Below are 123,867 nucleotides of genomic sequence, written 5' to 3'. Positions count from 1 at the left end.
AACCAGAATGAAGCACAGAGAAATGTTCTTCTTTCTACCAGATAGTAAATAGAGATGCTGTCCTATCAGAGGTAAAGGGGGCATCTCTTACTGTTTGGGGTAATTGATAGTGCACACAGGGCTTGAGAGTTTCCCGTGCAGGCCTGTCCCAACTCTAACTTTAGCTGAAGTTGCTTTAATTAATTCCACAATATTCAGAGCAGCATAATTCATAATTCCTCAAAAGGAAGCAACCGAATGTCCAACAGATGAACGCATGCAAAAATGTGGTATATCCACACAATGGAAAATTATTCAACCATAAAGAGGAATGAAGTTTTGACACATGCTACAACATGGGTTGTTGTCCATTTTGCTTGATAATATTATGCTATGAAAGAAGCCAGTCATACAAGCCCATATATTATATTACCCACCTACATGAAATATCCAGAGTCCAGAGTAGGCAAATCATGGGCAAGAACAGTGGTCACCACAGGCTGGGAAGGGAATGTGGAGTGACTGCTCAAGGGTAGTGGGTTTCTTTTTTCTTTGCTATTTGTTTATTTATTTATTCGGCTGTACCAGGTCTTAACTGAGGCAGTGTGGAGTCTTTCGTTGTGGCCTGCGGGATTCTCAGTTGCAGACTCCTGGGTGTAGCATTGTGGATCTAGTTCCCTGACCAGGGACTGAACCTGAGCCCTCTTCACTGGGAGCATGGAGTCTTAGCCACAGGACCACCAGGGAAGACCCTGGGTTTCTCTTCAGGGCCATGAAAGTGTTCTGAAATTGACTGTGGTGATGGTTGCATCTATCTGTGAGTATACTTAAAACTACTGAACTGTTCACTCTAAATGCAGGAATTATGTGGTGTATGAACTATATCTCAATAAAGCTGTTATTAATATACATACATGTATTTTCCCAGCTCCCTCTTTGCAGCCCCTCCCAACATGCACAGGGTCTGATTATAACGTGGAGCCTCAGCTCCTGACTGCTAGTTCCCAACAGTCCGAGGACCAGCAGACGTGCCAGGACACACTGGCCCCAGGAAGTGTGCTGTCAGGCCTTCCTGGGCCTGGCTGCTGCCCTCAGCCTGCCCCTGGACCACTGCCTACCCCAGGCCAGGGCCCCATCCACTGGGGGTTGCCAGGGTGGCCTGGGCAACCAGCTTCACTGTGTCCCTCAAGGGTGTGTGTGAGTATGTGTGCCAGTGAATGGACGTGGGGCTGGACAGGAAGACCATGGCTGGCCCATGATCTCCATCCTGAGGGGATAGAGAGTTATGATGAGGTTGGCATCACCTGGCTGCGTTCTGGGGGACCGGGACATGAGGTCTCCATGGCGCTGGCCTGCAGAGACGGATGTGCTGGGCCTCCTTTGCCCAGGGATGTGACGCTGGACCCATGAGCAGGAAGTGCCCACAGCAGGCCAGCTCCCGCTGACACTGTCTATCCAGCAAGTACCCCACAGGCCTGGTTCCCTCCTTTCCTGCCCCCAGGGCCTGGAACCACCCTTCGAGCCCCTCTTTTCTGAGCCCAGGGCTGTTACTCACATTCCAGGTGCATCTTGGTGCTGTCAGAATCATTTCCTGGATCTGAGTATTTCCCCCAAACTGCACCAAACTCCTCCTGAGGCTGAGTGGGGCCACCTCCACCTCCCCAGTGTGCAGAGACCCAATGTGGAGATGGACCCTGGGGTCAAGCATGCAGCCTCCGGCTCAGAACCAGTTGGGGTGGCAGGAATAAGGCTGGAGGGGTGGGAATGGGGTGAGGCGGCGTGGGGAAGGCACACTCTGCCAGTAGCTGGGGCCATGGAGCTCTGGCTACAGGGCAAGAAGAGTTCCCAACAACCTTATAAACGGTAACATCCCCTTAGGTTCTATGTTCGTCTCTGGCTTAGAGAAGAGAAACTGAGGCATGCAAAGGCTGGGAACCCACTCACCCAGTGCCTTCCTTCCCTCTGGAGCCTGGAGCCTCTCCCCCTGAATCCCTGTACTCTGCAGAGACCTCTGCACCTGCAGCTTTCACGTGGAGCCTGACGTCTGGGATTCACCTCCACCAAGCCCCCTGACCTAACCACGATGCTTCACCGTGGATGCAGCCCTCTCAGCCCTTCCACCGCAAGACTTGGAGAGTGTCTGGAGGTGGAGGGGCAGGGCATCGACAAGGCCCACACACTTTGCGGCTCAGGTGACCAGGTGGCAGGTGTGAAAATGAATAAAGGGAGAGCGCCTTTAAAATGAATCAAGGGCTTCCCTGGTGGTCCAGTGGTTAAGAATCTAAGAATATGCCTGCCGATGCAGGAGAAAGAGTTTCAATTCCTGGTCCAGGAAGAGTCCATGTGCAGAAGGGCAGCCAGGCCCCCGCGTCACAGCTACTGAGCCGCGCTCTAGAGCCTGTGCTCTGCAACAGGAGTGGCCACTGCAGTGAGAAGCCCGAACACCACAAATGGAGAGTAGCCACTGCTTGCTGCAACTAAAGAAAAGCCCGAGCGGCAACAAAGACCCAGCACAGCCAAAAGTAAATAAATAAATAAAAATAAAATAAATGAAGTCAGACCCCCAGATAGCTAAAGCAATCCTGAGAAAGAAAGACAGAAATTGGACTCCTTGACTCAGACTATACTACAAAACTTCACTCATCAAAACAGTGTGTTTCTGGTGCAAAAGCTGAAACATTAGGTCAATGGAACAGGATAGATAACCCAGAAATAAACCCACACACTTAGGGTAAATTAATCTATGACAAAGGAGGCAAGAATATACGATAGAGAAAAGAGAGCCTCTTCAGTAAGTGATGCTGGGAAAACAGGACAGCTACATGTAAAACCATGCACAAAAATAAATTAGAACACTCTCTAACACCATACACAAAAATAAACTCAAAATGGATCAAAGACCTAAATGTAAGGTTGGACACTATAAAACTCTTGGAGGAAATCATAGGTAGAATATTTTTCACATAAATCACATCATGATCTTTTTTGGTCCACCTTCTGGAGTAATGAAAATAAAAACAAAAATAAACAAATGAGACCTAATTAAACTTAAAACTTCTGCACATAAAAGGAAACCATAAACAAAGCAAAAAGACAACCCACAGAATGGGAGAATATTTTCAAAAGAAGCAACCAACAAGGGATTAATCTTCATAATATATAAACAGCTCATGCAGCTCTATGTCAGAAAAAAACAACCCGATCGAAAACTGGGCAGATGCTCTAAATAGACATTTCTCCAAAGAAGACAGATAGATGGTCAAAAAGTACATGAAAAGATGCTCAACATCACTATCAGAGAAATGCAAATCAAAATTACAGTGAGGTATCACCTTACACCAGTCAGAAGGGCCATTATCATAATGTCTACAAACAAGTGTTGGCGAGGATGTGGGTGGGAATTCCCACTGTTGGTGGGAATGTAAACTGGTAGAACCACTATGGAGAACAGTATGAAGGTTCCTTAAAAAAATAAAAATAGAACTACCATATGACCCAGCAAAGCCACTGCCGGAGAGAAAACCATACTTTGAATCAATACGTGCGCCCCAGTGTTCACTGCAGCGCTATTTACAACAGCCGGGACATGGAAGCACCTAAAACCCATCAAAGAGGAACAGAAAAGAAGATGTGACACATATATACAATGGGATATTACTCAGCCATGAAAAGAATGAAGTACTGTGTTTGCAGAGACACGCATGGACCTAGAGGTGATCATACTAAGTGAAGTCAGACGGAGAAAGACAAACACCATATGACATCGCTTGTATGTGGAATCTAAACAAGTGGTACAAATGAAGTTGTTCACAAAACAGAGACAGAGTCACAGATGTAGAAAATAAACTTAGGGTTCCCAGGGGAGAACGGGGGTGGGGAATTGGGAGACATATACATGCTGACATATACACGCTGGTTGTTGCTGTTGTTCAGTCGCTGAGTCGTCTCCGACTCTCTGTGACCCCATGGACTGCAGCACGCCAGGCTTCCCTGTCCATCACCAAGTCCTGGAGCTTGCTCAAACTCATGTCCATTGAGTTTGAGCACTTGGTGATGCCATCCAACCATCTCATCCTCTGTCGTCCCCTTCTCCTCCTGCCTTCAATCTTTCCCAGCATCAGGTCTTTTCCAATGAGTCAGCTCTTTGCATTGGGTGGCCAAAAGATTGCGGCTTCAGCTTCAGCCTCAGTCCTTCCAATGAATATTCAGGGTTGATTTCCTTTAGGATTGACTGCTTTGATCTCCTTGCTGTCAAGGGATTCTTAAGAATTTTCTCCAGCACCACAATTTTAAAGCATCGATTCTTCAGCACTCAGCCTTCTTTATGGTCCAGCTTTCACATCTGTACATGACTACTGGAAAAACCATAGCTTTGACTTTAACTGCTAACTCTGTATGTCTCTAACTAAGTTTGCTTTTCTTCCCCCTAACTCTGTGGAGCTACACTTTGCACTGATTTTCCTTTCTGCTAAATACATCCTGTATCTGGTGTTCACCCTTATAATACTCTTCTCCTTGTAGTTACGTATCAGAAAGCAGGCCACCAAGCCCCTAAACTGCCAGGCTCAATTGCTGGGTTACTGACTACTGATACCAGTCTGTGACTGTCTTTGAAACAATGCAAGAGGAAGATATCAAGATCCTAACACCTTTGTTCCTCATCACTGACTTCTGACTACAAGCCCTCATCTTCTATAAGCCCCTAGACACCTCAGGAACCAGAGATCAAATTGCCAACATCCGCTGGATCATCGAAAAAGCAAGAGAGTTCCAGAAAAACTTCTGCTTTATTGACTACGCCAAAGCCTTTGACTGTGTGGATCACAATAAACTGTGGAAAATTCTGAAGGAGATGGGAATACCAGACCACTTTACCTGCCTCCTGAGAAATCTGTATGCAGGTCAAGACGCAGCAGTTAGAACCAGATATGGAACAACAGACTGGTTCCAAATTGGGAAGGGAGTATGTCAAGGCTGTTTATTGTCACCCTGCTTGCTTAACTTATATGCAGAGTACATCATGCAAAATTCCAGGCTGGATGAAGCACAAGCTGGAATCAAGATTGCCAGGAGAAATATCAATACCTCAGATATGCAAATGATACCAGCCTTATGGCAGAAAGCGAAGAAGAAATAAAGAGCCTCTTAAAGTGAAAGAGGAGAGTGAAAAAGTTGGCTTAAAACTTAACATTCAGAAAACTAAGATCATGGCATAGATGGGGAAACAATGGAAACAGTGACAGACTTTATTTTGGGGGGCTCCATAATCACTGCAGATGGTGACTGCAGCCATGAAATTAAAAGATGCTTGCTCCTTGGGAGAAAAGCTATGACCAACCTAGACAGTATATTAAAAAGCAGAGACATTACTTTGCCAACAAAGGCCTGTCTAGTCAAAACTATGGTTTTTCCAGTGGTCATGGATGGATGTGAGAGTTGGATTATAAAGAAAACTGAGCACCAAAGAATAGATGCTTTTGAACTGTGGAGTTGGAGAAGACTCTTGAGAGTCCCTTGGACTGCAAGGAGATCAAACCAGTCAATCCTAAAGGAAATCAGTCCTGAATATTCATTGGAAGGACTGATGGTGAAGCTGAAGCTCCAATCCTTTGGCCACCTGATGCGAAGAACTGACTCATTTGCAAAGACGCTGATGCTGGGAAAGATTGAAGGCAGGAGCAGAAGGGGGCGACAGAGGATGAGATGGTTGGATGGCATCACCAACTCGATGGACTTGAGTTTGAGCAAGCTCCAGGAGATGGTGAAGGACAGGAAAGCCTGGCATGCTGCAGTCCATGGGGTATCAAAGAGTCGGACACGACTGAGTGACTGAACTGAACTGGTTGAGCTCAGGCAGGATGGGAAACTATCAGGCAATCCTCCTTGAAGATCCCATTGTCATCTTCCCAGTGAGCAATTCTTTATATCCTGCTGCCCTGATTCCCTCACTCCCCGAGGAGATCCTCTACAACCCTCAGAGGTTATGGAGACTATTTACCTGGGTCGACTGCATCTGTCAGATAAACCTCTGAGCAATGCTGATTGGGACCTGTTTGGGCAGGAAGGTCAGAGATATGCAGGGTATGCAGGAGCAATGAAGAGAAGTGAAAGGCAAAGGAGAAAAAGAAAGATATATCCATCTGAACGCAGAGTTGCAAAGAATATCAAGGAGAGATAAGAAAGCCTCCCCCAGTGATAAATGCAAAGAAATAGAGGAAAACAATAGAATGGGAAAGACTAGATCTCTTCAAGAAGATTAGAAATACCTAGGGAACATTTCATGCAAAGATGGCCACAATAAAGAACAAAAATGGTTTGGACCTAACAGAAGCAGAAGATACTAAGAAGAGGTGGCAAGAACACACAGAGCTGTGCAAAAAAGATCTTCAAGACCCAGATAACCATGATGGTATGATCACTCCCCTACAGCCAGACATCCTGGAATGCGAAGTCAAGTGGGCCTTAGGAAGCATCACTGCAAACAAATCTAGTGGAGGTGATGAAATTCCAGTTGAGCTATTTCAAATCCTCAAATATGATGCTGTGAAAGTGCTTCACTCAATATGCCAGCAAATTTGGAAGACTCAGCAGTGGCCACAGGACTGGAAATGGTCAGTTTTCATTCCAATCCCAAAGAAGGGCAATGCCAAAGAATGTTCAGACTACCTCACAATTACACTCATTTCACATGCTAGCAAGGTCATGCTCAAAATACTTCACATTAGGCTGCTACAGTATGTGAACCAAGAACTTCCAGATGTACAAGCTGGATTTAAAAAGGCAGAGGAACCAGAGATCAAATTGCCAACATCCACTGGATCATCAAAAAAGCAAGAGAGTTCCAGAAAAACATTTAGTTCTGCTTCATTCAGTTCAGTTCAGTTCAGTCATATCTGACTCTTTGCAACCCCATGGACTGCAGCATGGCAGGCTTCCCTGTCCATCACCAACTCCTGGAGCTTGCTCAAACTCATGTCCATTGAGTCGGCGATGCCATCCAACCATCTCATCCTCTGTCGCCCCCTTCTGTTCCTGCCTTCAATCTTTCCCAGCATCAGGGTCTTTTCTAATGAGTCAATTCTCCGCATCAGGTGGCCAAAGGATTGGAGCTTCAGCTTCAGCATCAGTCCCCTCAATGAATATTCACGATTGATTTCCTTTAGGATTGACTGGTTTGATCTTGCAGTCCAAGGGACTCTCAAGAGTCTTCTCCAACACCACAGTTCAAAGTATCATTTCTTCAGTGCTCAGCCTTCTTTATGGTCCAACTCTCACATCCATCCATGACCACTGGAAAAACCATAGCTTTGACTAGACAGGCATTTGTCAGCAAAGTGATGATGTCTCTGCTTTGTAATATGCTTTCTAGGTTGGTCATAGCTTTTCTTCCAAAGAGCAAGCGTCTTTTAATTTCATGGCTACAGTCACCATCTGCAGTGAATTTGGAGCCCCCCAAATAAAGTCTCTCACTGTTTCCATTGTTTCCCCATCTATTTGCCTTGAAGTGATGGGGCTGGATGCCATGATCTTAGTTTTCTGAATGCTGAGTTTTAAGCCAACTTTTTATTTTTCTCTTTCACTTTCATCAAGAGGCTCTTTATTTCTTCTTTGCTTTCTGTCATAAGGGTGGTATCATTTGCATATCTGAGGTTATTGATATTTCTCCTGGCAATCTGGATTCCAGCTTGTGCTTATCCAGCCTGGCATTTTTGCATGATGTACTCTGCATATAAGTTAAATAAGCAGGGTGACAACATATAGCTTTGACTTACTCGTTTCCCAATTTGGAACCAACCTGTTGTTCCATGTCCAGTTCTAACTGTTGCTTCTTGACCTGCATACAGATTTCTCAGGAGGCAGGTCGGGTGGTTTAGTATTTCTATCTCTTGAAGGATTTTTCACAGTTCGTTGTGATCTACATAGTCAAAGGCTTCGGCGTAATCAATAAAGCAGAAGTAGACATTTTTCTGGAACTCTCTTGCTTTTTCGATGATCCAACGGATGTTGGCAGTTTGATCTCTGGGTCATCTACCTTCTCTAAGTCCAGCTTGAACATCTGGAAGTTCTCAGTTCACAAACTGCTTCACTGACTGTGCTAAAGCCTTTGGCTGTGTGGATCACAACAAGCTGTGAAGATGAAGAGTTGTGTAGCACTCCACCCCTGCCTGCACAGCTGCCACTGGGAGTTTTCTCAGGGTTGAGGAGGGACTTGAAACAGCAGGTCTGTAAACGCAACCGAGAAGGGGTCCTGCTCCCTAGGAAAGAAAACAGGAACTAGTGGAAATGTGAAAGTCCCAGAGGCGTTGGTGGGGAGCAGCAGGGAGACAGAAGTGTCCCTCGGGTGAGGACGTCAGCGGCCTGGGTCTGCAGTCCCCTGCCATCCTGGTGTGGGAGGCAAGCGCCTGCTCCCCGCAGACCAGAGGAGGGGGCCTTGGGAGTTGGGTGTGTGTGTGTGTGTGGGTGGGACTAGGCTGGGGAGGACTCAGGAGGCTCCAGCCTCAGCCAGTCCGACTGTGTGCCTCTGGGGAGGGTCCCCAGCAAGATCCCAGAGGATCTTTGTCCAGGTCCAGGGTCCAGGCCATTGCGGCTGGGAGACCAGGTTGCCCAGGCGGGAATGAGCCTGGGGCTCTCTTGGCCGACTTGTCACTTGGACCTCTTCCGTGGGGTGGCGCCCTAGAGACAGCGGAAACGGGGGATCTGCCTCCTGCCGCACTTTGGCCCTGGGAGGGAAGACAGCAGGTGGACAGCGTTTTCTGGAGTGGGAGGAGGCAGGGTCCAGGGTTCACAGAGAAGAGCAGGAGGCCCATGTGGACCTCAACTGAGGTTCTCCACCCAAGACAGGGCAGAGTCAGCCCTGCCAACATCCAGGGTGTGGCTTCTCCACAGGACATACTCAAAACCAAGGCCCAGAGTGGGGCTGACTCTGAACAAAGTTCATAATCATAGACTTTCACACAACAAAGTGCATTTAGTAATATAAAGCTTATGAAAGCGACGTGTGTCGGAGGAAGCAAATTACCTGACGAGAAGCACAGTTCCACCATCCACGTGCTTGCTTGTGCAACCGCTCAGTCGTGTCTGACTCTTGGTGACCCCATGGACTGTGGCCCACCAGGCTCCTCTGTCCATGGGATTTTCCAGGTAAGGATACCGGGGTGGGTAGCCCTTTCCTCCTTTAGGGGACCTCCCCAACTCAGGGACTGAGCCTGCGTGTCCTGTGTCTCTTGCATGAGCAGGTGGATTCTTTACGACTGTGCCACCTGGGAAGCCCCTCTACCATCCACAGGAAAATAGAAATATCAAATATTAAACCCACTCTGCTGGTATCTTCCTGCATTTTTACTTGGTCGAGATAAAAATGTATACATGTTTACAGTTATGTCTTTTTCACTTAACAGTATAAGAGAAGCGTTTTCTTATGTTGTCCTAAACTCTGGTTTGAAAGCACCATTTTTAACGGCTGCTTAAGCAGCATGTGGATACACCATGTTTGCTCAGGTACTGCTCTACTTTTTAATGTGTTTATTACTTATCCTTCTATCTGGCTGTACTGGGTCTTAGTTGGGGCACGCAGGATCTTTCATCTTCGTGGTGGCATAAAGGATTTTTAGTTTTGACATTTGGGTCAGGGGTCTAGTTCCCTGACCAGGGATGGAACTCGGGGCCCTTGCAATGAGAGTGTGGAGTTTTACCACTCGACCACCAGGGAAGCCCTTTCCCTATTATTGATCATCTAAAGGGGTTCTCATGCTGCCCTGGTGGCTCAGCTGGTAAAGAATCCGCCTGCAATGCAGGAGACCTGGGTTTGATCCCTGGGTTGGGAAGATCCCCTGGAGAAGGGAAAGGCAACCCACTCCAGTATTCTGGCCTGGAGAATTCCATGGACTGTATAGTCCATGGGGTTGCAAAGAGTCGGACATGACTAAGCGACTTTCACTTTTGAGTGGTTTATACTTTTTGCTCAAAGGACATATTAATGCATATTTTCAATATTTTGGATTTTTGTTAGGATAGTTTAGGAGACGCTGCCTTTCCCACAGGGGCCTCAGGTGAGCAGCAAGGCTGCTGGATCCAAGAAGAGGCAGCGTCTCTGGAGTGTTGAAACTGGGAATGCCAAAGGAAACCATGAGAGGGAGGGCAGCTTGCTGACGCTCGCAGTGACGTCTGAGTGGGGGACTAGTGCGCGCTGACTGTCCTGAGCAGGTTGAGTTAGGGTTAGGGTCCTTCCACCTTCCTCCTAGGGTTTGCCCGGTGCCTCAGCGGTAAAGAATCCGTCTGCCAGTGCAGGAGATGGCGGTTCCATCCCTCGGTCGGGAAAATCCCCTGCAGAAGAAAAATCCCCTTGCAGTATTCTTGCCTGGGAAAGCCCACAGACAGAGGAGCCTGGTGGGCTACAGTTCAAGGTCACAAAGAGTTGGACACGACTTAGTGACTAAACAACAACGACCTTCCTCTAGGAAAAGTGACCACGCTTCCCAGGCTTCCGTGCAGTGAGGTGTGGTGAGGTGACTAGCCAGGTGACTAACCACAGGCGGCCGGGATGCCCCTCCTTCGTCTTTTGCTCTCCTGGCCGTCTGCAGTGTTGTGATGTCTGGGGCTTGAGCAGCCATTTGGAACCATGCGGTGGATCCATGTGCTTTCGGTGACCAACGAGTTACTAACCGGTCCTGGTAGCACTGCCCCAGATGTCACTTGTGGGAGAGAGAGGCATACAGGCTGGTTTAAGCCGCTACTTCGCGGGGTCTTCTGTCACACGAATAACACATTTGTCCAGTCTCCTCCTCCAGAGTCTCACAGTTCTGTGCTGCCAGTTCCTTCTCTCACCTTTGCCACCTCAGGGTTCAGTCCCTGCTGCCCTCACAGTCTGCCATGGGGTCCCCCAAACAGACACGTGGGCGGGGCCGGGTTATCCCGGTGGAGCCCAGAGGAGCCTCACCCGCGGTCTGCTGCGTGGGTTGCCTGGGCTGCACAATGCTGTACTCCGACCTCCTGACCCCCGCCACACCGAAGTGGTCCCTGCTGTCCTCCAGCTGCCCCCGTGCTGCCCAGCATGTTCGCCTCTTCTCTCTCCTGACCCCCTGCCTTGCAGCCGTCAGAGCATGGACACCCTCCCTCCCTGTTGGGGGCAGTCCACCGTCCCCCAGGACAGTCTCCCTCAGGTGGCCCAGAGCTGCCTCCCGCTGCTGCCCTGACCACGGGTGGGGTACGGCCCCTCTCAGTCCTTCATTTCTGACCCCCCACCTCCTCCGGCTAGCAAGTGGCTCCAGGACCCCCGGGCTCCCCATCCTGGCCCTGGGGTGCACACAGCAGGGATTCTGGGTGGAGCAGACTGTTTTCTTTCTGGGGTCTGTCTCATCTTCCATCGTCCCGGCCCCACTTTCTCCCCCAAGGGACTCGACACTAGACTTGGAGGGTGGGAGGCTTGGTGCCCCAGAGGGGCCTGGGGACGGTGCGTCCAGGCGTCGTCAGGAAGAGTGAAGGGAGCAGGGAGCAGGGTTATGGGAGCCGCTCCCCTCCCCCTAAAGGATGCCGATCTAAAGCTTACGGCAGGGGAACGCCCCTCTGCAGGTGAGCTGAGAGCCTCCGGTGAGCCCGGAGGCCCCGAAGGTGTCCCGGGCCCCGGGGCTTGGGGGAGGGGTGTGCCTTCTGGCCGGCGGGCACGGGCCGCTCCCGAGGGCGGCACAGGGACCCGAGGACGAGGAGGGCGGGGAGAAGGGAGGGGTGAGTCCCACGCGGAAGTCAGGTAGGACCGCTGGGCGGCCTCCAAGCCACACTCGGGTTCCCAGCGGCGCTGGGGCTGCCTCGCCTCGGGACCCTCCGACCCTGAGCCCAGCGCGACCACCGGCATGCGGGTGAGTCCGCGCGAGGCCACGCCCGCCGGGACAGGCCCCGGCCTCCCGCCCCTCCCGCCTCCGTCCCCGTCCCCTGCAGAGCGGGAGGGGGCCGGCAGGGGGTCGTGTCCCCCCGCTCCCCCGGGGCTGGGGCAGGACGGAAGAAAGGGCTTGCCTCCTGCGCCGGGAGCCCCGGGGAGAGCGGGGTCAGGTGGGGGGCGTGGCCACCCCCGGGCGCTGAGCCTGGAGCCGGACCCCAGACCTCGCGGCTCCGTCCGGCGGGCAGGGGGCTGGAGAGACCCAGGGTGGCCGGCAGGGCCCTCCGCTCCTGGGGGTTCTGCCTGGGCGGGGGTGGGAGTCGCTGAAGGCTGCTGGATTCGGAATCTGGGGGCAGAGCAGGAGAGCGTCCGGGAGGACTTCCTCTCTTTCCTCCGCCAGGGACGAGGTCTCGAGGCCCGGGCAGCCGTGGGTGGCCGGGAGGAGACCCGAGCTGAGGTGGAGAGCGAAACCCGCCTCCCCGTCGCCCTCCTCCGGGCGCTCCCAGGTGTGGGCCAGGCAGGCGGCCTCGCACTCCGCCTCGGCCATTCCAGGGCTGTGGAGCCTTGGCAGCTGAGGCTGGTTCCCAGGCCAGCCCTGTGCTGGGGGGAAGGGAGCCTGGGGCTGGGGGAGGAGGGGGCCTGGGGATGGGGTTGGGGGGTGTGGAGGGAGCTAAGGCAAGAAAATCAGCCTTTGGGTAAAGACAGACACAGACAGCAGAGAGCTCCGCCCCAGCCGGATCTGAGCATCCCCTTCCCCTGCCCAGATCCCTTCCATTTCCCACCCCCCACTCCTGGCCCCAGCTGCAGTCCAAGCTCCGCCGCTGCCTGTGCAGCCCTCCGGTCTCAGTTCAGTTCAGTCCTGTCCGACTCTGTGACCCCATGGACTGCAGCATGCCAGGCCTGCCTGTCCACCACCAACTCTCAGAGCTTGCTCAGACTCATGTCCTTTGAGTCGGTGATGCCATCCAACCATCTCAACGTCTGTCATCCCCTTCTCCCACCTTCAGTCTTTCCCAACATCAAGGTCTTTTCCAGTGAGTCAGTTCTTCACATCAGGTGGCCAAAGGATTGGAGTTTCAGCTTCAGCATCAGTCCTTCCAATGAATATTCAGGACTGATTTCCTTTAGGATTGACTGGTTGGATCTCCTTGCAGTCCAAGGGACTCTCAGGAGCCTTCTCCAACACCACAGTTCAGAAGCCCTCTGGTCTAGCTTCTGCTAACTGCTGGTCTCACCTCCTGGCGGCTGCCCTCAAGCCCGTTATGCTTCTGCAGAGCTGAAGTGCTGAGCACCAAGGCTTTATGCTGTCAAGTCCCAGAGTCTCTGTAGCAGGTTCTTGGACACCAGCTGTGTGCTGCCCCTCAGGCCCTGTCCACACTACCAGGGCAAGCTCTGGGCTGCCTCCCCTGCCAAGCAGGTACCTGCCTCTCCAGGCCCGTGTCCACTCACGCTGGGCACTGCCCGTGAGGGCTGCACTCACAGCAGGCCGCATCTGGGGTGGATGACCAGACAGACATGTGATCTGACAAACGAGATGGATGGACAGTGGGAGGCATGGTGGGAAGGAGGGGCCCAAGGCGGGAGGAAGGCAGATGACAGGACTTTGAAGACAAGGGAGCCGGGACTTCCCTGGCGGCCCGGTGGTTGGGACTTGGTGCTTCTGCTGCAGGGTGCATAGGTTTGATCCCTGGTCAGGGAGGTGAGATCCTACATGTTTCATGGTGTGGCCCCCGAACGATGAGGAAACAGAGCCAGGTGGGGGATCGCACGTGTGGGCAGGCCTCTCCATGTCTGAGCTTGGTGCTGGGGTGGGCGGTCCCTTTGCTGAGTGATGAAACCACTGCTTGCTGGTAGGGCCTAGCCAGGGGGCCGTGGGGTGCTGGCTGGGCTGTGGTGTGACCCTAAGCCTGAGGCGGGCCATGAATGGTGCGGGGAGGCCCCTGCCTGCTGCGTGTGGCTAGGGTGACGTCGTGTGCTCCAGGTAGGCTGCCCGGCCAGAAGGGTCGGGAGCTGCGGGGCAGGCACACCCGCACAGCAGTCCCCGTGCCCTGCCGGGACCTGCAAGCTGCCTGGGGATGGACAGACAGAGTGTGGATCCCCAGGCCTGGCCCCCACGCCTGGGCTGGTCTCCCGGGGAGCTGCAGCCTCTAAAGAACTCAAGCAGGCAGTGGGTGGATCGACTGGGGCTCTGGCCTGGACTCAGTCCTGGGCCTGGCCTACTGGGTGCGTGGCCTGCAGGGAGTGGGGGCTGGAAGCCCCAAGGGAGGACAACGGAGAGCCGGGTGCCTGGAACCTCCCCCGTCCATGTGCGCAGACTTGCTGGGGACCTGCACGTGGTGGGGCTGGGACCCCCCAAGGCCAAGCGGGCCCGGGGAGCCTCTGACCCTGCCTGGGGTCTGGGAGCCTGATGGGCACACATGGCTTCCTGGAGGTGGGGCCTGGTGGACGGGGACAGCAGAACCCCCAGATAGCTCGCCTCAGGTGCACCAAGCAGTCAGGTTGGCTGGAGGTGGGGGTGACTTTAGGGGAGCCTGGTTCTAATCCGTGAAGGCCTCTCTCCCTGGAGGACAGGTGGGCAATGGACAGCCTGATCCTGGAGCCTGGGGCCCAGGCAGCTGGCCTGGGGATGGGGCCACTGGGCACACAGCGTGTGGGCACCAGACGTCCGGACGTCGAGTGTGGGGTGGCTTGACAGGACGGGGCAGGGGACTTAGGCCTGGCTGCTGCTGCTCCTGCACCTGCCGGCCCTTTCCCTGGGGGAACCAGGTCATGACCGGGGTGGGGCTGTGTCCCAGTGATGGGGGACAGTGCCCGTGGGACCCCTTTGGTCCAGGTCACACAGCAGCCTCCAGGGAAGGCTGACTCCCCTTTTCCAAGAGGCTCTGGGTAACGCCCCAAAGTCATGTGATGTCTCTGGGGAAAGAGAGCTGCCCCAGCCTCATTTCTGGGGCCACTTGAGGGTTAGCCTCCAGCTGCTGCCTTTGGGAGTCCCTCGGGGATGGTCCTCCCCAGGCTCCCTCCTCCCATCTGGATCCCTGTGCTGTCCCTCCCCACCCGGGGACCCCGTCTCCCCACCCAGGTACCCTGTCTTCCCGCCCTGGGGACCCCATATCCTCACTCAGGTACCCCATCTCGCCACCCGGGGACCCCATCTCCCTACCCCAGGTACCCCATCTTCCCGCCCCAGGGACCCCGTCTCCCCAGCTGGGACCCCATCTTCCCGCTGCTGGTCCTGCCCACTCTTCAGCCTCAGGCTCACGTGAGGTAGCCTCTCTTTTCAGCCTCTGTGGGCCTGCCGGCGAGGGACCCTCAGAGGGTCGTCCTGCAGGGGGTCCAGGCCCAGCAAGCGTAGGCCTCCTCCTGGGTCCGAGTTCGAGTACGTGAGGACCCATTTCACTCACGAATTTGTCCCACATGACGCTTCGCTCCTACAGTGGGCAAGTCACAGGACTGGCTGCTGGTGACAGAAATGTACCAGCGTCCCTCGTCCCCATCTACGTGAGACCTGACTCCCTTCGCTGAGACAGGCGCCTCAGCCCAGAGCGCACGCGCACAGACCGGCCTGAGGAGGTGGCTTTCTCCTCTGGCCCTGACCCCACTGCGGATCCGAGGGCTCGGATGCTGCGGGGTTGGAGCTGGGGCAGAAGGGGGCAGGCCTGCGGACGGGGTGAGCGCCCCCCAGGAAAGCGGGACAGAGGGCGGGGCAGGGGCTGCACCGCGGCACAAAGACCCTGGCGTCCCGTGCCCCGGAGCTGGCCGTTTTGTGGCTGAGACAGAGGGGAGAGAGGGGGCAGACCCAGGCCTGGTTCTGGACCCAGTAGTTCCGGGTGTGTCTGGGGTGGGGAGTTGGGGTCGAGTCCTGGATTTAGTGAAACAAAATAAAAAACAGGTCCCCAGTAAGCTGAATTTCACACACACAACAGTATTTTTTTTTTTTTAGTATAGGTTATGTCCCATGCAATAATTGGGACATACTTATACTAAATGGTATTTATTGTTTATCTGAAATTCAAATGTGATGGGTGGCCTCCGTTTTCTCTGGCAGCCCTCAAGGGCAGACTGGCTGGAGCAGTCCAGTGAGGCTTTCTGGAGGAGGCACGAATGCGCAGGGAGGAGAAGGGGAGCGGTGGGGGCAGCGCAGGGCAAGGGCTGGCCAGGACGCTGAGCAGCTGCGATGCCTGGGGGTGGGGGTAGGGGGTTGCAGGCTTGTGAGCCCGGCGGGGCTGCCCAGAGGCAGTAGTGGGTGGTGGGCTGGCGGCGGGCCCACGGTGGGATGGGGAGCCACCAGGCCCTTCAAGGAAGTCAGGGGGCTCAAGCTGACACAGCTCTCAGTTCCCCCAGGCCCTCATCCCGAGCTTCCTGTCCCTCCCGGGGTCCCCCATGCTCCCTGGGGAGCTGCCGATGGGACACGGCTGGCGGCCTCTCACTGGGCACACGGCCTGGCCAGCCCTTTGCCGGGGCTGCAGGATGCTGCCCGCGTTGCGTCAAGCCCCCCAAGGCTGGGAGAGGTGGGTTCTTGCCTGAGGGCACAAAGCCTCAGCACCTGCTGGGCGCTTGGCTCCGGAGGTGGTGTCTTTCCCCCGCCTCAGCCCCCGGGGGTTCCCCCTGATGACCCACCTGCCTGTCTGCCCTGGTCCCCCATCTCCTTTGTCCCCCACTCCCTTCAGCCCAGTGGCTCTTCCAGAGAAGGGGCCCTGGGTCACTTTGTCTCAAGCCCTCCTAGCCTGCTGTCTGCTCTTTGGGAATCAGTGAGGCCTTAAGACACCCCTCCCACCTGGATGCCAGTCCCAGCATTTTCCACTCCCCCACTCCTGTGTGTGCTTAGCCGCTTGGACCCTGTGCGGCCCCATGGACTGTAGCCCACCAGGCTCCTCTGCCCATGGATTTCCCAGGCAAGAGTACTGGAGCGGGTTGTCACTTCCTCCTCCCGGGGATCTTCCCAACCCAGGGGTGGAGCCCACGTCTCCTGCATTGGCAGGCAGGTTCTTTACCACTGTGCCACTTGGGAAGCCCCCGACTGCTACTTGCGCAGTTTTTGCAAATCTGTAAGTTTTCCTAAAGTGTCACAAAGACAGTGCAGGGCCTGCCGTGCCTGTTGCCTGGGGCGCTGGTGCAGGTGACGAGCCTGACTCGGCCTGGACTCACGTCACCGGCTTTTCAAGTGTATCATGCAGGCCCCCCACGGCATCATCGCCACGTCCCCACGGCCCCTCCCGTCTGTGATGGCCTCTCCGTCCCCCTTGTCCTTGGCTGCCTGACTCCGGGGTCTGCTCGCTGGGGCTCTCCTCCTGCTGGGATGGGGCCGTGGGCTTTGGGGACCACGGGCTGCTGCGTGCCATCGCCTGGGCCGTCATCTCCCGGGTTGGGGGCCTCTGCCAGGGTCTCCTCTGTAAAGTGGCTGGTTTTCTGTTTCATACTTCCCTTGTTAGTCGCTGAGTCCAGGCCAGCCTCAACAGGGAGGATTTCACCTCCCGGAGGGAGGAACATAGAAGGACGTGTGTTCGTTAGTGAAAGTGAAAGTGTTAGTCACTTGGTGTCTGACTCTTTGCCACCCCATGGACTGTAGCCCACCAGGCTTCTCTGTCCATGGGATTTCCCAGATGAGAATACTGGAGTGGGTTTCCATTTCCTTTTCCAGCGGGTCTTCCTAACCCAGGAATCAAACCCACGCCCCTGTGTCTCCTGCCTTGGCAGGTAGATTCTTTACCACTAGTGCCACCTGGGAAGAAAACTGATGAGACTTTGGATTATTTCCACAATTTTGGTATGAAATATGCTAGTGTGAGCGCCTTTGTGTGACTCCAAAGGGGGCCAGGGGGCAGGTCCGCGAGGTTTCTCAAATTCAGGCACCAAGGCGTGCACAACAGCAGCACATGGGGTCCTGCTGAGTCACCCTGGCTTTTTTTTTTTTTTACACATAGCTTATTTTCAATATTGTATGATTTTCAGGTGATTTACAGTATTATGTTACATTCAATATTTTTATAGATCACCAGGGTGTTTTTTTTGGTCGCAGTGTGCTTGCAGGGTCTCAGTTCCCTGACCAGGGACTGAAACCGGGCCCCAGCAGTGAAGGCGCCGAGTCCTAACCACCAGGCTGCCGCCAACTCCCACACCTGGATGGTTCACACTGTCTGACTGTAAAATGTTTGCTGCCAAATGGGTGGACGGTGATGCCTCCTTGGTCACCTAGCCTGCATTTTCCAAACGGTTTCACGTTCGAGTTCCATGTTTTCACCTTCTGGGTGCTCCTCTTCTGTGAAGTGTCCATTTGCATCTTTGGCCCATTTTCACTGGACTGCCTGCCTTTTCTTATGAATTCAGGGTGCTCTTTGTATGTTTCCAAACAAACCTTTGCCGGCCATTTGTGCTGCAGCCTCAGCGTGCACGTGGCCCCACCAGAAACCATCCCTTTGGTGCCAGAGCACCCAGCCTGGGAGGCGCTCTATTGTGGCAAAGAGTGCCAGCCTCTGTTCCGCATGTGCTTCACCCCCAGGGAGAAGAGAGTCTCAGGATCCTGGTGCCGACGGAAGGTGAGAGCCTTCCGCTGATGGACATCAATACTTGTGAGGTGAGCTTCCGTGAGCCCCTCCTGGGCCTGGTCCCGCTCCCCCACGCCCTGCACCCGGCCTGCTCTGGTCGCCAGCCCTGGGCCCCGTGCCTCTTTCCTCTAGGCCGAGGCCCCTGAGCTATGGGACTATGTCTTTGTGGTCGATCGTCGCACCCAGAGAAACCCCGGGCAGGTCCAGAGGCAGCGGCAGTTCTTGGAAGAGCTTGAGAACCAGGGCTTTCGCTACAAGGTGGGAGGGCCGAGGGCCCTGCCTGGGTGCAGCAGTCACAGGCGGCTGGGTGGGTCCCAGGAAGGAGTCTGGGGAGGTTGCCTGTGGCCTCATGCCAGAGTCGGAGGGGACAGACTATTGGCCTTGGATGAAGGGGGAGGGTCCCAAGGTGGAGCAGAGGGTCCCATGCTGCCCCCAACTCTCAGGCAATGGAGGACCAGGAGAAGGAGTTCTTCGGGATCCGAGCTGACAATAGGATGTTTGACCGGTACTGGAGACTTACGGAGACCGAGGACACTGTCCCCAGAGGGGAGCTGTCCAGGCCAACTTCCATCCGAGCCACCAACAGGTGGGAGGCTGGCCCACGCGGGGCCAGGTGGACCCCTGCCCACCTACATGGGGGTCCAGACAGGCAGCAAGGCTCCCAGGTGTGGTCCTGGGGCAGAGGCCACAGGGGGCAACCATCTGTGCCTTACTTACCATGCCTGTAATACTGGAAAATGTGCTTGAAGGTTACATCTGTGACTGTGTCCCCAGATGCAGACCAGAAGCCAGCCTTAAAGGGCGGGTGGCATTTGGAGAGGCTGGCAGGACTCTCCTGGTTGTCCCTCCTGGGTTCTGAGGTCGTCTCCCTGGATTCACTCTCCACTTCTTTTCTCCAGACTGAATGCCCTTCTCTGGACATCTGTCCCTGCCTCCCAGGCACCCCACACCTCCTCTCTCTCTCTAGGAACCTGCTTCTCCCCACTCTGATCCTTAGCCCACCAAGCCAGTCCACCTGCCCTCCCCACACCCTGCCTCCAGCACCTTCCTGGTCCTAGCCCCAGCCCTCTGAACTCAGCTGGGGCCAGTCAGGGAGGTCAACAAAGAACACTCTGGGAGTCTGGATATGAGGCAATGGAGGGGGCTTCCTGGGAGCTCAGAACTGGCTGGTTTGGGAGGACACATGCGTAGAGGCACCTTGTCGGGGCCTGGAAGGAGCAGGCTGTGGGGAGGGCCCTGGGACACTTGGGAGGCTGTGTCTCATAGGAGGTGTTCCAGAGGAGCAGGATCAGATGTCTGGATGTGCCACCTCCTGGCTGTGTGGCCTCGGCCAAGTTAACCCTCTCTGAGTTTCAGTCTCCCATAGGCAAAATGGCTCACAGGGTGTAAAGAGGATTTATTTGTGCACATAAAGGGTGTGCTCTGAACATGTTGGGGCTCCAGGTGGGAGGTGTGATTGGAGGTGGGGAATCCTGGAGGAAGCTGGATGGCCGATTGTAGGGCTGAGCATGGGGCCCTGGGACGAGAGAGACCACCCTGAAGGCGGCCCACCTTGCAACCATGGTACAGCTGAACCCTGGGAGGATTCGAGGAGCTGTGCTCCCAGATGAGTCCTGGATTCTGAGCTCTGGTCAGGCAGTCCTGGCTAGTGGTCTGGGGGTTCTGCCAGGTTGAAGAGGGGCCTGGAACCTGGCCAGACAGAGGACCCTCCTGAACCAGCTCTTGTGTTCTAGAATCCGAATTGTCGACTTTGTCCTGAACAGCAAGATGGCAGCAGGTGGTAAGGACTGGATGGGCAGGTGGCCTGTGCCGCAGCCCTCCAGGAGGGGCGTCGCATGGGGAGAACGGGACAGGGTCCTCCCTCATCCCCGCCCCTTCTGACCCGAGAACCCCTCTGACCACCAGACACGCTCCAGGATTTGGTGAAGGATGGGGTCTTTGAGGCCGGGTTCCCCCTGCACAAGGTGAGGGGTGGGCTGGCTGGGAGAGGCCCTGAGGGCAGGACTTGAGGCAGGAAGCTCTCACTGTGTCTCACCTGTGCCCAGGGGGAAGAACACCTAAAGAAGAAATGGGCCCGGTGGAGAAGCATGTTCCAAAGGCAGCCAATTAGTGATATCAGGTACTACTGCCCTCGCGGACACACCTGTGCCCCCCGCAGGCAGGCTGCCCCTCTGTAGATACATCCATGCCTCCAGCAAACAGCTGTCTGGCGAACCATTCAGACATACATTTAGATGTCCTCGGTACACTCCTTGCCCCCAGCATGGCAAGCTTCACCCAGGCGTTGGCCGTCACCCCTGGTGGGAGTGGCCCTGACGGGACGCTGTGCCCGTAGGGACTACTTTGGAGAGAAAGTGGCTCTGTACTTCGCCTGGCTCGGCTGGTACACTTACATGCTGGTGCCCGCCGCAGTGATAGGCCTCATCGTCTTCCTGAGCGGGTTTTCCCAGTTCGAAGCCAGCCAGATAAGGTGGGCGGGGCCAGGGAAGGGGCGGGACTGAAGCTGTTGGTGGGCGGAGTCAGGGAAGGGGCGGGCCTGAAACAGGGTGGGTGGGGTCATGGAAGGGGCGTATCTGAAGCTGAGGGTGGGCGGAGCCAGGGAAGGGGCGGGACTGAAGCTGATGGTGGGGCAGAGTCAGGGAAGGGGCGGGCCTGAAACAGGGTGGGTGGGTTAATGGAAGGGGCGTATCTGAAGCTGAGGGTGGGGTGGGGCCAGAGAAGGGGCGGGACTGAAGCTGAGGGTAGGGCAGGGTCAGGGAAGGGGCGGGACTGAAGCTGATGGTAGGGCGGAGTCAGGGAAGGGGCGGGACTGAAGCTGAGGGTAGGCGGAGTCAGGAAAGGGGCGGGCTTGAAGCTTAGGGTGGGTGGGGCCAGGGAAGGGGCGGGACTGAAGCTGAGGGTGGGCGGAGTCAGAGAAGGGGCGGTCCAGGGAGGGGCCCCTCCAGGGTCCACAGGAAAGCCCGGCAGCCAACTCGGTCCCTGCGCCCTCAGCAAGGAGATCTGCAAGGCCCACGACATCTATATGTGCCCTCGCGGCGACCACAACCGCAGGTTCCAGCGGCTCTCAGACACCTGCGCCTATGCCAAGGTTTACGCGGGATGGAGGCGGGCCCAGCGGGTCCTCCCGGGGAAGGGGAGGCCTGGGCCGGGGGCTGGGGCGAAGGCCACCCCAGCCCAACGTGCCCCTCCCTCTAGCTCACCCACCTCTTTGACAACGAGGGCACCGTGCTGTTCGCCATCTTCATGGCGCTGTGGGGTGAGTCGCGCGGACCTGGGGCCCCCTGAGCAACACACGTAGACACGTCCCTGAGGCCTCTGCTTTCTGGCGCAGCCACCGTGTTCCTGGAGCTGTGGAAGCGGGAGCGAGCCCGAGTGGTCCTGCAGTGGGAGCTGTACGGGTGGGACGAGGACCAGGTGAGGCTGACCGGCGGCTGGCTCGGGCCCTGAGAGGCTGCTGAGTCCAAGGGGTTCCGTGTCCAAGGGCTTCCCGTCGAAGGTTCCCATGTCCAAGGGTTTCCTGTGTCCGAGGGGGTGTCTGTATCCAAGGGCTTCCTGCTTCAAAGTTTCCTGTGTCCGAAGGGGTTCCGTGTCCGAGAGGTTCCACGTCCCAGGGGTTCCGTGTCTGAGTGGGTTCAGTGTCCAAGGGGTTCTTGTGTCTGAGGGGGTCCTCTGTCTGAGGGAGGGTCCCAGGCCCCAGGGGGTTCTGCATCTGAGGCAGTTCCGGCATCTGAGGCCAGTTGGGTGCCTTCCACAGGAGGAAATGGCTCTGGGGCTCATAAGCTGCCCAGACTACCAGCCGCAGCTGCACCAGCACTCCTACCTGCGGAGCACCGTCATCCTTCTCCTGTCTCTCTTGATGGTACTCCTGGGCTCCCGTGGCTGGGCTGGAGAGCAGCTGGGGCAGTTCCCTGAGCCCCGCCGATCCTGCCTCCACCCCAGATCTGCCTCATGATCGGCATGGCCCACGTCCTGGTGGTCTACCGAGTCCTAGCTGCCGCCCTCTTCAACTCGGCCTTGCCCTTCCTGGGGGAGCAGGTGACCACGGCTGTGGTGGTGAGCGGGGCCCTGGTCCACTATGTGATCATCCTCATCATGACCAAGGTAGGGGTCGGGGCAGGGGAGGGTGTGGGGCAGGCTGCGGCTCCGCCCAGGTCCAAGGTGAGCCCTGTCTCCCCTCCTGCAGATCAACAAATATGTGGCCCTGAAGCTTTGTGACTTTGGTGAGAGAATGGCTTCTCTGGGAGAGGATTCAGGGTGGGGGTCTTGGAACCCTGGGGTGGGGAAATGGGGCCCATGAGAGGCCAGAGCATCCTGCCTGGGAGACAGGTGAGGGTCCCAGGTGACCCCAAGTTTTTAGGATATGGACAGGCTGGGCGTGGGCTGTCATTGGGGGGAGAGACGGGGGAAGGATGGCCCCACATCTCATTCCAGAGAAACCCAGGACCTTTTCAGAGCGAGAGAGCAAGTTCACTATCAAGTTCTTCACTCTGCAGTTTTTTGCTCACTTCTCCTCCCTTATCTACATTGCCTTCATCCTGGGCAGGTAAGGGCCACCGGCTCTCACACCCTCCCTCTAACTTCTTTCTCCCACCTTGGAAAGGGAAACACATGTTCTTTTTAATTTTTAAAATGAATCAAGCTCAGAACACATGGAAACCTAATACAGAAAAGTGTGGAAGAAGTGCACAGTCTACCCCCAACTGTCCAGTTCACGTCCCCAGAGATGACACTGTTTGTTGCATCTCCCCAGATATTTTTACACATCTGAGCACACACAAACACGCCTGTCTTAAAATTCTTCTGTGTTTGTTTCGGCTGTGCTGTGCCCTTGTTGCTGTGCACATGTGTGATCTGAGGCTGCTCTCTAGTTGCGGCGTGAGGGCTTCTCCTTGCTGTGGCTCCTGTCGCCAAGCGTGGGCTCCAGGCACACGGGCTTCAGTGGTTGCGGTACACCAGCTTCGTTGCCCTGTGGTGGCGCGTGGAATCTGCCTGGACCAGGGACTGAAACTGTGTCCCCTGCGTTGGCAGGCAGATTCTCAACCACTGTGCCACCAGGGGAGTCCCAGATACACCTGTTGACGTAAGTGGTTAGTCATGTAAATTATCCTCTCTGCCTTACCCTGAAAGCACACAATGGGTATCTTCCATGTCCGCAAGGGTGGTGAGGCTTTGTTTTTAAAACCATACATGAGCATTCCTTTGAGAGATGTTCTTGAATTTATGTAACCACATCAGTTGGTGGACATTTGGGTTAATCCCAGTTTTGAGCTTTGTAAGTAAAGTGGCGGTGGGCATCTCATATACCAGGCTCAGGCACACACTTGCCCTCACCTTCCAAATTAGTGAAGTTAACATTTTGATTCAATCAACAGACATTTTCTTGTCTTTTCGGAAGAAAATAATTGCTCCATGTGGTCTCTGTGTTTGCTCAACTTTTGTAAGTTGCATTGTTGTTGTTCAGGCGCTGTCATGTGCGATTCTTTGTGATCCCCGTGGACTGCAGTGTGCCAGTCTTCCTGTCCTTCACCACCTCCTGGGGTTTGCTCAGACTCATTAACTCCGAACTCTCTAGTGGAACTTTGAAAACAGAAAACCCCTCCCAGTTCATTCAAAGACATCGTGAGGTCCTTGGAGAGGCCTTCCGTCTGTCCCCGTCTCCGGGCGCTGCTTGGCCTTCCCATCCTGGTGAGCCCATCCCCCTCTGCCAGGGAGGACCCCAAGTTTTCCAGTGGCTTCCTGAGAAAGGGTGCGCAGGAGATCATCTGTGCTGAGCTCCTCTGTATTGAGGACCTGACCGAGCGACTGCTAGAGACAGGACGCTAAGTTGGGTGTGGTTTTCCTCAGACTCGAGGGATAGCTTTGTTGGCTTCCAGTGTTCCGTCCCACGGACCTGACGGCAGCGCGACTCCGACCCTCTGCGTCTTCTCACTATCCTCCACCTCCGGAAACTTCTTAGCAGTGTGACTCGGTGGCTCCTTCTCACTGCACGTTGCTTCAGTACTTCACGCCTCTCTTCCACACCAGCATCTCTGTCTCTACTGGACGGTCTCCACCACCACGCAGATGTGCCCGCGTCTCCCTTTCAAACACCCTTCTCCCTGTCGTGCCGGGTTCCTGGCGTCCCCAGCCCGTGCTTCTCCCGCCCCACACCAGGGCCACCTCTGGCCACTGACTGCTGCCCTTCTCCTGGCCTCTAAAGAGCACTTGACCCAGAACCCTGGTCCCTCAGACCCCGCTCTTGCCTTGCTCCCTCTGCTTCTGCCCTGCCCTGTCTCAACTCCTGTGCTGGCCAGGTATGCAGAATCCATGCTGATCAAGTGGAAAGAAATTACCCGGTGCTCGCTGGGCCTGGAGCCTCAGGTCCTTCCGTTTTAGTGATTTTCTGATGTGTCTGATAGCCCCCTCCTTTGGTTCCCTCTCTTCCCGTCTGGTAAATTCTTTTTGTTTGGAAATCAGATCTTCTGAATTGATCATCCAATTTTCTTCGCTTTTTCCTTCCATCCTTGTCCCAGTTTCTCAGAAGTTTTCTTTGAATGCATCACTTCTGCTTATGTTCTTAATTTCAGAGCACTCCTTTCGATGTTTCAGGGTCTTTACAGCTGCCTCTTCGTGTTACCTGGACACCAGGGTTTCTCTTGTCTGAGAATGTGGCCTCTTTTCCTGCTACTCTGCGTTGCTTCTGTTCCTTGCAAGTGTTTTACGCTCTTTGTTGATTGGTCTCTGATTCTGGTGTTAGAGACTGTCCTTAGATGTCTTTTATTCACGAACACATGTCTTTAATTGAGAAAGGTATGTGCCAGTGTGCTCTGGACCACGTGTCCCCTGGTGGGGCCTTTTGCTCTGTCTGTTCCCGAAGGGGAATCCCTGGTGTCCTGCCTGGAGGAAGGAGGATGCCTTTGGTATGCTGGGAGCCCAGCTGGGGGAGGGACAGCGTGGGGTCTCGGTGTCCATTGGCTCAATCCTGAGATCTGAGTCTTTGGTTGTTCAACCTCCTGGAAGTATCTCTGTCTTTTTGCTTGTGTGGGGGGATTAGAGGTCAGATAGGAGGCCCAGGGGTTCAGCCAGGCCTGCATCCCATCCAGCGGGTGCCCCCGGCCCACCAGAGGGGCCCAAGTCCTGGGTGCTCCGGGCGAGGTGGGGCTGCCGGCTGCTCGGACGTCAGCCCCGCAGTTTCGATCCAGCAGGATGTGTCGAGTGGGCTGCAGGCCTCTCCAGGTCCCTCCCAGCTCTGAGGTGATGCCTGGCCGTGGGTGTCGGCAGCCATTTCCATTGAAAGCTGGGAGTGCACGTTTATGTGGAGATGAGCATTGCTAAAGCAACCTCCAGAAACCCTGAGGTGACTCACAGAGACACGCGCTCTGCGTGTGTGCATACCCCCTGCTGATCTGATGAACAGAGGCTTCTCATCTTTCAAGATGCCTTATTAAAACCTATTAGTGAGAATCCACCTTCTTCCGAGATATTTATTGGTCATTAAATTTCCGTTTCTATAAACTGTTCATATCATCTGAGCATTTTCGTAATCTCAAGATCAAATGGATTCTCTTTTGACGTTATCAGTTTCTTAAAATCATGTCATATTTTACTTTGCTTCTTATTTGACCATTTCTTTGTCGTAGAGCTCTTTATTTTTCCTATTGTTTCCAGCTGCCTTTTCCCCCTTGCGTGTCTATGGCAAACTGTTTGTTGCACGGAGTCCCTTTGTCCATGGGACCCTCCTTGGGAGCCCTGCCTTATCCCACACTGGCCTGGTTGCTCTCTGCGCCTCCTGTACATCTGTCTTCTTGGGACTTGGGTTAGGACCATCATTTCCTGATTCCCAAGCCTCCTTCTTTCTTGATTTTTGCTTTCATTTATTCTGAGAAGGTATATTGGAGAGGTAAATTTTCTGAATTCTTTTATGTCTCAAGGTGTCATGGTCTACCTTGGCACATGTTTGATATGGCTGGGTAGAGAAGTCTAACTTCAAAACAGTTTTCCCTTCTAGAACTTCAAAGACATTGCTCCTTTGTCTTTGAACATGCAAAATGAATGATGAGAAGTGTGCAGAAAATCTGATTTTTGTTTTTTCCTAGTTGACCTAGATTTTTTCCCCTCTGGTAGAGGGATCTTCTGTTTAAAGTTAAGGTCTTCTCTTTAAGCAGGGGGACACTCAGGGTGAGTCTTTTCTTCCTGCACTGTGCTGGGCAGTTGTTGGCACCTTCCGATGAAAAAACCATGTCCTGCTTAAGCTCAGTAAATTTTCTTCTTTTTAATCTCAGGTTTTTTTAAAAAACCTCCCCTTGCTTCCTCTTTATGCGAGTCCTGGTCCTCGCGGGCTGTCCCCTGTGCCTCTGCCTTTCTCTCTCATGTCGTCCGTCTCTCTGTCTCACACTCCTCACGCGTCTGCCTTTTTCTCTCATGTCGTCCGTCTCTCTGTCTCACACTCCTCACGCGTCTGCCTTTCTCTCTCATGTCGTCCGTCTCTCTGTCTCACACTCCTCACACGTCTGCCTTTTTCTCTCATGTCGTCCGTCTCTCTGTCTCACACTCCTCACGCGTCTGCCTTTCTCTCTCATGTCGTCCGTCTCTCTGTCTCACACTCCTCACACGTCTGCCTTTTTCTCTCATGTCGTCCGTCTCTCTGTCTCACACTCCTCACACGTCTGCCTTTTTCTCTCATGTCGTCCGTCTCTCTGTCTCACTATCCTCATCTGGGAAGGTCGTTTCACTTTGTCTTTTTTGCCTTCTGTTGTTTTCTTCTAAGAATTTAAGACAAAGTCTTAATTTTTAAGAGATTTTTGGTCTTTTGTTACCCTTAGAGTGTCCTTTTCTTGTTTCCATAGACACAGTACTTTCTTGAAGATGTCAATGTTCTTTTTTCCCCTTAAGTTTTTTCTTTTAAGTATTTGGCTGCACCACGTCTTCGTTGCGGCCTGTGGGATCTAGTACCCTGACCAGGGATTGAGCCTGGGTCCCTGGGACTGGGGGCTCGGAGTCCTAGCCGCTGGGCCACCAGAGAAATCCCATTTCCTTTCCTCATCTCATTTCCTAAAGGGTCCATCTTCCTGTTCCTTTACCGCAGTCTTTCTCTGTTATACAGCTGCTTTTCCTCACGACTGAAGATTTGCAGCCCTCCACTGACTTTGGATAACGAAGGACTCAGTTTATTTTCCCTGGCAGGATGGAATATGTCTTTATAATAATAACTCATGTCACGGACGCTCACACATTCTATCCTAAGTCATGTTCGTCAACTCTAATCCGCACAACAGCCCTATGGGGTAAGGACTCTAAACCCCATTTCACAGATGGGTTGACGGAGAAGTTAAGAAGCTCTCAGGGTCACATCGTCAGCAGGCGGAGGAGCAGACGAGGCCCGACTCGGTTCCTCCTGTGTGCTGTCCTTGCACACTGTGCTTCCGGGTGAGGAGGCGAAAGCCTAGGCGATCTCTCGTGTTCCTATGAAGGCAGTTTCCAATATTTTTAAACACTCAGATCTTTGATCCACAGGAACTGGTTCTGCTGCAAGGGGCACGGGAGGGAAGCTTGTTTTGTTTCCAAGTGACAGCCAGCTGTCCCCAAACCATCTGCTGACTGTTCCATCACCACCACCACCTTCTGCACACGCCAAGTCCCATCACTTGCCTGAATGTTTTGCTCTTTCTGTGAATTCTGATCATTTTAGTCTAGTATCTTACTGTGTAATTATTACTCTGTTATGCTTTACTATCAGATAGGACTAGCATTAATTTTCTTTTTCTCTTCTTTTTCACTTTTCCTTTTTTGTAGTTATTTACATGTTTATTCTTCTAGGTGAACTTTAATTTTTGTCAAACTCCATCAAAATTCTGTGGAGTTTACCTTAGGATTGCAGGGAAATTATACATTCTTTTAGGGAGAACCGACATACATACTGTATTAATTTTCTTTTACCACAATTTAGTGGCTTTAAACAATACACATTATGGACAGTTCTAGAGGCCGAGTCCAAAAAGGGTCTTGCTGGACTAAAGTCACAGTGTCAGCAGGGCTGCGTTCTGTCTGGAGACCCTCGGGGAGAATCCACACTGCTGTTTTTTTCAGCTTCTAGACGCTGCCTGATTCCATGGCTCCTGGTCCCTTCCTCCTGTGTCTGCAAAGCCAGTGGTGTCAGGCTGAGCCCCTTTCATTTTGTCATGTCTCCAACTCTCCTCTTTCCTCATTTAAGGACTCTGGTGATTAAAATGGGCACACCTAGATCACCCAGGATTCTCTGTCCATTTTAAGGTCAGCTGATTGGCAACCTTAATGCTGCCATGTCATATAACATAAGCCAGGAATCATGATGTGGACGTCCTTGGGGGCCTGTCGTTCTATCTGTCTCAAGCAGGCAATCCTCATTTTTTGTATCAAAGACAAGGCTTCTCTATTCAAGTCTTGTTTTGATGTTCTTTAGCTGTCATGTGAACTCTGCTCTCAGTTCAGTCGTTCAGTCGTGTCCAACTCTTAGTGATCCCATGGACTGCAGCACGCCAGGCTTCCCCGTCCATCACCAGCCTCCAGAGCTAGTTCAAACTCATGCCCATCAAGTTGGTGATGCCATCCAAGCATCTCATCCTCTGTCGTCCCCTTCTCCTCCTGCCTTCAGTCTTTCCCAGCATCGTTTTCTTTTCTAATGAGTCAGCTCTTCGCATCAGGTGGCCAAAGTATTAGAGTCTCAGCTTCAGCATCAGTCCTTCCAATGAATATTCAGGAGTGATTTCCTTTAGCATTGACTGGTTGGATCTCCTTGTAGTCCGAGGGACTCTCAAGAGTCTTCTCCAGTAACACAGTTCAAAAGCATCAATTCTTCAGCACTCAGCTTTCTTTATAGTCCAACTCTCACATCCATACATGATAGTTGGAAAAACCATAGCCTTGACTAGACGGACCTTTGTCAGCAAAGTAATGTCTCTGCTTTTCAATATGCTGTCTAGGTTGGTCATAGATTTTCTTCCAAGGAGCAAGCATCTTTTAATTTCATGGCTGCAGTCACCCTCTGCAGTGATTTTGGAGCCCCCCAAAATAAAGTCTGTCACTGTTTCCATTGTTTCCCCATCTATTTCCCATGAAGTGATGGGACTAGATGCCATGATCTTCGTTTTCTGAATGTTGAGTTTTAAGCCAACTTTTTCACTCTCCTCTTTCACTTTCATCAGGAGGCTCTTTAGTTCTTCTTCGCTTTCTGTGTCATCTGTATATCTGAGGTTATGAATATTTCTCCTGGCAATCTTGACTCCAGCTTGTGCTTCATCCAGCCCAACATTTTGCGTGATGTACTCTGCATAGAAGTTAAATAAGCAGGGTGACAATATATAGCCTTGACATTTTTCTTTCCCAGTTTGGAACCAGTATGTTGTTCCATGTCCAGTTCTAACTGTTGCTTCTTGACTGGCATACAGATTTCTCAGGAGACAGGTCAGGTGGTCTGGTATTCCCATCTCTTGAATTTTCCACAGTTCGTTGTGATCCACACAGTCAAAGTCTTTGGCGTAGTCAATAAAGTAGAAGTAGATGTTTTTCTGAGTAGAATTAGATGTTTTTCTGGAATTCTCTTGCTTTTTTGATGATCCAACAGATGTTTGCAATTTGTTCTCTGGTTCCTCTGCCTTTTCTAAAACCAGCTTGAACATCTAGAAGTTCATGGTTCACATGTTGTTGAAGCCTGGCTTGGAGACTTTTGAGCGTGACTTTGCAAGCGTGTGAGGTGAGTGCAGTTGTGCGGTGGTGTGAACACGCTTTGGCATCGCCTTTCTTTGATTGGAATGAAAACTGACCTTTTCGAGTCCTGTGGCCACTGCTGAGTTTTCCCAATGTGTTGGCATACTGAGTGCAGCAGTTTCACAGCATCATCTTTTAGGACTGGAAATAGCTCAACTGGAATTCCATCACCTCCAGTAGCTTTGTTTGTAGTGGTGCTTCCTAAGGCCCTCTTGACTTTACAGTCCAGGATGTCTGGCTCTAGGTGAGTGATCACACCACCTATCACGACGTTATCTGGATCACGAAGGTCTTTTTTGTACAGTTCTTCTGTGTATTCTTGCCACCTCTTCTTAATATCTTCTGCTTCTGTTGGGTCCATACCATTTCTGTCCTTTATTTTGCCCATCTTTGCATGAAATGTTCCCTTGGTGTCTCTAATTTTCTTGAAGAGGTCTAGTCGTTCCCCTTCTATTGTTTTCCTCTATTTCTTTGCATTGATCACTGGGGGAGGCTTTCTTATCTCTCCTTGCTATTCTTTGGAACTCTGCATTCAGATGGGTATGTCTTTCCTTTTTCCCTTTGCCTTTCGCTTCTCCTTTCTCAGCTATTTTTAAGGCCTCTTCAGACAACCATTTTGCCTTTTTGCATTTCTTTTTCTTGGGGATGGTCTTGATCACTGCCTCCTGTACAATGTCACGAACCTCCATCCACAGTTCTTCAGGCACTTTGTCTATCAGAGCTAATCCCTTGAATCTGTTTGTCACTTCCACTGTATAATCGTAAGGGGTTTGATTTAGGTCATACCTGAATGGATTAGGTGGCTCAGACGGTAAAGCGTCTGTCTACAATGTGGGAGACCCAGGTTCGATCCCTGGGTCGGGAAGACCCCCTGGAGAAGGAAATGGCAATCCACTCCAGTACTATTGCCTGGAAAATCCCATGGACAGAGGAGCCTGGTAGGCTACAGTCCAGGGGGTTGCAGAGTTGGACACGACTGAGCGAATGTTATTCTTACCCTTGAATGGTCTAGTGGTTTGTGTGTGCGAGCATGTGCCCACAGGCGTGTCTGGGCACAAGGCTCACATCCGGCCGCTGCTCACCTGTGGGGCAGGTCTGCTTCCTTCCCCTCCAGGGCCCATTGCGCCCCGATTCCCACTCTTGTCCTGCCACCTCCCTCAGCCTGGCTGTCCTTCACAGGATCAACGGTCACCCCGGGAAGACGGTGCGCCTGGCGGGGCTGTGGAAGCTGGAGGAGGTCAGCCTGTCCCGGGTGCCCTGCTGCCCTCTTCCCGAACTGCCCTCTCTCCTGGCCTCTCCCAGTGCCCCGTGCGCATGCGCACCTCCCACCCTTGTCCCTGCAGTGCCACCTCAGCGGCTGCATGATGGACCTGTTCGTGCAGATGGCCATCATCATGGGTCTGAAGCAAACGCTCAGCAACTGCGTGGAGTATCTGAAGCCGTGAGGACCCCCTCCCCTCCGGGCGCCGCCCACCGCAGGGAGTCCGGACCCCAGGACGCCCCGCCCCCCGCCCCGCCCCCTGCTCCTCCCGGTTCTCCACCCGCTTCTCCTGCCCCTAGGTGGCTGGCGCACAAGTGTCGCTCCTTGCGGGCCCCGTCTCAGGACCCCGAGCTGGGCCACTGGCAGCGCAACTATCGGCTGAACCCAGTCTACACCTTCAGCCTGTTCAACGAGTTCATGGAGATGAGTACGCGGGGTGGGGCTGGCGGCCGAGGGGCTGGCGGAGGGGCTGGCGAGGACGCGCAGGGTGACCGCTCCCGCCCGCAGTGATCCAGTACGGCTTCACCACCATCTTCGTGGCTGCCTTCCCGCTGGCCCCGCTGCTCGCGCTCTTCAGCAACCTCGTGGAGATCCGCCTGGACGCCATCAAAATGGTCCGGCTGCAGCGGCGCCTGGTGCCACGCAAGGCCAAGGACATCGGTCAGGGGCCGGCCAGGGGCGGGGCGGCCAGTGCGCCAGTCTCCCTGGAACCCCAGCCCTAAGCCTTGCGGGGCAAGAGGGGCCCTCACCCCGCGGTGGCCCCCAGCCCTTCCCAGGGTCTGCCTGGGTTGGGGGTTGAGCCCAGGCCCCAAGAAGACGAGGGGCTGGCATGCCCCCACTGCCCCCCACCCCCAGTCGGGTTGAAGGGCCAAAGCCACTGGGAAGCAGATACAAAAAGGCTGGACTCTGAGAGCAGGAAGCTGGGGGAGAGATGTCCAGCAGCTGGGGGCAGGGACTCGGTCACCTCGGCTGGCCTTGCCAGGGCAGATGGGGTCAGGGATGAAGCAAGGAGATGGAGTATTGGACAAGGCAGCAGGAGAGAGGAAGGCCTCCATCCCAGGACCAGTAAGGGGGTCTGCCCCTGCCCTGGGTGGGGGAACCTAGGAGGCAGAGCAGGCCTGGGGGCAGCTGAAAGGTTCAGGCATAACATGGGGGATGGAGACCTGGGCCCCTCCCTGTCCATGTCAAGAAGCAGGGTGCAGGAGAGTGGCGTTTGCCCTCTGCTGGCCTTGGCCAAGACTGTCCTCATCAGGGGCCTGGCAGTCGCCACAAGCATAAGTGTGACAAAGCCCTTGGCCATCCGGGCTCCCAGCCTTGGGGAATCAATGGGGCCAGGGGAGGAGGCTTGTAGGCAGACTGGGCCTCTCTCCCTTCTGTGGCCCAGGGACCTGGCTGCAGGTGCTGGAGATCATCGGTGTGCTGGCGGTCATTGCCAATGGGATGGTCATCGCCTTCACATCCGAGTTCATCCCCCGTGTGGTGTACAAGTACCGCTATGGCCCCTGCCGGAGAGGGGCCCAGTCTGAAGTCGAGTAAGGGGACGCTGCCACACAGCCCCTGGGGGAGTCTCAAACTGTCCAGAGGCCCCTGCAAAACTGGCCCCACCCCAGGGGAGCCCAGGGCAGGGCTTGATGCTCCCAGTTTCTCCTGGGGTGGTTGCTCCCGCCCTGTGCCGACCTAGAGACCCTGGGTACAGCCTGGGAATGCAGACTGGACCCTAGGAGGGCATTAATGTCCCAGAGCTAGCCATTTCCTGAGCAAGCGCTACGGGAACGACTCCCCTTCCGAAGTCAGACGCTTTGTAGGGTCTGCACACTGTCCTCATCCAGCTCTTCCAGCCCTGTGGGGGGCTGGGTCTCCAGGGGTCTCTCCCAGGAAGGCTCCCCCAGCCCCTGCGAGTCCCTTCAGCCTCCCCGAGGGCCCGTCTCCCATGTACAGAGGTGAAGGAGAGGGTCTGCACTGTGGCCCACCCTGACGGCCCCCACCACGTCAGGCCAGATTCGAGCCGGCACCCCGGAAGCCTGAGGGGCCACACCAAGCTCCTGTCCTCTGCCCACAGCTGCTTCACCGGCTATGTCAACCACAGCCTATCTGTGTTCTACACCAAAGACTTCCAGGATCCTGCCAAAATCGAGGGCTGGGAGAATGTGACCGAGTGCAGGTTTGGACCCCCACCCCCTGTGAGCACCCTTTGAACTCCTGACCCCTGACCTCATCTGCTCCCTACCCCAGGTACCGGGACTATTTCTCTGCTCAGGACTCCAACTTCTCAGAGCAGCAGTGGTTCCTCCTGGCGATCCGCCTGGCCTTCCTCATCCTCTTCGAGGTGAGTCAGCACGGCAGGGACCCTGGAGTGGGGCAGCTCTCTGACCCTTGGCGCCCCTGTGCAGCCCTCCTGACCTCCCCTCTCTGCCGTCCCCAGCACGTGGCTTTATGCATCAAGCTCATTGCGGCCTGGTTTGTACCCGACGTCCCGCAGTCTGTGAAGAACGAAGTCCTGAAGAAGAAGTACCAGAGACTGGAAGAAAAAAGGTGGAGAGGCGGGGCTGGCTGGGAGCAGGGAGGGGCTGGGGTGGGCCCACTCAACCCCTTTCCTGCCTCCAGCTGCAGCCCCAAGAGCACAGACGTGTAGGGGACCTGGAGCAGGTGGTGCCTGGAGGCCCACGACTCAGGAGCTGCCACCACGGCCTCCCACCCCAGCCTGGCTGGCTGTGTGTGGGGAGCTTTAAGAAGACCTGAGTGTGTGGGGGGGCCCTGGGAGCCCCTGTGTGTTTGGGGTGTCTGCGAACTGCACCCTTGTCCGTGCTCTGTGAGGCCTGTTCCATGTGTTAGGTCTCAGGCTTGGTACTGCCTGACTTGAACTCTCAGTGACTCCTGCCGGCCCTAGAAGGGGAGGGCGGGCAGGGCAGAGGCTCCTGCACAGCCACAGTGCCGGGGGGCTGGCCCCTTTCCTGGGCTGCCCTCTGACTTCTGGGCCCCAGATCTTGCCCCACCCCCTGGCTCCCTTCAACCAGCAGAATTTTCTAGAATAAAATAAAAATTTTCTGTAGATTTCCGGGTCTCTCTGATGGATTATGTCTGCCCTCAGGGCTAGCAAGGTTATACTCAAAATCCTTTCACATGCTAGCAAGGTTATGCTAAAGATCCTTCAAGCTAGACTTCAGCAGTACGTGAACTGAGAACTGCCAGATGTACAAGCTGGGTTTTAAAGAAACAGCGGAACCAGAGATCAAATTGCCATTTGCTGGGTCATTAAGAAAGCAAGGGCCTTCCAGAAAAACATCTACTTCTGCTTCACTGACTACGCTAAAACCTTTGACTGTGTGGATCACAACAAACTGGAAAATTATTAATGAGATGGAAGTACCAGACCACTGTACCTGCCTCCTGAGAAATCTGTATGTAGATCAAAAAGCAACAGTTAGAACCAGACATACAAGTGACTGGTTCAAAATTGGGAAAGGATTCTATCTAGGCTGTATACCATCACCCCGTTTATTTAACTTATATGCAGAGTACATCATGCAGAATGCCGAGCTGGAATCAAGATTGCCGGGAGAAAAATTAGCAACCTAAGAGATGCAGATGATACCACTTAAATGGCAGAAAGCAAAGAGGAACTAAAGAGCCTCTTCCTGAAGGTGAAAGAGGAGAGTGAAAAAGCTGACTTGAAACTCAACATTCAAAGAACTGAGTGGCATCCAGTCCCATCACTTCATGGCAAATAAAAGAGGAAAAAGTGGAAACCGTGGCAGATTTTATTTTCTGGAGGTCCAAAATCACTGCGGATGGTGACTGCAGCCATGGAATTAAAAGATGCTTGTTCTGTGGAAGGAAAGCTATGGTAAACCTAGAACAGAGTATTAAAAAGCAGAGACATTACTTTGCCCACAAAGGTCCACACAGTCAAAGCAATGGTTTTTCCAGTAGTCATGTATGCATATGAATTGGACCATACAGAAGACTGAGCACTGAGGAAGTGATGCTTTCAAATTGTGGTTCTGGAGAAGGCTCTTGAGAGTCTCTTGGATTGCAAGGAGGTCACACCAGTCAATCCTAAAGGAAATCAACCCTAAATATTTGTTGGAAGGACTGTTGCTGAAGCTGAAAATCCAATACTTTGGCCACTTGATGCGAAGAGCTGACTCATTGAAAAAGACTGATGCTGGGAAAGATTGAAGGCAGGAGGAGAAGGCAGCAGATGATGACATGGTTAGATAGCGTCACTGACTCAATGGACAGGTATTTGAACAAATTCTGGGAGATAGTGAAGGACGGGGGAGCCTGACTTGTGCTGCAGTCCATGACGTAGAAAAGGGTGGGACCTGACTTATCGACTGAACGATAACAGGGTTAGCTGGGAAACTGAGGTCCAGATGGGGAAAGGCCTGGAATGCAGTAGCCTCCTGCTCTCCTCTGGTTTTCCGTGGGCTTCCACAGAAAAGTGAGGATTTGCCTGCACCTATCAGGGGCAAGAGTCAAGGCAGGAGTTAAGGCAGGCTTCCTGGAGGAAGAGGAAGAGCTTGGGCAGGGGGCCAGAACTGCCGCAGGTGCCCCTGGGGGCGGCGGAATTTCCGAGGAGTCTCTGGGGCACCAAGGCAGTCCGGGTTGGTTGGGCCGGTTTGGCCTCTGCCCCTAGGCCCGGCGGCCGCGACTCCACGGGCCTGAGCGCGGGACATTCTTGAACACCAACTAGCCTGCGGGCGCAAAATAGGGTCCGCCCTCGCCCCGGCCGCTGGGCGGGGCCGCACCTGCCGCCGTCGCTGGGCCTGTCGCCGCGGCGCACCTGGCCCAGGTGAGCCGCTCCGCCCTCGCGGCCGCGCGAGCCTCGAGTCTGGGCCGCAGGTGAGTGGAGATCGCTGCTCCTGTCGGCGGAAGTGCGTGGCGGTTTTCGGGTCCCAGGAGCCAGGACCGAGCCTGGAGCCTAGGGGGGGCCGAGGCTCCTCTTGGCCCGCGGAGCCCCTGGCCTGTGACCGGTGCGGTTCCGCAGGAAGCGACTCGGAGCCGGGCCGGCTGCGCGCGTCGCCGGAGCTTACCTGAGGCCTGGCCCTCGGGGTTGCGGGGGCGAGGGCAGCTCTTCCCGCTCCGCCCGCGGCCCTTGGCCAGAAGAGGGAAAAGGAGCGCCGCGGCGAGCGGAGCCCAGGCCCGAGGCCTCCCAGGGCGCCGCCGCGCACCTGTCTCCGGGCGGAGCCACCTCCGGCGCCCGGCCCCGCGAGCCCGCCCCCCGCGCCCTCCAACCGCGCGTGCCCCGCCTCGCCCGGCTCACCGCAGCCAGAGGGCCGGGTATGGAGGCCGGCCCACCCTCCGGAAGGCGGGGAGTGCGATGTGGGGGGCGCGGGGCGCAGCAGGGGCCTCTCGGCTGGCGGGGCCGCCGCGCTTTGCGCGGGTTCTTTCCTTCGGGAGAGACGTCAGGGAAGGAAGCACGCTCCAGGCGCAGAGGGCCGCCTGTCCCAGATGAGGGGGTCGCTCAGACCCTCTGGGCGCCCAGCAGCCGGCCAGACGGCAGAGCGTGGGGACAGGGGGCGGGCGCGGGCCGGGCCTCCGGGCCGACGTGGAGCCCGGGGAAGGCGGAGCACCCGCGCGAGGCCGGGCTCTCTAGGAACCGCGGGGCGCCGGCCGAGCGCGGTGGGCGGTGCAGGGGGCGGGCTCCGGCTCCGCGGGCTGTTCTCTGGAGCGCCTGAGGCGCGTGGGTTTCTTTTCGCTCTGGGGAGGGGGCCTGGGGGACGCGGCGGGGAGGCCGGCCGTGAGCGGAAGCGGCAGGGCGCCCAGTCGAGGGTGTGAGGTGGTGACACCGGCCGGCTTGTGGGGCGGCAGGCAACCTGGCAGGAGCTCTGGGAGGCAGCAAGGCTGTTGGGGACACCAGGGACTACCTAGTTCTTTGCCTCCTCCTGGGTGCTTCTGGGCAGGTCGCTGACCGCCGGAGCCCATTAACCTGTCCATCAGGTGCTTATGTTGCTCACTCAGCCTCAGGGCCCACCGGGGAGCTGCGGCTCAGTGGGGAGGCGCGCAGGCAGGGTCTATGGGACCTGAGCCCAAGATGCACCATTATCCAAAGGCCCTGAGGGCCACGGGGTTGGGGTGTTTGAGCAAGGCGCCTTGGAAAGGGTCAGATTAAGGATGTAGGATGAGAATGCTCCAAGGGAAGGCCCTGCCCCAGCGGTGAGGGCAGGGACAGGGGCCACAAACGACCCTGCCTGATTTCCATGAGCAGCGCCATCAGCCAGGAGTGCTGGGCTGAGAGTGCCAGGTCAGTCTAGGATGAGGGTGCAGAGGAATCTGTGGTGACCTCAGGCTGCCCCCGACCTGGGCTCAGATCTGGGAGCCTCGCTGAGGCCTCCTGACTGCTTTCCTATGTAGAAAAGGGGGCTAAGGTCCACGTGATAACCCAAGCCCCTTGTAACTGCTCACCGTTTGGGGGCTACACCTCGGAGGTGGCCAGGGTGGGGCCCGGAGAGCCCTGCTCAAAGTTCTATCATTGGCGAGAGTTTCCACGGGAGCCGCACCACCCCCAGCAGGTCAGTGATGCTCGCTGGGGCCAGGGGAGCTACACGGAGCCCGCCCCCTCCAGGTCCTGGGACCACAGGGCTGTCTGGGAAGCAGGCCATGCTGCCCGGCTCCTCGTTGGTGTGCAGGACAGGCCTGAGTGGGGGTCTGCTGGACAGGACCCCCACATATCACCGTGAGCCCCGGCCTTCTAGACCTAGCTTGAGAAGGGAAGGCCCGGGCCGCAGTGGACTGGGGCGGGCCCTGGAGGAAGGAGCCGCTTGACTCAGAGTTACAGGAAGACTGGGGCAGGCGGGGCTGGCGGGGAGAACCACCAACTGCCCGCCAGCCCGCCGGGGAGGGGTGCCTGGGTGGGGTTTAGGTTTAGCAGAGGATGTGACTGCAAAGCCAGGAAGCTACGGGGAAACTTCTGATTCAAACACACAAACAAGAGCCGGGTCCTCGCCATGCTCGGTGATGCATCCGGGGCTGCGGTGCTGCTTTAGGCTGGGCCGGGGGCCCAGCTGAGCAAAGCGATCGCACCCAAGCTCAAGCCAATGACCTCAGTGACGGGCATCCCCTCCTCAGGAGGAAAGAGCTGCAGCCAGGTGACTTCATGCCTTCCCTGCTTAGCGTGAGCCTGCGTCCCTGTCCTCAGCTGCCTTTCCCGGCCTGAGGCCTGTCCTCAAAATCAGGCCTGTGTGAGGGGAGGCCTGCAGAGCATGCAGCTTGTGAGTGCACGTGTGTGCGTGGGGCACGTGTGACTGTGAGAGGGCGAGGGGTGATGGAGGCCGAGGGTGGGCGTGAGGAGCAGTGTGTGTGGTGTGGGGTGTACACGGATGCTCTTGGCGGTGTGCCCTGGGCAACTTGGAAGTGTGTGCTGTGTGCCAGGTGTGGGCCGCCACAGTGTCAGGCATGTGGGGCGTGTGCGCATGTGCCCGGGGACCAAGCGTGCGGGCATGAGTGGTGCGCAGGGGCTGGGGGTGCAGCACAGAGGCTGTGTGGAGGAGAGGGAGTGTCGCGGCGGGGCCACTGGGCACGGTGTGCAGGGGGCACCTGCCACCTGCCTTAACTTCCAGGAGGCTCCGAGCGTGACTTTCCAGGGGTCAGAGGTGTGTCAGCATGTGGAGGCCAAGGGGCCATGACTGGAGTTGCCCTGGACCTTCTGCTCTGGGCTGGGGGTGCGAGCTGCCCAGGCCCTCACAGCCCTCGTGGCTGGTTCTTCTGCTTCAGGGACCTCCCAGGCTGCCCTCCACTCCACACGGCTCCTGGCAGAACCCTCTGCCCCCGCCCGCTGGGAGGGAGCCTGTGCTTCCCCCGTTTGTGAGGAAGTCCCAGCCCAGCCAAGGCAGGGGCTCCAGCCGACCCTGGGTCCACGCTGGGTCCCCCCCGTGCAGAAGGAGTCGGGGGAGCTCGTCCCCGCAAAGCCTCACGGGCCCTGTGGGCAGGGAGGGGGCCTGAAGGAGGCCAGTGCGTCCACTCACAGGGAGGAGGGAGAGGACTGGATGCCTAGTGAGAACCTGCCTGGCGCCAGGGAGCAGGTGCCCGAGGCCCGGGAGCCAGGAGGCTGTCCTTGAAGGCTCTGAAGCTTGGGCTTCACTGTCCCGCCCCGCAGCCCAGGTCACTGTGGAGCTTTCTGTGTCGAGAGGTGTGTATGCGTAGCTGCTGCTGTCTGGCGGGCGGTGGTCCCGCCCTGCGTGGGAGAGAAAGGCCGCCTGTGGGTTGGTGGGGGTTGCCTTGGAGAACCGACGGACAATGCGGACGAAAGTCTGTGGTCTGAAGATGAGAAATGCACAGGACCTGGAAGGAAGGCCGCCCGAGAGCAGCCTGAGCCCCGCGTCCCCTCTGTGTCGGCACCTTGGCCTCGAGTGCTTTACTCTTGCTGCATCCAGGCTGGGAGTGAGGCCCAGTCAGGCTGCCGGGCACTCACGACCCCCGGCCCCTCGGAGCCTCAGTACGGGCTGAGTCCGGCTGTACACAGCCCCCGTCTGTACGTGGCGGCCTTGTCCCCGAGGACCTGGGAACCAGGCCAGCTCCTGGGCCCAGGAAGGGCGTCAGGGGCGCTGCCCACCCTGGGCCGTCGGGTGTCCCTGGGGCAAACGAAGTTCAGTCCAGGCCATGCCCGGTGCTCTGCGGCTTCCGCAAGACAGCTGGGGCAGAGGCAGTGCTTCCGAGGCCAGAGTTACACGTTAACTCATCCTGTTCTTGTTTAACTTGCTCCTGGGGATGGCGGCAGCCTCTGACCCGTCCTGGCGCCCTGACTGACCAGCCACAAGGACAGAGAGTGAATCTTGCTCAGCCCTTGGGGGATCAGTCTGCTCGGCCAAGGAGCCCCGTGGCGCTGTGGGTAGCACCAGTGTCCAGCCTGCCTCGAGGAGGCCCCGGCCAGACCATGGCAGGTAGACGGTCAGAGAGGGGTGGGCACGGGCTCCACTCCACTTCCTGCCCCAGGCTGGCTCCACACTGCAGTGTGGTTAAGATGGGCCCTCCCCATCTCCTGCTCATGGGGGGTCAGTAAAGCCCAGGGATACTGGGAGTGGGCACCGGTGGGGGCCACTGGGGATCGGGTGGGTAGATGTGGGCTACTGGGAGACCTCACTGCCAAGACGATGGCTTTCTTCTCTGACTGCCGGCTTGGGCTCATCACCCCAATTTAAAGACAGGTCTCAGGGAGGTGAGAATGCTTGCCCATGGCCAGAAATAGAGGGTCCTGGAACTCTAACTTTCTACCAGGTTGAAGGTGCTGGCATGTCCAACCCAAGTCTCCCAAATCACCACTGTCCAGCTGAGGGGCCAGGGCCGAGACGTCACAGAGTGGGCCACAGGTGCACACAGAGCATGTGTGCTGGCTCCTGTCCTGGGCACACAGGCAGCTAGGTGGGTCCTGCTGGGCTGGGCTGGGGGTGGACCTCAGCCATGACTCTGGCCACTGCCCTCCACACTGACATCCTCTCTGAGGACAGGGCAGCCACGTCCAGGGCAGGCAGAACACGTAAGAACTAGCCGCTGCTGGGAGAAGACGTGCCAAGGGCCGGGCCCTGTCCCCCTGGGACTTGTGGATGGACACGGTGTGGTTACCGAGCAGCACGTGCCACTGGCCTCCGTGGTATTTTCCTGGCCCACCGACCATCTGTGCACAGTGGGAGGCTGGCATCACAGGCACGGGTAACCCACTGGGTCCTCTTTCTGCAGGAGCCTGCGACAAGGCCCCTGACTTCCTGTCCCCGTCTGGAAACCAGGTCCTGGGGCTTGCCCTGGGCAGCGTGGTCACACTGAACTGCACAGCCTTGGTGGTCTCGGGGCCCCACTGCCCCCTGCCCTCAGTACAGTGGCTGAAAGGTGGGCTGCTGCTGAGCGATGGAAGCCTCTATGACCTCCATGAGGACTCCTGGTAAGAGATGAGGTGTCCAGGGTCAGGCGACATGCTGGATGTACCCACAGCCAGTGGCCTCTCTGACCTACACTCTGGTCTATAATCACTTGAACATGGGCTGGGGAGTGACTGGCCAGACACAACATGGGCAGAGTGCCACTCTGGATGCAGACTAAGTCAGTGACTACAGGGACAGATGGCCCCTCTAGACACTCACCTTGTAGACCACCCAGGGTCATGGGTGCCAGCAGAGTGCTAAGGCCTGAATTTACTCATTGACTGCTGGGCCAAGCCTGGGATCTGAGTACCTCCAGGACCCGGACCCAGGATCAGGGTGATGTCCCAAAAGAGATCCATACCCTCTTCATGTTCTGGCCATTTCTCTTAGCTTACGGTCTAGGGACTGCCAGGAAGCCCAAATCTGCAGCCTCTTTGGGCGAGTCCCAGACAACTGGGGCTCGGGGGCATCCAGTGATGCTCTCGGGCCCCAGGTGAGGGGGTGGGGCCTGGTCTCCCCAGGGTCAAGACCAACTGGTCAGAGGTACTTGTGTCCAGTGTCCTGGGGATCAACCTGACCAGAGCTGAGGACTTTGGGACCTTCACCTGCTCCATCCGGAACATCAGCTCCTCTTCCTTCACTCTTTGGAGAGCTGGTGAGGGGGTGCACTGGGGTATAAGGTAGGAGGGAGCCCTGGGGAGACTTGCGGCTCGGAGGGTGCTGGGGTGGCTCAGACAGTGGCTCTGTCCCCAGGGCTGGCGGGACATGCGGCCGCGGTGCTGGCCTCGCTCTTGGCCCTGCTGGCCCTGCTCCTGGTGGCGCTGCTGTACGTGAAGTGTCGGCTCAACGTGCTGCTCTGGTACCAAGACAAGTATGGGGAGGTGGAGATGAACGGTGCGTGGGGCCCGGACGTGGGGGAAGGGGGCCTCACTAGGCTCAGCTCTGCAGGTGGGGGTGAGGAGGCATCCGTCCCTAGAGGACTCTGGAAGAGGCGTGTCTCTGTGCAGCCCAGGAGGGCACTGGATGGGCAGAAGGGGGTCACGGTACCCTGGTTCCAGGCCTCTACCCGGAATCCTGTGCTGAGGACGAATCCAGGCGGTGCTTGAGCCGGGATCTGCTGAGTCTCGTCTGGGGGGCTTGCCTGGCTTCCCTGGCACAGGGGGGGAGGTTTAGGGGACCCTGAAGGTGGCTGGTCCAGGCCGGGAAAGCGGCCGCACTGACCCGCCGCCGTCCGCAGACGGGAAGCTCTACGACGCCTACATCTCCTACAGCGACAGCCCTGAGGACCGGAAGTTCGTGAACTTCATCCTGAAGCCGCAGTTGGAGCGGCATCGTGGCTACAAGCTCTTTCTGGACGACCGCGACCTCCTGCCGCGCGCGGGTACCGGCGCCCCACTCCTTTCCGCTTGGGCCCCGCCCCCGCTGCTCACAGACCCCGCCTCCCAAGGCCCCGCCCCTCAGGACCTCCTCGGCCCAGGCCCCGCCCCTCCAAGGGCCCCGCCCCCTCGAGCCCTCCGCCCCTTTCCGCTGGGCCCCACCCCTGTCCCGGTGCTCGCCCCGCCCCCGCTGGGTCACAGATCCCGCCTTTCAGGCCCCGCCCCTCAAGTCTCCCTCGGCCCCAGGCCCCTCCCCACCGCCCCTCGGGCTCCGGCCCCTCCTAGGGCCCCGCCCCTCCAGGGCCCAGTCTGTGCTGCCCCCGCTGATGCCCGGGTCCTGCAGAGCCGTCGGCAGACCTCCTGGTGAACCTGAGCCGCTGCCGGCGACTTGTGGTGGTGTTGTCGGATGCCTTCCTGGGCCGGGCCTGGTGCAGTCACAGCTTCCGGTGGGTCCCGTGCTGGGCTGGGTGGGCCTCAGCCGTGCCCGCTCTGACAGTGCCGCCCTCGCAGGGAGGGCCTGTGCCGGCTGCTGGAGCTCACGCGCAGACCCATCTTCATCACCTTCGAGGGCCAGCGGCGCGACCCCGCTCACCCTGCGCTGCGCTTGCTGCGCCAGCACCGCCACCTGGTGACCCTGCTGCTCTGGAAGCCCGGCTCTGTGGTGCGGAGGGGTGCGGGGCGGGGGGTGCTGTGGATGGGACCCCGTGAGTGGAGGCTCCGTGGTCAGCTGCCCAGAGGAGTGGGCTTTTGGGGGCCGAGGAGGCCAGGGTCTTTATGTGTTGGCACCACCTCCCCCCCCAAACCCCATTCTTGTGTTCACACACGTTAACTGCCCCCCTTGCCTCCAGACGCCTTCCTCCGATTTTTGGAAAGAGCTACGGTTGGCGCTGCCGAGGAAGGTGCAGTACAGATCGATGGAGGGAGACCCCCAGACCCGGCTGCAGGACGACAAGGACCCCATGCTGATTGTGCGAGGCCGGCTCCCAGAGGGTCGGACCCTGGACCCCGAGCTGGACCCCGACCCTGAGGGGGACCTGGGTAGGCTCACCAGCCCCACCCCTGACCCCGAGAAGCTCACCCTGAGTTGGAGGGAGGCTGCAGAAGGTGAAGGAGCCCCTGAAGGGGCCCAGGTGGTGGGGACCGTGCCCTGCAGCCATGGATGGCTTTAACTTCAGCACCTCCCACTGCCTCTTTCCATAGAGGTGGTTGGGCCCAGGGCCTGCCTGGGAACCACAAGTGCCATCATGCAAGCAGGGGCAGCAGGGAGTGACCTGGCAGAAGGCAGGCAGTGTGCAGCCCAGCCTGAGGCCTGGCGGTGCCCCTCCCCAGGTGTACGAGGGCCTGTCTTTGGGGAGCCACCAGCTCTACCACATGCAGGTGCGGTCTCGCTCGGAGAGGGCCAAGGCAGTGAAGTGGATGTGTCAGACCTTGGCTCCCGAAACTACAGTGCCCGCACGGACTTCTACTGCCTGGTATCGGAGGACGACGTGTAGCCCTGCCCCCTGGAGCACTGGGGTTACCGGGGTGCCGGGGGCAGGGCTGGGTGTTTTTAGTCCCACACAGCAGGACCTGTCTACTTGCAGTCCTGGGACCTCAGGGAAAGAGAGTGGACCCAGCCCCAGCTGTCCGCCTCGTGCTAAAAATAAAGACCTTTTGAATCCCGCCCGAGTCTCAGCCTCTGCCCTGGGGCAGGAAGCGGGTGTGCAGTGTCCTGGGCGGAAGGCCCCTCACTTCCATCCTGGGCCCTCCAGGGCCCTGGTTGGTGTTCAGTTGCTCAGTTATGTCTGAATCTGCGACCCCATGGACTGCAGCACGCCAGCCTCGCCTGTCCTTCACTGTCTCCCGGAGCTTGCTCAAATTCATGTCCATCGTGGTGATACCGTCCAACCATCTCATTCTCTGTCACCCCTCTGCCCTCAATCTTTCCCAGCATCAGGGTCTTTTCTAAGGAGTTGGCTCTTTGCATCAGATGGCCAGAGCACTGGAGCTTCAGCACCCAGGGCCCTGGACCCTGCCCTTGTCTCGCCTCGTGGCCACCTGGCCGGCACTCCTGGCCGCCCCTTCCAACGCTGCCCCTCCGCCCCGTGCCAGCTCAGGCACCTCTCTCAGCACCCTCCTCAGGCCTCCCTGACCCGGGACATGACTGTTTCCAGTCCCACCGTGAGCCGGACGGCCCCTGGGGGCAGGCCCCTTACAGGCTGCAGGTGCTGAGTTTTGCGGAAAAGTCTGTTGTAAAATATCTGTGGGAGCGTCACAACCAAGTAGCCTGACTTGGTGGGATGCGGAGGAGTCCCAGAGCTCCTGGACCCCAAGCCTCAGACAGTATGAGTGAAGCTGTCAGGCACCCCCAGAGCAGGGCAAGGTAGAGAGACATTGGGGTGCAGGTGCCACGTGAGCACAACCCAGCAGGGTGGCACTAAAGTCAGCAGTGGGCACACTGCCCCAGAAGAGGTCATTCCTCTGCACACGTGTCTCATTCAGCTCGAGGCTGCCTCTGCTGTCCACCTCCGCCCTCTGCCGGCTCTCCTGCTGTTGGGACGCTCCCTCCCCCGGTCCTGTGTCCCCTGACCAGAGAAATCTGTGCATGGGCCCGGGGGGAGTGTCCTCAGGGGCAAGCACGGCTGTGCTTGGGGACACTATTGCATCCTTGGACCTGGCCCCAGACCTGACCAGCCAAGGAAGCACGAGGGGCTGTGTTCACGGCCACCTTTATTCCCACTGCTGGCTGTCCCAAGGCACCGCTGGGCCACAGCCAGCACCACCTCTTCCAGTGTGACCTGGCCACCACCCCACGCATCAGAGCAGCCTCAAGCCCTGCCCCCCCCATGCCCCGCAGAAGCCAATTCCCCAGCTGCAAGCCCTCGTTCCCCTCCCCCGTGGCCCAGGCCTTCACGTTGCATGTGGACAGGGCTCCAGCGAGAGGCCCCTGGGCCATCCTCAACCTTCTCCTCCAGGCCGGCTGGCGAGCAGCCCTGAGCTGAGCCCTTCCCTAGGAGGCTGGGTCACATCGCACTCTCCTTCTTCAGGAAGGCTTCGCCTACGGCCCCAGGAAGTCCTCCTTCCGGTAGCCCTTCTGCAGTGGAGAGGGGACCCACAGTCAGGGCTGTGCTGCCCCGCGTCCAGTGTGCTGGCAGCAGGCCCTGGTCATCCAGGCCTCCTGTGCAACGTGGCTTCCTTGTCCCTCCCTCCTATCCCGCCTCCATGCCCCACACTTGCAGCCCCGCCTGCCCTGGGCCACGGGAACATACCGCCCGGAAGTCTCGGTGGAGCTTGTTGTACTGCCACAGGTTGGCCAAGAGGCTAGAGGCCGCCCGGGAGGACTTCTCACTGTCAGGGCTGGGGGGTGGGGGGCAGGGGTCAGCGGGGTGACAGGCATGGCCAGAAGGCAGGGGCAGCCGGGGGGCAGGGTGGGCACAGGGTTTGGGTCCTGACCTGTCCCGCTTCTTCTTGATGAAGACCAGCTTGCGGAGCCCGTCGAAGTAGAGCAGGTCCCGGGCGGCCACGGGACTGGCTACCACGAGGTTGTTGAGGACAGCTATGATGTTTATCAGCACGTCGGCTGGAGGAGACTTCTCACCCACGCTGCCGGGCAGCTTCTCGATCAGGTGACTCACCAGCTTGGTGGCTGCCAGGAGGTCGGGGAGGTGGGTCTCCACCGCCCTTCCCCCCGCCGCCCCCTTGGCACCTGCCGTCCCCTGCTCCCCCAGGGAGCTGGCGCGCCTGCCTGTCCACTGACCCCGGCCTCCCAGAAGCTGGCCCCAGGGCGGCAGTAAAGGCAGAGTCCAGGTGAGCGCCTGGTCCACAGGGGAGGCGGAACCCAGGCTGTGGGACGGCCAGACTCACACATCTCATCCTTGTTCCTGGCGTTTCGGGACAGGTTTCGGATGAGGCCTGTCAGTGAGCGCAGCTGGTGGTGGTCAGCGGTCCGAACTCGGTCCAGCAGCGGGTTCAGTATGCGCTCCTGCTCCAGAGCCAGCCGGCTCAGCACCCCCGCCCACTGCCGGCAGGAGGAGGGCGGTGAGTGAGGTGCTTGGCGCCCCGAGCTGCCCGCGGGTCAGGCCCTGCCAGCCCAGACCTCCTGGCGCCTCCCTCAAGTCTGGCACAGAACCCACGTCCTCAGGAGCCGAGGCCTGTGCCGTCTGCGGCGCTGACCGCACACTCCTGCTGCCGCTCAGCGGCCCCTGCCTTCCCGTCCTGTCCAGCCTGGCCCCACCGCCTTACCCTGCGGTCCCCTGCGGTAATGTTCTGCAGCGCCCCGGCTGCTGCCTCGGTCGTGTGCCGGTTGAGCTCACAGCGCTGCAGCAGCCGGTTGTACAGCCCCACGATCTGGGGGCTCCACAGCCACTCGAGGCCCTTGGGGTCCTTAGACACCTCGGCAAAGGTGAGCGCGTCGGCCGTGAGGGGCAGCTGGGCAGGAGGGCACAGAGGGTCAGCTGAGGTCGCCTGGGACCCCTGCTTCTGCCCGCCCGCCCCAGTCTGGGCCCACCTCTCGGAGCCGCCGGCTCTGTGGAGTGAAGCAGCCCACCGCCTCGCCTGGGGGTGCCCCCATGTCCTGGCGGCCCCGGCCCTCCAGCCGCTGAAGGGCCGAGGGCGGCATCTCGTCGTACAGGCGGTAGGACAGGTTCCTCAGCACGCACACGGCGTTCTCCACGCTCTGTGGACAGAGCGGGCCGCGGTCAGGGCGGGCTGGCACCCCCGGGGCCCCCGGGCCCAGGCCGACCCTCACCTTATCCTCACACTTGCCCACGTCCAGGGCGTGGTTGATGTAGGTGACCAGGGCGTCCACCAGCCCGTGACACTCACGCATTTTCTGGCGAGTGGCCTGGGAGGCGGAGCTGAGGTTCCTGCGGGTGGAGACAGGTGAGAGGCCGGCACAGGGACCCCAGGCAGAGCCACCCCACAGCGAGCTGAACCCGAGGCTGAGCTCCTGGGCCCCGATTCCCTCCCCGCCACGCGCTGGGCCTGCCCCCAGCAGCTCCTGCTCCTGGCCCCTGTTGGACACTGTCGCTCCCACGCTTTTGCACGCCTGCCCCCATCCACTCCTCAAACCGTCTGGGGTGGGGGCAGGTTAGAAATGTCAGATCAAGTCCCTGATTTAAAGAAACCTGCGCCTGCAGTCTGTTGACATCTGGCTGGGGGGAGGACACCTGGTGACCCACTCCACTCGTGGGTCAGCACCTCTGCCTTGCTGGATCCGTCCACTTCCCCCAGAGCCCCCGCCCCCCACAACCCAGTGGCTCCGCCTTGTCCCTCGGACCTCAGGGCCCCACGGCCGCCCGGCGCACCTGAGGAAGCCAGTGGCATTGTAGAATATCTCGGCTTCAGAGGCGTTCTGCTGGATGAGGGGTGGCCCGCCCGCCCCCGACAGGGGGCTCAGCACCAGATCTGTGAGCTGCTCCAGCGTGTCCCGGGCCAGGCGGTCCTTCAGGTGGTCGCTGGAGGACAGGTTCCACAGGATCCCTGTGGTGGGTGGGCCACAGTCGTGGTCAGGCACCACCTCTGGGGACCTCCGAGGCCTCCAGCCCCTCTGTCTTCCTCAGGTGGTAGGGAGGAGGCTCCTGACCTGTCCCTGCGGGGTACTGCCAGCCTCACCCACCAGCCTTCCTGGGGACAGCCTGGGTGTGACCCAGAGGGTCACGGGGCTGCGGTAGGGCAGAGAGGATGACCCTTGGGGACATGAGCCCTGGGGTGGAGGCTGGCTCTAAAGAGACGTGCCAAGGCACGGCCGTGGGGGCCGAGGGAAGAGGCGGCAGGAGGTGCGGGAGGGGGTGGGGGGCGGGTAGCGGGCGGGGACCAGGCCACCTGTGACGTTCTTGCGGAGCTCGTCGTCCTGCTCCCGCAGCGCCCGCAGCAGCTCGAAGATGCCGTTCTCCTCCACCAGGGCCAGCTTGTTGTCCGCGTTGTCGTAGACGAGGTTGCGCATGGCGCCTGTGGCGTGGCGCTGCACTTCCTGGTTGGCGTGGTTGAAGAGCTTCACCAGCCTGGGCACAGCCTGCAGGCTGCGGGCCTGCGGGCACAGGCATGCGGGTGTTAACAAGCGTGCACGCGATGGATGGGTGTGTGCAGAGGTGTGCAGCTGTAGGCAGGCGTGTACAGTGACAGGCGTGTGTGTCTATATTCAGGTGTGTGCAGAGGTGTGCGGTGTCAGCGTGTGTGTTTGGACACGTGTAAGTCCAGCCCTCCCACCCTTCCTTGCTGGGGATGCTCTGGGTAGGCCCAGGTCTGCCCAGTCAGTTTGGGGGTCAGCGAGGGCGGTTAGGGACCAGAGCACTGAGTGAGGCGGGTCCGTGGGCGTGGTCGGCAGGGACGGTCACCTGCTTCTTGGCAGCTGCGTCGCTGTAACACTTGTGCTGAATGTAGGCAGCTCCCAGCACCTGCAGGTTGGGATCTGAGGCCATGAGGTACTTGACTGCTGAGGGCAGGTCGATGTCATCGAATCTGCAGAGACAAGAGCCGGGTTAGGCTGATCTGAGGATGGACTGGGGTTCTGGCAGAGGCTACCCCCGCAAACCCAGCCCAGCTCACCCGCTGCTGAGCCTCTGCAGAGTGCGGTGGCCGCCGTAGCTGTCCAGCCCGCGCATGTCCGGCAGGTGGCCCGAGTCACCGAGGCTGAGGCTGCGCACAGACGGTGCGCGGGTCACGGGCTCCAGGATGCCCCCGGGCCCGCCCGCAGCCACTCCACGGCTGCGGTGGCTGCTTTGGAACCGCTGCAGGGTCCGCATGGCAGGGGCACGGATGGTCCGGCTGGGTGGTCCCTCGGTAGCCTCCGGCCAGTCCAGGCCCCCAGCCCGGCTAGAGCTGGAGCTGGCCCGGCGCTCGTAGGCAAAGGCCCTGTAGGAGGACGTGGCTGCCGGCTCCAGCTGCTCGGACACCACGCTGTATCGGTCGTCCGGGCCCCCGGCCCCCAGCCTCAGTGAGCGCAGGGACAAGGTGTCGTAATCTGCCCGGCTGCCTGCCCCACCACGCTCGTGGAAGGACACAGGCCGGGCGGGCACCGGTGCAGTGGGCGGGGCACCCCGGTACCCTGCAGCCCCAAAGGCACCACCCCCGTTGTGGACGGAGCTTAGCCTCCGACTGGAGCTCAGGTCCACGGCCGAGCGGGAAGACCAGGAGGCGGGGCTGTAGGTGGGCTTGGCGATGGGCTGGAAGGTCTGTGGGGCAGGGAGGGGAGGGGACGGCAGTGAGGGGCCATGGGGGCTCAGCGGGCCCCTCTTCCCGACCATGGAGCCCAGCCCCCCTCGGAATCTCCACCTCAGGGGTCTGGGCTAGAGGGGCGTCACTCACCGAGGTTTCCCCGCCCAGGCCCTGGGAGCGAGAGCTGAAGCCGGCCTGCAAGGTGTGGTACTGAGCCCTGGATGCACCTGTAGACGGGGCAGGGGCAGCACAGCCCGCTGGGGTGACGGCAGGCGCTGACCTCCTGCCTCCCCTCCACCCTGAGGCTGGCAGGGCAGCCCCCCGCCCCCCAGGGGGGACAGACGCGCTCACCCTGCTGACCTCCTGGCAGCCTGGGGAGTGGGCCTGGCCCCCTCGCCCAGGAAGCCGCACGGACCCCTATGGGCCTGGCCTGTGCTGTTGGCCACACGACAGTGACACTGCAGTGCTTAGGGACACGCTGTGTCCTGGGGTTGGGCCCCTGACCCACCTGGCAGGGCCATCCCCACGCCCGGCACACACAAGCCCAGGGCACAGGAGCCAGCCAGACTGCATGGTGAGTGGACAGGGCGGGTGGGCGGAGGGCGGAGGGAAGGGGGCAGCCTGGACGGCCAGAACATGGCGGGTGGGTGAACAGACTGGCACATGAGTGAGTATCTAGGCCAGGAGAATGGAGAGACGCTGAAGGAACAACTAAATGGACATGCGGATGGACAGGCAGGCGGCAAGAGCTGAGAACACCCTGAGAGGAGCGGAGCAAAGGTCACACCAGGCAGCACCACGGGAGCCCGGCTGGGGTGGCTTCACCTGCTGGGCAGGGCCTTCGGATGGGGAGGGGGTTCCTGAGTCCCACCCGCCCAAAGCCAAGGTAGAAAGACTGGGCGGAAGGGACTCAGGGCAGGGGTGAAGGGGAGGGGGCCCCCTCCCAGCCTCTGGCTCAGCTAGGTCTGGGGGGGACTCCCCGAACTGGCAGACCCGCCCTGGTTAATGAGGCTTCTGGGCAGGGGCTATTAACCCTTTGATGCCAGGGAGGCTCAGCCTGGGGGGACACACCCCCGGCCTGGGGACCTTACCCCCACCCCAAAATTATAATCCTCTTCCCCCTAATTGCCAGGGTAGCTGGGGTGGTAATTAACCCCTCCCTGCTCCCTCCTCTACCCCATGACCCTTGGGCATCCAGCTGGGCCACCAGCAAGGCTGAGAGGCCCAGGCCGGGGAGGACGCAGGAACCGGCGGCCCCTACACTGATTGACCCGCATCTCCCAACCGGCACTGGAGGCCGGTACTGGGAAGGGCCCTCGAGCATCTGCCACCGGGGCTTGACCCTGACATCCCACAGGCTCTCCTTCCCGCCTGACCTTGGTGCCTGCTGCTGTGGCCTGGCAAGGAGGGGATGACATTTCCAGAAGCGCCCTGAGCTCGCTGCAACACTCATGCATATGCATGCCCGGTGGAGCTGAGTCTCTGCATGCAGGGGGCTGCCTGGCCCCGAGGGCGTTCCCCGTGGGCTCTTCTCAGCGGGAGTATCCGGGTCGCTCTGGCAGGCCCTCCACCCCCCGCCCCACAATCCCGCAGGGAGACCCTGGCCCCGACAGGCAGTGGCTTTCCCCCAGGAGCTCCAGACCCCGCCCCTCACCGTTCTGTCTGCTCATTCCCAAGGGGCCAGGGGTGGACGCTAGAGTCTGGGTGTCTGTGTCTCTGTGTGTCTGTGTCTCTCGGGGACTGACGTGTGTGTCCGTGTGTCTCTGAGACTGTGTGTGAGCCCGTGGGATGTGGGACATGTGCGTGTCCTGGCTTTGCCAACCGAGATGGGCCCAGCCAGCCGGCCGGCCATGTGCCGCTTCTCCCATGTCTGGCTGGGGCAGGGGGCTCAGGGCACAGGGGACAGGTGGGGCCCACCCTGGCTCACGCTGAGGACCCCAGGGTCCCTGCTGGGAGGTAGAGGCCACACCCATGGCGTCTCCCACGCCTGGCGGGGTGGGGCAGTGACTCAAGGCGGCCTGGGTGAGTCAGGGAGCTGAACCCGGAGTCGCCCCACGGCGGCCTCCAGCCTTGGCACCACCACGCCCCTGGGGCCACCCCCACCTGCCACCCTCCGGTGCCCACCTGGCCCGCATCCGCCTACCTCTGGCCGCCTCGGCTGCCCCGTCGGGCTCAGCGGGCCCATTGTGCCGTGGCTGCTGGCCCAGCTGCAGCAGGCGCGCGCGGACCTGCTCCTGGACGCGGGCCGCCCTCAGCCGCTCTGCCTCCGGCCCCTCGGCGCCCCGGCGGTCCAGCTGCAGATCCGAGGGCAGCGCCAGGGAGCACACGCCCGCCTCGGGCTGCAGGGCGGAGAGCAGGAAGTTACCGTCCTGCATGGCGGCGGGCACGGGGCGGTCGGCCTGGCCTGGGCCCCGTCGCCACCTCCAGCCCGAGCTGTCTCGCCGTCTCTTCCCGCGCGGCCCTGTCCCTGAAGTCCCCTCCCCTCTGGCCTCGCCCAGGGCTGGCTCAGAGGCCGACACCGCCCAGCCCTGAGCTCAGCGAGGGGCGGGGACACCTGGGCCAGGTGGGAGGGCGGGGCTGCTCAAGGTGGAATTCGGGCGGAAGAGCAGGCCCTGCGCGTCACCCTGCCTTCCGCCCATCCCGGACGGGCAGCAGGGGTCTGTGCCTTTGTCCCCTGCCTGTAAAGGCCACAGCTGCTCCTTTGGGCCTACTGTCCCGAGCGCTGGGAAAGGTCCCAGGGCGGCCACCTCGGGGAGTCAGGGCCAGGGCCCTCCCTGCCCGGGGAACCGGGTGCTCTGGGAAACTCCGAGGACCAGGCAGCCAACCTGAGGCCTGTGGGAGGCCTAGCAGGGTTTGGGCGCCAAGGGACTGAGTTGAGGATTGAAGGCTTGGGGTGGAGCTTCTGGGTGAAGAGGGCTCGACGGGGTCAGTCCTTGGTGCCCAAGAGACCCCAGAAGCAGGAGGCTAGATGGGCCCACCGCAAGCTCATGACCCTCCAGATATCCATCCCGTAGACCCTGGAAGTCACCCCTAACCCTCTCCTCTGCAGAGGCCTCCAAAGGGCTGGCTGGGCCCTCTCTGGTCCCCTCCCAGGCTTCTGCCCCCCAGGCTGTGGGGGTGGGAGGCAGTTCCCAACACGTGAGTCAGGGTTCAGCTCAGTGGGGGCAGGCGGGGCTGCCCCGGGGGGTTGACTCAGAGGGGCCCTCCTGCCCGGGCTGGGGACGCAGGGAGGAACTGGCAGTCCAGGCCAGCAGGGACCCGGAGGGCTGGAGCTGCATGGACAGGGGCGGCCCAGGAGTCAGAGCAGGAGTGAGAGCCCGGCAGAGCGGGGCTTGCCCCAAAGTCTCCCTGGAGCGTCCCCACCAGCCAGACCGCCCGCTCCAAGGCCTCCTGGGGAGGCTTGCATGGGACCCGGGACAGGCCCCTGGCGGGCTGAGTGGGGCGAGGGCTGAGCCCAGGAGGGCTGGGGGGCAGGGGCCCAGCGGCTTCGTGTTCTTCCTGGGCTCCCCTCGCAGAGTCACTGTGGGCCCACCCTCACCGGCCTTCCTTCCTGTGGGACACCCTTACCCTGGGCCCTGGGTCCCTGAAGGCAGGGGACATGGTCCCAGGTGGGAATGGTGGCTGGGGGCAGTGGCCTGGGGGTGAGGTGGGGTCGGGTCAGGAGGCAGCCCTAGGGGTGAGGTCAGTGCTGGGGAGGAGACTGGGGAGGGAGGCAGAAGTCAGTGTCAGGGGTGAGAGGGGTCGAGGAGGGTCCCTGGGAAGGTCCAGGTGATGCCTGGGGTGGAGCCGCTGGGCAGAGGGGATGCACAGGGTGGGTGACCTACCCTGCTGGCGGTCCGGAGACTGCTGGCCTCGGGGCTCACCCCAGAGACGGCTGCTGCGAGCTGAGGAGTCCTGGGCTGCATCCCGGGCCCAGCACTGCTGCTGGGGCCTCGCTGTGGGCCAGGACTGCGGGGGCACCAGGAGGGCGGGGTGGGAATGCTTGCACGCCCAGCCAGCTCATCAGACCGGTTGCTTCCCTGGGAGTCGTGTTTTGTGTGGAAAAATCCCGGGAGACAAGTTTGTGCGGCACTGAGTGCGCTTGGAGGAGGTCGCCTGGCACGGGCCTGGGGCCCGCCCTGCACTCATCCACCTGGGGCCCAGCCCACCCGGCTGCACACCTGGGGAAGCCAGCCTCCGGGGTGGACTGCAGGTGGGGGTCAGGCAGACACCCCCATGGCCCAGTCTTCCAAGCCTGCAGGGTTCCCAGGGCCAGTTCCCTAGAGCTCGCCCCTCCTCTTGGCAGGGAGGGCTGCAGGTGGTCCCAGGCTGTGCCAAGCCTCCTGGGGACCTGTGCGCCCCTCCCACCACCCACCTTGGGTCTCTGCCCTTTGGGACTCCCTGTCCAAGGAAAGCCTGGGGACCCAAGGGAGCTTCCTCTAACCACTGCAGGGCCCGAGGGACCTGCTGTGGCTTAAACCTGTCCCCCCTCAAGCTCAGAGCCCTGACCCACCCCTGGGACCAGCCTTCTGTTCCTGAGAGTCCCCCTCTCTCTGGAGCGAGTGCATGGGGGAGACAGCATAAGGACGATTGGTGCCGGCTTGATGGGTCTTCCTGGAGGAGGGCATCCCTAGCGGGCGGGGTGGGGGTGGGGGGAGATTAGAAAACCTGGGAATATGCGTTGGAGATCCCAGGACCTGAAGGCCTGGAAGGGTGAGGGATGCTCTTACTTGGGAGGTGGGTGGTGGGGGAGCCTGGACTCTGCCCTGGGGGCTGTGAGGGAAGGGTGTGAGGGCCCAAGGGGCAGGCTAGCATTTACAGTATGGACTGCCTGGGCTGAGAGGTCGGGTTGGGGCGTCTACCGGTGGAGGGGACCCCGAGGTTGGGGATGAGTAGGGGCGGGCTGGAATGAGGACCCTTTGCTGGCTTTGCTGCGCTCACTGCAAAGGGGGAAAGGGCTGCCGGGTGTGTGCAGGCAGAGCTGGAGTAGGTACAGAGGGCCCGGCACCCCACTCGGTCGAGAGCCTGGAGGAGGGCGGAAATGGGGAGAAAAGGTGACGACGCAGACAGCAAAATCGTATTAACAAGACTCGGGAGCGCGCTGGAGCGCAGAGAAGTTTAGATCGCACGGGCGGCACAGCCTGCCGGCGCAGGGCCGGGGCGGGTGACGCGCTCACCGGCGCGGGCGCAGCGCAGGGCGGAGGGCGGTGGGCGGGCGAGGGGAGACACCGGGCTTGCTGCTCGCCCTCCGGCCCGCGCGTCCCGGCGCTTCCTGTCCGGGAACTCGCGCCCAGGCTCGAGAACCTTCCAGCGTCCGACGGCTGGGTTCCCGCCAAGTCCAGCTCCGGGCCCGCCTCCGCCACGACGCCTACCGGCGCAGCGCTCGTCCCTCCGGGGCGGGCACGGCCCGCGCCCCCTGGCGGGAAGGTCGCTGCGGGGGCCGCCCCCCCACCCCCCTCGCCCAACGCCTCTTCTCAGCCTCCCATCCGCCGGGCTGGTTCTGAGCTCTTCCCAGGTGTGTGACGGAGACGGACAGAGCGGTGCACACGCAGTGATGCCGGTCAGGACGGCGGGGCAGCCGAGCTCCTCTGGGACAGAGAGGGGAGCCTTGCAGGGCCCCAAAGAGGACCCAGAAGGGAACTGGGGGCCGGAGCTCATGGGTGGGAGACGAGTGCGGGGCATCCTTTGGGTGCTCCAGCGGGGGAGGAGGGGCGTGAGCTGACTGAAGGGAGGCTGGGGAGGCGGTGGCTGGTGCCCGGGTGGCCTGGACCCGGAGGAGGCCCCCGGGGGGCAGGGAGGGTGGAAGGAGGTCTGTGAACCCCGATGCTTCTTCTGGCAGGAGGCCCGCGCTGGGTCCCACGGAGACGCCGGGCACCGCCCACAGGTGCGGGTTTCCGAGAGTGGTCGGTGCTTTGCTCACAGCTTGTTCTCTGTCCTCTCAGGAGCCCCAGCAGGCCGAGCTGGGAGCACTCCATTTTACAGCCCGGGAAACAGGCTCCGCAGGCTAAATAGGTTCCCAGGACTTACAGAGCTAGTCAGGGTGTGTGGAAAGGTCGCCCTGAGCAACAGCAGGCTGGGCTGGGCTTGGGCACCGCTGGGTGGGGTCTCAGTAGAACCCATGTAGTCCCCTAGCTAGGGCTGGGCCACCTTCTCCACGGGGTTGAGCCAGGGTTTGTTTGCCTTCTCCTGGTGTTCAGCTTCAGCCTTGTCCTGAAAGGGGTTCCTGCCCCCTGGGCCACCCGGGCAGCTCTTCGCTCTCACCATCTGGACCCGGTGCCGGGGCCCAACAGGCCGGGTGTCGCCTTTCTGCTTGAACAACATCAGGGCTGGGTTGCCCGTCAGCCTCCAACTCCCTTTCCTGCAGGTCCTGCGCCCTGGGGGTCAGTCGGAGCTGGTCCAGCCCAGGGGAGGACGCTGTGTGCCTGCCTGGCACCCGCAGGGGCCTGCACCTCCAAGGCCTATGACTTCCTGTGCACACGTATGGCCAATTTTTCGTTTTAAACTTTCGACAGTGGCCTGTGTTTCTTTCCTTCAGGAACGTTTTCTTCCTCTGTGTCACTGAGGTGTCTTTTCTCCTTGTTTCCTGTCTGTTCCGTCTGTGCTCCAGGATCCCTTGTCTCCTCACGGTCTCCATCAGCTGTCCTTCCCCATCCCCTTTTGTGTGCGTCTCTCAAACTTGTCTTCTGTGTTCCTGACTGGGTTTTAACAATAGCTGTTCCTATTCTTTGAAACTCCTAAAGTGGCTTTCATCGCTGTAACGATTTTATTTTTCTCATCTGTTGTTTTTCCCATGTACTGTCAGATAGTTTGAATTTTCTTTGTTTCTGTCACTGATTTTTTAAAGGAGACTTTATTTTTTAGAGCAAGTTTTAGGTTCACAGCAGAACTGAGAGGAAGGTAGAGAGCACCCCCATCTGCCCCTCCCCACCAGGCACAGCTCCCCAGCTGTTGCATCGGCAGGCACGTTTCTTGCAGTCGATGACCCTGCACTGAGAAGCCGTCGTCACCCGGAACTCCTGGCTCACATCAGGCTTCATCCTGGTGCTTTACATGCTGGGGGTTTAGACAAGTTGACAGTGATGTGCGCCCGTCATCACAGTCCCGTGCAGAGTACGGCCGCCGCCCTGAGCACCCTCCGCTCCGCCGGTTCATCTCTCCCTGCCCCTCCCCCAGCCTCTGGCAGCCACTGATCTTTGTGTTTTCTTTGCAGTTTTGCCTTTTCCAGAATGTCACAGGTTGGAATGTCACAGTATGTGGCCTTTTCTCGTTTGCTTCTTTCACTTAGTTATACGCGCTGAAGTTTCCTTCGTGTCTCGTTGTGGCCTGACAGCTCACTTTTTACATGACTATATTCCATTGTCCAATGTACCACAGTTTCTTCATCCGTTCAGCTATTGAAGTTCATCTTGGTTGTTTCCAGGTTTGGGCAATCATGAATGAAGCTGCTATAAGCATCCTGTGCAGGCTTTTGTGTGGACGTGTTTTCAGCCCCTTTGGGTACCCCCCAGGGGCATGACTGCGGAGCGCGTGGTGAGAGTGCAGTTTGTAAGGAGCCGCCAGCTGTCTCCACGCGGCTGCGCTGTGTGCAGCCCACCCGTGCTGGATGTGAGCTCCTCCCGCGCCGGTGTCCTCGCTGCACTTGGTTCTGGATTTTGGCCATTCCAGTAGGTGCAGTGATACTCATTGTTTTACAGTGTGCATTTCTCTAAGCGGCGGTGCCTCTTTTCATGTGCTCAGATGCCATTTGCATACCTTCTCTGCTGAGGGCTCTGTTAAGATTGTCTGCTCATGTTTCAGTTGGGTCACTCATTTTCTTGTTGGGTTTTAAGAGTTCTTTCTGTATTTTTGAATAACAGTCCTTTGTCAGATATGGCCTTTGCAAATATCTTTTTCCTAGTCTGTGACTTATCTTCTTATTCTTTTGGTGCTGTCTTTTGCAGAACAGTTTTTCATTCTAATGAAGTTCTGTGTGTCAGCTGAAAGTGAAAAGTGAAAGTCACTCAGTCGTGTCTGACTCTTTGCGGGCCCATGGACTGTAGCCTGCCAGGCTCCTCTGTCCATGGCATTCTCCAGGCCAGAATACTGGAGTAGGTTCCCTTCTCCAGGGGAATCTTCTCAACCCAGGGATCAAACCCAGGTCTCCGGCACTGCAGGCGGATTCTTTCCCGTCTGAGCCATCAGGGAAGTCCTTCTTTGTTTTATTTTTGGCTGGCCTGGGTCTTCACCGCACAGGCTTTTCTCTGGTTGCAGGGTGCGGGCTTCTTACCGCGCTGCCTTCTCTCATTGTGGAGCGCGGTCTCTAGGAAGTGCCAGCTTCAGCGGTTGCAGCTCCCAGGCTCCAGAGAGCAGACTGAACGACCGTGGCACGCGGGCTTGGTCGCTGTGTGGCACGTGGGATCTTCCCAGATCAGGGATCAAACTCCAGGTGGATTCTTTGCCACTGAGCCACCAGGGAAGTCCTCAATTGTTTCTTTTATGGGTCAGCCTTCGTGTTGTATCTACAACATCACCACACCCAAGGTCATCTAGGTTTCCTCCTGCACTGTCTTCTAGAAGTTTCATGGTTTTGTGTTTGGCATTTAGGTCTGTGAGTCACCTGGTGTTAATTTTTCTTGTCCAGTTGTCCCAGCACCGTTTGTTGAAAAGAGCACTTTGCTCCACTGTACTGCCTGTGCTTCTTTGTCAAAGATCAGTTGACTGCATTTACATGCGTGTTAGGTCGCTTCAGTCTTGTCCAGTTCCTTACGACAAGAACACTGGAGTGGGTGACCATGCCCTCCTCTGGGGGAATCTTCCTACCCAGGGATCAGACCCGCATCTCTCGTGTCTCCTGCATTGGCACGCACGTTCTTTACCACCAGTGCCACCTGGGAAGCCCTGCTGCTTCTATGTGGGTCTGTTTCCGAGTTCTCTCTTCTGTCCCACTGATCTGTCTGCTCTTTTGCCAGTCCTACACTGTCTCGATTGCTGCAGCTGTATAGGAGGGCCTGAAGTTGGAGCTCTCAGTGCTTCAAGTTTATTCTTCTCCTTGAGTATTATGTTGCTTATTCTGTGTCTTTTACCTCTCCAGGAAAGAATCAGCTAGTTGATTGGTGGGATATTGTTTTTTAAATAATTGGAGGAGAAACTGTGCTTATCTGACTCAGCTAACAGAGCAGTTTGCTGGATCTTTCATTGCAGCGCCTGGACCCTAGTTATGCCGCACGGGCTCAGTAGCTGCGGTGCCTGGGCTGGCTTAGTTGCCCCACCACACGTGAGATCTTAGTTCCCTGACCAGGGACTGAACCCACATCCCCTGCATTAAGAGCTGGGCTTGTAACCACTGGACCAGCAGGGAAGTCCTGGTTGGTGGGGCTTTGATTAGAATTGTATCAAATCTAGAGAGATCACATTGGGAAAAACACAGTGTGACCGTACTGAGTCTTCCGGTCCGTGAACATGCACTGTCTCTCCGTTGATTCAGGCCTTTTGATTTCTTTCGTCACAGTCTTGCAGTTTTCTTCATATAGATCTTATATATGTTTTGTTAGATTTTTACCTGGGTATTTATTTATTTTTGGGGTGCTAATGTAAATGCTGTTTATTGTGTTTTAAATTTCAAGTTTCAAATAGTTCATTGCTAGTATATAGGAAAGCAACTGACTTTTGTATATTAACCTTGTATCCTGCAACCTTGCTATAATTGATTATTAGTTCCAGGAGTGTCTTTCTTTTTCTTCTAGGCTAATTCTTTTGGATTTTATACATACATGAGTATGTCATCTGCAAACTGAAACAGCTGTATTTCTTCTTCCTCAGCCTGTAAGCCTTCTATTTCCTCTCCTTGTCTCACTGCGTGGGCTAGGTCTTCCAGTATAACACTGACAAGAACAGATGAGGAGGATGGAACATCGATTTCTAAAAATTTGCTTAAATGTCAACACTGACATACACCCTCCCCTCCCCATTCGTGTCCTTGGCAGACTCGCCACCACCTCAGGGCTTTGCTGGGATGTCACTGTCTCAGACTTTTCCTGACCACTATTTACAATGGCAGCCTCACTCAGACTCACTGTTCTTTTTCCTGGCTTTATTTTTCTCTGCAGCAGCTGCCACCAGCTAGTACACTAGACATCTCTTGGCTGTGGCCATCGTCTGCTCCCCCTCACCCTTCGCTGGAATGTAAAGTCTGCAGGGCAGGGCTTCGTGTCTGTCTCATTCACCAGTGTCAGTACCTGGCACATAGCGAGTACTCAGTAGTTGTTGGAATGGGCTAGTAAATCATGATATGTATGTGTTCTAGATTAGATGAGTGTCTGACATTTTTTTTTTCTGCTTCCAGAGGTAATTATTTTTCCGATGTACATGCTTCCCCTGGCTGTTACATCCCCTCTCCCCCTTTTGGCAAAGTGATTGAGGAGGCCTTACAAATAGTTGAGAAGAGAAGTGAAAGTCAGAGGAGAAAAGCAAAGACACACCCATCAGAACGCAGAGTTCTAAAGAATAGCAAGGAGAGGTGAGAAAGCCTTCCTCAGTGAACAATGGAAAGAAATAAAGGAAAACAATCGAAGGGGAAAGACTAGAGATCCATTCAAGAAAATTAGAGATACCAAGGGAACATTTCATATAAAGGTGGGCACACACACAAAAAAGATGGGCACAATAAAGGACAGAAACACTCTAACAGAAGCAGAAGATATTAAAAAGAGGTGGCAAGAATCCACAGAAGAACTATACAAAAAAGATCTTCAGTACCCAAATAATCATGATGGTGTGACCACTCACCTAGAGCCAGACATCCTGGAGTGTGAAGTCAAGTGGGCCTTAGGAAGCATCACTATGAACAAAGCTAGTGGAGATGGTGGAATTCCAGCAGAACTATTTCAAATCCTAAAAGATGATGCTGTTGCACTCAATATGCCAGCAGATTTGGAAACTCAGCAGTGACCACAGGACTGGAAAAGGTCGGTTTTCATTCCAGTCCCCAAAAGGCAAAGAATGCCAAAGAATGTTCACACTGCCACACCAGTGCGCTCATCTCACACGCTAGCACAATAACGCTCAAAATCCTTCAAGCTAGGCCTCAACAGGGTATGAACCGAGAATTTCCAGACGTACAAGCTGGATTTAGAAAAACCAGAGGAACCAGAGATCAAATTGCCAACATCCGCTGGATAATAGAAAAAGCAAGAGTTCCAGAAAAAACATTTACTTCTGCTTCATTGACTATGCTAAAGCCTTTGTGTGGATCACAACAAACTGGAAAATTCTGAAAGAGATGGGAATACCAAACTACCTTAGCTGCCTCCTGCAAAACCTGTGTGCAGATCAAGAAGCAACAGTTAGAAACAAGCATGCAACAGCGGACTGGTTCATGATTAAAGGAGGGAGTCATGGCCGCATGCTGTCACCCTGCTTACGTAACTTCTATGCAGAGTACGTCACGGCTGCATATCGTCACCCTGATTACTTCTATGCAGAGTGCGTCACGGCTGCATACTGTCACCCTGCTTACTTAACTTATATGCAGAGCACATCATTGGAAACACTGGGCTGGATGAAGCGCAAGTGGGGAATCAAGTTTCCCAGGAGAAATATCAATAACCTCAGATATGCAGATGACACCATGTTTCTGACAGAAAGCGAAGAGGAACTAAAGAGACTCTTAATGAAAGTGAAAGAGGAGAGTGAAAAAGTTGGCTTAAAACTCAACGTTCAGAAAACTAAGATCATGGCATCCGGTCCCATCACTTCATGGGAAATAGATGGGGAAACAATGGGAACAGTGACAGACTTTATTTTGGGGGGCCTGGGGCTCCCCACTCCAGTACTCTTGCTTGGAAAATCCAATGGACGGAGGAGCCTGGTAGGCTGCAGTCCATGGGGTCGCTAAGTCGGACACGACTGAGCAACTTCACTTTCACTTTTCACTTTCATGCATTTGAGAAGGAAATGGCAACCCCCCCAGTGTTCTTGCCTGGAGAATCCCAGGGATGGCGGAGCCTGGTGGGCTGCTGTCTATGGGGTCGCACAGTCGGACACGACTGAAGCGACGGGGCTCCAAAATCACTGCAGACGGTAACTGCAGCCATGAAATTAAAAGATGCTTGCCCACTGGAAGAAAAGCTATGACCAATATAGACAGCATAATAAAAAGCAGAGACATTACTAACAAATGTCTGTCTAGTCAAAGGTATGGTTTTTCCAGTGGTCATGTATGGATATGAGAATTGGACCATAAAGAAAGCTGAGCGCCGAAGAATTGATGCTTTCAAAACTGTGGTGTTGGAGAAGGCTCTTGAGAGTCCCTTGGACTGCAAGGAGACCCAGCCAGACAATCCTAAAGGATATCAGTCCTGAATATTCATTGGAAGGTCTGATGCTAAAGCTGAAGCCCCAATACTTTGGCCAGCTGATGTGAAGAGCCGACTCATTGGAAAAGACCCTGATGCTGGGAAAGACTGAGGGCAAGAGGAGAAGGGGGCGACAGAGGATGAGATGGTTGGATGGCATCATTGATTCAATGGGCATGAGTTTGAGCAAACTCTGGGAGATTTTGAAGGTCAGGGAAGGCTGGCATGCTGCAGTCCATGGGATCATAGTCAGACACGACTGAGCGACTGAATAACAATTCTTAATTTCACTGCTAGTTTTTTCTTGTTACAAATATCTGTAACTGGGGACAATTCCTTCTGAACTAGACAATTAGGGAGGAGTGGACAGTATGAGCTGGGGCATCTGGTAGCTTGAGGAGGCAGGTTTGCTGTGTCCTCCACCTTGTGGGCATTCGCCCTCTATGAACCAGGAGGACCTGCGGTGAAGTTCAAGTCACAAGTGACTTAATGTTCACAGACACCCACTGGCTGCCCTGGTCGGCAGCCACAGAGCTGAGTGCTGTGGGCATCCCTGGGGTCTTCCCAGGGCCTGATCCCTCTTTCATTGAAATCCTCCCCATGGTGAGGTAAATCTTGAGAAAATTGTTTGGAATTCTGGGCAGACATGCTGCCTTCCCACGGAATAAGGACATACACAGAGTAACAGCCCCAAAGATGTCCATGCCCTAATCCCCAGAACTTCTGGCTGTCACCTCCACGGCAAGAGACTTGGCACGCTGGATTCTTAACTCCTGGACCACCAGGGAAGCCCCAGTTGGTGGGATTTTGATTTGGATTGCACTGAATCAAGTGGGGAAAACTGACATCGTGACAGTATTGAGTGTTTCCATCCATGAAGGATGTTCTCTGAGATGCAGCAATTGTCCTGGGGTATCTGCATGGGTCCAGTGTCATCATAAGGGTCCTTATAAGCGGGAGGGTCAGAGTCAGAGGAGACATGGTGATGGTAGCAGAGGTGAGAGTGATATGAAGATGGTAAGCGGATGGCTTTGAGGATGGAGGAAGAGCCCATGCACCAAGAAATCCTGGTGCGCTCTAGGAACTGGGAGAGGAAGGGAGCAGATTCATTCCTAAAGCCTCCAGAGAGAATGCAGGCTGGAAACGTCGATTTTAGGACTTCTGATGTCCAGAGCTGTAAGACAGGAAATGCCATTTTGTTCTTGGCAATCTGTTACAGCAGCCACAAGGAACTCATATGGGCAGGTGCACCCAGTGCCAGGCAGCCCAGGCAAGAGCTGCCTCTTGACAGCATCGTCCAGCCTGTGTCTGACTCCCCAGGGCTCCTGACCCTGAACGAGGGTTACATGGAAACAGTCAAACAAGCAAACCTCTCATTATACTTAAAGCAGTTTGCACTGGGGTCTCCATTCATGGCAACTGAGTCCTAACTATATCCCCCAACCCGGTCACAGGACACCCCTGCCCAACCCCCCGCCCCAGTCCCGGGTGCTGAGTGCTCCCATATCTTTGAGGAGGATGAGGCAGGACTCGCATCCAACGTTGTTTTCACTACAAGTGAGACAGAACATGGTTGGATGTTATTTGTTCGTGGGTGAAAAGGCCCTGTGCCTCGCCCATGACCACTGGCTCCATACATAGGGTGGTGGGAGGAGGTCCAAAGCCCCTTCTCTTCAGGGCCCGAAGCTCAAAAGGAAGATGTTGGAGAGGCAGGAAGCCATGAAGGTGGAGGAAGGTGGGATCAGCAGTGTCCCACGCTCAGGGCAGGAAGGGGTGTCAGGAGCAGGCATAGCGCCCAGGCCCCTCTGCCCCCCAAGATAACCAGGCACAGAGAGCGAGTCAGAACTAAAAAAAATATTTCATTTCATTCTGAATAAAAAATGGAACAGACAGAACTCTTGGAAATCCTGAAAACAATGTCGTCGCTACTGCAAAATTTCACAGAAATCATCGCACGGGGCGTGGGGGCCGAGCCTGGGCCCCGCCCGCTACAGAGGCCGCCTCTCTGGGAGGGGCCGGGGGCGCAGTGGCCTGGGGGCCCAAGCGGGCAGGCACGATGGTGGCTGTGCCCCGGGATGAGCCCACTGGGTCCCCAGGGTCCAGGCTCTGAGCCTGGCCTCCAGCTGCCAGCACAGGCCGGCGGGTGGGGCTGGGAGGGGTCGCTGGTCCTCAAGGGGCCTCTTTTTGGGGGGCCTCCTTTCGGGCGGCCTTGCGGCTGCGTGCACCCCACATCCCCCGCTTGGAGTGGAAGTGGTGGTAGAAGTTCCGTACGCGGAGTCGCTCCACCTCCAGCCCTGCCTGCAGGACCCTGTGGGTAGCGAGGGGTGGTCAGGGCTGCCCTGCAGCCTGGAGGGTCTTTGGGGGTGATCAAGACGGGAATGGGGGTGAATGGGGCTACCCTCATCCTGGACCCTGGAGGGGGAGGGCACGTGTGTCAGGGTGGCCCTTGAGTCTACAGAACAGTGGGGTGGGATGGAATGGAAGAGGTCATAACCAGGTCCAAGGGCTGGATGTGGGGCCTTCCACTACTGCAGGGCCCTGCTGAGGCCAGGGGGACCCCAGGGCCACCACCAGATCCTATAGGATCTGGGGGCTTCCCTGAGTCTGCAGGACCCTGGAGCTGGGAAGGGGTTTAGGGGAGTGGAAGGGGGGCATCTAGAATCTCCCTAGGCCTATAGATCCTGGGGGTAGGAGGAGGAAGACAGCAGTCTTGTCAGCAGTGAGGACCATGGGCCCCTCCCCACCCAGAGGGCAGGACGTGGACCTGTCTGTCTCTGTGTGTTGGGTGGGTGGCGGGGTGGGGGGGGGGTCACCTGTCCAGGAGCTCCCAGTCCTCGCCTCCCCACTGGTCCCGGAATTCCTCAGTGTTCATGCCTCCAATACGGTCAAAGTCAGACTTGTAGATCCCAAACAGGCCAAAGCCATTCACCTCCCAGTAACCTGGTGGGGAGGGGGTACCCTTCAGACACCAGGTCCTGAAAGGCTGGTGGGCTCTCGGGGTCACTCCAACATGTTGGTCATACCTTGGACCCTGGGCATGATTTGGGTGCTGGAGGAGGTTCCTAGAGGCCAAGCATAACCCTGGGGTTACTGGGGGGGGCGGGGAGGAACTTGGGGTCCTGGGCACTGTGGGGTTCCTAGATGCCACAAGGAGTTCTGGGCATTACAGGGAACCCTGATAGGGCCCCAGGCCTACCTTGCAGGTTGGGAGGCCCCTGGGGAGCCTAGATTTTACTCTGGCATTTGCGGGACCCCGGGCCCTCCTCGGGGGCATCTAGGGCATTACCGTGCGGGTCCCCTGGTGAGCTCCCGCAGCCCAGCCACATGACCACGGGCACGAAGGCATCCTGGCATTTGTGGGACCCTGCGCCCTCCTCGGGGGCATCTAGGGCATTACCGTGCGGGTCCCCTGGTGAGCTCCCGCAGCCCAGCCACATGACCACGGGCACGAAGGCATCCTGGCATTTGCGGGACCCCGCGCCCTCCCGGGGGCATCCAGGGCATTACCATGCGGGTCCCCTGGTGAGCTCCCGCAGCCCAGCCACATGACCACGGGCACGAAGGCATCCTGGCATTTGTGGGACCCCGCGCCCTCCCGGGGGCATCCAGGGCATTACCATGCGGGTCCCCTGGTGAGCTCCCACAGCTCAGCCGCATGACCACTGGCGCGAAGGCCAGCTTGCCCTCCACGCAGTGCTTGCGAATGCCGTCCAGGATGCTGGGGGGGAAGTGGATGTGCAGGTCGCAGAGGAAAACGATGCTGCTGGCATCCTGGGGGCAGCGGGGAGGGCTGAGCCTCGCCCTCCGCTCCAGAAGGGCGCGCCCGCCCCAGCCCACCGGGCTTTTCCGGCCAGCCCTACCCTGACCACGCACCTCCACCGCATCCACTCCAGCTTGCAGCCCCGCAGAGCGCTCAAAGTTCCCGGCTCGCCTCAGGTATTGGTATCTGGGAGAAGGGACGAACGGGTGGGATCACACACTGCGGCCTCTGGGAACGGGGTGGGGGCAGGAAAACCCACCTCTATTGGGGAGGAGGAGAGATTCGGCCCACCCTCCCCGAAGGGAGCGGGGGCGCCGCTACCTGGGCAGCCGCGCGGCGCGGAGGGCCTGCTCCACGTCCATGTCCTCGCTCTCAAAGTCCACCAGGACGACACTGAAGCGGGAGTCGCCTGTGCGCGCGTGCAGAGCGGCCATGTCTGCCAGGAACTGCATCACCCAGCGCGCCTGGTTTTTCACTGGAGGAGGATGGGGACACTGAGCCCACCTGCACCCAGCCCGGCGGCCCCCGCGCCCCACAGCCCTAGGTGGCGCTGCCCGCCACACCCCACGCACCGGGCACGACGAAGTGCACCATCACATCTTGGCGCCAGGCCAGGCGCAGTGGCCGGCACAGCTCCGGGCGGCCGTCGGGGCGCGCGGAGGCTGCGGCGGGCTCGGGACTCTCTCGGTCTTCCTCCGCGTCGCCGGCACGGGCCCCGGGCAGGCGCAGGAAGACGTACTCAGACAAGCGCAGGCGGCGCCCGCCGCGTTCCTGGAGCTCCAGTTCCAGGAGGAAGCGGCTTCCTCGCGCGGAGTCCCGGCGCTTCTCCACGTTCACGATGCGCAGAAGAGCGTATCGCCTGGGGGCGGAGCCTGGTTAGCCGCAGAGTGGAGGCCCCCCCAGCTCCCCATCGCCGCTGCCGAAAGGCGGCCACTCAAGTGACTGGGGGCGGGGGGTGGCTGCCATGCACCCCCCCCCCCAGTGGCCAGGTGTCCCAGTCGCCACCCATCCCATCCCCCCTCAAGGCCAAGGCCTGAGGGGCGTGCCATTTCAGAAGGCAGACCCACATTTCAGGCCTCCTCCTCCCGCGACACCCCGCGAAGGAGGCGTCTCCATGCCCAGGCCGGTCCTCTGTCCTCCCCACGGCCACTGCTGTCTATAGCCACACGCTCAGAAACCTTCAGGGGCACCCGCTGCCCCCAGGACAGGACTCATGGCCTCAACGTCTCTGACTTGTCTCAGTATCTTGTCCCGCAGACAAGCGAGCTTCCTCTTCTGGGGGGAAGGGCTCTGTCCCGGGTGCCCCCGCCTGGATGCTGGGCCCTATCCTCCCCACCCGCCGTCTCCAGGGTCCTAGATACCTCCTGTGAGAAACCTCCTTTTGGCCTCCCTGGCACAAGCCCAGGGTTACCCTGTTCTCCTGGGAAGAAGCCTCTGGCCCTTCCCCTTCACCCCGGCCCTGAGCACCTCACCTCCACTCCGCCCACAAAAAGTGGTTTCTCCTCCTCCCAGGAAGACAGGGCCCTGCCCCTGACTAGGTTGCTCTTCTTTCTGTCACATGATTCCCCTGTACAGCCAGTATCACTCACCTGGGAGCCTACCAGTGTGACCTCCAGGGGTCTAGATTCTTCCCCTCGCCCCATGCCCATTCCCACCACGGTCTCCCCAAGTGTCAGGGCCTTTCTGCCCCAAAAGCTCTGGGTCAGTGTTTTCGCTCCTGGGGCCACTCACGCCCTTGTCCTGCTCGGAGGATGGGGCTGCAGCCATAACCTTTCTGTTGGACAGAGGCCCTCACACCCTAGGATGATGAGCTGCTCTCAGGAGGCTCTGAGCCAAGGGCACACTGGCTTTTTCAGCCACCTAGAGTCAATCTGCCCCTGCCTCTGCCAAGGTCCAGGCCGTCCCATCCCTGCCCTGGACCAAGCCTGTAGGTCACAGGCCCCGCCTTCTACCCCCTCCTCTCCAAGGCTACCACACCTTCGTCTATGATCCAGATGGGCCAAACACGTGTCCTGCTCTAAACTTTGTATCAGAGGCAAGAATGACTCCTGAACCCAGCCTTCAATGCCCATGAGGCCTGCCCTCTGCCCACCAGCCTCCTGGCCAGCCTTTGCCTATCCCTTCTGTCTGCAGGTCCTGCCCCTCCTTAAAGGCTCAACATAGTTCTAAGAACCCCTCAGGGCAAACTGGGGTTCCCATTCTCCAGCCCCACACCTGCTTGAGGTGGAGACATCATTCAATTGCTGGGACCTGGGGGACCCAATCAGAGGGATCAATGGGGCAGGAACCCTGAGCTCACCTCTGAGGACTAAGACCCCAGTCAGCATGGTGCTGGCGGGGGGAGGGATCCTGGGCTTCTTAGCTTGATCGTGTGTGTGTGTGTGTGTGTGTGTGTGTGTGTGTGTGTGTGTCTATTTTGAGGAGAGACGTGGGTGGCTCAGATCCATCCTCAGGTCCTAGTCCAGGTCCAAGGTGGCAGGCGAGGGGTTTGCAGGACAGAGGAACCAGCCCTGGGTGGTAAGGGGAAGGCGCCTAACACAGGACAGGGGCCCCAGCAAGGAGAGAAGACACTTTCTGACGGTTGTGTGTGCGTGCGGGTGTGTACCACTCCCAGAGCAGTGCCTCGTTAGACCTTGGGGAAGAGCTGAGGGTCCCATCGAGGCCAAGCCCCGCCCCTCCCACGGCACCCCTGCCCCGTACCCGCTGTGGCGCATGTTGAGCCTCTCCATGTACTGAGCCACCACGTCCACGGCCTCGGCCTCGGGCAGCTGCAGGTTCCCAGACACATTGCAGCGCAGATCGTTCCAGTCGGAGCGCAGCAGCTCGAAGTCCACGTTGCCGACGCTGAACGTGCGCTGCCAGTCGATGGCATCCTCGCGCCAGCGGCCGCGAACCAGGCCTGCCGCCTCCTCGCTGTCCTCCGACGCGTTCTCGTCGCCGGGCGCCCCTTCCTCGTCATCGTCCCCTTCCTCCTCCTCGTCCTCCTCGCCCTCCCCAGGCAGCTGTGGCCTGGACACCTGGGACAAGCTCAGGAAGGAGGTCACGGGCTGCGCTTCAGAGGAAGAGTTGGAGTCCGCCGTGGGGGCCGCGAGTCCCGGCGCGCGCGCCCGGCCCTCCCGGGTGGCCGGCGCCGGGGCCGGGGCTCTCAGCTCTGTGGCCGGGGGGCTGCTCGTCCTGTGGCCTCGAGCCCGGGGTGGGCGTGGGGGCGCCCGCAGCGGCACCCTGGGTAGGTGTCGGGGGCGCAGGAAGACGCCAGGCAAGGGCGGCCGGGGTGGGCCGCGTGCGCCGAGTGGCGGGGCCCCGGGGGGCGCCCGCAGGCCGGGCCGCACGCGTGTCACGTACACCTTGGAGGGCCGGGCTGCGGGCCGCGGGGGCGGGGCGCGGCCCAAGAAGAGGGGGAGCTGGCGGGCCGCCCAGCTCAGCGCCCGGGAGCGTCGGGGTGTCGGCGCGGCAGGGGTGGCCGGGGCCTCGGAGGGGGCTGCGGGGGCCGGGAGCTGGCGGCTGCCCTGCCTTCGGGGGGCCTCGGTGGGCCCCAGGCCGGCGTCGAGCAGCTCTCCGTCGTCCTCGTCATCCAGGAAGTCTGTGGGAAGCGCGCGTGAGCCGCTGCAGCGCCACCCAGCTGGGGGTGGGGTCGCTGTGGGCACTCACCGTCCGGGTTGAGGAAGAGGAAGGCTCGGCGCTGCACCTCCTCTCTGTCCTCCCCGCCCTCCTCCCGGTCCATCTTCATGTATTTGTAGAACCCAAACCTGGGGCGGGTGGGCGGGGCATCAGAGACGCGCTCGGCCGAGGCCCGCCCATTCTCCCGGGAACCGCCCGCCCCCCGCCCACCTTTCCAGATACAGCGGCGACTCCCGGTAGAAGCACTTATTGTCCGTCTCCATGTGAGTCAGGCGCGTGTGGTCATTGGGATAAACGAAGGACAGGTACACCTGGGGTGGGCAGAGGCCTCAGGGTGGGCCGTCTTCCAGAGGGTCTGGAGGCGGCTTCGGGGACCCTGGTAGAGAGGGAGGCCTGGGTGTTGGGGAAGACCTTGGCGAGGGGCACTTACAAATTGCAGTCCCTGGTATCTTGCGATGGGAAAGTCTTTGACCACGTAGGTCGGGGCGTAGGCGCAGGGCTCCAGCACACTCTCCAGATCCGAGGGCTCCACCCGAGGCGCTGTGAGAGGGAGGTCACACTGTGGCCCGGATCCTCGCCTCGACACCCCCTCCACCCTGTGCGTGAACCCCCCTCACTGAGAAAGAAGGCGTCTCGGGGATCCGGCCGCAGCATGTCAGCTCTGGGCTCCTCCTGCAGCGGCTGCCCCGCCACGTGACTGGCAGGAGACTGGGGCACGTGCGCCACGTGGTCCATCTTCAGGGCTGACTCGTCTAGGGGCAGAGGATGTGTGAGGCCCCCAAGGAGTTCACAGAGCCCTCCTCACCCACAGCCAGCCACCCCGAGACCACCTGTTGGCGCCGCCCCCTTCCCCAGAGGCACGGGCTCCGGACCTGTGTAGAGGGAGATGTGAGCAGAGCCGATGACCTCGAACTTCAGACCCGGCAGGAATGCTCGCCACTGGGGGTTGAAGAGGGTGGTCAGGGCCAAAGGAAGGGGGTGTGGGGGGACACCCTGGGTCAGGGAGGAGTGGATCTTCCTGGCATGGGGACGAGGAGCTAGCAGGGCAGCGCCTTTAAGGATGCAGAAAGCTGGGCGGGTGGACGGGGGAGGAGTCCTAAGAAGGCACGGCAGGGAAGCTGTGGAGGCCCAGAAGGTTGGGGTCCCTGGAAGAAGGTGAGAACCTCCTCTGCTCCCTTCAGGCCTTTCCTGACATCCTGGGCACTTCTTGACTTTCCGGTTATGACTTCCGCCCCCACCTGCTCGTGATTCTACGGCCCCTGCCCTTCTGGAGATCAGAGCTGGCCTTCCAAGGGCGAGCCCCAATGGCTCCCAGCTCCCTGGTGGGCCTCCCCATCCCCACTTCTCCTGCTTCTGTGGTTCTCAGTCTCCCTTGCAGACTCTCTCCCCACCCCTCTCATGCTGGGTTCCTGGGGGCTCTCCCAGGCCCTCCTCCCTTCCCAGCTCATCCTGGGCCCTTAGTCGCCCCCTCAGCGTCCACAAGATGACCTGAAATCTGCACCTCCAGTCTAGACCCTCTGCCAAGCTGAGTTGGGGTGATGCCCTCCACACACAAACCAGATGCCTGCAACATCCCAGCCCTCCCTGGTCACCACCCCACATCCAGCTAAACTCAGGCTCAATCACTGGACATCTCCCCCTGCCCCCACAGGACCTGCAGGTTCAGGGACCGATGGGAAAATCCTTCCCAACAGGCAGTGGCTAGAGGGTCTTCCCTGACATGCAAATCCCATTGCCTCATTCTCAGGAGGAAGCCCCTCCTGATCTGGCCACCAGACTGCTTGGAGTTCCAGAAGACTGTTCTTGAGACCAGGAATTCATCCTCGCACCCCGAATTCTCCCCCGATGGGTCTCCTTGTGAACGTCTCTCTCAAGAATCTGCTCAGGGGCCACTTTCTCTGTGCAGCTGCTGAGCAGGCACAGCGGAGCACAAGTCCCCTCCCTGAGCAGCTGCTTTGTCAGCCAGATGGGAAGTCCTGGGGGGGTGGGGGCAGCGTCCATGCTGCTGTTCTGTGGGGAGCGGCCGGAAGGAGGGCAGGGCAGGGCAGGGGGGTCTCCAGAAGCCCCCCGGCGGGGGGCAGCTGCACTCACGCCCACTTCCACGTGGTCCGAGCCGCGGTCATCCTGCTTGTGCAGCAGCTCAAAGTAGTACCTCCGAGAGGCCATGAGCCTGGGGAGGAGGAGTCAGGGCTGGCCTGCTGCACCCCAGGAGCCCCCGAGAAAAGGAGAGCCCCAGGGCCAGCAGCAGCAGTTTCACGCGTGTACGCATCACCCCGTCCTCACACACAGACACGCACCTGCTCCCAGTCACTCACCGTCTGGGCTTGGACACCTGGGAGCTGAACTTGGTGAACTCTCCAGGCGCTGTCCACTCTGAGCCCGTCTGGAGGGCGACAGAAAAGGGCAGGGGGCTCACCGTCTCCTTGGGGCACCAGCCCCACCCAGTGCCCCTTCCTGAGAAGTTGAAGGGGACAGGTGGCCGAGCCCACAGGAGGCCCGTAAAGACAGAAGGGGTGTGGATGGAAGGGCGGATGGGGATACCTTGCCCACAAAGGCCACCAGCTGGGCACCCGCTGGGCTCTCATTTGGGCTCAGCCAGAACTCAGAGTTGTCATCCGAAGCCACAGAGAACTGGACGTCGCCTAGGCCGTAAGACAGGGCTCAGGGGCGGGTGGGGCGCTCGCGACACTCCCCCCCACGCCCCCACCCCCGCACCATCTCTCGCCGGGTGGATGAAGCCGAAGAGGCGGAGGCCATAGTTCTTCCACTTGGGGGACACAGCCAGCTTCTTCACAGTGGTGCGAGTCTGGGGGGACAGCGGCTGCTGACGTCAAGGTGCCTGCCCACCGCCCCCCCGACCCGGGACCGCTGCCCCCCAGCACTCACGTGAGGGAAGAGAGGGAAGTGCAGGTTCCTCCGGAGCTGGCCCACGGCGCCCCCGCACCAGTCCTCAAACACGTGCAGATTCACCTGCCCCTTGTACTGCGGGGGAGCGGGGCTTACCAGCCGCCCAGCGTCCCCCGCCCTCCCCGCCCGAGCCCCGCAGACCTCACCTCCTCCCGCCACACCGGCACTTGACGGGTGAGGTTGAGCACCAGGGGTCTTCCAGCCCCGCCAGGAAACAGCACGCCTGGGTCCCGGCCTTCAGACTGCGGGAGAGAAAGGGCACCAAGGTCACAGCTGAGAAGTATGAGGGCAGAAGAAGTCACACACACACGCAGAGGTTCAGCGCAATGTGTGACACAGCCAGCCACACACGCCGGTTCCCATCACACGGCCCTCCACATCTAGCCACGAAGCCCCGAATCCATCACAGCCCAGCCACACGCACACCCAGAAGACCCCTGGTCATCCCGTGTGCAGCACCTGCGTCCCCCCAGGCCTGGGCACATGAGTGGCCGCGTCCCCTGCCCACAGCCACTGGCACGTGGTGGCCTTGGATCTCGTACTCGCAGCTGTGTGGTTCCCCACAGTCCTGCTCACCACTGGCTCCTCCTCGCGGCTCTCGCTGGAGTCCTCTGCCCTCTGTGTGGCCAGCGCAGCGTGGACGCCCCGGCCGTCGGTCACACCGCTCAGCTTCTCGCCGTCTGTGGGTGGCAGAGTGGCTGTGGGTGGGACCCAGGCTCTTCAAGGCCACAGCCCTTGCCGCCAGGGTCAGTGGAGGCAGGATGGCCAGTGGTGTCCCCTTTGAAGCCTCCCCTCCCCGTGTCTGCTCCCTCATGTTGCCTGAAAGCCCCTCCTGCCCCCAGTGAAGTGCCTTCTACCGGGCTGTTCTCCCACCTCCTGCCTCTGTGGGGATGGCCCTGCCTGAGTCCTCCACCTGACTCTTTTCAGCCCCCACTGGTGTGAGGGAGTGGGTATGTGTGTGCACATCCTAGCATACACACGCACACGTGCACACCGATCGGGCGTCCTCATCGGTGACTCTGCTCTGGGAGGGCCCCCAGGACTGCTCTGTGCGCTCAGCGTATCCCCCACATGCAGGAGCGTGTCTGCCTCCCTTGCCAGAACTGAGAGCCAAGTGTCAGTGCTGGAGCGTCTTGTCAGGCAAGCCAGCGCTGTGGTCCTGAGGCTACACCAGCCCTGGCCCACGGCACATGTGCTACCTGCTGCCCTTGAGGCCACAGTCCTGGACCAAAGGAGCCCTGGCATGCTGGTCTGGCTGTCAGAGGCCCCGGGGCCAAGGTGGCCCTGCGGGGAGACTGTCCACGGGATCCCTTCTGTGGACTTCTCTAGAACATGGCACACCCCAGCCCCCCAAGCCTGGGCAGACCACCTGCATACCTCAATGCCCTCAATGTCCCAGACCTCCTCCTCAAGCTGTGGACCTGGGGGTCCCATACCCTGGGGTCTTAGCTACTGAAGGTGAGGCTTCGCTGTCCCATCCAGAGGCCCCCAGTCCAGGAACCCCTCTGCTCCAGGGCCAAGTCTGGCTTCAACATCTATGCCTGCTCTTCGATCCAGACCCCAGAAGTGAGAGTCTCATACTGACCTGGCCGGCCTGGGCCCCTTCTCGGGGGGATAGGGGCTACCCATGGTCTCCTGCCTGTGAGACCCCAGTGGTGCCTGTCTGCTTGGTTCTCCCTAGTCACTATCCTTTGTCCGGCTGGGAGTTGAGCCCCTAAGAGGCTCCTGGAAAACCCCCCACAGCCTGGCCCTGATGCTCCCCGCCCGCCAAGGTTACTCTATGACTGCTGGAAAACTTCTGTTGGGGAGCCACACCCAGGCTGCCACCACGGTCCTGCAGGGCCGAGCCCAAGTGCAGTGAGATCCAGATGGCCTCCTGCCGGCCCCTCCACCCGCACAGGCTGCTGGACAAGGGGCAGGTAGTCTTTCTGGTGGGAGTGAAGACAGTGCTGACAGGACGGTCAGGAAGGCGTCAGACACATTCAGCTGCTTAGCTTCCACAAGCCTGCACTGGCGGAGCCAGGTCGCCAGGCAGGAGGCGAGACCTGCTGGCTGGGGCTGCTTCTGGCTGGAGCTGCACGAGGGTTTGATGGTCTGTAACCTTGAACAGCTCCTGCCCGCTCAGGAACAGCAGGACGGCTTCCCCGCTGGTCCAGCTGAGAGAAGAGGAGGCCTCAGAAATGGGGTTCCCACACCTCCACCCCCTCCTAGCTGCTGAGCTAGGCTCCCTGGCTGCTCGGGAAGTCAGGTTGGGGAGGACTGTGGTTGCTCAGAAAACCACAAGGCAGCTAGGTAGGAGGCTGGTTATGTTCTGTGTCACTGGGTCACACTCTGGGGTCCTGCCTTATGTGATGGTAACTGGAGGCCCCTAGGGATGTGGTAGCTGCAAGATGCGTGCACTCTGGGGAGGGGTAGGTTGGGACCAGCCTCTGACCCCTGGCCTGGGTTTGTGACTGAACAGGGAGCTTTGGACACTTTGGTGGGAGTGGCCAGGACTTAATGGATCAAAATCATCGTTCTGAGTCCTCAGGAAGCAAGATTCTCATCACCCACCCTTAAAATACCCCACTTTCTTAAGAAGGGTCAGGGGCAGCTTGGCTGGGACCTTCTCTGCCCTGAAGTGCTTCCTTCTCTCTCTCATCACCAACCTCCCTGTCCCCAGCCCTGTCCTAGGCACTCTGCTCCTCCTCCCTAAAATATGTGTCAACGGTCACCACTTCCAAGAGCCCTTCCAAGATCCCCTAGCTAAAGTGGCAGGACTCTCCCCTGACTCTCCCCCCACATCACTCACCAGGACCTTATTTGTGGGTTCATTGTCTGTTCCCACTGGAGCGTGAGCCTGAGTCTGGAAGCGTCCACTCCAGGCAGTTCGGGTCTCCACAGGCTGCACCCCTATCCCCATGACTCACTCCCAACACACAAGCGTCTCAGTCCCTGATCACAGGTTTACCTAGGGCTCCTCCTCCAGGAAGCTTTCCGACTGCGAGGGTCAGGTCCCCCCACCAGCCTCTTCCCCAGCAGACGGGGAAACGGAGGCTCTGCTAAGCAGGAAGAGCCGGAGGCGTAGCCGGACTTGGCCCCGCGAAATCCCAGCTGGCAGGGCCTGGTAGCTGAGGGCTCTCCAAGACCACTGTTACCCCGGCGCTATCCGCCCCGGGCCAGACCCCCGAGTCAGCCCGGGTTTGGGGACGCTCAAGAGGGTCGCGCACGTCATGATTGACGTCATCCGGCGTTCCGGCCGGGTAGAGCCGAACCGAGCCCCCTGCCCGGATACTGCCGAGCTGGGAAGGGCGGCCCGGGTCTCCAGGCAGCTCTGGGCCGAGCCGAGAGCTGAGCGCAAGGGGAGGGCCCGGGCCCGGGGCCGCTTGGGACCCTCACCGCCCCCGCCCCGGGCGCGCGCCCCCTCCCGTACCTCGCCCGTAGCCCAGCCGCTGGCGCAGCGCGCGGCCCTGGCGCACGAGGCTCAGGTGCACGTACGTGAGCCACGCGGCGCAGGTAAGCAGCACCAGCAGAAGCAGCAGCTTGATCTGTTTGCGGATCTTCTTCACCGGGAACCACGGCATCGCGGCCGACCCCGCCCCGCCCGGGGCCGAGCTCAGCGGCGTCGCTGCGGCCCCCCACTCCTGCGCGCTCCGCGCCGCGTCCCCCGACCCCGCATGGCCCTTTGTCCACCGCCCGCGGCCCCGGGCTGCGGCCGCGACCCCGGGCTGCCCTTGGCCAAGGGCCCGGGGTGGGCGGTGGAGCGGCTGCCGGCGGTTCCCCCGCCCGGCCCCGCCCGGCCGCTCGGGCTCCAAGCTCCCGGGGGCCGCGGCGGGACGCAGCAGCATCCACGCTGCGGTGCTACCCACCGTGAAACGGGCCCGGCCGCCGCGCCGCGCGAGCCAATCCCGGCCCGGCCGGCTTGCGGGGAGCCAATCCGCGGCGCGCAAGGCGGGGCCAAATGTTAGGGTGTGCCCGCCGCTCGTCTCCACGCAACGCGCGCATCCACCTGGGCAAGACGGCCCGCGCAGCGCGGGAACGCGGGGTCCCGGGAATACGGAGCACCCGGGAGGTGCACCGGGAGGAGCGGGGCCGGGGCCAGGGCTCAAGGATCAGAGAAAGCACGCGGCGCGGGGTAGTGCATAGGACCGGGGGACGCGGGGCACGCGAGGTGCTGGGGACAGGGACTGGGGTCAAAGGGTGCAGTGGTGGAGGCCGCGGGAGGAGCCGGCTATGGATCATGGGACAATGGGGACACGGAGACAAGGGTGTAGGGAGTCGGGATGGAGAGACAATACGCGCCTGTGGAACGAAGGCGAAGGATGTGGGCAGCGTGGGCTTGCAGCTTGAGCCTCCTGCTAACAATGCAGCGAGGAGGAATGGGGCTCAGACATCGTGGAGAAAAAAAGGGTCTGGGGGAGAGACACGGGGGGATAGGTGAAGGTGGTGGGTCAGGGCAGCTGGGGCGGGTTTGGGCGCACAGGCTCCATGCAGGCAAGACTGAGCAGGGTCTCAAAGCACCTGGCTTCACACTGAGTAAGGGGCATGAGGAGCTACCAAAGGACTTAGCTTGGAGGCCAGGGTCTGACCTGGTCACCAGGTGGACACGGGCCGCAGACTCGAGGTGATGGGCTCCACTGAGGGAGCCACTGAGTACGGTGGGGAGGAGGAGCCCAGGCAGGAGGGGCAGGGCTGTCTGGAAGCCGGTAGGAGGGAACCCAGCTCTCCCATTTCTGACCCGAGCCAGGAGTGTGGCTCTTGCTGAGCTGGAGGTTGGAGGGAGGGGGGTGGTGTGGGCTGATGGCTGAACTTTGCCCCATTTGGTTCCCATTCCTGCCCCAGCCACCGCCAACCCCCTGCCTGCCCTGTCCCCCCACCCCTGCCCTGCTGCCAGCCTGACTCTTCTCTCTGCCCCTCCATCTGCTCCACTTTCTGTTACTGTGTAACCAGCCGGTTAGGACCTGGGTTGTAAACAACTGTTGGTTAAGCTCCCGGAGTTCGTGGAGTTTGTGGTCTGCGAGTTTAGATGCAGCCCCACAGGACAGCTCTCCTCTGCTCCAGGACGTCTCAGGCCTCAAGTGGGAAGACGTGACCAGTTGGGGGTGACTCTGGTGGCTGGGCTGGGGTCATCTGAAGACTTCCACACCCTCATGTCAGGGCCTTGGCAAGGCCAGCTGGGCTTGGCTGGGATGCTTAACCAGAGTACCTGGGGGTGGCCACTTGGGTGGTGGCCTCTGGACTCCAGCAAATAGGGCGACACACCTGGAGAGTCCCCACCCACCAATTCTGCCCCTGCTGTCGTGGGCTCCCCAGGCTCCAGCGGAGGGGCTGTGGATCCCCCCAGGGAGGGAGGGTCCAGGGAGTTGAGGTCTTAACACTGTTACACTATCCTTTTTCCCCTTTTATTTTAACCTCAGGGCCGTTTTCCGCTGTTCTGTCATCTGTCCTGTGAACAACGCCCACATCTCGTCCCTCCCCTCCTATCCACTTTCCACGCCCATGTTATCTGAACACTCATTACGGTATATGTCAAACTGTGTGTATTTTAAGCATTATATCAATAGTTCTTTGTGCTGTAAATCTCATTGTGTTCCCTGTATTTTCTCCAAACTTCACACTCACAAACGCACGTCTCCATGCTGTTGTGTGTGGGATGCTTTCCCTCTGCTCCCAGCCCTCCCCCATGCGCATTCGGCCAACAGGTGCCCAGGGTCCTTATGAGCCACAGGCGTTAGGGGCACAGCTGTGAGCGCGGCAGATACAGCCCCTCCTTTTGTGGAGTTTCTGTTTTCCTAGGCAGAGGCATATGTGAACAAGGATGGTGGGAAGTGCTGTGAAGACAATAAAGAGCTGATGGACTAGGGAGACTGAGGAGGGCTTCTTCCATCGGACCGGCCACTAGGGGCTCACTGTTGGGGGAGTGACGTCGGATCTGAAGCATAAATGCAGTCTTTAAAAAGCAAGCACCAGAAAGTGGGTTCCAGGAGGGAAGAGTTGGGGACACTACTGCCTGGGAAGGCCCAGGAGGGCTCCTGGTTCAGCCTGGAGGGCAGCAGGTGGGTGAAAGGCAGGGGGCAGGGGTGGGCGAGAGGGCAGCCAGCATCTGCTGGTCACGGCTGCTCTGTTGGAGACCACGCATGGCTACGACAACCCTTCAGAGAGTGGCAGCCACTGCCCGCTCCTGCCTTTCCGGCTTCACACAACCTTCTCTCTTGCTCAACTCTGACCTGAACCATATGGGGAAGGGGGTCCTGGGAAATGGATTCCCAGCTGAACAACAGAACACCCAGCAGAGGCTCCTTAGCAACTCTGCATGCATACACACTTCTACTTTAAACCATGCTTAACTTCCAAATAAAAACAGGCAAAATCATGCTTCTGCTTAATATGATGCACGTGTCTGGCCAAAAAGAGGTGGAGGGATGCTTCACGTCACTGGATCCATCTTTGGGTGATGCTGACTCCAACTGAATACCCATACGCTCCTGCAAGGGATCTTCCCCGCCCAGGGATTGAACCCATGCCTCCTGGGTCTCCTGCATTGGCACGTGGGTTTTTTAGCGACACCTGGGGAGCCCAACTGGAAAACACATCCTCTGTAAGAATGTTGCACTCTCAGAGCGTGTTGAGTGTTAATAACACAAACACCAAGATGTAAGGTCAACTATTGTTAACATAAGTTAGAAGTGAAAAAGAGAGTGTTAGTCGCTCAGTCGTGTCTGACTCTTTGCGACCCCACGGACTGTAGCCTTCAAGGCTTCTCTGTCCGTGGAGTTCTCTAGGCAAGAATACTGCAGTGGACTGCCATCCCCTTCTCCAGGGGATCTTCCCGACACAGGGACTGGACCTGGGTCTCCGTCATTGCAGGCAGATTCTTTACCATCTGAGCCACAAGGGAAGGCCTGGTGGGGGGAGTGGAGAAAGGGAGGGGGTGGGTGGAAGTAGTGTGCACGTACCTCGCGTGAAGGAAGGACGAGGTTCTCGTGGCTACCGCAGCCTTCTTGCCCTGCCCACTCCACATTCCCTGTATCCTCAGCTCGCACCTCAGCTGCTTGTGGGTCTTTGTCCGGTGGGGTGATCCCAAAGGGCTATGCCTACGTTGGGTGTTTCTAGTTCCAGGACCAGGGACACTCAGAGACACGCTAGACGGTCTCCTGCCTTCCAGACTGCCACATGCTCACCCAGTGCTGTCATGAAAACTCAGCCCCCTTCTATGACCACCCTCCCCACCAGTGCTGTGACCCTGTGTCGATTCCCTGGAGTGAGGAGCCCCGAGTGGCCGAGTGGCCGGCGGCCTCCAGTCTAATGTGCCACCTGGTGGAAGGCTTGTAGGGCTTGCCCTGAACTGAGGGGACTCCCAGGATGTGGCACTTTCAGTTTCAAACCCAGGAAAGTCCTGGGCAGACCAGGGTAGCTGGTAGTTGCTACTTTCCGCTTATCAGGTTCAAACAACATGGCGTCACCAGTGTCATGGGCCAGTGTGACGGCTGCGAGAGGGCCAGTGAGCCAGGCTTCTGGGGGCTGCCCTGCTCTGAGGAGAGCAGTGGGCAGATGCCACTGCCTCTCCCGCTGGTCTTGCTAGTGGGCGTGGAAAGACCCACCCCTGATGGCTGGGCTACCTGCTGGGATCTGCTTCAGCCACGAAGGCCCGTCAGGAACACGGCTGCGGCGGGAGTCACCACCGGTTAAGTCTGTGATTGTTGGCTGGCGGTCCCCAGGCCCTCTGTCTCCTGCACTGGCCCCCCAAGGAGAACTGAATGGGGACGTGGTGGGAGCCCCCTCCTGGGCCCTGAGTCCTTGTGATGCCAACCCCCGCAGTGCCTTTGGGAGGCGTTCCTGCTGTGGTCCACTGCCCTGGGAGGAGGAGGAGGAGGAGGAGGAGGAGGAGGAAGCCTTCCCACAGCAGCGGCGCCGACTCCATGGGCTGGGGGCCGGTGCGCTGCCAGCTGTGTGTCTGCTGCAGCGATCCATCTGTGACAGGGGCAACCACCGCTGGGTTCAGGGTGCAATGGCCCCACTGTCAGATGGGCGTGGCCCAAACACCGCCTATCACCTGATCACCGCAAGCCCCTGCTCTGACTGGTGGTCCCGGTGGTGGGTTGGGGACCCTGGAAAGCATGGGGTTTCTGCTTCCTCTTCCTCAGACGCTGGTCAGTGTCCCTTCGGTGCCTCCAGGGAAGGCCAGGAGGAAGGGTGACAGGACGTTTCTGGTGACAAGACCCTTCCTCAAGGACACAGCCTCGCCCTCATCACAGGGGCGTTGGATCTACAGACCAGCTCAGACCAGGAAGCTGGCTGGGGCTCTGCAGCTTTCTGTCATCGTGATTCAAGCCAGGCTTCTTGTCATGGACAGAACGCTGGGGTCCTCCTCCCCAAATTCACACGCGGAACCCTGACCCCAGTGCATCGGCATTTGGAGACAGGCCTTGGGAGGTCTCTGGGGTTGGATGAGGGTGGGGCTGGTCTGGTGGGGTCAGTGCCTGCTACAGGAGACGCCAGAGCTGGTTCTCCGAGAGCACATCAGAGAGAGCCCGTGCATGCTGCAGAGGCCACACGCCTGCAGCAGGGCCCGGGCACGCTGGCTCCACGACCTCTGACTTCCAGCCCCCTGGGCTCTGAGTAGACAGATGTCTGTTGTTTACCCCTCAGTCTGGGGATTTGGTTTGGCCACCGAGCAGACTGCGGCTCGCGCGTTTTTCATGTCTGGGCTCTCCTGCTTATACGAACGGCAGGCTGCCCGTGGTCTTAGTCCCACGTGTAGCACGATCTCTGCCTGTTGAGACCCTCAGAGACCCCATCTTAGTGTCATTCCTGGTCTGCAGAGAGCTCCCCCAGGACGGGCTCCCCTCGCCCAAGCGTCTATCGGAGCCTGGGCCGGTGAGGAGGGGCCCCGGATCCCCCAGGGACACTGTCAGGGAGGAGGAGAGCAAGCACTAACTCTGGCCTGTGCAGCTGCAAAAACGCGCAGGCTGTGCTTTCTAAAGCAGTGTTGGGTTTACACGAGTACTGATCGTGCAGACAGGGTGCCTGTGTGCCCAGAGTTCCCCTGTTATCAACACCGTGCACTCATGTGGCACCTGTGCTACAATCAGTGAAGCGATACTGACGTGTTATTACTCACTAAAGGCTGTACTTTAGATTTCCCTACTTTTCAGCTAATGTCCTTCTCCTGCTCCAGGCCCCCCCAGGCCCCACACGACAGTCCCGTCTCCTCAGGCTCCTCTGGGCTCTGGCAGGCCCTCAGACTGTTGGATGACCTGCACAGTTTTGAGGAAGACTGGGCAGGTATTTTGTGGGATGTAGAAACTGGTCTGTTGCTTTTTGCAGGACTGGATGGGGATTACGGGTTTGGGGGATGAAGAAAACAGATATAAAGGCCCCCTTTCATCCTGCCACATCCAGGGTGCCTCCTGTCAACTTAATTTATGGCTGTTGACGCTGGCCTTGATCACATGGCTGAGCTGTGTTCGGCAGGCTTCTCTGCTGTAAAATCACTCCCCTCCCTTCCGTCCTGTGCTTTGGGGGTGGAGGTCCTCACGCACAGCCTGCATGTAGGGGGCAGAATGTCCACATGATTTATTTGGAATTCTCAGCATGGCCAATTTACCTCTTCTCCTCCATTTACTGATTTATTCAGTCCATTATGTCAGTATGATCACGTGGGTATGTATTTCATACTTCAGGTTATGATACAACATTGCTTTGTCGACTTTGTTTCTCAAATTGTTCCGGTTCTGGCCGCTAGGAACCCTGTCAGTTAACTTTCGCGTCCCTGGGACACACCCCATCTTTGTGTGCTCTGGCCTTGTTTCTTTGAGCGCCTCCTTACTTTCCGGCTGCAAATGCTCCAGGCTCATCCTGTGTATTTCTGGTTCCAGTCCTAGGGTCAGTCATTTCCTCAAGAAACTCTGTTTCCTTCCTTTTGCTAGAGAGTCGACTTAGAAACCCAGATCTGGAGGCAGATGTGTTCATTGCTGCTGTGACCTTGTCTCTGTACGCTCTCAGCAGACAAAGCTAGTGTGCCAACCCTGCACACACGCACACTGCAGATTCGCCTGTGTGCAACCCGGCTCCACGTTACACTGCGCCCGAGTCCTCACTGATGCCCAGCAGCACCTCTTATCCACGGGTCGCTCTCCCCTCGGTCGCCTGTGACCTGCTCCCAGCGATGAGGCCCTCGGCCCCCACCCGCCGCCTGTGTGGTCCAGGGCTCGGGGCAGCAGGGAGCCTGCTGCTGACCCGCGCCGTGGGAACCAGCGTCGCCCCAGGGCACAGTGCTCTGTGCGCGGCCCGGGCCTTCACGCCTACAGACCCCACTCACGGCTGCAAGGCAACTTACGGGGCTTTGGTTGGGACCTCGCTGAATCCACAGGCCCAGAAGAAATGACACCTCACCAATACTGAGATCCTATCAGCAAACACGGACTATCGGTCCCCTGATTCAGATCTTTGATTTCAGTCATCAAAATTTTGCAGTTTTTCTTACGTGGATCCTGTACACTTTTTTTTCCATTTACACCTGAGCGTTTCATTTTCTCCGGTGACTGCGGTCAGCGCCTGCCCCCGGCCCCTCCCTGAGGCGCTGCGCTCACGCTGAGGCAGGGACTCCTCCTTTCACGGCGGCATTCCCGCCTGGGGTCCTCCGCCTGCTAAAGTCTTTACAAGTTGCACACTTAGGTTGGTGTTCAGTCCTGTGGGTTTTGACAAACGCACAGGGTCATGTATTCACCGTTACAACATCAACACGACAGCCTCAAGGCTCGCAAAGTCCACACCCCGCCCCTCCCCCCGCCCACCTCCCTGCATCTCCCCCCCCACCCCCGACCCCCCTCCCCCGCCCCCCGCCGACCCGGCCCCCGCCCCCGCCCCCGCCCCGGCCCCCGCCGACCCCGCCCCCCGGCCCCCGACCCCGCCCACCGCCCTCGGCGTCTCTGGCAGCCGCGCGTCCTGTTCCTGTCTCCTTTGTTCCCACTTTCCGGAAAGTCCAGAGTCGGAACCATATAGTAGTGCGTAGCCTTTTCAGACTGGCCTCTTTCACTCGGCGGTGTGCATTTGTGGTTTATCCGTGACTTTTTCTTAGTTGGTAGCCATTTCATTTTTATCACTAAATAACGTTCCGTGTGTGGACATACTGTAGTTTATTCATCTGCCCCCTTGAAAGACATTCTGACTGCTTCCAGTCTGGGTCAGTTATGAATAAAACTGCTATAAACGTTGTGTGCAGGTTTGTGTGTGGACATCAGTGTTCAACGAATTGAGTAAAAAGTTTTCAACAATTGGATGAATATCTAGGAGTGCAACTACTGAATTATATAGTGAGATTATGTGTGACTCATTATATAATTCAGAAACTGTCTAATGTCTTCCAAAGTGACTGTGCCGTTTTGAATCCCCACCAGCAATGAAGGAAAGCTCCTGTTGCTTCAGGTCCTCATCTTCATTTGGTACTGTCAGAATTTTAAATCTTAGCCTTGCTATTGGTGTCTTGTTATTTTATTTTCAATTCCCTAACAACTATGATGTTGAGTAGCTTTTCAGATGCTTACTTGACATCTGTATATCCTCTTTGGTAAGGCGTCTGTTTAGATATGTTGCCCATGTTAAAATGATTATTTGTTTTCTTACTGTTGAGTCTTAAGAGTTCCTTGTATCATTAGATACAATCCTGTGTTGAATATGTGTTTTGGAAATATTCTCTCCTACTCGATGGCTTATCTTTTCATTGTCTTAATGGTGTATTTAGCAGAGCAGAGTTTTAAAATTTTAATAAAATCCAGCTAATCAATTTTTTTTTCTTTCAGGGGTTGCGCTTATGGTGTATCTAAAACATCATCCCCAAAGTTCATCTGGAAGCTTTATAATTTTGGTCTATAAGGTGGCTCAGATGGTAAAGAATCCACCTGCCAATTCAGGAGACACAGATCCAATCTCTGGGTTGGGAAGATCCCCTGAAGAAGGTAATGGCTACCACTCCACTATTCTTGCCTGGGAAATCCCATGAACAGAGAAGCCTGGCGGGTTACAGTCCAAGGAGTCACGAAGAGTTGGACACGACTGAGCATCCACATGATAAATTTTTAGTTAATTCTTATAAAAAGTATAAGGTCTGTATCTAGTTATATCTTGCTCATAGATGTCCATTTGTTCCAGAAAGTTTGTGGAGAAGAATTTCCACAAATTTTCTGCACTGTGTTGCCTAGGGCTTTGTTGAACCTTTCCGCATTTAACAAGAGTCAGTTGACTATGTTTGTATGGACCTATCTCTGGACTCTATTCTGTTCCACTGAGAGGTTTGTTTCTTTTGCCAATACTAGACTGCCTTAATGCCTGTAGCTTTATAGTAAGTCGTACAGCATCAGTCCTCCAACTTTGTCATTCTTTTCAGTGTAATGTTGGCTATTCTGGATTTTTGCCTTTTCATATAAACTTTCAATATGTACAACATAACTTACTGGGATTTAAATTGGGATTGCATTGAATCTACAAGTCATGTTGTAAAGAAATGACATCTTAAAAATATTGAGATCCTACCAGTGAAATGCAGTATCTGTCCCTTTATTTAGATCTTTGATTTCACTCATCAAAGTTTGGTAGTCTTCCTTATGCAGATCCTGCACATTTTTTTTTTTTTTTAGATTTACACCTGAATATTTAATTTTCTAGGATGCTGATGTAAATGGTTTTGTGCTTTGTCAAATCTCCATTGTTCATTGCTAGTATATAGGAAAGCAATGGACTTCTGTATGTTAAACTTGTTTTCTGCAACTTTGTTATAATTCCTTATGCATTCCGGGTGTTTTCTGTTTTTTGATTTGTTAATTTTTAGTTTTCCCACCTGTGAAAAAAAGATAGTTTTATTTTTTCCTTCTCAATCTGTGTGTTTCATTTCTTGACTATTTGATTATCCTGGATTCCTAGAACGAAGTTGAACAGGAGTGATGAGAGACAACAACATTGCCTTGTTTCTGATCTTAAGGGGAAAGCATCTGGTTTCTCACAATTAAGTATGATGTTAGTGGTGCATTTTTTGGTAAATAATCTTCATCAAGTTGAGAAAATTCCCCTGTGTTCCCAGTTTGTTGAGAATTTTAATTATGAATTGGTGTTGGGTTCTGTCAAGTGTTTTTCTGCATCAATTGATCTGGTATTATATTTCTTAATTAGCCTGTAGATTTCATAAATTACATTAATTGATTTAAAAATACTGAAGCAGCTTTGCACATCTGGAATGAATCCCATTTGATAGTAGTGTGTAATTGTTTTGTGGTGTATAATTTATCATTGAATTTGCTAATATTTTGTTGAGAATTTTTGCATTTATTTTCATGAGAGATATTGATCTGTGATTTTCTTTTCTGTTTATGTCTTTATTTGCTTTTGGTTTTATTAGGTTAATGCTGGCCTCAGAATGAGTAGGAGAAGGCAATGGCACCCCACTCCAGTACTCTTGCCTGGAAAATCCCATGGACGGAGGAACCTGGTGGGCTGCAGTCCATGGGATCGCTGAGGGTCAGACACGACTGAGCGATTTCACTTTCACTTTTCACTTTCATGCATTGGAGAAGGAAATGGCAACCCACTCCAGTGTTCTTGCCTGGAGAATCCCAGGGACAGGGCATCCTGGTGGGCTGCTGTCTATGGGGTCACACAGAGTCGGACACGACTGAAGTGACTTAGCAGTAGCAGCAGAATCAGTTAGGAAGCCCCCAGGCCTGGGGCTTCTTGATTGAAAGCGAGTGTAGTTGTTCAGTCGTGTCCTACTCTGCGACCTCATGAACTGTAGCCTGCCATGCTACAACTGTAGCCCCCCATGTCCATGGAATTCTCTAGTCAAGAATACTGAAGTTGATTGCCACGCCCTTCTCCAGGGTATCTTCCCAATCCAGGGATTGAACCTGGGCCTCCTGCATTTCAGGGGGTTATTGTTTGGAAGATTATTAACTGTTGATTCAATCTCTTTAACAGATATGGCCTACTTAATTTACCTATTTCTCTTTGTAGGAGCTTTGGTCGTCTGTGTCCTTCAGGAAATTGGTTCATTGTACCCAAGTTATCACATTGTGGCACAGAGTTGTTTATAGTTTTCTTTTATTATCTCCTAACGTCTGTGGGAACTGTAGTGATGGCCCCTCTTTAATTTCGCATTACAATAATCTCCTTTTTCTCTTTTTATTTCTGGCTTACATTCCTAGAAATTTATCTATCTTATTCACTTTTTTCTCTCAAATAACCAGTTTTTGGTTTCATTTAAAAAAAAATTGATATCCTATTTTCAATTTTATTGATTTCTGTTCTAGTTTATTATCATTTCTTTTATTCGGTTTTCTTTTGGCTTATATTACCTTTTTTTCTCTCGTTTCGTAAATAAGAAGTTTAGGTTACTGATTTTAGATCTTTCTTTTTTCCTAATATATACATTTATAGTATAGATTTCCCTCTAAGCGTGCTTTCACTGCATCCCGCAAATTTTGGTAAGCTGTATTTTCATTTTAGTCCAAATCCTTTTCTTATAATTTCTTTGAAACTTATTCTTTGATTCCTGCCCAAGTGGTCTTGAATTAAGCTACATGTATCAATGCTCCATGACATTGCTCTCATGCTTAAGCAAACCCAGAAGGCAGAGATTCAAACCCAACTCAACCTGGGCCACACGTGGGGAGGCTAGGCCTCAGACACCTCTGCGTGTGTGTGTGTGTGTGTGTGTGTGTGTGTGTAGGGGTGCAGGTGGGGTAGGGGTGGCACTCCCTTCTAGGCATCATCACCTCTAACTATCGCCAGGTAACCCCATCTCCAACGACATCCTCTCACTGGACCCCAGGTTATCCTGGGTGGGGGACAGACTCCTGTCTTTATGCCCAGAGACAATGGTCAGAACTCCACCTACCAGGCTGGTGAGATAGCGCAGCCCGAGGTCAGCACCTGTGTGGGTCATGATGGACAACAGCCAGCCAGTTTGAACCAGTCTTGGCTGAGGGGAGAAGCACCTCCTGCCATGTTTGAGTTGATGCCAGCGTCAGGCCCTCTGAGATGCAACCTGCACCCACCCGGGACTCATGAGGGTCTGAGTCCGCATCCAGGGAGTATGGCAGGGGTCATTCCCTTGATCGCCTTACCCTGCAAGTGGAACAAGTGTGGGACACGGTGGGCGGGGTGCCAGCCCCATCAGCACCTCCACCTGTGATGGTGTGAGTTTGGCTGAGGGTGTGATTGCCGGGGAAGGCTGTCAGCTGGGGGCCCTTGCACTCCGTGTGTTCCGGCTGCACGGCCAGATTGCGGGCCGACAGTTTGACGTGGAGCGGTTGCTGTGGCCATCATGGGTGCCACAGGAGGGGTTGGGGGATAGGCTTGGGGAAACTGAGGTTCAGGTGACGTGTATCGTGCTTTAAGCTCCGGGGGGCAGCCTGGCCCTCCCTCCCAGTGTACACCCAGCTCACTGGGGGGAAGGCCTCCTGCTCAGCGGGCGGTCCCCTCCCGCAGACCCCGGCCCTCACCCCGCAGCGGCCGGCGCCCCGGGCCACCTCTGAAGTCAGTATCTCTCGTCGCTGGGCCGACAGCCGCGGGTTAAAACAGGACCCCGACCCGGGTCCCGGGACTCCCGCGGCCGCCAGGTGGCGCCGCAGGCCCGCGCCGGGCTCCGCCGGGCCTCTCTCCGCGCGCGGCGAGGCCCAAGTCCTCCGGCCGTTGGGGTAGTGTCCTGGGGGGCAGACGCGATTCCCGGCGCGCCCGAGGGCCGCCGGCCGGGTGGTGGTGAAGAGTGTCTCTGGGGCGCCCAGCGAACCCTCCCGCTTCCTCTCCCTCGGTCGCTCCGCCTGGGGAGGTGGCGGAGGGTCTGAGAGAGGGGGCGGGGGCGGTGAGGGAGGGGGAGAGCGAGCGGGGCGGGCGAGGGGAGGGGCGTGGGGGGGGAGGGGCGTGGGGGGGCGGGGCGGGGGAAGGGACGGGGGAGGGAGGGGCCTTGGGGAGTGGGCGGGGAAGGGGTGGGGAGGGGCGGTGGGGGCGAGGAGGCGGGGTCGCAGGCCTGGGGCGGAGGAGGCGGGGCCGGGGCGGACGCGGGGCGGTGGCTCGGTTGCTCCACCCGAACTTTCTGCTTTTCCGAAGTGACGGGCGCGCAGGGCGGGGGAGCCGGGAACCCCGGAGGCCCGGGCCGCGGCCGGTTCCGGGAGGCGCGCAGGTCGTGGGTCCCGTGCGCCCTGCGGTCAGCAGCGCTGTGTGTAAGAGCAGTGGTGAAAGTACTCGTGTCACGTGCGTGGGTTTGTGGGCGCTCCTAGACCCTGCTCGGAGTAGGAGGGGCGGCGAAGGCAGGGCGTCGAGCTTGTGATGCTGCTGGGTCGCAGCCCAGCTTAGAAAAGCGGCCACGGTGGCGCCCTGCCAACTTTGCTGGCGGGAAGGCAGGCCGGCGCCCCCCCACCGCCACCCCAGCTTGCCCTTAACCTCAGACTGCCTGAGCCTGCTGGTGGGCAGGAGCTGGCCCAGACCTGCCTGCAGAGTGAGAATTGGGGGGCACGGACTTCCGAGATGGGGGCCAGCTGGTGAGGGGAGTGGGGACACGTGCTGGTGGTGTGCTGTCATCCTTGGGGTGAAGGTTCCTCTGACGATCTAGACCTCCTCTCTGAGAACCCAAGGTCTTCAGACCCCCCTGTGGAGGACGTCTGGGAATTTGTTGTTACCCAGTCCCAGCTCGCTCTGCTGGCTGGAGATAGGCCCCTGAATCAGAGAGATGAGTTGTTGAGGCAAGGAGACTATTTGGAAAGCTGGGTGACTGAGAAGATGGCAGACTAATGTTTTAAAGTAACCACCTTGTCGGGGTCTGTATCCTAGATCCTTTATATAAAGTCAGAGAGAAGCAATGAGGAACTAAAGTAAAAAGGGCCTTCAGTCTTGCAGAACATCTGGAAGGGCCAGCCTGTGGAAGGTGTGTTAATCTCTTCTGTTCACAGGTGGGCAAAGTCACAGGTGAGCCGACCAAAGGAGCTTTAACAGTCAGGCAGAGGGGCGGGGTCCTTTGAGGCAGGCAATTATGAGGAGAAGGGGACGGCAGAGGAGATGGTTGGATGGCATCACCAACTCAATGGACATGAGTTTGAGCAAGCTTCGGGAGATGGTGAAGGACAGGGGGACCTGGCATGCTGCAGTCCATGGGGCCGCAAAAAGTTGGACATGACCGAGCGACTGAACAACAAGAGTAAGAACAGCAACACGGAAAGCAAGGCAAAGACAGAGTTCCAACGTGGAGTCAGAATTGGTTCTTCTCTGAGATATTAGGAAGTGGGTCCTTTCTCTCTGATCCAGGGGTTCGGCACCCTCTAAAACTGTTGTGGGTTCACCTGTCAGCTTGTAATGTGGGTGAAATCTCAGATCCTTTGGTTCTTCACAAGTCCTCGGAAGAGATCAGCATGGGCCTTTCCTTTCAGCATGCAATCCCCTCCTTCCCTCAAGCTTCTGCCCCCCGCCCCCACGCACCCCACCCCCAGATTCCGGCCTTTGTTGTCTTAACCAGTTAGACCTGCTGTGGAGCCAACTACCAGGCTGCCTGCTCACTGTCCATCAGGGTGAGGTCAGACCTCCCTACCAACAGCAGCCTTGTGGGTGTCCTGCAGGGGCTGTTGGGGGCTGGGGGCTTGCGCCTCCTTAACACCCTGACGTGAACAGGAGCAGTCTGTTCAGATTAAATCCACGTTGTGTTCTGGGCCAGTTCCCATCCCATCCTGCTTTCCAGCCCAGGTTACCCTTAACCCGAAATTACACCTTCAGGTCAACCGCAGCACAGACACTGATAGCCCCAATTTTAGTATAAACCTTTCCCGATGTCCAGTATCCCAGGAGAAATTATGGTACAAGAATTCATCCTTTCCTGAAGCAGTGTAAGCCTCAAAAAAATGGAACTAAAATTCTTAAGTTCAAGTCCAAACAAGTTTCAAGTACTTGTAAGAAAAACAATCCCAAACGAATCACCGTTCTCTATTGTGAGGTCTGATAAACAGATCACGTGACTTCCCGGCAGCTCTGGGCTCTGGGCGTGGCTGTCAGGAAGGCTGGATGGACTCCAGACACTGGGGCCGGCCTGAGTCTGCAGGCTTCTGGCAGCAGGAGCTCACAGCCCAGGCTTTGCTTTGACATCAAAAAAGGCTGTTTTGTTAATGAGAAGGAAACTTTCCCCTTCTTCCCTTCTAGGGTTTTCGGCTTGATAATAATTAAATTGACATAAACCAAGTTAACAGCAGAAAAATACATTTTGTGTTTACCGGAATCCCATGAAAGCCTGGCAGCCAAAGGACAGCCAGATAATTTCGGCTTTTGTAACTTCCCAAGACAAGGAGTGGGGTGGGTCCTGGGGTGCAGAGGAAGGCGGGCAGGGGAGGTTAGCACAGGAAGCCCGCTCTACCGCAAATCTCACAGCCCACTTCCTGGCCCAGCCCCCTCTCCGCTGTAAATCAGGTGGTTGGGGAGGTAAAGCTCTTTTCCTAAATCTGCTAGACTTTGCCTTTCTCTCAAAATAATCCTGCAGGAAGAGGGACCCCCCTCCAGGGCCCGAGAGTGGGCTCTTGTCTAACACTCTGAAATGAATTGTCCGAGGAGACACACATGCTGACAAAGCAGGAGAGTTTACTGGGAAGGGGCGCCTGGGAGGAGAGCAGCAGGGCGAGGGAGCCCAGGAGGGCTGCTCTGCCACACGCTTGCAGTCTCAGATTTTTCTGGTGATGGGGTTATTTTCCTGGTTGTCTTAGCCAATCACCAACTCAGGGTCCTTCCTGGTGGCGCATGCGTTGCTCAGCCAAGATGGATGACAGCAAGAAGGATTCTGAGAGGTGGTAGAACACGTGGTGTCTCCTTTTGACCTTTCCTGACCTCTCCTGGTTGGTGGAGGCTTGTTAGTTCTGTGTTCCTGACCAGGATCTCCTATTGTAGAATAATTCACACAAATGGTTACTATGTGCCTGGCCAGACATCCTGGAATGAGAAGTCAAGTGGGCCTTAGAAAGCATCACTACGAACAAAGCTAGTGGAGGTGATGGAATTCCAGTTGAGCTATTTCAAATCCTGAAAGATGATGCTGTGAAAGTGCTGCACTCAATATGCCAGCAAATTTGGAAAACTCAGCAGTGGCCACAGGACTGGAAAAGGTCAGTTTTCACTCCAATCCCAAAGAAAGGCAATGCCAAAGAATGCTCAAACTACCACACAACTGCACTCATCTCACATGCTAGTAAAGTAATGCTCAAAATTCTCCAAGCCAGGCTTCGGCAATACGTGAACAGTGAACTTCCAGATGTTCAAGCTGGTTTTAGAAAAGGCAGAGGAACCAGAGATCAAATTGCCAACGTCCACTGGATCATTCAAAAAGTAAGAGAGTTCCAATAAAACATCTGCTTTATTGACTATGCCAAAGCCTTTGTCTGTGTGGATCACAATAAATTGTGGAAAATTCTGAAAGAGATGGGAATACCAGACCACCTGACCTGCCTTTTGAGAAACCTGTATGCAGGTCAGAAGCAACAGTTAGAACTGGACATGGAACAACAGACTGGTTCCAAATAGGAAAAGGAGTTCGTCAAGGCTGTATATTGTCACCCTGTTTATTTAACTTCTATGCAGAGTACATCATGAGAAACGCTGGGCTGAAAGAAGCAGAAGCTGGAATCAAGATTGCCAGGAGAAATATCAATAACCTCAGATATGCAGATGATACCACCCTTATGGCAGAAAGTGAAGAGGAACTCAAAAGCCTCTTGATGAAAGTGAAAGTGGAGAGTGAAAAAGTTGGCTTGAAGCTCAGCATTCAGAAAACTAAGATCATGGCATCTGGTCCCATCACTTCATGGGAAATAGATGGGGAAACAGTGGAAACTGTGTCAGATTTTACTTTTTTGGGCTCCAAAATCACTGAAGATGGTGATTGCAGCCATGAAGTTAAAAGACTCTTACTCCTTGGAAGGAAAGTTATGACCAACCTAGATAGCATATTCAAAAGCAGAGACATTACTTTGCCAACAAAGGTCCATCTAGCCAAGGCTACAGTTTTTCCAGTGGTCATGTATGGATGTGAGAGTTGGGACTGTGAAGAAAGCAGAGTGCCAAAGAATTGATGCTTTTGAACTGTGGTGTTGGAGAAGACTCTTGAGAGTCCCTTGGACTGCAAGGAGATCCAACCAGTCCATTCTAAAGGAGATCAGTCCTGGGTGTTCTTTGGAAGGACTGATGCTAAAGCTGAAACTCCAGTCCTTTGGCCACCTCATGCGAAGAGTTGACTCATTGGAAAAGACTGATGCTGGGAGGGGTTGGGGGCAGGAAGAGAAGGGGACGACAGAGGATGAGATGGCTGGATGGCATCACCGACTTGATGGACGTGAGTCTGAGTGAACTCTGGGAGTTGGTGACGGACAGGGAGGCCTGGCGTGCTGTGATTCATGGGGTCTCGAAGAGTCGGACACTACCGAGTGACTGAACTGAACTGAACTGAGGTGGGGGTTTCAGTCAGTGTGCTTCCCCTAACAACTCCCCCAGAGAGACTTCATACTCAAGATACTCTTCCTTCTCTAACTACTTCCTGCTGGGCGTGGACATCGTCCTGCCTAGCAGAGCAGAAGTCCCTTTCTACCTGATTTAAGTCAAAGTACTCCAAATCTGAAACCTGTTTCCACCCTTATAGTAACATCAGTTTGATTTGAAACTATTGGAACCTGTTGTAGATAAACTTTGTAAGGAGGTGGAGTATACAGGGGTCAAATAGGGGGCCTAAAAGGATAGTCATTGCTGGACCCAGAAATGGCAGGAGCCAAGAAGGTAAGGGAGGACTCTAAACGTCCATTGAACCCAAATCCTGGATCCCTGTAGCCTGTTCTAAGGGCCCCTTGATATCTTCTTGGGCCTTTTCAGACTGGTTATAATAAAAACAGTGTTCTTCCTTCAGAGAAAGTCAAGTGCCCCGCCGCCCTGCCGTCAGTCAGTGTCGGGCCTGACAGTTTTGAGGACCACAGTGGCTAGGAAGTCTAACTGGGATTGTAGACGTAGGAGGGTTCTTGCAGTTTTTCCTGTGGATACAGCAGTGTTGACAGAAAGTTGATGAAATTTATATGAAGAAGTTGCCCTAGTGGCAGCTCCTGCCAAACCGGTGGTCAAGCTTAGTGCCAGGAAAAGGGGGTAAGTCCCACTGCAGGACGCATGCTCTGGTGGGCGTACACTGGCGGGAGCAAGGGGGCATCACCTCTCTGTGGCGTGTGACATGCCCTACTGAGCAGCTTCGTCACCAAAAAAGAGGGCAGAGGGAGGTAAGCTCTGTTTCCACACATGAAGTAGACACCATGGCTGTGTTCAAGCTGGGCAACAAAACGGATTTGCCAAAGGGGAGCAGGGTTTCCATCTGCCTCACAACTGGTGTGTGGCATGATGGAATAGGGGCAGTCCTTTGGCAACTGGGAGGAGAAGGTCACCCCACTTGCTGCAAAGGTGGCAGCAGCGAGGGGATTTAGGATGGGATTCAAGTGTTGAGAGACTGTCAGGAGCCGCATTAGGCATTACTGACAAAATGGAGGCCCGGCCCCAGCCCCCTCCCCTCATTCTGCAGGCACGGATCCCAGGATGAAGGAGTTAGGCCTTGTAACTCTCACTTGTCTTTTCCTCTCCTCGGCTGAGTTGACTGAAAAGGAATATTAAGGTGCTTATTGTTCTTGAGAGGAGCATGAGAAGGCGCAAAGCCTTCTGCAGCTGTGCTCAGAAAATAATTCATAAAGTTAATCATTGACATTTGTTCAAGGACTTTTATAAAAGAGTGTTCCAGGATGAGCACATAGGCCGTAGCTTGAGGCCATGGAAGGGATTGCTATCTGAAGCCTATTTGTGAGGAAAATGTTTATGGTAAAGGAGTTTACTGAATTTAGGGCTTAGAAATAATTAAAATAGTTAGAAGTTAAAGATTTAAGCAATGTTGTAAAGTTAGCATATTTTACTATAGCTTATAGAAGTTAGGAATTTTTAGAGACGCTATAGCTAGAAGCCTTTTTAAGAGATAGTGAGCTCAGCATGTTAGGGGCAAACAGGATTTAGGAAGATAAGTAGTAAACTGAGGAATGTAGCATGAGTTACAATGTAATCACAAGTTAACTATAGGACACTTTAGAGGAGGTAGATAATAGATGATAAGGCTGATTCCGAGAGAATCCCTGAAGCAGGAACTCTGTTTGAAGAGCAACAATGATTTATGGAGATGATAAATTTGGGAGAGGGGGAACTGAAAATGTCAAACCTCTGGCCTAATGTTTTTGTAAAAGAATAAAAGAGAATCTTAAACTTGAAATAAACAGGCAGTCCATAGAAAACTGAGAGGCTGTCTCATTGGCCGACACCGTCATCTCTTCAGGTTGAATCCTTGGCTGCTGGATCAGCACTTGGGCAAGTGGCGCCCAGGACAGGGGACACTGAAGAGGAAGTAATCTGGGAACCTGTGGGTAGCTGGCACCCCTCTGCAGTTTAGGCAGGGTGAGGAGGGTACAGAATCAGTAAGAACATTCTCTACAAGAATGGGTTTCTCTGCATCTAAGAATAGACAAATGTTTATTGAAATATTACTTCATATGTTAGCCCATAGAGGCTTTAAAGTAAGCACAGGAAGACTGTCTAAATTTCTACATTTGTTTTATACTTTGCATGGGCCAGAAAAGGTTCCTGTAGATGCTTTTGCTCTGTGGAATATGATTAGAAATGTCCTGGACCCTGTCATGAGGCTGTTAGATAGCCTATGCGGGAGGCTATAGCGGTGGATGGTGGTGGGTCTCCACCTTCTGCGCAGATCATGTTTTCTGCCATTGACAAAGAAAAGGAGGGAGACTGTGCTCTACCTCCCGAGGAAGGAGAGAGCTTACAGGATGCTGCGGCTGGGCGCCCTGGCGAGCCCCCTCCCACTCTACACAAACCTTTACAAATTTATCCACCACTTTCTGATTTAAGGCGACCACCACCACCTCCGCTTGCGCCTCCCAGGGCCCAGGAGTTCCCCACTTTGCCTCCAAAGCCTCCCAGAGCATGGCGTAAGGCTGAGAAAGATAAAGAGTTTTTTTTAAACAAAGGAGCTTTTAAAGCAGACGCATGCATAATATACAGAGCCTGCTCCCCGGAGAAAACCCCCTCAGGGGGGCCTCACCCAGGCTAAAAACAAAAGAGAGATTAATCCTAATGAAAATGATTCTACAAATAAAAAAAGTTTCTCTTGTGGCCAAATGGGGCATTTTTGCCGGCAGTGTCCTGCCCAGCAGGGACAACAAGCCTGCCAATCAACCCCAGGCAGCGCAGGACTGGACCTCAGTTCCAGGGTTACTCTGATTCCAACGGGAGTGGCTGGCCCCCTACCTGAGGGTATTGTACGACTTGTGCTGGGGCGCAGCTCGCTTTCCCTTCAAGGAATTTTGGTGGTGCCTGGTGTAGTAGATTCTGATTATACTGGGGTAATTAAAGTTTTGATCTCGCTGCCTACCAAAAGTGTGCAAATAAAGGTCAAAGATTAGCACAGCTTTTGCTTTTACCTTATTATCAGACAGGAAAAACCTTAACTTCTCAAGCTAGGGGCCCCAGAGGATTTGGATCTAGTGATCTAGCTTTTTGGGTGCAGGAAATTACAGCTTCTAGGCCTTTAAAAGATCTTTTCATTCAAGGAAATAAAATGTCAGGGCTGTTAGATACTGGAGCAGACGTCTCTTGCATTGCTGGAAAAGATTGGCCCTCATCCTGGCCAGCCCGCTTGACCAGTACCGGCCGGGTAGGAGTAGGGTCAGTGCCCTCGGTTGCTAACAGCTCACAGATTTTGACACGGTCAGATGAGAAGGGGGCACAAGGCACTTTTTGCCCATATGTGGTTCCTTCACTACCTTTTTCTTTATGGGGGAGAGAGATATTATCTCAGATGGGAATGCTTTTATATAGCCCAGATGAAAAGGTTACAATCCTGATAAGGGGCTTGGTAAAGATCAGCAGGGAATTGTTTCGCCATTAGAGGTGGTTCCCAACCAGAATAGAGAAGGTCTGGGATATTCAAATTTATCCTAGAGGCTGTTGCTCTCGCTGCCACCCCTGTTACCTGGAAATCTGATGATCTGGTATTGGTGGAGCAATGGCCTTTCACAGCTGAAAAGTTACAGGCAGCTGAGGATTTAGTTATGGAACAACTGGCAGCTGGCCACATAGAGCCTTCTAATAGCCCCTGGAATACTCCCATTTTTGTTATTAAGAAAAAATCAGGAAAATGGAGATTGTTACAAGATTTGAGAGCTATAAACGCAACTGTGGAAGACGCGGGGCCTCCAGCCGGGCCTCCCTCCCCAGTGAACGAGCGTGCTGCGTCTTGGACTTAGGTGCTCAGCTTTATGGCGAATGAAAGACGATTCTCATCTATTAAGTTACACTTTTTTTTTATTTCAGTCAACAAGAGAAACTGCCCTGAAAGGGTGTTTTCTCTTGTACCAGGATGGGGGTGGGCGGGGGGGGGGGGCACATTCCTAGAAAACTCTCAGGGATGGAGGAGGCAAGGATTGGCCTCTGCAGGAATCAGCTTTATTTTTATGCATTTCGGGGTCATCTCCCAAAAGAGTCCTCTCGTCCACCCCAGTGCCTTTTGTCTCTAACTCACAGTGGCATTTAACGGGTGGATTCAGCATCTCCGGGAGAAACTTCTCCACATTTTCTCATTTACAGAAAACTGTTTACTCACAATTCCTGGGCCTCTCCCATACACAGGAGGTTACAAGTTCTTAAACTGTTATTTGTATTTCTTCTATTAAAGCTCTTTATTACAAAAGAAGGGGGAGGGGAGAGGGAAATCCGCCCCTTCCAGCCTCTGGGACAGGAAATCCCTCCAGGCCCTAGCCTTCCTCCCACCCACCCGGTGTAACCTGACACTCACTGGTTCCTCACGCCTCCTAGGACCAGCCCATCCCCAATACTCCAAAAGCCAGGAAACGGAAATTCAGAGAAATCGAAACGCCTGAGTAAAAAAAGGGGACCCTGAGTGTGTGCTGGCATCTAGACCGCAGTTCCTCTGTCCCCACCATGAACCGCACATCCCAGCCCTTGTTCACTGGGGCCCACGGGGCGGTGCCCCCAGCCTATGAGGTGCTCAAGGAGGAGCACGAGGTGGCCGTGCTGGGGGCGCCCCAGAGCCAGGCGCCCGTGACGACCACGGTGATCAACATCCGCAGCGACACCGCCGTGCCTGACCACATCGTGTGGTCCCTGTTCAACACCATCTTCATGAACTGGTGCTGCCTGGGCTTCGTGGCATTCGCCTACTCTGTGAAGGTGGGTGGGCACCCGGGGCGTCTCCACGGAAGTGTCTGGGAGCCTGGAGAGGCCCTGCCCAGATGGCACGTGGGGTTGGGAGCCCCCGTGTGTGTTGTTCTGCTGCATGTTGTGTGTGTGTGTGTGTGTGTGTACACGTGCAGGTCATGATGAGGCTGCAGGGGGTGCGTGGGGATGACCAGGGTCAGCCTTTTGTCCCCTGGTGGGTGAGGGGCCAGTGAGGCGGCCAGAGAAAGGATGGGAGAGCCCTGGGCCTCCTGGAGAGGCTGACTGTCTGCGGGAAAGCAGATGGAGACCCCAGGAGGGGAGGAGCGCTCACCGGCCACTGTCGCGCTCAGACTCCAGGGGACAGGCGGGCGTGGGTCCCCGCTGGGAAGAACGGGCAGTGGGGACCAGCGGGGGAGGGCCTGAGCCACAGGCCCGGCGGTCACCTGGACCCTCACCACCTCTCCTCCTGCAGTCTAGGGACCGGAAGATGGTCGGCGACATCACTGGGGCCCAGAGCTACGCCTCCACCGCCAAATGCCTGAACATCTGCTCCCTGGTCCTGGGCATCCTTCTGACTGTCGTCCTCATCGTCCTCGTGTCCACCGGCTCCCTGATGATCGTTCAGGCAGTCTCGGAGCTCATGCAGAACTACGGAGGCCACTAGGCCTGCCCACAGCCCGAGGCAGTCGCCCCTTTCCCCGCAGCCTATCCAGGCACCTGCCCCCGTGAAATAAAAGGAGGGTTTGTGTGTGAGGGCGCTGTGGTTTGACCTGGGGAGGGGGCCCTCGAGAGTCCAGCCTGGACGTGAGCCCGAGCCCACCTCCTCCCACCCCGCACTGTCCCACACGCTGACGCTGGTCAGTGCGGGCTCTCCTGGCGCCCAGCTCCCTCACACCCTGCAGCACGGCCCTCTCGTCACTGTCCTTCACACGGCCCCGCAGGCCCCCTCTGCCGGAAAGGCAACAGGAGCACAGCGTCCACCACTGCAGAGAGCGCCCCGTGCTGCTCAGCTAGAGGAGAGGCCCCGGCCCTGCCCCGCCCTCGACATCAGCCCCATCCCTGCTTCTGCCGTGGCCTCCAGACACGGGGGCACTCGAGGGGCAGGGCAGACCCGCCCACTGCCAGCTGGGCTGGGGCGTGTGGAGGGGCAGCGGAGCCACCCCCTCGTCCCCTGACTCCTCATGTGGGTGCCCCCTCCCCCCCAATCTGTCCCTCCGCCAGCCCCCTGACTTGGAGAGGCTGCGGGGAGGCTGGGATCCCAGGGTGGGCCAGGAGGGAGCCCCTCTCCCTGTGGGTCTGACACCCGTGAGCGGGGAGGGGCAGCACCAAGGAAGGGAGTCCTGGAGGAGGGATGGCTGGCAGGCACGTCCCTCGGGGTCGAGAAGGACTGCCTCCAGGGTGGGAAGAGCCAGTAGCCCGCAAAGCCCTGGAGTCGGCAGGGGCGCTGTCCAGCGCGCAGATCCCACTGGGTGGGCTGGGGAGGCAGAATCTTCCCGCACCAGCAGCGACAGGAAGGGAGCCAGGGGCGAGGCCAGGGGCACACCAGCCCGCCTGCCCACCCCCACCCGGGACTCATCTGCCCTGCTCTGCCCTCCCCCAGCCGGGACCAAACCCGGTGTCTTGAGGAGCCGTGCCTTCTGAATTCCTCGAGGCCCAGTCCAGGCAGAGCAGAGGCAGAGCCTTCTCCCCACGGGCTCCTGCCCCGCTGCCGACCCCCACGTCACCCTGGCCCAGGGCTCCCACCTCCCGCTCTGTCCTCCGCTCCCCCAACTCACCCCAGCCCAGGTCACCCACAGCTGACAGGGGACACGGGACCGTCCGCTGGGAACCAGGCCGGGCCGTGGCTCCGAGGACCACAGCTGCTCACGGCCCGGCCGTCAGCACCCGGGGCCGTCGAGGGAAGGGCCCTGGGTTTCCCCTGCCTGATGCCTCGGGCCTCCTGTGATTTTCAGAAGGTCCGGGACCCGGGCCTTTGCGGCCTGCACAGGGGCTCCCACCTAGCAGGACCCTCACCGCAAATCGGTGAAGCTCAGGCGGGCTACACTCAGTGCCAGCAGCCCTCACGACTGCTGCCCGCCTGAGAGGATGTGGGAACCCCCTAGGGCCTACCGGGGTTGGGGTTCACAGGCCAGGGGTCAGGGTCACACATCTGTCCCCCCGTCCCTGCCTGGGAGACAGTCCTTCCTGGACTCAGAGAGGCAGTCTGCCAGCCTCTCCTTCCGCAGGACTCAGCGTCCCTGAGGCTGAGCCTTCCTGCTGTCATGTGGGACCCAAGAGAGAGTGGGCAACCTCATCTGAGCCACCGTCCTCCAGGGAGGATCCAAGTAGGGCCCAGTGGGGATGGGGCGTCCATCTCCTCTGAGTAGGAGGAGGGGAACCCACTGTGAAGAGCTGCTGACTTCAGTGAGAGCTGGACAGGACTGGCCCTGGGCCCTGAGTGAGCCCAGGAGAGCCTGGGTCCCCAAAGGGCGTGTGGACGGGGTCACTTCCCAGCGCAGCCTGTGGCTGCCGGGACTCCTCCAGCCTCTCGGGGTGACACCCCGGACACCCTGTGCAGGGCACAGTGGCTCAGCAGCTGGGGTGCGGCCCCCCACCCACTCCCCCTGGGGCGTCAGAGACAGGAACACCTGCCCGGGTGTCTCTTCGCATTGGGCTAGGAGCGGCCCCATCTCCCCGTCTGCATCCCAGGCTCACAGCAACGCCCCAGGTCCCCAGTGTCTGCGAGACTTCCACCCAGCAGGGCCCGCTGGTTTTGAGGGGACGAAGGGGTCTTTCCTCTGGGGCTTCCTGTTGACCGCGGTGGGGTCACCAGCTCTGTTCTGGCCCTCTCAGTCAGCCCGCAGCTGACTGCTCTGGGCTCCCCAGAGGCCGCCAGGGTCATAGCAGTGTCCCCTCCGCAGGAGACATCACAGCAGCTTCACAGACAAGGGTGCTTTATTGATTCAGTGGTTGACAATCTGTGTCTATAAACTGCTGCCTATGGCTTGGGGGCGCGGCAGGCTCATGCCTCGGGTGCAAAGCCACCAAGGAAGGTGGAGGCCCTGGACCGCCTCCATGGACAGCGGCTAGTAGCCTCCATGTCTACTCATCCGCAAAGCCGTCTCGTAGGCTGCCATGTAGACAAAAATGAGAAGAACGATCGATCCAATGGTCAGAAAGATGCCCAGGACCAGGGCCCAGATGTTCAGGCACTTGGCGGTAGAGGCGTAGCTCTGGGCCCCAGTGATGTCGCCGACCATCTTCCGGTCCCTAGACTGGAGGAGGAGAGGTGGTGAGGGTCCAGGTGACCACCGGGCGCTGTGGCTCAGGCCCTCCGCTGCTGCTCCCAGTCACCCGATGGCTCGTTCCCTGGAGTCTGGACAGGACAGTGGCCGGTGATACCCTCCCCTCTTGGGGCCTCTGTCTGCGTCCTCACAGAGAGTCAGCCTCTCCAGGAGCCCCAGGGCTCAGCCTCCCGTCCTCTCAGGCCCCTTCACCGGCCACTCACACACCAGGGGTCAGGGTCCTTGCAGCACCTTCCTCGTTTCCGGACCAGACTCGTGTTCTGAAGCTGAGTGTGAAGGCTGCGCCTTCCCTGATGAGGCTGGGAAGGAGGCCGTCTTGGGGTGCGAGAGACACAGACCCCCAGCTCCACCCCATGTGAACCCAGGCAGCCTCGCCATGAGTCTCCCTGGGAACGATCCCCCAGGCCACACTCTCACACACACACAACACACACACGAAAGAGCGTGCACACAGACCCGTACACACGGGGGCTCCCCATGCACGTGCCGTCTGGGCAGGGCCTCTCCAGGCTCACACACACTTCCGTGGAGACGCCCCGGGTGCCCACCCACCTTCACAGAGTAGGCGAATGCCACGAAGCCCAGGCAGCACCAGTTCAGGAAGATGGTGTTGAACAGGGACCACACGATGTGGTCGGGCACGGCGGTGTCGCTGCGGATGTTGATCACCGTGGTCGTCAGGGGCGCCTGGCTCTGGGGCGCCCCCAGCACGGCCACCTCGTGCTCCTCCTTGATCATCTCTGGCGCAGAGGGAACCAAGCACTGAAGCTGAGGAGCAGGATCGAGACGTGTGTTCCCCAAGGCAGAGCCGGCGCAGATGTGGTCCGGATGTAGGCAGGAGCACCGGGGCTGGGGGCTGGGCCTGCCCAGTAGTTTCGTTTCTTGAATGTTTTGCCGGAGGTGGGAGGAACTGCTGCGCATCATGTTACACCGTGGTCAGAGGAAATGAGCTGGTGGAGGGGGCTTCAGGCCCAGCCCCAGCCATCTCGCTTCCCATATAGCGCTGAGTTCCGGCTCTGGGACCCTTCCCCAGCCTGGGGGTCTCAGGCTCAAGCCTGCTGCAGCGCCCACTGTCCCCACTCGAGGCCCCTGCCAGGCCCCACTCAGCCTCACCCCCAGGCCCAGAGGAGCCCCGCCCCCCACTGCCAGCCCCCCAGCCACACAGGCCTCCCCTTTGAGGGGCACTGGCCCCCCAGTCCTGAGTCTCCGCTCCAGGCGGGGTTTGGGTCCTTCCCGGTTGCAGGTCAGCACCCAGCAGCCCGTGTGGCCTGCCCTGAGGAGCCTCCTGCAGTCCCCCAAGGGCTGGAGGAGTGGGACCAGGCCGGCTGTGCGGAGGCAGGACGCCTGCTGGGCGTCTGGCAGCCGCTGGGAGCCCTGGGCCTGCGTGTCTGTGCAGCCTGGCCTTCCTGCCTCCCCCGTCCCCCCCTCACTTCTCATGGGACCTGGGGCGGCTCCAAGGGGAGCGGGTGTGCTGGCAGGACGGCTCTGGGCTTGGGGCTGTGCCCCCTCCTCAGGGACAGGGCGGGTCGGCTCTGTGGCCAGGCCTCTGCTCTCTTCAGACCGCAGGGCCACGTGCTCTCCTGTCTCTGTCCTCACCTGTGCGTGAGGCTGTGGGAGGTGATGGCCAGGCCCGGATCTTCCTGTTAGGAGCAAGGCCATCCCACTGGTTGGGTCCCGCTGGGGCAAGGCTCCCAGGCCAGCCTCCGGTGCCCCCGGCCAGGCTGACAGGCTGCCATGGCAGCTGCGCCTGGACTCCTAGGTGGGCTTAGTCCACTGCGTCCTGAGTCTCCTCCAGGTCCACCTGGGATTTGGGCAGGTTGGAGAGCGGAATGGAAGTGTTGTGGGGGTGGCACCCCTTCACCCCCGGGCCCTGAGGTGGTCAATGTCCGCTCCTCTCCCAGGATGGGATGTTGGTTTAGGTTTCCTCCCTGCTGGGGTGGGCGCTGGGGAGCCATTCCAGAGTCCCCCTGCAGCCACCCCATCTCCGAGGCTCTTACCCAGAAGCCACTGAGCGCATGAGGGGCCTGGCAGCACCAGCTGCTTCCGCTCCTCTTCTCCCAGGGCTGGGTGCCCACGGGGGCTGGCCCCACTCCGAGTGTGACTAGGGCCCACGCGCCCCTCGGGAAAGGGCACCTGGTGATGTTCAGAGATACTGACCTGGGCCCTGAGCCCACTTCCTGAGATGTTGGGAATCCCGAGTCCTGGACTCTGTTACCCAGGACCCACCTATTCCCCACCCTCCCCCACCCCAGGGCAGTCTGGGGGATGTGCCCGCAAGCTCCCCTGTCCAGGGCCCTGCTCTCAGTCAGCCACGGGATCGGGTCTGAAGACCAGTTCACAACAGGGGCCGTGGGGTCAGCAGGTGCCGAGGTTTTGCCCCCAGTCCTCGTCAGCCGTCCCGCCTCCGGGGCTGGTGGGCTCTGCTCTCTGTCCTCCATTGTGCCCTGAGGGACACACCTGCGAATGTCTCCAGAAGTCTCTGCTGTGGGTCCTGGGGAGGTCACAGTCCTGCCACCCCATCTCTGGTCTGCCCACTTGCCCACATCCGCAGCACAGTCCTGGGGCAGGGCAGGTGGCTGCCCCAGCCTCCGCCCTGGCTCAGGTGTTTGGTGGGTTTTCCGGTTTATGCACTCTGTCCTGGGGGTCACAGTAGAAGGCAGGACACTGCAGATGCCCAGTCACCCGGGGGGTTCCAGGAAATGTGGGACCGAGCGGCCCCCCGGGAGGGGCCGTGGCAGAGCGTGACCAAGAGTTCCATGTGACTGGGAGCCTGTCCTTCCTGAGCTCTGCTGACCTCCTTTCTGCAGCGCACAGCCCGGGGTTGGGTTGTGCATGAGTCCCACTCCGTGAAGGGGGTCTGGGCTGGCCTCCAGTCACTTCCTGCCTCCAGAGTCCTTCCCAGACCCAGAGAAGCAGGTGGTCCAGCCCCGCCTCCAGGACACACCCTCCCTGGAGCTGCCCACCTCTGCTCACCCCCCTGGGGCCCCCACAACCTGCCCAGAGACCTCCACCCCCAGCCACTTCTGAGGGGTGGGGGATGTAGGGTGAAGTGAGGGAGGGCTGGGGATCACAGCGGGGAGCGGGGACGGACATCAGTGTGGGGGGGCTTCCACCACCGCAGCCCGGCTCGTGAGCAGCCCGGCTCGTGAACGGCTCTGCCCTGGGCTGTCCAAGGGCCCACACCTCCAGGGCCTTGAGAGGACGGGAAGGGGCTGCCTCCCTCGTCGGGGGCTGACCTTTCCCAGAGCGCGTGGTGCCAAGGTGGCTGCTCCTCACTCTAGCTGCCCTGTGCTGCCTCAGGCCACTGCTCTCCCAGCACCCTCCGGAGGAGCCGGGACAGGCTGGAGAAGGCAGTAGCAGGATGCAGCAGGCTGGACCTTCCCGGCAGCTGGGAGGGAGACGGGCCCCCAGACACTAAAAGCAGTCCCTCCCTAGAGAGCCTGGGCTGCCGCAGTCACCCTAGCCCAGCTGCTCCCCGCCAACCGACTGTCTGATCCCGAGGGTCAAGGGTGTTCTGGACACAGAGTGCCCTTGGATCAGGGTCAGACCTTGGGAAAGGAGGGACCCCTATCCTGGGACCCTGCTTCAGCTGTTGCTCCCGGCTGGAAGCCAGAAACCGGCAAAACCAGAGCAGCACGGGCAGGGCGGGGAGGGCGCTGAGCCACAGAGGCAGGCTGGGGAGTCAGTGCACTTCATTGAATTCACCGGCCTTCAGCTGGGTCTCTGTAAACTGCGGCAGGAAGGGGCGGGGCGGGGGGGGCAGGGCCGCCGCCGCTGGGGCGGAGCCTGCTGCAGCCGCCCAGGACCCGGTGTCGGCCTCGAACAGCTACTGCAGCCTCCTTGCTGTGTGAAACCCTAACACGTAGACTGAACCTTGGCCCTGACCCAGTGCCAAAAACAGTGATGAACGTGATGGTCAGAAGGAGGCCCAGGACCAGGGCCCAGACGTTCAGGCACTTGGCGGTGGAGGCGTAGCTCTGGGCCCCAGTGATGTCGCCGACCATCTTCTGGTCTTAGACTGGAGGAGCAGAGGTGGTGAGGGTCCAGGTGACCGCCGGGCCTGTGACTCGGGCCCTCCCCTGCTGGTCCCCCAGTGCCCGTTCACCCAACGGGGACTCTCCCCTGCCCGTTCCCCAAGTCTGAGCAGGCCAGTGCCCACGGATGCCCCTCCCCTCCCGGGGCCTCCATCTGCGTCCCCGCAGACTGTCAGCCTCTCCAGGAGCCCCAGGGCTCCCCCTCCCTTCCTCTCAGGCCCCTTCACCGGCCCCTCATCCCACCAGGGGATAAGAGGTTGATCCTGGTCATTCCCATGAACCTCCTGCAGCCTCATCATGACCGGCACATTGGTATACACACACACACACACACACACACACACACACACAGAACAATACATACAGGAGCTCCCCAACCCATGTGCCATCTGGGCAGGGCCCTCTCCAGGCTCACACACACTTTCTTGGAGATGCCCCCAGGTGCCCACCCACCTCCACGGAGTAGGCGAATGCCACGAAGCCCAGACAGCAGATGTTCATGAACAGCGTGTTGAACAGGGACCAGACGATGTGATCACGTCCAGGGTTCTCAGTCTGGATGTTGATCACTGCGTTCTTCATGGGAGCCGAGCCTGCAGGTCCCCCAGTCACAGCCACCTCCTGCTCCCCTGAGAACATGTCTTAGGGTGGTGGCCGCAGGGGTGGACACCAGTGAGGAGGACTAAGAGCTGGAGTCATGAGGCCGAGCTTTGACCACTTTGGGAGTGAGCCAGATGCTGGAGGGTGGTCCTTCGTGGGGCCCAAACCCTACCTCATGTCAGTTTTGCTTCCTCAGAAGCTTCAATTTCTTGTTGCTTTGTAAATGCATGAATTGGCCTGACACTGGGAAGGTGAACAAATCACGGAGAAGTTACACACAGGCAGGGTGGGATGGTCGCAATCCAAGAGCTGGCTTTCTGCCCCAGGCACTCAAGTCAGGACCTATTTAGTGTGTGGTCCCAGGACGTTCCCCAGCCAGGGGGTCTCAGGCCCAAGCCTGCTGAGCGCCCACAGTCCCCACTCGGGCCCCTGCCAGGCCCCACTCAGCCTCACCCCCGGGCCCAGAGGAGCCCCGCCCCCACTGCCAGCCCCCCAGCCACACAGGCCTCCCCTCTGAGGGGCACTGGCCCCCCAGTTCTGAGTCCCCGTTCCAGGCAGGGTTTGGGTCCTTCCTGGTTGCAGGTCAGCACCCAGCAGCCCGTGTGGCCTGCCCTGAAGGAGCCTCCCACGGTCCCCCAAGGGTTGGATTCAGTTCAGTTCAGTTCAGTCAGTCAGTCGTGTCCGACTCTTTGTGACCCCATGGACTGCAGCACGCCAGGCTTCCCTGTCCATCACCAACTCCTGGAGCTTGCTCAAACTCAGGTCCATCGAGTCAGTGATGCTATCCAACCATCTCATCCTCTGTCGTCCCCTTCTCCTCCTGCCCTCAATCTTTCCCAACATCAGAGTCTTTTCAAACGAGTCAATTCTTCGCATCAGGTGGCCAAAGTATTGGAGTTTCAGCTTCAACATCAGTCCTTCCAATGAATATTCAGAATTGATTTTCTTTAGGATGGACTGGTTGGATCTCCTTGCAGTCCAAGGGACTCTCAAGAGTCTTCTCCAACACCACACTTCAAAAGCACTAGTTCTTCGGTGCTCAGCTTTCTTTATAGTCCAACTGTCACATCCATACATGACTACTGGAAAACCATAGCTGTGACCAAATGGACTTTTGTTGGCAAAGTAATGTCTCTGCTTTTTAATATGCTGTCTAGGTTGAACATAGCTTTTCTTCCAAGGAGCAAGCATCTTTTAGTTTCATGGCTGCAGTCACCATCTGCCATCTGCAGTGATTTTGGAGCCAAAAAAAAAAAAATAAAGTCTGTCACTGTTTCCATTGTTTCCCCATCTATTTGTCATGAAGTGATGGACCCAGATTCCATGATCTTAGTTTTCTGAATGTTGAGCTTTAAGCCAACTTTTTTCACTCTCCTCTTTCAGTTTATTCAAGAGGCTCTTAAGTTATTCTTTGCTTTCCGCCATAAGGGTGACAACATCTGCATATCTGAGGTTATTGCTGTTTCTCCTGGCAATCTTGATGCCAGCTTGTGCTTCTTCCAGCCAGACATTTTGCACGATGTGCTCTGCATATAAGTTAAATGAGCAGGGTGAAAATATGCAGCCTTGACACTCCTTTCCCAATCTGGAACCAGTCCATTGATCCATGTCCAGTTTCAACTGTTGCTTCTTGACCTGCATACAGATTTCTCAGGAGGCAGGTCAGGTGGTCTGGTATTCCCATCTCTTGAAGAATTTTCCACAGTTTGTTGTGATCCACCCACTCAAAGGCTTTGGCGTAGTCAATAAAGCAGAAGTAGATATTTTTCTGGAACTCTCTTGCTTTTTCTATGATCCAATGGATGTTGGCAATTTGATCTCTGGTTCCTCTGCCTTTTCTAAATCCAGCTTGAACATCTGAAGTTCTTGGTTATGTACTGTTGAAGCCTGGCTTGGAGAATTTTTTGAGGATTACTTTGCTAGCATGTGAGATGAGTGCAATTGTACAATAGTTTGAATATTCTTTGGCATTGCCTTTCTTTGGGATTGGAATGAAAACTGCCCTTTTCCAGTCCTGTGGCCACTGCTGAGTTTTCCAAATTTGCTGGCATATTGAGTGCAGCACTTTCACAGCATCATCTTTCAGGATTTGAAATAGCTCAACTGGAATTCCATCACCTCCACTAGCTTTGTTCGTAGTGATGCTTTCTAAGGCCCACTTGACTTCACATTCCAGGATGTCTGGCTCTAGGTGAGTGATCGTATCATCCTGGTTATCAGGTTAACACAGTATAAAACAGATTTCTGAACATGTCTAAGGTGTATAAAGATAGCTCCTCCTTTTGTGAAACCCAGCCTCTGAAATTTCATGAATTAGCATTCTAAGGAAAAGCAAGTCTCTACAGGGTCTCTTACTGGCCAAAACAGAGTAGCCAATAAATAGAGCTTTGCCTCACAGAGAAATCAGAAGCACACAACATCGGCCTTGGCCACAAGCAGTCTGACACACTGTCCTTTAGGAACTACCCTCTCCTGAAGGTATGAGGTCCAGCCCCTCAGGCTGCTACAGGCAGGAAGTACCTTTTCTTTCTTTCTAATAGTTACTTATTCATTTCCCTGCGTGGGGTCGTACTTGGGGCAGGCCCACGCAGCAGTCGCCTGGCGTGGGTCTAGCTGCCCCTGAGGCATGTGGGGTCCTAATTCCCCGAGCGAGGATTGAACCTGCCTCTCCTGCATATGAAGGCATTTTCTGAACCACTGGGCCACCAGGGGTGTCCCCAAGAAGCACCTTTGCACGTCGCAGTTGCCACGCGGCCAGAGCGGCCCTGAAGTCAGGGCTCATGGCCCAGCTGCCTGGGGACTGCCCAGACGGGGCCGCCGGAGCGAGTTCCGCTTTCGGGGAGGCTCTGCTTGCCTCCCACGCTGGCGGCAGTGCGCAGGCCCGGAGCGGCTGGAGGCGCCTCCTCTCCCCTCTGCGAGCCCGCTGCCCGCGTGCCCACCGCCCCGCTTCCAAGTCCCGCAGCACTCGGGACACGGGCGTAGGTGTGGGTCACTCGCGAGCACCACGTGGACTCCCCACATCCCTGTGGCCTTCAGGAAGCCCACGGTGGGCCCTTACCCCGGCCCAGGGGTGCCTGGCCCCTGGGTGAGAGGGACCTACCGCCCACGGCCGCCCGCCCACGTCTAGTGGCGGCAGGAACAGAGCTTGCTGGGCCGGCACTGGGATCAGTCACTTGCCACCTCGGCACTGTCCAGCTCACACTGACCAGCGTGGGGAAGCCCTGGAACTGTGGCCTCGGGCCAGGAGAGAGCAACAAAACCGTGTTCCCAGCGGCTGGAAAGACCAACCCAGTGAAGTCGTGTGCTCTGAAAGTTGTGCATCAGCCTGACCGAGGCGCGGGGCCCAGAGGTTTCGTCAGAGGTTATCCCGGGGGTCTGGGGGTGTTTCTGGATGAGCCTCGCTTTGAAAGGTGGGCTGAGTGAAGCAGACCCCTCCCCGGCGTAGGGGGCCTGTGCAGCCCCTCAGAGGGCCTAGTAGAAAGTACAGCAGAGAGACCCGCCTTCCGTGGGCCTGGGCCTGGCTACCCCCTCCACCCCAGCCCTCCAGAGCAGAACTTTTATCTGGAGAACGCTGCCTGATGAGGGGATGGAGGGGCACCCGGCTCCCTGCCATGTTAGGAAGGTGGGCCCGAAACCTGAAGCCTTGTACCCCTGGGACCAGGGGTTGGTCAGAAATACCCACCGCGTGCTGTTTGCTGCTCTGCGTGTTCTGGCCCCTGAGTTCAGAGAAGAGGGCTGGTGGTGAGATCAGATGAAAAGAAACACAGCAAGTCCAGGGAGGCGGGGTGGGAAGAGCAACAGCACCTCAACCCCGCAGTGAAGCGCGGCGCGGCAGGCGCTCCAGGGTGGCGCCGCTTGCCCACCTCAGCCTGGCACGTCAGATGCCAGGGGCGGTGGGGGCGGTGGGGGCAGTGGGCGTGCAGAGCAGAGGCTGAAAAAGTGAAGAAGAGCAGAAACGAGCACTTGGGGAGAGGAGCGCCAGGTGTGACTGGCACCCGAACTGAGTGAACTTGAAGTTTTAGGAGCTGACGCGTATATGAAAGCGTTCTCCTGGCCCCTAGAAGCATCCGCCTGGAGCCAAAAACTCTGTGCCGGCTCCAGACCTACAATAACCCTGGGGCCCCGGCTCTCTGTGGGGAGAAGGGGCTGGGAAAGCCTTGGGGTCTCCCAGGGCCGTGAGAGCAGCAAGTGGCCGCGCCCTCCAGGCTTGCCGAGGAATGCGTGCGCCCAGGCCGGCTCCTCAGCACAGCTGCCGGGGCCTGCAGAACCATGCCCACCTCTGCTCCCCGGTCTGGGCCGCTACTGTGCGCCTCAGGGGTCCCTTGTTTTAGCCACTTGATGCAAGGCCTCTCGAGGCCTCCTTTGCCTCACTTTCAGTCTTCATGGGGCTGGAGGAGGCTTTGAGATAGCCCCCCAGGGGACACAGGAAGGAGCACCCGAAGGTCTTCTTGGCCAGGTGTGAAGGTGGGGCTCCATTCTGCCCGGTCCCAGTGCAGCCAGGCTGAGTCCCCAGTGCCCTTCTTCTGCCTCCAGCCTGCAGGCCCCTTCCCTGGTCCCTGCCTGCCTGAGGGAGGCGAAACCCCGGGCCCCTTCCTGGGGTGCAGTCAGATCAGGACACAGGGACTTGGGGCTGTCCTCGCTACAGCCTAACCCACGTGTCCTGAGCGATGCACCCTTCCTGGCGGTCAGCTGGGGCCCCAGCTCATCTCCTGCCCACAGGAGACCCTGGCCTTGCCTTCATGTTTTCCCAGGCATTCTCCTGGTAGAATTTTGATGACCTTAGGAAAACAGCTGCTGACAAACCCACCGCTCCCAGCGTTTGCTGGCGCCTTGTCTGCTATCTGGGCTGTTAGGTGCGTATACTTTTAACCTTTTCTTGCTGTGGAATTTCACAAATACACCAAAATGCGAGAAACATGAAAGTTCTGCCTCGAAAATGGCTAAGATGCCTGCAGAACTACCGATTCACAGGTCGGCCACTGCCACCGCCCCACGAGGGTCCCGTGCCAGCCCTGCGAAGCTCGCAACGCTCTGGGCCTTTATGCTGTGCACATGCTTGCCCTCGATGCGACGTTTGACCCCTAAGTGGAGGTTAAACTGAGCCTAATTCAGCGCAGGTTGAACCTGAACACGAATTTGCCTATTTTGAATTCATGGGTCAGAGGAGCCTGGAAGCTTACCATTCCAGGATTCACCACAGTCGGACACGACTTAGCGACTAGAAACAGCAAAACAGCAAAAAAAGTGAAAGGGTGCTGTCTTCTCTGCGTCTTTCGTCCTTCTCAGCATCGCGCTCTGAGCCTTGCCTTGGCTGTAGCTGCGCTTCATTTATCCTGGCCGGTGTCGTGTCCTCGGCGTGGCCATTCCACACCTTGTCTGTCCAAGGGCAGAGCCCCTTGCCGTTGGTGGCGACAAGGGACGATGCTTCTGTCGAGAGTCCGCCTGACACCAAGGGCAGCTGCTCTGGGGGTTGTGTAATGCTGTCTCTTTCCTGTTTCATTTATCTATTCCCACAATAAAGTTGCATAATGAGCAGCCACAAAACCTCAGTGGTATATACCAAAGCTACTGCTAAGTTGCTTCAGTCGTGTCCGACTCTGTGCGACCCCAGAGACGGCAGCCCACCAGGCTCCCCCGTCCCTGGGACTCTCCAGGCAAGAACACTGGAGTGGGTTGCCATTTCCTTCTCCAAAGGTATATACCAATAAGTGTTTGCTTTTGCCCAAGACCTGGACCAGCCTCGGTTGGCCTTGGCAGAGCCCGTCATCATCTGCTGCCAGCTGCGTGTTGAGGGGACAATGTCAGCCCTTCTATGGGCACGCTCATCCTCCAGCATGTCAGGCGGGGCTTGTTCTTAGGGCTCAGAGAGAGGTGTGTGAGGGGCTCTACCGTGCGGTCTGGGGACTGGCCACGTCGCTCGCTGCACACTCATTAGACAGACACGTGTAGCAAGAGGTGCGAAAAGTGGCCAAAGTGGCTCCTCACCCAGGACCCTTGTTGGGGGCTGGGCTGGGCTGGAGGCTTGGCTCCACTTCTGCAATCCACCCACCAGAGAAGGCTGGCAACTTGCTTCATGCTTGATGGCCATTGGCTGGAGGCAGAAATACAGCCAGTGTTTGTATGTGAACTTTGCGTCTGGCATCCCCACCAGACTCTCTTACTAATTCCAGAATATCTCTAGTTAGGCTAATGTTTGTTATTTTATGATTTCATCAAAAGTGTGGCTACTCCACCCCACTTTCCTGTTATTCGAGCGGGGGTTGCTTACAGTAATCACATCACTCTGAGACACTGAGGTGCCTCCCTGCCTGACGCCGGGACGGAGGGCCTGCCTCCCTCCTGATTATGCCATGGTTCCGTGCTCTGTGATTTCTCATTTTCTAACACATGACGATGTGATCGCTGTTGGTGCCACTACGACGGGCTGACGGACCACACGCAGATCTTGTGGCTTCTCACCGCTTCACACCCAGTCCATCCAAGTCCTTTCCCTTTGGTGTGGAGAGCTCCATTTGGTGGGGGCTTGCTGGTGGCCAAAGCCCCTCCATTTTTGTTTTCCAAAAAAATAGAAATCTTACCTCATTCTTGAAAAGTACTTTCACATGGTAAAGAGTTTCAGGTCTGAGCTGAACACACAGGCCGTTAGCTTCTGCTTCTGCAGTTTCTGTGACGTCAGCCACGGTGGAGCTGTTGCTCCTTATCAGGAGCTCTGGACATCACCAGAGTGTGTGTGTCTATGTTTACACCTTTCATTTGCTACAGACTTACTCGCTGTGTAGAGGCGTGGACTCGTTTCTATCTGTTCTGGCGGAGGCTTCTCTGGGCGCTTCGTCTGTGGGCTGGTCTCCCAGCAGCTTTAGGATGTTCTCACCCAGTGCGCTTTCAGATCCCGATTTCCTTCACTCTCCACTTCCTCTCCCCAGAGAAGGCAATGGCACCCCACTCCAGTGCTCTTGCCTGGAAAATCCCATGGACGGAGGAGCCTGGTGGGCTGCAGTCCATGGGGTCTCGAAGAGTCGGACACGACTGAGCAACTTCACTTTCACTTTTCATGCATTGGAGAAGGAAATGGCAACCCACTCCAGTGTTCTTGCCTGGAGAATCCCAGGGACGGGGAGCCTGGTGGGCTGCCGTCTCAGGGGTCGCACAGAGTCAGACATGACTGAAGCGACTTAGCGCAGCAGCAGCAGCAGCCACTTCTCTCCTTCTTTCTGGACTTCCAATTAAACACAGATTAAAAGTTCTCACTGCCCTCTATCTCTCATTGCTGACTGTGGTTTCATCCACTGTCTGCAGGGTTTCTCTGCATCCGTCTTCTCAAAGTGAAGGTCCTGGGCAGCAGCGTCAGCCTCACCTGGAAGCAGAGTTTCCATGAGGTCCGAGACTCACTGCAGGTTCACTCCAGGTGTGCTCAGGTGTTATAAACTCCCCAGTGATTCTTATTTCCGTTACACTGACTTTCAGTTCTATGATTTCTAATTAGTTTCTTTTCAGTTCTGTAAAGTCACTTTTAACGGCTTACTATGCCTGCTAAAATATTTCTGTTTACCTCCAAGAGCTTAGTAAGCACAGCTGGTTCATTATCTGGAAATTCCAGTATTCAGAGTTCTGTGATGTTTTTCCTGCTGATCCTCAACCAACTTTTCTCGTCTCTTTGGGTTCTGGGTCCACAGTTGGTCTCAGGCCTGAGAGGGTATCTCACCCCAGAGAGGACCCTGATGATTTTGGCAAGGAATCACCTAAACCCAGTTTCAGGGACTTCCCTGGCCGTCCAGTGGTTGGACTTTCCTTCCAATACACAGGGTGTGGGCTCCATCCCCGGTCAGGGAATTAAGATCCCCCATGCCTCAGGGCCAAAAAACAGAAGCAATATTGTAACAAATTCAATAAAGACTTTGAAAATGGTCCACATCAAAAGAAATAAAAATTTTAAAATAAATCCAATTTCAGAGACAGAGATTTCTCCATACTTCTGGGTCTTTTCCTAACTACATCCCTGTTGGATCTGTTCTTTAATTCGTATAATAATTCTTCTGCTGGGACTCATTTCTGTCTCGTTTCTCAGGTTTGTTATTTGCTCTCCTCTCCTGTTTCTTTCTTCATTTTTGCTGATTTTCATTTGTTGGATGTTTTTACATTTATAACTTTCATAAGAAGTTTTTTCACTCACTCACCAGTGAGCGCTAAGCGCCCTCGTGGCCCACAGCTGTCAGGGTGGGGGACACGGGCGCGCTGCTGCGTCTGCAGCCTGTCCTCTCCCGGCGCCGCAAATCGAGGCCCCGACGCCTTCGCTCTCTGGCGTCCCTTCTCGTGCCCTGTCATGCTGGCCTTGCCCAGAATTTTATGTGGGGCTTGTGTGGCTGCCCTTTTGCCCTTTGTTCCTGCCTTTTGGTGGTGGTGGTTTGTTCCTAAAATAGGGAAAAGCTTTGCAAAGATGTTTGGCCCCTCACTTCCTTTATGGCTTGTGGATTTTCCTGGGTGTGTTTTTCCTCCTTTTCAGTTCTTGCTTCAAAAATGTTATCAAGGTACGTGTTTGGGAGGGGCACATTCTGAGGCTTTCTGGAAATATCTTTGTTATTTGAATGACAATTTGGCTGAATATTTAATTTTCTATTTTTTTACTTGTAATTCTTTAAAATACCGTCCCATATCTTCTTATGTGGTTTGTACAGAAATCTGGGATCAGTATGATTCTTGTTCCCATGTATGTGATCTCTTCATTCTCTGTGGAACCTTCTTTTCAGACACTTCTCTGATCCTCTTAAACGTCACCGCAGCACGTCTAAGTGTGGGTTATGTCTTATCTTGCCTCTCTGTGACCCTAGTCTGAAGCCCTTCATCTTTCTTCACCTCTGGGAAGTTTGGCTCTGCTTCTTCCTCAAGCATTCCCTCCTCTCATTTCCTTTCTCCTTCTATCCCAGGACATGAGGCACTTCTTTCCCAATAACTAAGCTCCCTCTTCATCCTTGCCTCCTGCATGTCCCCTGTCACCTCTCAGGACCACTCTAGATTGACATCCTACATACCAACCTGCCTTTCAGGGGTCCATCCCTGTTTTCAGTTCTGGTCATCAGAAGAGTGGTAAGAGCCAGCCCTTCCAGGGACTCAGTCTGTACCAAACACTGAATGCTTCATGTGTGTTAATAGGTTTAACCTCTTAACAACCTGATCAGATAGTGTGGTTATTCTCCTCATTTTAGAAAAGAAGCACTGGAGGCATTAGGTAGCCTCTCCAGCACCGCATGCTGGACAGCAGTGCAGGCCCAGGTGCCCAGGCAGGCGGCCTCCGGGCTCCAGCCTGCTTATCCTAGCACCAAGTACTTATTTCAGCAAGCCTAACATTGACTTTTCCCTAGCTTTGTATTTTGAAGCAATTTTAGACATGTGGAAAATCGCGAGGGCGGTACCAAGGGCCGCTGTCCCTCTTCAGCCAGGCTCCCCATGGTACCATCATCAAACCGGGACATTAACATGGGCATGATGCTGTTGACTAAACTGCAGACCTGTTCAAGGGTCACCAGTGTTCTCACCAGTGTCCTTTCTCTGCTCCAGGACCCTGGCTGCATTCAGTTATCCCTCCAGCCTCCCCCGGCCTGTAACAATTTCAGTGCTTCCTTGCCCTTCATGATCACAACACGTCTGAGGAGTGTCCATCGGCTTTTTGCAGAATATCCCTCGGCTTGGTTTGTGCAGCGTTTCTCACCTTTGGAGTGACTCGAGTTAAGGCTTCTGATCATATCCTCACTTACACTTCTGCCCAGGCAGGTATGGCCCTCCCTAGGAGCGAATCCTGAGTCATGAAGGCCTCCTGGTGGGTCCTTCCTAACCTTGATGTGGATCCAGGGGAGCTGACCAACGGGGGGTCTTTGTGGAAAGCTAAGGGCACAACTTGACGACCTACTAGGCACTGCCTGGCTGTATGCCAGCATCCGGGCTTCCAACAGCCCAAGAAGGGTGGTAGCCACGCCCAGGGCCTCCCATCAGGGCACGTTGCTCATGGATTTGTTCACGGGGCCTGCTGGCCTCCCATCAGGGCACGCTGCTCATGGATGTGTTCATGGGGCCTGCTGGCCTCCCATCAGGGCACGCTGCTCATGGATGTGTTCACGGGGCCTGCTGGCCTCCCATCAGGGCACGCTGCTCGTGGATGTGTTCACGGGGCCTGCTGGCCTCCCATCGGGGCACGCTGCTCGTGGATGTGTTCACGGGGCCTGCTGACCTCCCATCGGGGCACGCTGCTCATGGATGTGTTCACGGGGCCTGCTGACCTCCCATCGGGGCACGCTGCTCATGGATTTGTTCACGGGGCCTGCTGGCTGTGCTAACCTGTTTTTTAAGCCAGGGGTCAATCAGATTTTAAGCACATATGGTAAGAAATCTTCTAGTCTGAAGTAAAGAGTCATTCTAAACACCCGGCAGATATGAGTGCGGCTGGAGATACTTCTTAGCTGCGGCAGCTCTGACCTAGACGACCCCAGGGCGCTGAGGGTGCAACAACTGAGATTCAGGCGTTTGTGTGTAGCGCGTGTGTGATTGGATTGTACTGTGTGTAGCGCAAGTACAGTCATAATTGGGTACAGGCTAAAAGAAGACACATACGGAAACAAGCAACAGGCCTGACTCCGTATCGGATCTATGGCCTTAGCGCTAATCTCTGTGGTACTGGCTCTTCACCCCAGCTCCTCAAAGCTGAAAGAATGTTGCCTCGGGAGTCCCTGGTAGTCCAGTGCTTAGGACTCCGTGCCCTCGTTGTTCAGTCCCTGGTTGGGGACCTGAGATCCCACAAGCTGTGTGACCCGGCAGCCACTATTTAAAAATTGAAAAAAAAATGAATGTTGCCTATTGCCTGAAATATACATAATAGCCCTTTCTCAAGGCTCTGCCTCCCAAGCTAGACCTTTAAAGGAATAACAATGTTTCATTCAAATAGAGGAGAAAAGGCTACAGAACAGAGAATAATACTCCTCTCCTAGAGGTTTGTGACCAGACCTACACAGGCAGCTCCAAGAACAAAGAGTTATCACATCCCCTCCGAGGTCTGGAAGAAGGCTGCAGCAACCCCCTCCCCTTTAGTATAGAAGAAACCTGAATTCTAGCTCAGGGAAGATGGTTCTTTGGAACGTGAGTCTGACATCTTCTTCATCTGCGCAAATAAGGTTACTATGGGTTCTCCCGACACCTGGCTTCTTGGTGCATTGATTGGCTGTCAGGTGGCGAGCATACAAGCTTGGCCTCAGGAACAGTAAGAGCTGAACTTAGTAAGAGATTTCCAAAGGGTCTTTTGTAGTTTGCAGTGACATTTGGAATAGAAAAGAAATTGGCCTCAGGGAGCACCAGGGGTCTCCAGCATCATGGACAAATCAGGATCTTGGGTGATACATTCAGTGCACAAAAGGCCAGAGCCCAGGGGATACTGACGAGGACGATGTCTGTAACTGGAACCTCATCCAAGCTCACAGGACAGGCCATTGGGTTGAGAGAAAGGTGTTAGGGAAGAAGAGTGACCTTATTCAGAAGCAGACAAAGCGAGGAGATGGCAGACTAAGACCCTAAGATCCGTCTTAATGCAGACTGCTCTCAGGACAGGAAGGTGGGAAGCCTGCAGAGACGAGGTCAGGAGGAGGGAGAGGCCACAGGCCACGGCCTCTCTTCTTGGGCAGTTGACTCCAGTCGGACACGACTGAGCGACTGAACTGAACTGAACTGAACTGACATTAATCTGGTGTGGTCACGATGCTCCTTCAGATCAAATAAACAAGTCTTTGTTTTTCTTGTTCACATTCCCTTATCACCACGTGGGTTTCTTTGAAAGGGGGCTGCCATGTACACCCCAAGCTGTGGGCAGAATTCCTGCCGTGACTAACGTGTGTACGCAGGCTGAGCAGAGGCTTATGACTCAGGGGTTAAAGCAGCAGCAGAGACGGATGGCAAGATCCTCAAACAAGAGGCAGGTGGGTCTTCATTCCCTGAGAACAAAGAATTCTGGCAGATTGTTGGGTACACCCCTTGAGGAGCAGCTAGGACTCGGTTTATCCTGAACTGTCGTCGTTACTTTCCCCCTTTAACTGATTTCCCTCTGTTTCTGCGTTCCCTCGCTTCCCTAATCAGTAACTACCTTCCCTGCTCTTTGGAACACAGGGAGGGCCTGGGAGACCACAGCCTTCTTCAACGAACAAGAACCAAGAGGACACAGAGGGGTGTTTGTACTCAGAAGGCCCACAGGACCCTGCTTGGTTTCAGTCCTCCCTGTTCTTTGATACCCCTTGATCCTGAGGGGAATGCGGTGGTGGGAGACAGGAAAAGGAGCAAACTTTTGGATAGAGAGGCTCATCATAAACTCTGCAGAGAAATTCAGTTTAAGGGGGACTCAGCTTCAATGCCAGAGTGAAGGAAAGAATAAGAAAGGGTTTTGCGTTTTAGAGTCTGAAGCCTCTGCTTGTCTGTTTGATCTGGAGGTCCGCAGTGTCTGCGCAGGACCAGATGTCAAGTGGGACCTTGTTTAGCTGTGAGATGTGTACCCAAGGCTCCATAACTAATTTTGCAGCTGTGTTGGTGGTCAGTAAGGTCCCTTCCCATGACATTGAAGGCTGTCTTCCTCTGGTGAAGTTTCCAGAAGACGCAGTCATGAGGCTGTAGACTGACCAGCAGGATCCTTTGAATTGGAGCTGGGAAGGCTTCTTCAGCCTGTTGATGACAAGCCTGAGCATAAGAACTGGAGACTTACAGTAGCTGGTCACACTGGCATAGGGCAAGGGGTCAGCAGACGGTCAGACCCCTGTAGACATCAGTCTGCTGTCTCTCTGCTGATGACTCTGCTGTGGAGTGAGTTTATGATTCCCAAATTGGGTCCTTTGAATTGTCAGCAAGAACTTAGGCCTGGGGAATGCAGTAGTTTGGGCAAATTTAGACATTTTCAGCTTGACAATCCCTGTAGTTCTCTCGACTTTGCCTGACGATTGAGGGTGAGAGAGACAGTGACGCCGTGACCTGGGCCCCTGGTGCTGAATTGAGTCTCGGAGACTGAGTTTTGGGTGAAATAGAAAAAAACAGTTTATTGCTTTACCAGGCAAAGGGGGACACAGCAGGGCCATGCCCTCAAACCTTGTGTCCTGACCCTGAGCGTTTGGTGAGGAGTTCTGTAGCAATGGGTCAAGGGCGCAGCAGGTGTGTGCAGGGTCTGCCTCCTTTAACCTGGCCTCAGGTGGTCCCCTGATGAGCGTCTCTGGGTCTCAGCATTACCAAACTGCGATCCTCTCTGGAGACAAGGATGCTTGTCAGGCTAACATCTTCATTTGTTGGGGGTTTGAGTCCTGTAAGGAGCTCAAAGACGGTTACATCTATCCCTTGAGGCCAAACCAGAACCCTGAGGCCAAAGCCCAGGCTGCACTGGTGTTCTCTGGGCTGCTCCTCCTCTGTCTCTGCACCCTGCCTCCCTTCCCTGGTTAGCACCTGTTTGAACCTGTCCTTTGGACTTCGGGGAAGGTCAAGAAACAGGGGACACAGAAAGCCTTTCATGTCCAGGAGCCTCGAAGGGTCCCACTTGGTTTCACTCCCCACTGTTTTCTGACACTCTTCAGTCTTGAGGAGAGCAGACGTTGGAAAAGAAAGGAAATGATTGTTTCAGACAGAGGCATTCATCATAAATTTGGCAGAGGAACTCAGTTTTAGGGGTACTGGTTTTTAGTACCCACTTCTGTTTTATCTTTCCCCAGATTGTTCAAGCAACAGAGCGGTGACTGCCCTGGCTACTTTCTGCTGAAATGGTGTGTAGTCCTGCCTCAATCTTCAGGTGAATTAATACCAAATTAGAAATATTTGAGTTACAAGTCCTGGATCTGAGTATTGTATGATTAAAATCTCAATCTCTTTGTCTGCCATTTTGATGCAACATACCCAGTTAGAAGTAGGAGGAGAGATAGCTGCAACTTTAATAGACAAATAGATCCAACTTCCTGAGGAACTCGGAAGAATAAGCCTGCAAACCAGTGTAGAACTTGGGAGACTTGTTGTAGCAGTTGTCTAATTTTACCAGTGGCACCCACTCCAGTACTCCTGCCTGGAAAATCCCATGGACGGAGGAGCCTGGTAGGCTGCACTCCATGGGGTCGCTGGAAGTCGGACACGACTGAGCGACTGACTTCTCTTTCACTTTTCACTTTCATGCATTGGAGAAGGAAATGGCAACCCACTCCAGTGTTCTTGCCTGGAGAGTCCCAGGGACGGGGGTGCCTGGTGGGCTTCTGTCTCTGGGGCCACACGGAGTTGGACACGACTGAAGTGACGTAGCAGCAGCAGCAGCAGCAGTTTTTAACTTATGGTGTAGCATTAACATATACATATCAGAGGCTATTAGCTGTTACACATCGATTCAGTTCAGTTGTTCAGTCATGTTCGACTCCTTTGCGACCCCATGGACTGCAGTACGCAAGGCTTCCCTGTCCATCGCAAATTCCCGGGGCTTGCTCAAACTCATGTCTGTCGAGTTGGTGATGCCATCCAACCATCTCATCCTCTGTCATCACCTTCATCTCCCACCTTCAATCTTTTCCAGCATCAGGATCTTTTCCATGAGTCAGTTCTTCACATCAGGTGGCCAAAGTATTGGAATTTTAGCTTCAGCATCAATCCTTCCAATGAATATTCAGAATTTCCTTTAGGATTGTCTGGTTTGATCTCCTTGCTGTCCAAGGGAATCTCAAGGGTCTTCTCCCAACACCACAGTTTAAAAGCATCAGTTCTTTAGCACTCAGCTTTCTTTATGGTCCAACTCTCACGTCCATACATGACTCCTGGAAAAACCATAGCATTGACTAGATGGACCTTTGTTGACAAAGTAATGCCTCTGCTTTATAATATGCTGTCTAGGTTGAACATAACATTTCTTCCAAGGACCAAGCGTCTTTTAATTTCATGGCTACAGTCACCATCTTCAGGGATTTTGGAGCCCAAGAAAATAAAGTCTCTCACTGTTTCCATTGTTTCCCCATCTATTTGCCATGAAGTGAGGGGACTAGATGCCATGACCTTAGTTTTCTGAATGTTGAGCTTTAAGCCAACTCTTTCACTCTCCTCTTTCACCTTCATCAAGAGGCTCTTTAGTTCTTCTTCACTTTCTGCTCTAAGGGTGGTATCATCTACATATCTCAGGTTATTGATATTTCTCCTGGCAATCTTGATTCCAGCTTGTGCTTCATCTAGCCTGGCATTTCACATGATGTACTCTACATATAAGTTAAATAAGCAGGGTGACAATATACAGCCTTGACATACTCCTTTCCCAATTTGGAACCAGTCCACGTTCCATGTCCTGTTCTAACTGTTGCTTCTTGATCTACATACAGATTTCTCAGGAGGCAGGTCAGGTGGTCTGGTATTCCCATCTCTTGCAGAATTTTCCATAGTGTGGTGTGATCCACACACTAAAAGGCTTTGGTGTAGTCAATAAAGCAGAAGTAAATGTTTTTTCTGGAGCTCACTTGCTTTTTCTATGATACAATGAATGTTGGCAATTTGATCTGTGGTTCCTCTGCCTTTTCTAAATCCAGCTTGAACATCTGAAGTTCTCAGTTCATGTTCTGTTGAAGTCTGGCTTGGAGAATTTTGAGCATTACTTTGCTAGTGTATGAGATAAGTGCAATTGTGCAGTAGTTTGAACATTCTTTGGCATTGCCTTTCTTTGGGATTGGAATGAAAACTGCCCTTTTCCAGTCCTGTGGCCACTGCTGAGTTTTCCAAATTTGCTGGCATATTGAGTGAAGCACTTTCAGAGGATCATCTCTGAGGAATTGAAATAGCTCAACTGGAATTCCATCACCTCCACTAGCTTTGTTCATAGTGATGCTTCCTAAGGCCCACTTGACTTTGCTTTCCAGGATGTCTGGCTCTAGGTGAGTGATCACACCATCGTGATTATCTGGGTCGTGAAGATCTTTTATGTATCTTCTGTGTATTCTTGCCACGTTTTCTTAATATCTTCTGCTTCTGTTAGGCATTTCTGTCCTTTATTGTGCCTGTCTTTGCATGAAATGTTCCCTTGGAATGTATAATTTTCTTGAAGAGATCTCTGCTGCTGCTGCTAAGTTGCTTCAGTCGTGTCCGACTCTGTGCGACCCCATAGACAGCAGCCCACCAGGCTCTGCCGTCCCTGGGATTCTCCAGGCAGGAACACTGGAGTGGGTTGCCATTGCCTTCTCCATTGTGTGAAAGTGAAAAGTGAAAGTGAAGTTGCTCAGTCGTGTCCGACTCGTAGCGACCCCATGGAGTGCAGCCTACCAGGCTCCTCCATCCATGGGATTTTCTAGGCAAGAGTACTGGAGTGGCTTCCCGTTGCCTTCTCCAGAAGAGATCTCTAATCTTTCCCATTCTATTGTTTTCCTCTATTTCTTTGCATTGATCACTGAGGAAGGCTTTCTCATCTCTCCTTGCTATTCTTTGGAACTCCGCACTCAGATGGCTATATCTTTCCTTTTCTCCTTTGCCTTTCACTTCTCTTCTTTTCTCAGCTATTTGTAAGGCCTCCTCAGACAACCATTTTGCCTTTTTGCATTTCTTTTTCTTGGGGATAGTCTTAATCAATGCCTCCTGTACAATGTCATGAACCCCCATCCATAGTTCTTTAGGCACTCTGTCTATCAGATCTAATTCCTTGAATCTGTTTGTCACTTCTACTGTATAATCGTAAGGGATTTGAGTTAGGTCATATTTGAATGGTCTAGTGGTTTTGCCTACTTTCTTCATTTAAGTCTGAATTTTGCAATAAGGAGTTCATGATCTGAGCCACAGTCAGCTCCCGGTCTTGTTTTTACTGACTGTATAGAGCTTCTCCATCTTTGGCTGCAAAGAATATAATCGATCTGATTTCAGTATTGACCATCTAGTGATGCCCATGTGTAGACTAGTCTCTTGTGTTGTTGGAAGAGGGTGTTTGCTGTGACCAGTGCATTCTCTTGGCAAAACTCTGTTAGTCTTTGCCCTGCTTCATTTTGTACATCAAGGCCAAACGTGCCTGTTACTCCAGGTGTCTCTTAACTTCCTACTTTTGCATTCCAGTCTCCTGTGATGAAATGGACATCTTTTTTGGATGTTAGTTCTAGAAGGTCTTGTAGGTGTTCTTAGGACTGTTCGCCCTCAGCTTCTTTGGCATTAGTGGTTAGGGCATAGACTTGGATTACTGTGATATTGAATGGTTTGCCTTGGAAACAAACAGGGATCATTCTGTCACTTTTGAGATTGTACCCAAGTACTGCATTTCAGACTCTTGTTGACTATGAGGGCTATTCCGTTTCTTCTAAGAGATTCTCGCCCACAGTAATAGTGTTATAGAATCAGGCATAAAGCACGCCTCAGAGGACACTCAAGACAGTAGAGCACAGTTTATGACGCAGCAGGTCCAAGGGGAGCCGGTTTCCAACAAGGACCCCGATGATGTCAGAGGACTCGGTTTTACAGCTTCGGCCACACAGCCGTTACACGTTAGTAATGAGTCTCACGCCACGCAGGTGCGGGCACTGTCATCAATCGCTGGAGCCAACCTGGCCTTCACTTCCAGTCTTGGTTTGCCATCCGTGAAGAGGGGGTTTTCTGCCTTTTCTTTAACAATGGTTAACAGGGTTCGGGCCCAGTCCACATCCTGCCTTAAGATGGATGACGGTCTTCAGGGTGGAAGCCCTCCTGCACTCCTCTCAACAGTAGATATAAGGGTCATCTGAATTAAAGTCGCCAAGTAAGTCAAGCGCTTACAAGTTTTCTGCTAGTCATGAGTATCTGATGTCATCATGAAGGGATTTGGTGCTTTTCTAGATTAAGGAGATGCAAAGATTGGGATCATGAAACCTGTTCCTGAAAATGTCCAGCCATCTAAAGACCTGTCCCATCAGGCCCCGTGGAGCACAGATGGCCTCGCTCCACCCTGACCCTCCAGGCGGTGTTGGAGGTTCAGCAGCCGCAGCAGCACAGGCTTCAGCCTCCACAGCGGCAGATGGCAAACACCCTTGTTGTTCAGTCACTGGCAATGCTCTTGAAAGTGTTAGCCACTCAGTCATGTCCGACTCTTTGCAACCCCATGAACTGTAGCCCGCTCCTCTGTCCATGGGATTCTTCAGGCAAGAACACTGGATGGGTAGCCATTTCCTTCTCCAGGGGATCTTCCCAACCCAGGGATCAAACCTGGTCCTGGATTGCAGGCAGATTCTTTACCACTGAACCACAGGGAAGCCCGGCAATGCTCTTGGCAAGCGCGTTTGTAGTTGACAGGCAAGTACCAATTTGTGGGAACATAACTAAAGATCTCCCTGTTTTGTGAAAATACCCTGGTGGGGGAGGACTACAAGATGGAAAAGAGCTCTCATCGCCCCTAACAAGGCTACTCCAAAA

The 123,867-nt window shown here is 56.6% G+C and overlaps 7 protein-coding genes and 1 long non-coding RNA gene across 27 annotated transcripts; 4 read left to right on the top strand and 4 right to left on the bottom strand.

Moving 5' to 3' along the window:
• Nucleotides 1–8,949: 8,949 nt before the first annotated feature.
• Nucleotides 8,950–34,423, top strand: ANO9 (anoctamin 9). 10 transcript variants are annotated; one of them, XR_015157442.1, is made up of 25 exons: nucleotides 8,950–9,120; nucleotides 18,345–18,419; nucleotides 18,523–18,648; nucleotides 18,834–18,976; nucleotides 20,124–20,170; nucleotides 20,296–20,354; nucleotides 20,436–20,509; nucleotides 20,726–20,860; nucleotides 21,382–21,478; nucleotides 21,586–21,646; nucleotides 21,722–21,804; nucleotides 22,145–22,249; nucleotides 22,330–22,491; nucleotides 22,574–22,610; nucleotides 22,822–22,933; nucleotides 23,419–23,470; nucleotides 31,291–31,348; nucleotides 31,455–31,552; nucleotides 31,672–31,799; nucleotides 31,880–32,032; nucleotides 32,757–32,904; nucleotides 33,432–33,533; nucleotides 33,605–33,698; nucleotides 33,795–33,904; nucleotides 33,977–34,423. XR_015157442.1 is itself a non-coding variant. In XM_086383370.1 (24 exons), the coding sequence occupies exons 1-24, from the start codon at nucleotides 8,965–8,967 to the stop codon at nucleotides 34,002–34,004; spliced, it is 2,391 nt and encodes a 796-aa protein (XP_086239496.1). In that variant the 5' UTR covers nucleotides 8,950–8,964; the 3' UTR covers nucleotides 34,005–34,423. The 10 variants fall into 10 exon arrangements, 7 of the variants coding, with proteins under 7 accessions (XP_086239496.1, XP_086239493.1, XP_086239494.1 ...); XM_086383370.1 differs by lacking the exon at nucleotides 23,419–23,470; XM_086383367.1 differs by having other exon boundaries at nucleotides 31,455–31,799.
• Nucleotides 34,424–36,078: 1,655 nt separating this feature from the next.
• On the top strand, nucleotides 36,079–44,265 carry SIGIRR (single Ig and TIR domain containing). Of its 8 annotated transcripts, XM_086383381.1 has the most exons (11): nucleotides 40,127–40,254; nucleotides 40,589–40,732; nucleotides 40,819–40,961; nucleotides 41,048–41,246; nucleotides 41,748–41,881; nucleotides 41,980–42,120; nucleotides 42,464–42,607; nucleotides 42,946–43,048; nucleotides 43,113–43,263; nucleotides 43,451–43,640; nucleotides 43,932–44,265. In XM_086383381.1, the coding sequence occupies exons 6-11, from the start codon at nucleotides 42,114–42,116 to the stop codon at nucleotides 44,093–44,095; spliced, it is 759 nt and encodes a 252-aa protein (XP_086239507.1). In that variant the 5' UTR covers nucleotides 40,127–40,254; nucleotides 40,589–40,732; nucleotides 40,819–40,961; nucleotides 41,048–41,246; nucleotides 41,748–41,881; nucleotides 41,980–42,113; the 3' UTR covers nucleotides 44,096–44,265. The 8 variants fall into 8 exon arrangements, with proteins under 8 accessions (XP_086239508.1, XP_086239502.1, XP_086239509.1 ...); XM_086383376.1 differs by lacking the exons at nucleotides 40,589–40,732; nucleotides 40,819–40,961 and adding an exon at nucleotides 38,140–38,463 and having other exon boundaries at nucleotides 40,092–40,254; XM_086383380.1 differs by lacking the exon at nucleotides 40,819–40,961.
• Nucleotides 44,266–45,294: 1,029 nt separating this feature from the next.
• On the bottom strand, nucleotides 45,295–53,670 carry PKP3 (plakophilin 3). The gene is made up of 14 exons (XM_086383374.1): nucleotides 53,561–53,670; nucleotides 51,880–52,075; nucleotides 49,887–49,963; nucleotides 49,128–49,753; nucleotides 48,917–49,040; nucleotides 48,405–48,609; nucleotides 47,888–48,062; nucleotides 47,329–47,446; nucleotides 47,089–47,256; nucleotides 46,824–47,009; nucleotides 46,446–46,599; nucleotides 46,035–46,227; nucleotides 45,851–45,938; nucleotides 45,295–45,675 (listed from the first exon to the last, which is right to left on the bottom strand). Exons 1-14 carry the CDS (start codon nucleotides 53,639–53,641, stop codon nucleotides 45,640–45,642), a joined length of 2,427 nt encoding a protein of 808 aa, XP_086239500.1. The 5' UTR covers nucleotides 53,642–53,670; the 3' UTR covers nucleotides 45,295–45,639.
• A 10,216-nt stretch (nucleotides 53,671–63,886) lies between these two features.
• B4GALNT4 (beta-1,4-N-acetyl-galactosaminyltransferase 4) lies at nucleotides 63,887–76,186 on the bottom strand. Of its 3 annotated transcripts, none has more exons than XR_015157440.1 (20): nucleotides 75,745–76,186; nucleotides 72,909–73,012; nucleotides 72,479–72,574; nucleotides 72,312–72,407; nucleotides 72,141–72,231; nucleotides 71,967–72,067; nucleotides 71,741–71,808; nucleotides 71,517–71,595; nucleotides 70,298–70,364; nucleotides 70,043–70,177; nucleotides 69,856–69,965; nucleotides 69,636–69,736; nucleotides 69,456–69,553; nucleotides 68,508–69,387; nucleotides 66,380–66,666; nucleotides 66,129–66,282; nucleotides 65,921–65,993; nucleotides 65,555–65,818; nucleotides 64,861–64,987; nucleotides 63,887–64,355 (listed from the first exon to the last, which is right to left on the bottom strand). XR_015157440.1 is itself a non-coding variant. In XM_086383365.1 (20 exons), the coding sequence occupies exons 1-20, from the start codon at nucleotides 76,157–76,159 to the stop codon at nucleotides 64,217–64,219; spliced, it is 3,375 nt and encodes a 1,124-aa protein (XP_086239491.1). In that variant the 5' UTR covers nucleotides 76,160–76,184; the 3' UTR covers nucleotides 63,887–64,216. The 3 variants fall into 3 exon arrangements, 2 of the variants coding, with proteins under 2 accessions (XP_086239491.1, XP_086239492.1); XM_086383365.1 differs by having other exon boundaries at nucleotides 65,665–65,818; nucleotides 75,745–76,184; XM_086383366.1 differs by lacking the exons at nucleotides 72,479–72,574; nucleotides 72,909–73,012; nucleotides 75,745–76,186 and having other exon boundaries at nucleotides 65,665–65,818; nucleotides 71,967–72,056.
• Nucleotides 76,187–83,219: 7,033 nt separating this feature from the next.
• On the top strand, nucleotides 83,220–85,183 carry LOC147341621 (uncharacterized). Of its 2 annotated transcripts, none has more exons than XR_015157439.1 (2): nucleotides 83,220–83,496; nucleotides 84,113–85,183. It is a non-coding gene; the product is annotated as an uncharacterized LOC147341621 (long non-coding RNA). The 2 variants fall into 2 exon arrangements; XR_015157438.1 differs by having other exon boundaries at nucleotides 83,264–83,755.
• Nucleotides 85,184–97,259: 12,076 nt separating this feature from the next.
• Nucleotides 97,260–98,330, top strand: LOC147341620 (interferon-induced transmembrane protein 3-like). Its single transcript, XM_086383364.1, has 2 exons — nucleotides 97,260–97,589; nucleotides 98,050–98,330. The coding sequence occupies exons 1-2, from the start codon at nucleotides 97,341–97,343 to the stop codon at nucleotides 98,239–98,241; spliced, it is 441 nt and encodes a 146-aa protein (XP_086239490.1). The 5' UTR covers nucleotides 97,260–97,340; the 3' UTR covers nucleotides 98,242–98,330.
• Nucleotides 98,331–100,493: 2,163 nt separating this feature from the next.
• LOC147341619 (interferon-induced transmembrane protein 1-like) lies at nucleotides 100,494–102,799 on the bottom strand. The gene is made up of 2 exons (XM_086383363.1): nucleotides 101,414–102,799; nucleotides 100,494–100,831 (listed from the first exon to the last, which is right to left on the bottom strand). Exons 1-2 carry the CDS (start codon nucleotides 101,783–101,785, stop codon nucleotides 100,643–100,645), a joined length of 561 nt encoding a protein of 186 aa, XP_086239489.1. The 5' UTR covers nucleotides 101,786–102,799; the 3' UTR covers nucleotides 100,494–100,642.
• On the bottom strand, nucleotides 101,827–108,421 carry LOC147341618 (uncharacterized). Its single transcript, XM_086382935.1, has 6 exons — nucleotides 105,345–108,421; nucleotides 104,567–104,873; nucleotides 104,138–104,249; nucleotides 102,458–102,501; nucleotides 101,975–102,146; nucleotides 101,827–101,895 (listed from the first exon to the last, which is right to left on the bottom strand). The coding sequence occupies exons 1-6, from the start codon at nucleotides 105,532–105,534 to the stop codon at nucleotides 101,827–101,829; spliced, it is 894 nt and encodes a 297-aa protein (XP_086239061.1). The 5' UTR covers nucleotides 105,535–108,421.
• Nucleotides 108,422–123,867: the final 15,446 nt, after the last annotated feature.

Source organism: Bos grunniens, chromosome 29 (assembly GCF_055505025.1).
Source record: "Bos grunniens cultivar Pamir isolate PY7600 chromosome 29, Bosgru_T2T1.0, whole genome shotgun sequence".
NCBI classification, from domain to species: Eukaryota; Metazoa; Chordata; class Mammalia; order Artiodactyla; family Bovidae; genus Bos; species Bos grunniens.
The sequence above is the reverse complement of the archived record's forward strand: the minus strand, read 5'-3'. Positions and strand labels throughout refer to the sequence as shown.

Bases quoted from the DNA above. Each gene is read 5' to 3' on its own strand.
- LOC147341618 (XM_086382935.1), bottom strand. From the start codon at position 105,534: ATGTTCTCAGGGGAGCAGGAGGTGGCTGTGACTGGGGGACCTGCAGGC. The intron at 104,874-105,344 runs GTGGGCACCTGG...CTCCAGTCTAAG, and splicing joins CGCCTACTCCGTGGAGGTGG to ACCAGAAGATGGTCGGCGAC. The intron at 102,502-104,137 runs GTGAGGAGCAGC...TGCTCCTAACAG, and splicing joins GGCAGCACAGGGCAGCTAGA to GAAGATCCGGGCCTGGCCAT.
- SIGIRR (XM_086383376.1), top strand. From the start codon at position 38,413: ATGACCTCAGTGACGGGCATCCCCTCCTCAGGAGGAAAGAGCTGCAGC. The intron at 41,247-41,747 runs GTAAGAGATGAG...TGGTCTCCCCAG, and splicing joins GACCTCCATGAGGACTCCTG to GGTCAAGACCAACTGGTCAG. The intron at 43,049-43,112 runs GTGGGTCCCGTG...CCGCCCTCGCAG, and splicing joins TGGTGCAGTCACAGCTTCCG to GGAGGGCCTGTGCCGGCTGC.
- LOC147341619 (XM_086383363.1), bottom strand. From the start codon at position 101,785: ATGATGCGCAGCAGTTCCTCCCACCTCCGGCAAAACATTCAAGAAACG. The intron at 100,832-101,413 runs GTGGGTGGGCAC...CTCCTCCTCCAG, and splicing joins CATTCGCCTACTCTGTGAAG to TCTAGGGACCGGAAGATGGT.
- ANO9 (XM_086383367.1), top strand. From the start codon at position 8,965: ATGAAAGCGACGTGTGTCGGAGGAAGCAAATTACCTGACGAGAAGCAC. The intron at 22,492-22,573 runs GTAGGGGTCGGG...CCCCTCCTGCAG, and splicing joins TCATCCTCATCATGACCAAG to ATCAACAAATATGTGGCCCT. The intron at 31,800-31,879 runs GTACGCGGGGTG...TCCCGCCCGCAG, and splicing joins CAACGAGTTCATGGAGATGA to TGATCCAGTACGGCTTCACC.
- PKP3 (XM_086383374.1), bottom strand. From the start codon at position 53,641: ATGCAGCCCAGGACTCCTCAGCTCGCAGCAGCCGTCTCTGGGGTGAGC. The intron at 49,754-49,886 runs GTGAGTGACGCC...CCTGCCCCACAG, and splicing joins GCCTGGGCGGGGAAACCTCG to ACCTTCCAGCCCATCGCCAA. The intron at 45,676-45,850 runs GTATGTTCCCGT...TCTCCACTGCAG, and splicing joins TCCACCGAGACTTCCGGGCG to AAGGGCTACCGGAAGGAGGA.
- LOC147341620 (XM_086383364.1), top strand. From the start codon at position 97,341: ATGAACCGCACATCCCAGCCCTTGTTCACTGGGGCCCACGGGGCGGTG. The intron at 97,590-98,049 runs GTGGGTGGGCAC...CTCCTCCTGCAG, and splicing joins CATTCGCCTACTCTGTGAAG to TCTAGGGACCGGAAGATGGT.
- B4GALNT4 (XM_086383365.1), bottom strand. From the start codon at position 76,159: ATGCTGCTGCGTCCCGCCGCGGCCCCCGGGAGCTTGGAGCCCGAGCGG. The intron at 71,596-71,740 runs GTGAGTGACTGG...CCTCCTCCCCAG, and splicing joins CAGGTGTCCAAGCCCAGACG to GCTCATGGCCTCTCGGAGGT. The intron at 65,819-65,920 runs GTGCGTGGTCAG...CGCTGCCCCCAG, and splicing joins CTGGAGTGGATGCGGTGGAG to GATGCCAGCAGCATCGTTTT.